The following is a 121,896-nucleotide window of genomic DNA, read 5'->3' as shown; positions in this document are numbered from 1 at the left end:
CAAATAGTCTGTGAAGGATAGAGGTTAGCTATTCCTGAAATGCCTTGTAGAATTCTCCTGTGAAACCATCCTGTCCAGGGCTTTTGTGTGTTGGGAGTTTTTTGATGACTGCTTCAATTTCTTCTGCTGTTTTTGGTCTGTTCAGGTTTTCTGCTTCGTCTTCATTCAGTTTTGGAAGATTCTATTTTTCTAGAAATGTGTGCTTTTCACCTAGGTTTTCAAATTTCTTGGCATACAGTTCTTCGTAGTAATTTCTTCCAATCCTTTCTATTTCTGTGGTATCAGTTGTAATCTCTCCTCTTTCATTTCTAATTGTGTTTATTTGGATCCTCTCTGTTTTTTTCTTGATGAGCCTACTTAAAGGCTTGTCGATTTTGTTTATCTTTTCAAAGAACCAGCTCCTGGATTCATTGATCCTTAGAATTGTGCTTTTAGAGTCTCTATGTCATTTAACGCTGGTCTGATATTGGTTATTTCCTTCCTTCTGCTTGCTCTGGGCTGTCTTTGTTGTTGTTCCTCCAGTTCTTGTAGGCATAGGGTTAGGTTGTTTGTTTGAAAGGTTTCTATCTTTTTAAGGTAGGCCTGTATTGCTATGAAGTTCCCTCTCAGGACTGCCTTTGCTGTTTCCCATAAGTTTTGGGTTGTTGTGAGTTCATTTTCATTTGTTTCCAGAAAGTTTTTGATTTCTTCCCTAATCTCATTCTTGGCCCATTGATTGTTTAATAGCATGCTATTCAGTCTCCATGATTTTGAGTGTTTTGGCTTTTTTCCTTTGGGGTTGGTTTCTAGTTTCAGTCCCCTGTGGTCAGAGAAAATGCTTGATATGATTTCAATTTTCTTGAACTTGTTGAGGCTTGCTTTGTGTCTTCTCATGTGGTCTATCTTTGAAAAAGTTCCATGTACACTTGAAAAGATTGTGTATTTTGCTTCTTTGGAATGAAAAGCTCTATAGATATCAGTTAAGTCCATTTCATCTAGGGTATTGTTAAGTGATACGATATCTTTGTTGATATTTTGTTTGGAAGACCTGTCCATTTTTGACAGTGGGGTGTTGAAGTCCCCTACTATAATTGTGTTGCTGTCAATATCTTTGTTGAAGTCCTCCAAGATTTTCTTTATGTATTTGGGTGCTCCTATGTTGGGTGCATATATATTTGCAATGTTTATGTGTTCTTGTTGGATTCTTCCTTTGAGTATTATGAAGTGACCTTCTGGGTCTCTCTTTATGGCCCTTCTTTGGAAGTCTATGTTGTCTGATATGAGTATTGCTACCCCTGCTTTTTTTCCCTGTCCGTTTGCTTGGAAAATTTGTTTGCAGCCCTTCACTTTCAGTCTGTGTAGGTCTTTTGTCCTGAGATGGGTCTCTTGTAGGCAGCATATGTGTGGGTCATGTTTTCTTATCCATTCAGCTAATCTATGTCTTTTGATTGGAGCATTTAATCCATTGACGTTTAAGGTTATTATCGATAGGTAGTTATTCATTGCCTTTTTTTCCTACCTTTCCTACTCTGTCTTTCTCTTTTCCTTCCTTTCCTTAAAGCAGTCCCTTTAGCATCTCTTGCAGAGCTGGTTTGGTGGAAGTGTATTCGTTTAGACTTCTTTTGTCTGGGAAACTCTTTATTTGGCCTTCTATCTTGATTGAGAGCCTTGCTGGGTAAAGTAGTCTTGGTTGCAGGCCTCAGGTTCTCATTACTTGTAATATTTTTTGCCATTCTCTTCTGGCTTGGAACATTTCCATTGAGAAGTCAGTTGCTAACCTTATTGGGGCTTCCTTGTATGTTACTTCCTGTTTCTCCCTTGCTGCCTTTAAGATCTTGTCATTGTCTTGGAATTTTGCCATTGTAATTATGATGTGTCTTGCAGTGGGCCTCTTTGGGTTCCTCTTGCTTGGGACTCTCTGCGTTTCCTGGATTTGGGTGACTTTTTCTCTCATCAAATTAGGGAAATTTTCCATCATTACTTTTTCAAACAGGTTTTTTATACCTTGCTCTTCTTCTTCTCCTGCTGGTATGCCTATTATAAGGATATTGTTACGTTTCATGTTGTCCTGCATTTCCCTTAATCCCGTTTCATTCTTTCTGAGCCACTTTCCCTTTTCTTGCTCATTCCTGGTGTTTTTTTTCTACTTTGTCCTCCAGCTCGCTGATCTGATCCTCTGCTTCATCAAGTCTGCTTTTCATTCCTTCTACTGTGTTTTTCAATTCAGAAATTGTATTCTTCATTTCCTCTTGGCCCTTGTTGATAGTTTCTATTTCCTTTTTTATGTTGATATAGTTTGCAGTGAGTTCATTGTAGTTTCCCTGTAGTTTCTGGTAGTTCTCTGTGAGCTCAGTGAGCTCAGTGAGCTTCCCGATGATAACCATTGCTGTTAACTCAGTATGTGATAGTTGAGTTTCCTCTTTTTCAGTTAGCATTCTTTCTGAGGCTTCCTCTTTTCTTTTCATTTGGGGATTGTTTCTTTTTCTTCTCATTGTTTGTGAGACTCTTCTTGGTAGCCTCTGCTTCCTAAATTGATCTATTCTGACTCCCTGGGTTTATGGTATGGACTTCTATGGAAGAATGCCAGTGGGATTCAGTGGTGCCGTCTACTTAATCTCCTATGGTCACTGGTCTTGAGCTGACGTTTATGGGTCTAACACAGTCTAACTGTGGTCTTTTCAGCACTCCAGGTTTTATTGTCTCACCTGTGGGGAAAAAGAGAAAGGGGGAAAAAAGGAGAAGGGAAGGAGGGAAAAGGGGAGTAGAAAAGGAAAGGAAGGAGGGAAGAAGGAATAAAGAAAGATCGGAGGCATTATAAATAGGAATTTTAACAAAAATTAGAACAAAAGAATAAATAAAAGAAGTGAGGAAGAAGGAATAAAATAGGAAATGAATGGAAGGAAGAAGGAATAAGGAGAAAGAAGGACAGAAAGGAAGAAGGAATTGAGGGGGAAAGGAGTAAAAGAAAAAATTCTTCTGCTGGCTTTAAACTGGTTAGGTTAGTTCTACTGGTCTTCCTGTCTGTGAAATAGGAGGTGGTGGTTGGAAGTGTTGGTTTCACTTTCCTCCCTTCCTGAGCCACACTCTTCGCTGTTGTTCAGCCTCTAGTCCAGTTCCTTAGGGTCCTTCTGCTCCCCACTAGGCCTTTAGTTCACCAGTTGTGCAGTCCTTGAGTTGCACCAATTAAGGACAACTCACGCTCCCCCTTCTTGCTCTTTTTGCTGTCTTAGATGCTAGGGGCTCTTGGTGCTGCTATGGGGTAGTTCCGCCCCCTACTGGGTCGAGTCTTTCCGGGGAATGCAGTCTCCCATAGTCCAGCAGCTCCTGTCTGCTGGGCGTTCTGCCTTCATCATAGAGTGACAGTAGGCCCTGCAGGGCTCTGTGCACAGGGGTCGGTAGGAGTTGTTCAGAACCGGTGCTTTTAGGTGTGGTGGCTCGCAGGCAGCCAGGCAGTTGATCAGCTGATCCGCTGCTTTGGGCTTGGGTTTTGCAGCTGGTGGGTCCACCAGTTTGGGCCTGTGAGTGGGGTGGGGCAGCTAGCCTCTGCTCCCGGTGCGCTCCCACCTGAGGTTTCAGGTGTCGGCGTCCAGCCGGGGTTTCAGGTGTTGGTGTCCAGGCACGGTTTCTGTTGTGGGTGCCCAGTCCGATAATCTGGGTGCACACAACTGGGCTTCAGTTGAGAGCTGGGGCTGCTTATCCTGCGTTCACAGTCCAGGGGCTGAGGGGGGAGGGGTGCCAGAGGCAGCGGCTGCTGTGGAGAGTTCTCTAACTAGCCCCTGAGTGCCTCTATTTTTTCTTTTTCTTTTTGAGAAATTCTTCCTATTCAAGCCCCCCTGGTCCAAACAAGCACCTGGCTGCTCACACAGCTCAACCTGGTTCTCTCCCAAGAATCCTGCAGCAGACCCTGCGCCCAGGGCCAAGGCTTCAGCCACCCTGGTCCCCGCACTGGTCCCAGGGACCTTATTGTCCTTAAGCACTCTTCTTACCATCAGACCTTTCAATGTCCTCTATCTTTTGTCTCCGATCTTCATATATGCTGGAATACCTTTGGCTGTTTGCTCTGATCCTCAGATCAGCTTGGTGTTTCACTGGTGCTGAGGGGAAGTGGAGTCTGCTCCCATCTATCTTGCCGCCATCTTCCCATAAATCTCTTATTTATCTTAAAAGCAGGAGACGAAATACCTACATGAAAGATGTCATTCCTATACCATAAAGAAAAAAATAACCCTTCCAATTATTAAGGCCCGGAAGCTGAGATCAAGAGTATTCTATACAAACAGACCTTGTTAAAAATAATTCTTATCTTCCTTTTGTCTGCCCACATAGTTGATTCACTTTTACACATTTGCCTCTTCGTTCTACCTGACATAAAAGCAAATTCGTTTCATAATTTCTTTGGGTCTTCATGCCCTATGAAGTCTCCCAGGTCATGAAAAGCTTGTTAAATAAATGGGTATGCTTTTCTTATGTTGATTTGTATTATGCCAATATAATTTTCAGGGGCAGCCTAAAGGAACTCTAAAAGGTTTAATAATGATAATGGTTTGCTTTCCTTGAAAGTCAAGGAACATGGGTGCCCTCTAGAAGCTTGGAACAGCTCTCTGCTAATAGCCAGCAAGTAAATAACAACTACAAGGAACTGAATTCTGCCAACAACCTGAAAGATTAGGAAGGAAATGGATTTTCCTTTAGAGCCTCCAAAGGAATGAAGCCTGCTTCCACCTAGATTTTAGTCCTATGAAATGCATGTCAGATTCCTGATATACAGAAGATAATGTAAGATAATAAATGTGTATTGTTTTGAGCCACTAAGTTTTTTTAAGGAGCAATAAAAACTAATATAGCAGGAAATGTTATGTCTATTTCATTTAAATCAAAGTTTATCCAATGCTGAATTCTCATCTGTTGGGCTGGCAGGGTATTCAACCTCGGACACTATTAAGGCCCTTTTCTCTACCAGTGACATGCAAGTCCCCAAGTATCTTACCATGTGCCATATTAACCTACTAAAAATAAAAGGCCAAAGTGAAAGGCAACAAACATTTATTTGAGATACAAAATAATACCTATTCAGGAAGCACTGATTTAGGCATAAACTTAAATAGTTTACCTATTAGGAGGGTATTTATGGGAAAGGGAAGCTGAACAATTACATGAATAGAAGGAATTTCTACAGGTGCAGATAAACTAACACAGTGATGCTAATTCTAAAGGTGTAATTTTTCCTTCCTTCCTTTATCCCTCCATCCCTCCCTCCCTTCCTCACCAAAAGATATATTTTCATTGCTTTTAGAGAGAGAGGAAGGGAGAGAGAGGAACATTGATGTGAGAGAGGGACAGCAATTGGTTGCCTCCCATATGCCCAGACTGGGTATTGTATGTGCCTAGATCAGGGATCAAAACTGCAACCTAGGTATGTGCCCTGACCAGTAATCAAACCCCCAAACTTTTGATTATGGGACAATAGTCTAACCAACTGAGCTACATTGACCAGAGTAAAGGTCTTTAATTTTCAGTCCTGCAGTCATAATGTCTGCTCTCTTGTTATCTTTACAAATAGTTATTTGGGATACAGTGGTAGTTTAGGCCTACTCCAGAGGTTATTTGGTTCGGTTTCTTTCTTTCTTTTTTTTTTTTTTTTATCAGTGGAAGTAGGGCTCTTGCAGTGGGGCTCTTTCCTTCTAAAGGAAAAGAATTTCTTGAGACCAACATAGGAGAATGTGTCTCTGTGGTATGTTTTATTGATTATGTACAACTAAGGGAGTTCCCCTCTTGACTTCCCAATGTCTCATCTCCATCTGTCTTGCCATAGAAAACGTGCAATTTTGTATTTAGTAGGGGCAGAGTGAAACCACTGCCCAGAGTTCATGCTCTAAATTAAAGGATAGTACAGTTCAGCACCCAGCTAGTTTAGTGTGTGTGTACTAGTCCATTGCTGTGTTGGAGATCATGGAGGGAACAGGTGCATGCACTGTGTGTGGACCAAAAAGCAAGAGGAGAGAGCTTATTTATTCCCATGGAGTTATTTATAACCAGGAGCTTGGGTTTGGGATGAGCTAGGTGCTTTCTCAAAATGACCAATCAACTTCCCAAGTTGGGCTTTGGATAGGTCCACCCCCTAGTTAGACTGACAGGCCTCTTTGGTCCAGTGCCTCCACCCACACCTTCCAATAATCCAGTGCTGAAGGGGTGGAGGAGGAGTATTAATCTTGTTAGCAGAGCAATGCTGTAATCCCCTGGGGTAGGAAGCTGTAGCTTCTTGGCTAGCAAGTTAACAGGCTTATGCTTCCAAATTATTAAACTCAATGTCTAGTTGCCTTTGCTCCCCTTTTCTAGCTAAATACAAGCAGTAGTAGTTTTAACATTCCAAAGGTTGGAGGAGTAAGGTGTGCAAGGCAGTTCCTCTGGGATGGCAGCTCCACCTCCACTTAAAAGTGTCTGTTTACATTATTTTTCACAGCCAAAACATCAGGGAAGCTGTTCTGACTTTGTTATCATTTGCTATTAATGAGATTCCATTGTCTCTGCCATCCTGGTCTCATGTATTCTAGTGGGAGCAGTAGCATCTTCACAATGCTGGGAAACCTGGAGTCTAGGGCACCACAGAGGTGGGGTTTTGGTTTTCCTTTGTTGCCTTCCCATTTAGGAGAATTCTTCCCTGTAGCACTTTTTGCATTTATCCCAATGACACTTACCCATCTCCTCCCCTAACCCTTGCCCCCGAGATACACATAGGCTTAATATTTTAATCAGTTTATACCACTCAAACTCTTCTGAGGCAAAGAATCATAATGATTTGACTACCTACTAGGAGTTGGGAGATAAAACATAGATCAACATCTTAATAGATTGTTTTGCAACATTTCTGCACTGATAAGTTGGTTGTACCCCTTCAAGGATCTTTTGGCCCTCTTCTTGGTCATCTTGGCATTTCCCAGAGGTTAGGTCACTGATAGTCTTTATTCTTATATCACAGTCTGTGTGAAGCTGGTAACCTCACATAAAGTAGCAGCTGGCTGGGTGGGGAATACATTTCCTCAGGCTTTCAAGGTCAGGGTTCATAACCCTAGATATTGAGTGAATTTCTTGCTTTCCACAAGAAAAACATCTTTTTTTCCCCCTCTCAACCTTACCTGTATCCCTTCTGCATGGTTTTCTTTGCGTCTGGTCAACCTTGGGGAAAATGGGTGATACAGAAACAAGGATGGAACAGGAGACCACTTATATGCCTATGGTAAAATCCTAGGGAAGAGATGATGGGGCTTGAACCAGGGTAGAAGTAGTAGAAGTGATAAATGATTGGATTTTGAATACTTTCAAGGGTAAAGCCAGATCTGACATGGAGTGTTAAAGTCAAATATAAGATGGCTTAGTTGGGAGTCCAGAGGGATCATAAATGATTTTAGAACATTTTACACCTTGAAACTAGAAATGAATTTAAAAGTTGCCACATGAGAACTAAATTCTGGTAGTTAAAGAGTTGGTTCTTCCACCTAAATCTGCAGTCAGTATTTATTATCTGATTCATCTCCCTTTCTACAGTCTCTGGGTTTTGATTGTCTCCCAATTCCAGCTGCCATAAGTGCCAGTTCTTTCTCCCATCCTACATCTATCACCTGTGGATGTTTCAGCCGTTTCCTATCCCTCCCTTACAGTAGTCCAAAAGAAATGACAGGTGCTATTTGCAGGGGAAAAGAATGCAAGATAGTTGAGAACAGTAGTCCTGTATTCTATCCACAAGCTTGATTTTAAATTAACTGAGAACCTAATAGTGAAAAGAAACTTTATTTTTAGAAATACAATACTGCTTTCTTACTGTTAATGGTAAATCTACGTTATTGGTACCAGTAACAAAGTATTAATAAATGAAAAGCAATTTCGGGAAAGTAGAATTTCTGCTTTCATTCTAAGGTGAACTTCACTTTGGCTTTCAAAACAACAATAACAACAACAAAAAAGTGTGGGCTGTATTGCTATTATCCAGGAGCTGTAAAAACTTGGGCAAGATAGTTCTCTTTCCATGGCTTTTTTTTTTCTCATCCATAAAATTTCAGCCCTCCTATTGCCTCCTGTTCTTAGGGGCCTCGGAAAATTTAAAATCTCATTTAACCAATATTTGGTGTCTACTGTGTAATAGTATGCTTGACGCTGGGAGAAATACCAAGAAGTACAAGACAGGGACAGATCTCCGTTCTTCTAGAGTAAGAAATTCGCTTTTAATAGACAAGCATGAATCCAATTTTAAGGTGATACAAATTCTCCCGTGTTGGCCGTTAGCTATCACTTTAGTGTACATCAGCTGCTGCAACTGCTGTGCCCACATAAGCACCTAATTCTTAAAGTGCCATGCTAAGGCGGGAAGTGTAGAATTCCGTCTTATTTTCATTGTTACCCGCAACGTTTTCAAAGTGTAACCCTTTAGTTGTCCTAGCTACCCCAACCGAATTTCACGTGCTCCCCAGGCCAACCCACACGTTCCAATCTGGTTCCGGGTAAAAGCTCTCACTGGCTATTGACCAATGGGGTAGATCCTTCTTCGCTGCGGGGCGGGACCTAGAGCACCAGCTTCGAAGACCCGCCCCTGTACGTGGCGTGCTTGCGTAGCGCGGGGCGGTGCGAAACTATTTCTCCAGTGTGTGGCGCCCTCCAGCGGCAGCAGGCGTCAGTGTGACTGCCGATTCTGAGCTCCTGCCATGGAGCCGCAAAAAGAGGCGCGAACGCCCAGGGACTCGGTCGAGCGGCCGTCAGCCTCGAGGTCTCAGACGCCTAAAGAGGAGGAGCGGCGGGAGAGCGGCGCAGCTCCGGTGGTGGCTGCTCTAGGCGAGGAAGCGGGCAGCGCCAGTGTGGACGGGCTATGGGAACTGCCAGTGGAGCCGTCTCATCGGAGGCCCGAGTGCAGCCGCTGCAGGTGACCCGCGGGTGGGGCCTCAGGCCGGGTGCGGTGAAGCTGCAGCGCCCCCTTCTGGGAAGGCGGCTGCTGCGGCTTCTGCCCTGAGGAGCGCTGGCTCTGGCATTTTACCGCTTAGGGTGGCGGGCCCACTGGTTGACCTTGCTATGACTGTGAAATACTCGTCACGGTTCTTCAGTAAGAAGCCATTTATCTACGTTCGTTGTTATTTAGCGTTACTTTCCGCAAGACTTAGAGCGTGCTTAAGTGACAGTCGTCTTACAAAGAAAAAAAACAATGAATTAGAGGCTACAAAGTGGCTAGTACAGTAGTTAAGATTGTATTCAGAATTCTGAATTCACTCAGAAATATTTATGGAGCACCTACTGTGCCAGGCACTGTGGTAGGCCCTGGGAATGCAAGCATGAATAAAACAGACATGGTCTCTGTCCTTCTTGTAGCACTTACAGTCTATCGAAGAGACAATTTATTAAACCAACAACTAACATGATTGAATGCTCACAGTGTGCCCCATTGTATAAGTTCTCGTCAGGATTACCTCATTGTGCTGGTGCACTAAAAGATTGTGAGGATTGCTTTCCTCGCTTGTTTGAATTTTTGCTGTTCACATGTACTATTCTCTTTACTTCCTGGGTGTTCAGGGTCACTTTCCTTGGTTGCTGAAGGTCTCCATCTATCACCAATCTCACTGCTGCCCTTCACAATTTTAACTATTAGATAGTGGCTGTACTTCCTCACCACGGAATCACTCTGCGATTTGTCATCAGATCCTACACTCTCCTGAAATGGCTTTCACTCAAGTCACCAGTAATCTCCATAAGATGAAATCCAGTGGATCCTTTTCTTTACACTTTCTACTAAGACCTCTTGGCAGCATTCTGCAGTTCAATACTCCGTTCTTGAAACAGTCTTTCTTTGGCTTCCCTTTGGTTTATCTGACTTCTCTGCTCTAGTCATCTTTGCTTATTCTACTCAAACTCTTAAATGTTGAGCTTCTTTAGGTCTTGAATCCAGCTTGTCTTCTCTTCTAACCCCACATGCTTCCCACAGGTGATCTTACCAATTTTCATGGTTAAGTTATTACCTCTAACCCAATATCTCCAGTCTAGTGATTTTCACCTTTTTAAAAAAATCTTACAACACACATAAACTAATTACTAAAATTCCATGGCACTCCAAAAAATATATTTTTTACTAATCCTGACAAAAAAATAGGTATAATTTTGATTTATTCACACAGGATGGCTATTGTTAGGTTGGCTGTTGTCATTTTTTAAATTGGACATTCTTTTTTAAAAAAATTTTTTTATTGTTATTCAATTACAGTTGTATGCCTTTTCTCCCCACCCCTCCAACCCACCCCAGCCGAACCCCCCTCCCTCCCCCACCTACACCCTCCCCCTTGATTTTGTCCATGTATCCTTTATAGTAGTTCCTGTAATCCCCTCTTCCCACTGTCCCCACCCCACTCCCCCCTGGCTATTGTTAGATTATTCTTAACTTCAATGTCTCTGGTTATATTTTGTTTGTTTTTTTCTTGTATTGATTATGTTCCAGTTAAAGGTGAGATCATATGGTATTTGTCCCTCACCGCCTGGCTTATTTCACTTAGCATAATGCTCTCCAGTTCCATCTATGCCATTGACCAGGGTATAAGCTCCTTCTTTCTCTCTGCTGTGTAGAATTCCATTGTGTAAATATACCATAGCTTTTGGATCCACTCGTTTGCTGATGGGCACTTAGGTTGCTTCCAGTACTTGGCTGTTGTAAATTGTACTGCTATGAACATTGGGGTGCACAGGTTCTTTTGGATTGGTGTTTCAGGGTTCTTAGGGTATAATCCCAGCAGAGGAATTGCTGGGTCAAAGGGCAGTTCCATTTTTAGTTTTCTGAGGAAATTCCATACTGTTTTCCACAGTGTCCTCACCAGTCTGCATTCCCACCAACAGTGCACTAGGGTTCTCTTTTCTCCATATCCTCTCCAACATTTGTTTGTGGATTTGTTTATGTTGCCCACTCTGACTAGTGTGAGATTGTACCTCATTGTGGTTTTAATTTGCATGTCTCTGATGGCTAGTGAAGCTGAGCATCTTTTCATATGTCTCAGGGCACTCTGTATGTCTTCCTTGGAGAAGTGTCTGTTCAAGTCCTTTGCCCATTTTTCAGTTGGGTTGTTTGTCTTCCTGGAGTGGAGTCCTGTGAGTTCTTTATATATTTTGTAGGTCAGGCCCCTGTGTGAGGTATCATTGGCAAATATGTTTTCCCATGCTGTTGGTTCTCTTTGCATTTTAATGCAGTTTTCTTTAGCCATGCAGAAGCTTTTCATTTTGATGAGGTCCCATTTGTTTATTCTTTCCTTTATGTCCCTTGATTTAGGGGACATCTGTGAGGATGTTGCTGCATGGAATGTCTGAGATTTTCCTGCCAATGTTTTCCTCAAGGACTTTTATGGTGTTACAACTTATATTTAAGTCTTTTATCCACCGGGAATTTATTTTTGTGTGTGGCGTATGTTGGTGATCGAGTTTCATTTTTTTGCATGTAGCTGTCCAGATCTCCCAACACCATCTGTTGAAGAGGCTGTTTTTGCTCCATTTTATGCTCCTGCCTCCCTTGTCAAATATTAATTGACCATAAAGACTTGAGTTTATTTCTGGGCTCTCTGTTCTGTTCCATTGGTCTATGTGCCTGTTTTTATGCCAGTGCCAGGCTGTTTTGATTACAGTGGCCTTGTAATACAGTTTGATATCAGGTATTGTGATCCCTCCTGCTTGGTTCTTCTTCCTCAAAATTGCTGCAGCTATTCAGGGTTGTTAATGGTTCCATATAAATTTCTGAAATGTTTGTTCTATATCTGTGAAATATGTCATGGGTACTCTAATAGGGATTGCATTGAATCTATAAATTGCTTTGGGTAGTAGGGACATTTTGATGATGTTAATTCCTCCAATCCATGAGCATGGTACATGCTTCCATTTGTTTGTGTCTTCCTTAATATTTTTCTCCAGTGTTGTGTAGTTTTCTGAGTACAGGTCTTTTACCTCCTTCGTTAGGTTGATTCCTAGGTACTTTATTTTTCTTGTTGCTATATCAAATGGGATTTTTTTCCTGATTTCTGTTTCTGCAGTTTCGTCGTTGCTATACAAGAATGCCTTTGATTTCTGAGTATTGACTTTGTATCCAGCTGTTTTGCCAAATTCATTTCTTAGGTAGAGTAGTTTTTTGGTGGAGTCTATAGGATTTTCCATGTACACTATCATGTCATCTGCAAACAGTGAGATTTTCATTTCCTCCTTTCCAATTTGGATGCCTTTTATTTCTTTTTCTTGTCTGATTGCTGTGGCTAGGACTTCCAATACTATGTTGAATAGGAGTGGTGAGAGAGGGCATCCTTGTCTTGTTCCTGATCTTAGTGGGAAAGCTCTACGTTTTTGTCCATTGAGTATGATGTTGGCTGTAGGTCTCTCCTATACGGCCTTTATTATGTTGAGGAATGCTCCCTTTATTCCCACTTTGCTGAGTGTTTTTATCAGAAGTGGGTGCTGTATCTTATCAAATGCTTTTTCCACATCTATTGATATGATCATGTGATTTTTGTCACTGCTGTTGTTGATGTGATGTAGTATGTTTATTGATTTGCAAATATTGTACCATCCTTGCATCCCTGGGATGAATCCCACTTGGTCATGGTGTATGATCTTTTTAATGTATTGCTGGATGTGTTTTGCCAATATCTTGTTGAGAATTTTAGCATCTATGTTCATTAGCAATATTGGCATGAAGTTTTCTTTCTTCATTGTGTCTTTATCTGGTTTGGGGATTAGGATGATGCTGGCTTCATAAAAAGAGTTTGGGAGTCTTCCATCACTTTGGACTTTTTCAAATAGTCTGTGAAGGATAGAGGTTAGCTCTTCCTGAAATGCTTTGTAGAATTCTCCTGTGAAACCATCTTGTCCAGGGCTTTTGTGTGTTGGGAGTTTTTTGATGACTGCTTCAATTTCTTCTGCTGTTTTTGGTCTGTTCAGGCTTTCTGCTTCTTCTTCATTCAGTTTTGGAAGATTCTATTTTTCTAGAAATGTGTGCTTTTCACCTAGGTTTTCAAATTTCTTGGCATACAGTTCTTCGTAGTAATTTCTTCCAATCCTTTCTATTTCTGTGGTATCAGTTGTAATCTCTCCTCTTTCATTTCTAATTGTGTTTATTTGGAACCTCTCTGTTTTTTTCTTGATGAGCCTACTTAAAGGCTTGTCGATTTTGTTTATCTTTTCAAAGAACCAGCTCCTGGATTCATTGATCCTTAGAATTGTGCTTTTAGAGTCTCTATGTCATTTAACTCTGCTCTGATCTTGGTTATTTCCTTCCTTCTGCTTGCTCTGGGCTGTCTTTGTTGTTGTTCCTCTAGTTCTTGTAGGTGTAGGGTTAGGTTGTTCGTTTGAAATATTTCTATCTTTTTAAGGTTGGCCTGTATTGCTATGAAGTTCCCTCTCAGGACTGCCTTTGCTGTTTCCCATAGGTTTTGGGTTGTTGTGAGTTCATTTTCATTTGTTTTCAGAAAGTTTTTGATTTCTTCCCTAATCTCATTCTTGACCCATTCATTTTTTAACAGCATGCTATTCGGTCTCCATGATTTTGAGTGTTTTGGGTGTTTTCCTTTGGGGTTGGTTTCTAGTTTTAGTCCCTTGTGGTCAGAGAAAATGCTTGATATGATTTCAATTTTCTTGGACTTGTTGAGGCTTGCTTTGTGTCCTCTCATGTGGTCTATCTTTGAAAAAGTTCCATGTACACTTGAAAAGACTGTGTATTTTGCTTCTTTGGGATGAAAAGCTCTATAGATATCAGTTAAGTCCATTTCATCTAGGGTATTGTTAAGTGATACGATATCTTTGTTGATATTTTGTTTGGAAGACCTGTCCATTTTTGACAGTGGGGTGTTGAAGTCCCCTACTATAATTGTGTTGCTGTCAATATCTTTGTTGAAGTCCTCCAAGATTTTCTTTATGTATTTGGGTGCTCCTATGTTGGGTGCAGATATATTTGCAATGTTTATATGTTCTTGTTGGATTCTTCCTTTGAGTATTATGAAGTGACCTTCTGGGTCTCTCTTTATGGCCCTTCCTTGGAAGTCTATTTTGTCTGATATGAGTATTGCTACCCCTGCTTTTTTTTCCTGTCCGTTTGCTTGGAAAATTTGTTTGCAGCCCTTCACTTTCAGTCTATGTAAGTCTTTTGTCCTGAGATGGGTCTCTTTTAGGCAACATATGTGTGTGTCATGTTTTCTTATCCATTCAGCTAATCTATGTCTTTTGATTGGAGCATTTAATCCATTGACGTTTAAGGTTATAATGGATAGGTAGTTATTCATTGCCTTTTTTTCCTACCTGTGTTCCTCTCTCTTTGCCTTTTCCTTCCTTTCCTTAAAGCAGTCCCTTAGCATCTGTTGCAGAGCTGGTGTGGTGGAAGTGTATTCGTTTAGACTTCTTTTGTCTGGGAAACTCTTTATTTGGCCTTCTATCTTGATTGAGAGCCTTGCTAGGTAAAATAGTCTTGGTTGCAAGCCTCACGTTCTCATTACTTGGAATATTTTTTTGCCATTCTCTTCTGGCTTGGAGTGTTTCCATTGAGAAGTCAGTTGCTAACCTTATTGGGGCTTCCTTGTATGTTACTTCCTGTTTCTCCCTTGCTGCCTTTAAGATCCTCTCTTTGTCTTGGAAATTTGCCATTTTAATTATGATGTGTCTTGCAATGGGCCTCTTTGGGTTCTTCTTGATTGGGACTCTCTGTGTCCTGGATTTGGGTGACTTTTTCTCTCATCAAATTAGGGAAATTTTCCATCATTACTTTTTCAAACAGGTTTTCTATCCCTTGCTCTTCTTCTTCTCCTTCTGGTATTCCTATTATACGGATATTGTTAGTCTTCATGTTGTCCTGCATTTCCCTTATTACCTCTTCATTCTTTCTGAGCCTCTTTTCCTTGTCTTGCTCTTTCTGGGTGTTTTTTTCTACTTTGTCCTCCAGCTCGCTGAATGATCCTCTGCTTCATCAAGTCTGCTTTTCATTCCTTCTACTGTGTTCCTCAATTCAGAAATTGTATTCTTCATTTCCTCTTGGCCCTTGTTGATAGTTTCTATTTCCTTTTTCATGTTGATATATTTTGCAGTGAGTTCATTGTAGTTTCCCTGTAGTTTCTGGTAGTCTCTTTGAGCTCAGAGAGCTCAGTGATCTTCCTGATGACCATTGCTTTGAACTCAGTATCTGATAGTTGAGTTGTTTCTTTTTCAGTTAGCATTCTTTGTGAGGCTTCCTCCTTTCCTTTCATTTGGGGATTGTTTCTTTGTCTTCCCATTGTTTGTGAGACTCTTCTTGTTAGCTTCTGCTTCTTAAATTGATCCATTCTGACTCCCTGGGTTTATGGTATGAACTTCTATGGTAGAATACCATTGGGATTCAGTGGTGCTGTCTCCTTAATCTCCTGTGCTCACTGGTCTTGCGGTGATGTTTATGGGTGTAACAGGGTCTAACTCTGGTCTTTTCAGCACTCCAGGTTTTATTGTCTCACATGTGGGAAAAAGAGGAATGGGTGCAAAAAAAAAAAAAAAATGAAGGGATGGAGGGAAAAAGGGAATAGAAAGGAAAGGAAGGAAGGAAGAAGGAAGAAAGAAAGATCAGAGGGAAGATAAGTAGGAATTTTAACAAAAGTTAAAACAAAAGAATAAATAAAAGAAGGCAGATAGAACCAAGATGGCGGCGTAGGTAGATACACTGTGCCTCTTCGTACAACCAGAACTGACAGAGAATCGAACAGCAAGGGGGACCAACACCAAGGAAATAGAAAATAAACATTCATCCAGACTGGTTGGAGGGGCGGAGACGGGCACCGGGGTGAAGAGGACTTGCGTGGCTGTGGCGGGACTGAGACTGGCGGAGTGTGGGACAAATGGTGCAGGCAGTCTGAGCACTAGCAGACCCTGCGGCCCCACATTTGCAGAGATAAACCGAGAGGGCCGGACTCAGAGTGGCGGAGAACGGGGCAGGCAGAGCAGCGGGTAGCACCCCTCGGCACCACATTCACCCACAGATAAACCAGATGAACGGCGGGGAGCGAAGCAGACCACGTAACCCAGGGCTCCAGCTTGGGGAAATAAAGCCTCAAACCTCTGATTGAAAGCGCCCCTGGGGGTTGGGGCAGCAGCAGGAGAGACTCCCAGTCTCACGGGAGAGGTCGTTGGAGAGACCCACAGGGGCCTAGAGTGTGCACAGGCCCACTTACTCGGGAACCAGCACCAGAGTGGCCCAGTTTGATTGTGGGTAGGGGAGTGAAAGATTGAAAGCTGGAGGAGAGTGAGGCGGGCGCCATTGCTCCCACTCGGCCCCTCCCCCACGGACAGAGTCACAGGGCTACCACCAGCATTACCCCACCCTGGTGAACACCTAAGGCTCCGCCCCTTAAAGTAACAGACGGTCCAAGACAAACAAACAAACAAAAAATGGCCCAAATGACAGAACACTTCAAAGCTCCAGAAAAAATACAACTAAGTGAGGAAGAGATAGCCAACCTGTCGGATGCACAGTTCAAAGCACTGGTTACCAATATGCTCACAGACTTGGTTGAATCTATTCGAAAAACAGATGAAAAAATGAAGCCTATGCTAAGAGAAACAAAGGAAAATGTACAGGGAACCAATAGTGACGAGAAGAAAACTGGGACTCAAATCAATGGTGTGGACCAGAAGGAAGAAACAAACATCCAACCAGAAAAGAATGAAGAAACAAGAACTTGGAAAAATGAGGAGAGGCTTAGGAACCTCCCGGACGCCTTGAAACGTTCCAACATCGGAATTATAGGGGTGCCAGAAGGAGAAGAGGAAGAACAAAAAATTGAAAACTTATTCGCACAAATTATGAAGGAGAACTTCCCTAATCTGGCAAAGGAAATAGACTTCCAGGAAGTCCAGGAAGCTCAGAGAGTCCCAAAGAAGCTGGACCCAAGGAGGAACACACCAAGGCACATCATCATTACATTACCCAAGATTAAACGCAAGGACCTACATCCAAGATTACTGTATCCAGCAAAGCTATCATTTAGAATGGAAGGGAAGATAAAGTGCTTCTCAGATAAGGTCAAGTTAAAGAAGTTCATCATCACTAAGCCCTTATTATATGAAATGTTAAAGGGAGTTACCTAAGAAAAAGAAGATAAAAAATAGGAACAGTAAAAATGACAGGAAACTCACAGTTATTAACAGCCACACATAAAACAAAAACGAGAGCAAACTAGGCAAACAACTAGAACATGAGGGTTGTCATTAAGGGAGTGGGAGGGGGTAGGGGGGGAAAGGTACAGAGAATAAGTAGCATAGATGATAGGTGGAAAATAGACAGGGGGAGGGTAAAAATAGTGTAGGAAATGTAGAAGCCAAAGAACTTATAAGTATGACCTATGGACATGATCTGTAGGGGGGGAATGTGGGAGGGAGGGGGGTGGGTAGGATGGAGTGGAGTGGGGGGGGAAATGGGACAACTGTAATAGCATAATCAATAAATATATTAAAAAAAAATGCAGGAAGAAGGAATAAAAAGGTAAAGGATGGAAGGAAGAAGGAATAAAAAAAGAAAGAAGGACAGAAAGGAAGAAGGAATTCAGGGGGAAAGGAGGAAAGAAAAAAAAAAGTCTTCTGCTGGCTTTAAACTGGTCAGGTTAGTTCGCTGGTCTTCTGTGTTTGGAACGGGAGGAGGTGGTTGGAAGGATTGGTTTCACTTTTCTCCCTTCGTGAGCCACACTCTTCACTGCTGTTCAGCCTTTAGTCCAGTTCCTCAGGGTCCTTCTGCTCCCTACTAGGCGTTTAGTTCACCAGCTGTGCTGTCCTTGAGTTGCACCAATTAGGGGCAACTCACATTCCACCTTCTTGCTCTTTTTGCTGTCTTAGATGCTAGGGGCTCTTGGTGCTGCTATGGGGTAGTTCAGCCCCCTACTGGGGCGAGTCTTTCTGGGGAATGCAGTCTCTCCCAGCCCTGCAGCTCCCCTCTGCTGGGTGTTCTGCCTTCCTCCTAGAGAGCCAGTAGGCCCTGCAGGGCTTTGTGTGTAGGGGCTAGGTAGGAGTTTTTCAGAACCAGTGCTTTTGGGTGTGGTCGCCTGCAGGCAGCCAGGCTGCTGATCGGATTGTGTGGCAGATCTCTGCTTTGGACTTGGGTTGGCTGCCAATCCCCCCCCCCCCCCCTTTGGGTCTGTGCGGGGGGGGGGGGGGGGGGGGGGGGGGGGGCAGCCAGCCACTGATCTGGTTGTGCGCCCACCCAGGCGCTTTTTGTCTGTGCGCCCACGCAGCCGGGCCACTTATCAGGGCGCTCGCCCACCCGGGGTTTAAGGTGTGGGCCCCAGGCCACTGATTGGGGTAGGCGCCCACTGGGGCACTTTGGGTCTGGTGCCCAAGCAGCAGAGCCGCTTATCAGGGGCGCGCTCACCTGGAGTTTCAGTTGTGGGCCCCCAGTCCGCTAATCTGGGTGTGCGCCAGCCGGGTTCCAGGTGAGCGCTGGGGCGGCTTTTCCACGTTCACAGTCCAGGGGCTGAGGGGGGAGGGGCGCCGGAGGCTGTGACTGCTGCGGAAAGTTCTCTAACTAGCTGCCCAGTGCCTCTATTTTCTTTTCCTTTTTGAGAAAATCTTCCTATTCAAGCCCCCCTGGTCCAAACAAGCGCCTGGCTGCTCACACAGCACAGCCTGGCTCTCTCCCAAGAATCCTGCAGCAGACCCCGTGCCAGGGCCAGGGCTTCAGCCTCCCTGGTCCCCGCGCTGGTCCCAGGGACCTTATTGTCCTTAAGCACTCTTCTTACCATCTGATCTTTCAATGTCCTTTATCTTTGGTCTCCGATCTTCATATATGCTGGAATACTGTTGGCCGTTCGCTCTGCTCCTCAGATCAGTTAGGTATTTCACTGGCGTTGAGGGGATGTGGACTCTGCTCCCACCTATCTCGCCGCCATCTTCCAAACTCCTCCTAAATTTGACATTCTAAGGGATGGCACGCTGGTTGAAAATTGCTGCTCTAGCGCATACCTTTCTTCTGAGTACCAGACTATGCAATCCTTTAACCAGTGCTTATTGAGTGCTTTGCTAATCAGTGACAATACAGTGGAGTTTGTATTTATATGGAGTATTCAGTGTGTTATTGGATACAGGTAATAAACCAATAAACAAGAAACCAAATATGTAATTACAGTTTTGAAAAAAAAAGCAGCAATGAAGGAAGAAAATGGGTTTCTGTGATAGAAAATAGCAGGAGGGTATGAGGAAAGATTTCTGAGGATATACCATTTATGTCGAAATTTGAAGGATGAGAAGGATTCAGCCAGGAGAAAAGCATTCCAAGAAGGGATATGGAGCAGATTGGTTGAAGGTCTGTACCACTTGAATATTTGGAGTATCCTACTTTGGACATTTTGACTTTTTGACTGGATTGTGAAACCTTAGAAGAAGGGATCTTGAGTGTGAGGAACTTTTTATATTTTCTAAGCGTACTTTGTATTGGGTTGACCAAAAAATTTGTTTGTTGTTTTCCGTGAAATGGCTCTAGTAGTACCTAGTTGTCTTTAACTTCATTTGAAACAATTTTGTTAGATTGTATTATGACAGCTGTCATCAGCATGCTGCATTTACAAAATAAAAAAACTTATCAAAATTGGTGAATTTTTGTGTGGCCCTTTTAATATTGAAATGGAAGAAAATATGCAACATTTTTGACATATTATGCTTTATTATTTCAAGAATGGTAAAAACACAACTGAACCCCCAAAAAGATTTGTGTAGTACATGGAGAAGGGGCTGTGACTGCTCAAATGTGTCAAAAGTGGTTTGTGAAGTGTTATGCTGGAGATTGCTTGCTGGAGGATGTTCCCTGGTTGGTAGACCAGTTGAAGTTGATAGTGATCAAACTGAGACATTCATTGAGAACAATCAATGTTATACTACACAGCAGGTAGCCAACATATTCAAAATATCCAAATTAATAAAGTAATTGGTGAAAATGAAAATGTGTCTTCTATTTTACAGAAAAAAAACTAAACAGACTTTTTGGCCAACCCAGTATAGTAAGTAGACACTCAACAGACTTTTGAGGAGAATGAATAATTTGTTTCTAGAAGGGATTGTATATATGAACAGAAGGGATATTGAATAGAATTTATTTAAACAAGTTGTCTAAATGTGTTAGGAGATAACACTTAAAATGCTGAAGGAAAAGTGTTTCAAATATAAGTTCAGGGCTAAATTTTCATACTAGCTTTATCATGTAGTTTTTAGTTCATGTAAAACTACTAATTTTAAGTGCTTATATACTTTAAAAATTAGTCTCCTATGTTTAGCAAAGGTTTATGATTTTTCTGATCTGCTTTCCCTCTTTAATAAACTTTATTTTTTAGTGCAGTTTTAGATTTACAGCAAAATTGAAGTGGAAGGTACCAAAATTTCCCATATATCCATTGCTCTCACTCATGCAAAGTTTCCTTCATTATCAACATTCCCCACCAGGGTGGCACTTTGTTAGTGTTGATGAAGTATGCTGACACATCATTATCCTTCAAAGCTCATAGTTTACATTAGAGTTAACTCTTGATGTTGTACATATTTTAAGTTTGGATAAATTTCTAGTAATATATATCCATCATTATCGTCTAATATCATAGAGAGTATTTTCATGCCCTAAAAATCGTCTTTGCTCTGCATAGTCATCCCTCCACACCACCTAACCTGATCTGTTTTTTAAAAAATAAAAACAGCTTGCTGGAGTTTAGCTTGTTTTCACTTACATTTAGTTAATATTTTAGGGTCATGATTGATGCTAATATTTTTGCATTTTACTTTTTCTAATGAAATTTTCTACCTAATAAAAGCTCTTCTCTCTGTTGGCTTGTTATGCATTTTGTTTGTTTTAATTGGTTAGAATACATTTCTAGAAATATGGAGACTATTTAGTGTTATCAATAAAATATAAACTAATTGATGGTTCTTTATATTTTATTTCATTAGGCCATTAGGGTTTTGTTAGTCTCATGGCTAAACTTCTTTACCTTTATGCTTATAATAGTTTTAAAATCTAAAAAGCATTGTGCTGTGGCTGATGTGGCTTAGTTGGTTGGCATGTTGTCCGGTAACTGAAAGATTGTGGGTTTGATTCCTGGTCATGGCACATACCTTGGTTGTGGTTCCAGGTTTGGTCCCAGTGTGGGTGCTTAAGATCCCCAGTCCAGGCACGTCCAGGAGGCAACCAATCAATTGCTTCCCTCTTGCATGGATGATTCTCTCCCACTCTCTCTAAAAAGTCATGAAAAAAATGTCCTCGAGTGATGATGAAAAAATGAAATAAAATCTAAAAAGCATTCTTAGATTTGAGTGATCACTAAGATACAATTATTTGGCCATTTATTTAAAACAGTATTCATTTCTCTACACACATTACTATAATTGTTCCAGCCTAGAGAGTTAAAAAAATTCAAAGTTCAAAGTCATTTTAACTTCTCAGCAAAATCATGCTCTTTAGAAATACAATATATCATAAACAAGAATGGAGTAATCTTTAAAAGGTCCCACATTAATTTGTTATTGTAAGATGCAGCTTTTATAAAAAGCATGTTCTTGTTAAAGGTAACAACCTGTACAGTGGTACAGTGTATGGAAGTTAATGTATTTGGAGAGGCTGGCAGACACGAGGTGAGAGACAAGGCTGCAGAGATTAGTGGTGGTTGCACTGGGAAGGGCCAAATAAGCTTTGTTAGGTGATTTGAGCCTAATGTACTAGAACCCAACAAACCAGTTACTGAAGTGTTTTTATATTTGATGGGGATGACAAGTTTGGCTTCCATAGATGGCTTTTAGCTGTTATAATTTATACTGTGTTATATTAAAAAATACAAACTGGAAGGTGATACAGTGGTGAAAATCTTGACTAGGAAGAGTTAGGACCTCATTCCAGTAAAGATGCTAGACATCTTAATTATACTTTTATATCTTCTCTGGATATTGCTATGGGCCTGAGGACAAGGTATAGAAGCCATTTGAAAATCATTGGTCAAAAAATAATGGAATAATATCTAAATACAGAGTATTTTATGTCTGAAGGAAGGAGAGCACACACACAAACTGACACAGCTATACCTTGAGACAGAAAATTTTCTCCAGTGTTTCCTTCCCCCAAAATATAAAGTTGTAAGGATTCTAATTAACTGCACCAATGTATTTAGCACCCATTTACTTTACTTTGTAAAGATTTTATTTATTTATTTTTAAGAGAGAGGGGAAGGGAGGGAAAAAGGGGGAGAGAAACAATCAGTGTGTGGTTGCCTCCCACATGCCCCATACAGGGGACCTGGCCTGCAACCCACACATGTGCCCTGACTGGGAATTGATTCAGTGATCCTTTGCTTTGCAGACGGGCACTCAAGCCACTGAGCCACACCAGCCAGGGCTAGCACCCATTTATTAAGCACTGACCATCTGCAGCTTACCTATCAGGCCTAGGTATTTTATTTAGGATATTTCTTATAACAACATTTTATGGTATTTGTCCCTCACCACCTGGCTTATTTCACTTAGCATAATGCTCTCTAGTTCCATCCATACTGTCGCAAAGGGTAGAAGGGGTGGGGAGAAAATGCAGACAACTGTAATTGAACAACAATAAAATAATTAAAAACAACAACAACAACATTTTAGAGTTGATGTTTGTAAATGAAGAGGCAGTGGAGGTAATAAGAGAGTAGCAGAATTGGGTGTCCAGCTCTATTGCATTTGGTTCCCAGCTCATGCACATACTTGGACCTTGCTCCACACTTCACCTTTGCCGAAGAATACGTTTTCTTTGCCATGTAGTTGTAGTCACCAGTTAAGTGGAGCCACTGAGCCTACAGGAATATTTCTAATTTTTGTACTTTTTAAGCTGAAGTATGTTTACTTCAAGCTTAGACAAGTTGCCTGAACTTCAGTATTCTCTAGCTCTTTTTAAAAAATTGAAATATAATTGAAGTATAACATATGTAAGTTTAAGTTTTATAATGTGTTTATTTGATACATTTATATATTGCAGTATGATTACCACTGTGAATGTTAGCTATCTTTACATAATTTTCAATTCTTTTTTTTGAGGTGAGATTTAAGATGTAGCCTTTTAGCAATTTGGAAGTATGTACTATAGTATTGACTATAAATCACTATCATTATTCATTTTCTAGTTTTAAGTTTGCATTTTTTAACAACATCTAGCTTCTTTATTCCACATCTTAACCTTTTCCTTATTCGTTAAGGCTTGGGTATTCTGGAGTAAAAAGTGATTGGGATAAAATCAGGAGGGAAGGAGAGAAGACTGTGGGTGTTTAAGAAGAATGCAGGAACCACACACCAGTTCACAGATGTTTTCAGCTGTATTTTATCAGTTTTTAAATCAGTTTCTAAGAGTAAAAAATCAAGATATTTTAAATAAAAATCCAAATTTCTGGTTAATATGAGAATGGGAATATCTAGCAGCTCGGGGGTCAATTCCTGAGTAACAGGTGGCTCAGCTGTGTATTGGCTGTACCCTTAGACTGGGTATGATTTGTCAGGGCACCATAGCTCCGAGTCATTCCTGCTTAATCCATCTATGGTTCACTTTCTGCCCCTTTTAGGCATTTGTTTCTGATTCCAGGTGTTGCTGTGCCTAGTCTGCCTGTTTGGTAGGTAAAAGTGAAAAATGGTAATTCCCAAGGCACTTTAGAATAATTAAGATTGTTGAATTGTTATCAACATTTAGAATTAGAAAACAGACTGTTTTGGTAAACTTAAATCAACTAGGTTATTGATGATCATTTTTAGGGTAAAAACTTAGATAATCTACAAATTTAACTCTGTTCATTTCAAAAGTGTTGTATTCCCAAGAGAAAATTAAGTTAATTTTTTCTTTTCTGTTAGTATAGAAAATATGTTTATTCTTTGAAGTAGTTCATTTGTAATATTTGTGGAGCGTGAACTGATTTACAGAATGTTTTACAAACTGATATGTTCAAAGTTGAGCAAAGATGATATACGTCAAAAGTGAATTTTTTCTTTTTTTATTATGACATTTTATTTATTTATTTATTTATTGTTATTCAATTACAGTTGTCTGCATTTTCTCCCCATCCCTCCAACCCACCCCAGCTGAACGCACCTTCCTCCCCCACCTACACCCTCCCCCTTGATTTTGTCCCTGTGTCCTTTATCATAGTACTGTAATCCCCTCTCCCCACTGACCCCTCCCCACTTCCCTCTGGCTATTGTTAGGTTGCTCTTAACTTCAATGTCTCTGCTTATATTTTGTTTGCTTTTTTCTTTTGTTGATTATGTTCCAGTTAAAGGTGAGATCATATGCTATTTGTCCCTTACTGTCTGGCTTATTTCACTTAGCATAATGCTCTCCAGTTCCATCCATGTTGTTGCAAAGTGTATGAGCTCCTTCTTTCTCTCTGCTGCATATAATTCCACTGTGTAAATGTACCATAGTTCTTTGATCCACTCATTTGCTGATGGGCACTTAGGTTGCTTCCAGCACTTGGCTATTGTAAATTGTGCTGCTATGAACACTGGGGTGCATAGGTTCTTTTGGATTAGTGTTTCAGGGTTCTTAGGGTATAATCCCAGCAGCGGAATTGCTGGGTCAAGGGCAGTTCCATTTTTAGTTTTCTGAGGAAATTCCATACTGTTTTCCACAGTGGCCTCACCAGTCTGCATTCCCACCAACAGTGCACTAGGGTTCCCTTTTCTCCGCATCCTCTCCAACATTTGTTTGTGGATTTGTTTATGTTGGCCACTCTGACTAGTGTGAGATGGTACCTCATTGTGGTTTTAATTTGTATCTCTCTGATGGCTAGTGATGCTGAGCATCTTTTCATATGTCTCTGGGCCCTCTGTATGTCTTCCTTGGAGAAGTGTCTGTTCAAGTCCTTTGCCCATTTTAAAAATATATATTTATTGATTATGCTCTTACAGTTGTCCCATTTCCCCCCCTTCACTCCAGTCCATCCTGCCCACCCCCTCCCTCTCACATTACCCCCCTATAGGTCATGTCCATGGGTCATAATTATAAGTTCTTTGGCTTCTACATTTCCTATACTATTCTTACCCTCCCCCTGTCTATTTTCTACCTACCATTTATGCTACTTATTCTCTGTACCTTCCCCCCCTCTTTCCCCCTCCCACTCCCCTCTTGATAATCCTCCATGTGATCTCCATTTCTGTGGTTCTGTTCCTGTTCTATTTGTTTGCTTAGTTTGCTTTTGTTTTTGTTTTAGGTGTGGTTGCTGTTATTTTTATTGTTCATATTTTTATCTTCTTTTTCTTAGATAAATCCCTTTAACATTTCATATAATAATGGCTTGGGGGTGATGAACTCCTTTAACTTTACCTTATCTGAGAAGCACTTTATCTGCCCTTCCATTCTAAATGATAGCTTTGCTGGATAGAGTCATCTTGGATGTAGGTCCTTGCCTTTCATGGCTTTGAATTCTTCTTTCCAGCCCTTTCTTGCCTGTAAGGTCTCTTTTGAGAAATCAGCTGACAGTCTTATGGGAACTCCTTTGTAGGTAACTGTGTCCTTTTCTCTCGCTGCTTCTAAGATTCTCTCCTTCTGTGTAATCTTAGGGAATGTAATTATGATGTGCCTTGGTGTGTTCCTCCTTGGGTCCAGCTTCTTTGGGACTCTCTGAGCTTCCTGGACTTCCTGGAAGTCTATTTCCTTTGCCAGATGAGGGAAGTTCTCCTTCATTATTTGTTCAAATAAGTTTTCAATTTTTTGCCCTTCCTCTTCTCCTTCAGGCACCCCTATAATTCAGATGTTGCAATGTTTAAAGATATCCTGGAGGTTCCTAAGCCTCTCCTCATTTTTCTGAATTCTTGTTTCTTCATTCTGGTTGGATGTTTCTTTCTTCCTTCTGGTCAACGCAGGTGATTTGAGTCCCATTTTCCTTCCCATCACTATTGGTTCCCTGTACATTTTCCTTTGTTTCTCTTAGCATAGCCTTCATTTTTTCATCTAATTTGTGACCAAATTCAACCAATTCTGTGAGCGTTCTAATTACCAGTGTTTTGAACTGTGCATATGACAGTTTGGCTATCTGTTTGCTGTCTAGTTGAATTTTTTCTGGAGGTTTGATATGTTCTTTCATTTGGGCCATTTTTTTTGTCTTGGTGCATCTGTTACATAAAGGGGTGGAGCCTTAGGTGTTCACAGTGGTGGGGTAACGCTGGTCACTGCACTGTGATCCTGTATGGGGGGGAGGGGCCGAGAGGGAGCAATGGCTCTTGCTCCACTCTCTGCCAGATTTCAGTCACTCCCTCCGGTACCCACCATCAAACTGGGCCCCTCTGGTGCTGATTCCCGAGTGGGTGGATGGGCTTCTGCACGCTCTAGGCCCCTGTGAGTCTCTCCAATGATCTCTCCTGTGAGGCTGGGAGTTTCTCCTGCTTCTGCCTCAACTCCCACGGGTGTTTTCACTCAGAGGTTTGAGGCTTTATTTCCCAGAGCTGGAGCCCTGGGTTCCATAACCCAGGGTTGGAGGTTCAGTTCCTAGTCAGGGCACATACTTGAGTTACGGGTTTGATTCCCAGTCTGGGTATGTATGAGAGGCAACCAATCAATGTTTCTCTCTCCCCTACTTTCTCTTCAAAAGTAATGAAAAAAAAATGTCCTCATGTGAGGATAAAAAAAATGTCTTGCTAATTGTGATGGAATTATATTGTCATTATCCATTATTTTGAGGCATTTATATATGTTTATAGTAAGGTTTGTAGTTAACGATAGTGAACTGTGATTCTACAGTACAATTAATCTTTATAATTTCTACTTTTTAAAGTTATGGTCACATCTGATTAGATTTTTAATTCTAATGAAGAGTTTGAACTAGGATTAAGAAAGAAACAGTTCTGTCATGTACTTGTTCATTGTGATTGTGTAATTCAACCTTCCTCAATATAGATTCTTTGTGGGTGTATATAGTTTCTTTGTGAGTGCCATTGTTAACATTCCATGTTATGGAACTACTCCTTTCCTATCAGGATACCACACATCCTTATTCATTATTGTCTAATATATCAACCCAAGGAGGGAGTGTTAATATTTTCTTTTTTACCCCATTGTGTCATTTTACTTAACACACTATGGAGAGCACTGCATTAGGCATGCCTTCTGTGGCACTGGTCTCTGAAGGTCTCACTAAACATGTTTATTCCCTTTATAACATTGCTTCCTTTCCTATAACATGATCTTATGTTCTAAGCTTACCCTTCTATTTCTGAAGGCAGTTATAAAACAATAATAAAGTGAGAAAAATATTTTGGGGGTATGAGAATATTTTTATATATATTTGAAGCAATCAAGTAGAAGTTACCTAGTTTTCTTCTCTTTATGAGATAAAAGTTTGGTATAATATATTAATTAAGAAAACCTGTTCCTTTTTTAATTGGTTATATTGAATATAGTTTCAGAGGTATAAAAACTAAATTTTATTATAGAGATTTAAGTTTCTTTAAAATTACAGTAGAGGGCACTGTAGTATTTAGTTTTTCAAAGCTTGTTTTGAAATTACCAAGTTGCTGGCATTTTTATGTGTAATGGAGTGTCTCTATTCAACTTATTTAAGGCAGGAAGCTTTTCATTCTTTGCTTTTTCACTTTATTGGGACTATAAAAAGTTTGTTGAGTATTTGGAAAGGAGATGCGCTATTTTTCTGTGTTCTACATTTGCTTTTATTTATTTTTTTAGTGGGTAAAAGAAACCATTTTAAAATAGTATTTCTTACAAATCTATTCACTAATCTTTACAGTTTGTCTATGTGAGATTTTCATTCTCTGTTAAAAAAAGGTTTAAAATATGTTTATTGATTTTAGGGAGAGAGGAAAGACAGAGAGAGAGAGACAGACACACAGACAAGTGAGAGAGAAACATCTGATTGCCTCCCATATCTGGCCTGACTGGGAATTGAACCACCAACCTTTTGAAGTATGAAGTGATGCTCCAACAACTGAGCCACACCAGCAAGTGTGTGAGATTTTTTTGATTAAAATTAGTATTATGAGAAAAATAGACTTCCACACAAGATGGAGGCATAGGTAGATGTGCTTTGCTTCCTTGCACAACCAAAAGCACAACAACAAATTTAAAAACAAAAAACAGCCAGAGCTGCCAGAAAATTGAACTGCATGGAAGTCTGACAACCAAGGAATTAAGAAAGAAACATCCATCCAAACTGGTAGGAGAGGCAGAGACAGGCAGCTGGGGTGGAGAGGGCAAGTCAGCAGCTGGTAAACTGGGATATCCCACATTTGTGTGAAGATACGCCAGGAGGCACAACTGGGGAGTGAGACAAACTGCACAACCCACAGTTCCAGCGTGGAAAACCAAACGCTAAAAACCTGGATGTAAAAATCCGTGGGGGTTTTGGTGGCAGGAGAAACTCCCAGACTTACAGGAGAGTTTGTTGGAGATTCCCACATGGTCCTAGAATGTACACCCCCACCCCCACCTCAGGAATCAGCACCAGAAGAGCCCAATTTGCTTTTGAGTAGTGGGGGGATGTGAGTTAAAGTGGGGTGAGAGCCAAGCAAGTGGATTGTTCCTCTCTGACCCCTCTCCCACATATTGTGCCACAACATAGCCACGTGGGTTGCCCTGCCCTGGCGAATACCTAAGGTACTGCCACATATAATGTAACAGATGCATTGAGACAAAGAAATATGGCCCAAATGAAAGGATGATCAAAAACTCCAGAAAAAGAACTAAGTGGTGAGGAGTTAGGCAACACATCAGATGCAGAATTCAAAACACTGGTAATCAGGATGCTCACAGAAATGATTGAGTATTGATGCAAAATAGAGGAAGAAGTGAAGGCTATGCAAAGTGAAGTAAAGAAAAATGTACAGGGAACCAATAGTGAAGGGAAGGAAACCCGGTCTCAAATCAATGATTTGGAACAGAAGGAAGAAATAAGCATTCCACCAAAACAGAATGAAGAAACAAGAATTCAAAAAAATGAGGGGAGGCTTAGGAACCTCTGGGACAACTTTAAATATTCTAACATCTGAATCATGTGGGTGCCAGAAGGAGAAGAGAAAGATCAAGAAATTGAAAACTTATTTGAAAAAAATAATGAAGGGAAACTTCCTTAATCTGGTGAAGAAAATAGACTTCCAAGAAGTCCAGAAAGCTCAGAGACTCCCAAAGAAATTGGACCCAAGGAGGAACACACCGAGATACATCATAATTAAATTACCCAAGACTAAAGATAAGGAGAGATCTTAAAAGCAGCAAGAGAAAAGGAGACAGTTACTTCAAAGGAGTTCCACAAGACTATCAGCTGATTTCTCAAAAGAAACCTTACAGGCAAGAAGGGACTGGAAAGAAGAATTCAAAGTCGTGAAAGGCAAGGACCTATATCCAAGATGACTCTATCCAGCAAAGCTATCATTTAGAATGGAAGGGCAGATAAAGTGCTTCTCAGATAAGGTAAAGTTAAAGGAGTTCATCACCCCCAAGCCCTTATTATATGAAATGTTAAAGGGTTTATCAAAGAAAAAGGAGATGCTAAAAAATATAAATAGTAAAATGAAACTCACAACTATCAACAACTGAACCTAAAAAACCAAAACAAAAACAGACTAAGCAAACAACTAGAACAGGAACAGAATCAGAGGAATGGAGAGCATATGGATGGTTATCAGTGGGGATGGGGAGATGGGAGAGTGGAGGAAAAGGTACAGAGAATAAGAAGTATAAATGGTAGGTACAAAATAGACAGAAGGAGGTTAAAAATAGTAGTATAGGAAATGTAGAAACCAAGGAACTTATATGTAACAGTTCAGGGACTTGAACTAAAGTGGAGGGGAATGCTGGAGGGTGGAGGGTGTGCAGGGTGGAGGGGAGTAAAGGGGAGAAAAAAAAATGGACAACTGTAGTAGCATAATCAATAAAATATACTTAAAGAAAAATAGTTTTCAGTGAATATTATGTTAGAAATTCAGTTTAACTTTGTAAACATTTGTTTTGTAGGTTCCAATCATATTCCAGCTGTAATTTCAGTTGCCTACAGACTGTCAGAGATAGCATGCTCAGAGTGACAGATTATCCTTGTGTTACAACATTCACTTCAGAAGCTAGTGTATCTTAGTCTCACAGTAATCTTACATATTTATTCCTATAATTATTAGTGAGAAAAGATAAAAAGCTTATTTTATAAAATTTCCTCAGGGAAATTAGTTAAAAATTGTATTTATATTTTAAGAATATAATTTACATTAATTGGGTTGTATATATTTTAAAGAAGTGAACCCCAATGTTGGAAAGCAGCATTTATAGTACATTTCCAATTCATTATACATGTGGAAGAAGGAAAAAACTCAGCTCTTACTTTGTTCATTCTGTTATACATTAGCTGAAAAATAATAGTCATAAATTATTACAATTTTATGATATTTGCCTGTAATTCATTCAGTAGTTATTCCCCAGAAATTTCTTGGTGCTTTATTACTAGTTTATGAAGGATGAAATTGGAAGACCTGTGACATGCTCAAGATCATATAGCAAGACAATGACATTGTCAGTGACATATCTTAGTAAGTTATTCCCTGAACCTATACCCAAGTTTTCTTTCTTAAATTTATACAAATTCTAAAAGTAGTTTGATTTTTTAAAAGATGATTGTTCGAATCTGACAATAATCAGAGAGGAGGAGGAAGAGGGATAATAGAGGATAATGGGGGACAAGGAACATGTATGAAGGACACATGGACAAAGCCAAAGGGAGAAGGGTTTGAGGGTGGGGGTGCATGGGGAGCGGGGGCATGGTGGGGTGAAAATGGAGACAATTGTACTTGCACAACACTAAAAATAAAAAATTAAAAAATTAAAAAAGTGATTGTTCATTATTTATAAATAATGTTTTGACATGTAATTTTGTGGTATTTGTTCTCCCTGTCAACCATAAGAGTTCAAAGGAAGGAAGAATTTTCTGGCACGTTGAGAACAAATAAGCTCCATGAGAGTAGGGATTTTTGTTTTGTTGTCCCAAGTGCCTAATATCTGGCATATAGTTAGGTGTACAGTAAGTATTTGAATAAAAATTTGCTGAATTTATAAATCATTTAATCTATGATCACTTTGAAGTATTTAAATCTTTAGGAGTTAAGTTTGGATGTAAGAAGAATTTTTGTTCTTTGTAAAAGGTTTTTAGAATGAGGAGAGCTATTACTGTACACTTATCCACTGGTTTGTTAAGAGATGGTTTAACATTTGGACAACTAATCACCAGCACAGTGTATGCAGACCACTGTGGAAGAGGAACATGTGAGGAAACTTGCTGTTAAAGTATAAACAAATAAGCACAAGTTCATATTGTAAAGTAACTTGCTAAATATAAAGGTGGTCAATTGTAATGCAAAATGTTTTAAAGAGCTATAGTTTTATTAGTTTGAGGTAATATAATTAGACTTAGGTTAATAAAGGAGACAAGCTTTAAAATAAATAGGCACTGATGTTTTAATGAGCATGTCAAAGCATAAGCTAAAACAATTAGTGTTTATACATAAACTGCTTAGCTGTTTTTTTATTAGTAGATATTTTTACCTCTTATGCTTTTGCTTACTAGAATGGTCACAAATTATAACGAAGATCCGAGACTCCTTTATAGTAGAAACTGCTTAAGTATTAGAGAGGAAGTGAAGGAGAGATCAACATTTGATATGTAAGAAAATGAAGGGATAGGATAGGAAATTATGTAGGAGGAGAAGGCATTCAGGTATTCCTTCATGTATTCAGCAGTATTTATTGATAGGTTACTATGCTAGAGGCTGGGATATAACAGTGACAAAGGAGGCCAAGTTCTTGCCCTCATGTAGCTTACAATGTAGGAAGGAAACCCACCCTGACATAATGTCAAATTGTGATAAAAATGCTTCTCTCTTACTAATTAGGTTGAACATTCTTTTTCTATTGCATTTAAAAAAATAACAGCTTTATTAAAATATGATTCAGGACATTTATCCTTTTGAATTGTACAATTCAGAGGGGTTTTTTGGTCTTGTTGGCCGAGTTTTAGCAGGGTTCTCTTTTCCAGATCTTCCTCTGAAAGCTGCTGCTTTCTTTTTAAAGATTTTGTTTATTTTTAGAGAGGGGAAAGGAGGATGTGGAGGAGAGGGTTAGAAGAATCAATGTGTAGTTGCCTCTCGCATGCCCCCTACTGGGGACCTGGCCCACAACCCAGGCATGTGCCATGACTAGGAATTGAACTGGTGATCTTCTGGTTCACATGCTGGAACTCAATCCACTGAGCCACACCAGCCAGGACTACCTTCTTTCGACCTCCTGTTCATTAGGCTTCACTAATTACCTTATTGCTGTTCTCCATTTTGGTATGGTGTGCTAAGGCATAAATTGCTCCACAGTCTGATGTTAAATTCTGGTAGGGGTAGTTTTTGTGGCTACTCTTTGAGGTTTGTTCTGACTGCAGGTGTGCTTATGTTAGCTATTTCTCCTTGTTTTTTTTCTGAGGAACTAGCTGCCTTATGCTTTAGCTTATTGCTCTTAATGAAGAGGAGTTACTGTTAGTAAGGCTCCTCACACTCTTTCATATAAAGTCAGTTAGTTTTGGAAGAGCTTCAGAGTTCTTATAGTCTGCCTATCCTTCAGGGCAAAGTCTTAAGCACTGTTCTGGGCACAGGACTGGGCAGTAGCCTCTGACTTGCTGCTTCTGGTATCCTATGAACTTCTGGTATCCTTGTGAGGACAGTGGGGCCCCAGCACACTCACCCTACCACCCTGTGGTAAAGCTTCTGATTTATAGATGGAGACTGGGTAGAGAAAGGGAGCCTCTGCTCTCTTAGCCACAGTCACCAGGAATTTAGCTTCTTTAACTTGGAGTTGGAGGGGATGAGAAATGCTGATGGCTTACCTTTCTCTGTGACTTAAGGTAAGCCTTGATTAAGAGCTGAAAGGGAGTTTCATTTTCTTGGGCACACCTACCTGAAACAGAGCTTCTGTTAACCTGAGTTGGGGCAAGGTAGGAGATGGGTTATGGCTCAGATGCCATAAACTGTCCCAATACCAAATTTTAGTAGATGTTCTCGAATAATATTTCTTTATTTGAATACTTTAAATGGTTGTTTTTTAAAAAATAGGTTTTGTCAGTTTTGCTGGTATCATTGGAAGTGGAACTCTCCAAAATACTTAATTCTAAATATTACTAAAGTTCAAACATGTCTTCTCAGTAAGGAAATTACCATCCCACGTAACTCAGTATTTTTTTTTCTTTTCTTACTTTTCTAAACAGAGGTTTTGGTCAGACACGAAACCCAGAGCTACCAATATCAGAGCAGTTTTCGTACTACCCTAACTCATACTAACAACTTTATAATCACTGTATATATCATGAGTTAAAGATGTTATTTTCAGGGTTTATTTACCTAGTTTTCTGCTTCCCACAGAAATCTTCAGCTTCCTGCCAGCATGATTACTTGATTGAATTTTGTAGTTCTTTGGCTGTATTGATATGTGGATGTTCCCTCATAGGACATTTGATATTTTTGCATTCTTTCGTATTATTAGAATCATATAATTTACAGATATTTAAATTGATATTAAGTTAAATTCTGAACTTTTAAATGGCTTCATCTGATCTGAGGTTATGTTTTATAAAAGAATTTTACTCATATCTGTGTATTTCAGTTATATACAGTTTCATATAAAAGACTCAGAAACTTAAAATTTTAGAAGTTGAATATGCCTCATATTTTTATTGTATTGAATGAAGAATTCTTTCCAATTGTCACTCTTGATATGTTTGTCAGTATACCTAGTTCAGTTGATCACTGTTTCCTCCTTTCTGTGTTTACTTGTGTTTACTCTTTTTGTGACCACTGAATGACTCCCTTCCTAAAATATGCCCTCATTCTTGAGAGGGAATACAGTGTAGGGCAGAGTGATCATACCAAATCATTTCATATGTCACTTGAAAGAAAGTATATTGGTTTTCCTTGGGTTAATCAACCATTTTAGTTTTGATGGTGGAGAGGGAGTGGGGTCATGCTGTAAAATACATTTATACCTCTGCCTAAGATTATCATGTAGGTAATTTCTTCAGCAGGAGCATAGGTTTGACAGTTTCTTACAGAACGAGTTGGTAGGTATAATTGAACCAACTTACAAACACTTATTAATATAAGCATTGCTTACCTCAGGCTATAATTCTGCAGAAGCAAAGTTACAGAAGGAGTAGATAGTGGCCAGTTTCGTAGTAGTTAGTAAGCTGTTGTGAATTCCCTTTTTTGTAACATTCACTTGTATACTGTTGTAATGTCATATAACATCTGTCTGTAATAGTGATCTGTTGTGAAAATTTGCTTTCATGATATACTGTGTCTGGCTGCTTGATGCATTTTATTCTATAAGTGCACATATCAAATGTAGGTTTTAGTGCTAAAATATCCATGTATGTTCCCATAGTTTTGGGAATGACATAAGAAACTGGTCATTGAATACCCTGGGCTGGAGGACTCAGAGGGGAAGTATATCCTTTTATTCCATCTGAGTTTTGTAATGAGTGTAAATGTTACTGAAACACTAGTAAAGCACTAAACAATGAAACAAGGGAAAATAGGCAGACACTCTGTGGATATAGGTCTTGCCAAATATAATTTGGGGACTGCTGTTTGGATTTCTTTTCACAATTAGTAAGCTCTCCGTGTTGATTGGTGGCTAAATTTGGTTAGAACGCCCTTGTAGGTGGTAAAAATTCTATTCTAATATTTATTACCATATCGTTCCCTCCAAGTCCAGATGATTTAGAAAAGTTGCTAGGTTTCTCTTTAACATGAGATCTGTTCTAGATTTGGAATACAAGTTAGTAGAAGTGTTGCTTCGTGAATAAAAAGACCATGGTATTGACTTACGAGTATTGTTTTACTACAGATAACTCAGACAAGATTTTCGGAGGTACTTAGATCTATATAGATAGTAAAAAATTTACTTCAAGCTCTTTTCAGAGTCTGAGTGATTAAATTCATTCTTGGTGTTTCATTTTAAAAGAATACCTTTAGCAAATCTCTTTAGAAAATGAGGTTGGATTATGTTCAATTTTTAGGTTATTGTCCTATCATTATATTCTAAACATTTATAGGCTTTTTTTTTTCTTTCTGCCTTTTAGTCGGCCTCAGAAAGTGTGTTTGTGTCCATTTCTACCAATGCATCCTCTGCACATCTCTACCCACTTGTACATAATTCAGCATCCAGCAGAGGTGAGTAAGATTTTGTAAAATACACAAGTTCAAATAGAATATTAGTACACAAGAGGAAACACATAGATGAACATACTCATTCTTCCCAGCTGTTTAGTATTTCTGGAAGTAAATTGATGATAAATGTTTTTTCTTTGGGAAAAAATAGTTTCTTTTACATATTACATGTAGTGTCCTATGCTTTGGAGATAGATAAAATGATGTTATTTTATAAAAAATATGTTGTTGAATAGTATAGAAATTTAGAACTCCAATAATTTCATCTGAAGGAAAAAAGAGATTTTTTTTCTGAGTAAAGAGCTAGGAAAATCAGTGCTTTTAAAATTTTGATTATACCTTATATTCATTGATGTCTTTTCTTGTTAAAGTAGAAGTAACTCTCAGCATTTTATTTTATTTGTTTTTATTTTTAATTATAATTTGTTGATTATGATATTACAGTTATCTCAATTTTTCCCCTTTTACCCACTTCTACCCAACACTCCCCACTCCATCAGGCAATCCCCACACCATTGGGAATTGTTCATGTCCATGGGTCATGCGTATAAGTTCTTTGGCTACTCCATTTCCTATATGTTACATCTCACTGGATATTCTGTAACTACCTATTTGTACTTTTAATCTCCTCACCTCTTTACCCTTTTGTCAACTGGCAACCATCAAAACCCTTTCCACATCCATGATTTTGTCTCTGTTCTTCTTGTTTGCTTATTTTCTTTTTAGATTCAATTGTTGATACATATGTATTTATTGCCATTTTATTGTTCATAGTTTTGATTTTCTTCTTTTTCTTAAGTCCCTTTAACATTTCATCTGATAGTGGTTTGATGATGATATACTTTCTTGTCTGGGAAGCTCTTTTTTGCCTTCCAATTTTAAATGATATTTTTGCTGGGTAGAGCAGTCTTGGCTGTTGGTCCCTGCTTTTCATGACTTTGATATTTCTTGCCAATCCCTTCTAGCCTGCAAAGTTTCTTTTGAGAAATCAGCTGACAGTCTTATGGGAACTCCCCTGTAGGTAACTGACTTCTTTTCTCTTTCTGCTGTTAAGATGCTTTATTTATTTTTAACATTTGGCATTTTATTATGTTTATTTTTATTTTTAATTTTTTATTTTAAAGATTTTATTTATTTATTTATTAAATTTTTAAAAAATATATTTATTTATTTTTATTCAGTTACAATTATCTGCATTTTCTCCTATAGGACCTACTATAAAGAACATTTGGCATTTTAATTGTGATGTGTCTTGGAGTAGGTCTCTTTGCATCCATCTTGTTTGGGACTCTGTGTTTCCTGGACTTGTATGTCTATTTTCTTCATCAAATTAGGGAAGTTTTCTTTCATTATTTTTCAAATAAATTTTCAATTTCTTGCTTGTTCTCTTCTTCTGGCACCCCAATGATGCGAATGTTGGAATGCTTGAAGTTATCCCACAGGCTGCTTACACTATCGTTAATTTTTTGGATTCTTTTTCTTCTTGTTGTTCTGATTGGTTGCTTTCTGCTTCCTTATGTCCCAAATCATTGATTTGGTTCTCGGCTTTATCCACTCTAGTGTTGTTTCCCTGCAAATTGTTCTTTATTTCAATTACTGTGTACTTTGTTTCTGACTGGATCTTTTTATGCTGTTGAGGTCCTCACTAAATTTCTTGAGCATCCTTATAACCAATGTTTTGAACTCTGTATCTAATAGATTGCTTCTCTCCATTTTATTTAGTTCTTTTTCTGGAGTTTTGATCTGCACTTTCATTTGGGCCATGTTTCTTTGTCTCCTCATTTTGGCAGGCCCCCTGTGTCAGGGAGCTTTAATGCAGCACCCCCGTCTGCCACGGTTGAGGAATAAGTCTACCAAGACATGATCTGCTTGGGGAGCAGAGATGGCCGATCTCTCAAAGGAGAAGGGCCCAGAGCCTTTCCCTCCATGGGCTTTTATTAGGTTCATTTTGCACAGGAATACAGATAAAGCTCATCAATCATTGTTAGGCAGTAAGGGTTAAACAATACATGATTTACAGAGAACTTTGAGGGCTTATTCTGAGTTACAGCCAATTAGTTAGAGGGCCATAAAACTTTAGGCGCCAGACTCGTCTCAGGTCTGGACCCTTATCTTTTAAGCTGAGGGTACAAATTAAGTAGGTTTCACAGGAATGTATGTATTTTTCTTAGTCCTGATTCCCCAGGGAATCCACCCCTCCCAGCACAGGACTGCATTGCCCTCTGTTATTACTTCAGGCTTAAGTCAGGCAAGGGAAGTAAGGCAGCCAAGAGATTAGGAGACTTCTTGCAGACAGAATGAGGACTCAGGCTATTTCAAAGCCGAGGGGCGAGGGTCCATCACCCCCTTTTCCACAGCCCCCCGAGTCCTTCCCTGTGAGCTTATTCCTGGTGACCAGAGCCTGTCTTAGGTTGATCCTCCCTTGAGGATTCTTACCCATCATTGGCTAACTGGTCAAGCTCAGGGCCAAGCAGGGTGAAGTGGGCAGAGGTGGCACACCTGCCAGGGAGATAAGCTGTGTCTCCTTAGTGGCTTATGGTCCCAATTCTGACTCAGCCTTAACCATGGGGGGTTACAGCCTCTGAAACCAGTCAGGGCATTTCCCAACACCCCTGTGTTTGTTTCTATGTATTATGTAGAGCTACTTTGACTCCATGTATTGGTAGCATGGCCTAAAGTGGTAGGTGTCCTGTAGGGTCCACTGGCACAGCCTCCACTATCATCCAAGCTGGGTGCTCAAAGTGTGCCCTCTGTGTTATTTGAGAGTTGTAGTTGAGCCTTGTAGTTGTGCCTTGGTTGCTGTTGGCAGATCAGTGGGAGGGATTTACTCAGACCAGTCAGCTATAAGGACTGGCTGTGACCACTGACCACCAACCTCTGCCTTCTGTGGAGAACCAGCTGTGCAGCAGCAGGGTGATGGTTCTCTGACATGGTCTATAGTTCTCAGGCATTGTGGTTTCCTGGGTGGTGTACACCAAGGTCAGCTCCCACTTGTGTTTTGTTGGGAACCACCCTGCCTGGGCTCTAAAACAATCTGAGATGGTTGCTACTTGTGCTGGGCTTGGAGATTCCCAGGCAAAACCAAACTGTGAATCTAGGCTGGCTGCTGTGAGTGCTGTGCCTGGGACCACTTAGCAAGAGGTACTGGAGGCTCATTGAGGTTGGCTGTTGATTGTTTGAGAGGATTCAGGAAGTTGTGAACCATGAGCCAAGACCAACCATTCATATGGAAAAGTTTCTGTTAAAAGCTTGGGTGGGCCCATAAGTTTGGTCAGACGGGTTCTCAGGATCTTCAGGGAGGGGCAAACAGTGTTAGCCAGGTGATGGAGTCTCAGATATGGCACCCACCTGCTGTTTTTGTGGGAGAATAGTTCAGAAAAGGGACAGTGGTCTTTTTGTCTGGGAGAAAGCTGTCCTCCAGCTCTTGCCTTGATGACAGATCCTTTACTTCCTCCCTGTATGTCACTGGTGCCTTTCAAGCTGCCATGCTAGTGCTAGAGTAAGTCCCTGTGTGGGTTCTTTAAGAGGAACTGCTTGTGACTCCAGCAGTTTCTTCCACCAACTGAGTTCCCACTGGTTTTTGCAGCCAGAGGTTGTGAGAACTTATTTTCCTGTCACTGGAACCCTGGGCTGGGGGCCTGGTATAGGGCTGGGACTCCTTACTCCTGAGATTCCCAATTTTTATCCACCACACAGGGGTGTGAGACCAGCTTGTTCCACATCTCCTTCCCTCCTACCAGTCTGGATGGATGTGGTTTCTTTAATCCCATAATTGTCAGACTTCCACTCAACTCGATTTCTGATGGTTCTGAGTGATGGTTGGTCTGTAATAGTTGTAATTTTGATTTGATTGTGCAAGGAGGTGAGGCATGTTTACCTATGCTGCCACCTTGACCAGAAGTCTTTTTATTTTCTTAATAATTTTTATTTTCAATTAGCGTTGACATACAATATTATATTAGTTTTATGTATATAATATAGTGATTAGACATTTATTTAACTTATGAAATGATCACCCTGATATATCTAGTGCCCATACATCTGATTCCATACATAGTTATTACAATGTTATTGGCCATATTTCCTATGTTATATTTGACATCCCCATGATTATTTTGTAACTACTAATTTGTGTTTCTTACTCCCTTTCCATTTTACATCTGTCTCCTCAATCTACCTCCATCTGACAACCATCAAAATGTCCTCTGTTATCTATGAGTTTGTTTTTGTTTTGTATGTTTGTGTGTTTTGGTTTTTAGGATCCACATATAAGTGAAATCATATGGCATTTGTTTTTTTCTGTCTGACTTATTTCACTCAGCATAATAGTACCCTCTAGGTCCATCCATGTTGCAGATGGCAAGATGTCATTCTTTATAAAAAGGTGAAAGATTTATATGATCTGAAGAGAAACCAGAGAATTGGATGTCATTCTTTTTTTATGGCTGAATCATGTTCTATTCATTGCATATATGTGACCACTTCTTCTTTACCCATTTACCTACTAATGGACACTTACATTGCTTCCATATCTTGGCTATTGTAAGTAATGCTGCAATGAACATATGGTTGTATATGTCTTTTCAATTTAGTGTTTTCGTTTGTTTTGGATAAATACCCAGAAGTAGAATTGCTGGGTCCTTCTCTGTCTATTATATAGCCCTTGTTTTAAACTCTGTTTTGTCTGGTATAAGTAGTGCTACCCCAGCTTTTTTTGTTTGTTCGTTTCCATTTTCATGAAATATCTTTTTTCCATCCCTTTACTTTTAGTCTGTGTGTGTCTTTTGATCTGAAATGAGTCTCTTGTAGGCACCATATGTAAGGTCTTACTTTCTTAACCATTCATCCACCCTGTGTCTTTTGATTGGAGAATTTAACTGATTTACATTTAAAATAATTGTTGATAAATATATACTTATTTCTATTTTATTAATATTTGAAATCTTTTTTTCCTTCTTAAAAATGTCTCCTTAACATTTCTTGTAATACTGGCTTGGTGGTGATGAACTCCTTTAGCTTTTTCTTGTCTGGGAAGCACTTTATCTGTCCTTTGATTCTTTCTTTTTAATATATATTATTGATTATGCTATTACAGTTGTCCCATGTCCCCCTCTTCAATCCTCTCCACCCTGCACCCCCCTCCCATGTGCATTGCCATCTCTTAGTTCATGTCCATGGGTCGTACATATAAGTTCTTTGGCTTCTACATTTCTTCTACTATTCTAACCTCCCCCTGTCTATTTTGTACCTACCATTTATGCTTCATATTCCCTGTACCTTTTCCCCCATTCCGCCCTTCAGCCTCCCCACTAATAACCCTTCATGTGATCTCCACTTCTGTGATTCTGTTCCTGTTCTAGTTGTTTACTTTGTTTTTGTGTGTGTGTGTGTTTAGGTTCAGTTGTTGACAGTTGTGAGTTTCTTGTCATTTTACTGGTCATAGTGTTGGTCATGTTCTTTTTCTTAGATAATCCCTTTAACATTTCATATAATAAGGGATTGATGATGATGGACTGCTTTATCTTAACCTTATCTGGGAAGCACTTTATCTGCCCTTCCATTCTAGCTTTGCTGGATAGAGTAATCTTGGATGTAGGTCCTTGCTTTTTATGACTTCAAATACTTCTTTCCACTCTCTTCTTGCCTGAAAGGTTTCTTTTTAGAAATCAGCTGATAGTCTTATGGGAACTCCTTTGTAGGTAACTCTCTCCCTTTCTCTTGCTGCTTTTAAGACTCACTCCTTATCTTTAATCTTGGGTAATGTAATTATGATGTGCCTTGCTGTGTGCTTCCTTGGGTCCAGCTTCTTTGGGACTCTGAGCTTTCTGGACTTCCTGAAAACCGATTTCCTTTGCCAGACTGGGGAAGTTCGACTTCATTATTATTTCAAATCAGTTTTCAATGTCATGCTCTTCCTCTTCGCCTCTGGCCCCCTCTATGATTCAGATGTTGTAATGCTTAAAGTTGTCCTAGAGGTTCCTAAGCCTCTCCTCATTTTTTTAAATAGTGGTTTTTAAGGTTTTATTTATTTATTTTTAGAGAGAGGGGAAAGGAGGGAGAAAGAGAGGAAGACAAACATCAGTTTGTGGTTGCCTCTCACGTGGCTCCCACTGGGAACCTGCCCACTACCCAGGCATGTGCCCTGACTGGGAATAGAACTGGCAACCCTTTGATTTGGGGCCTGATCTTAATTCTCTGAGCTACACCAGCCAGGGCTCTCCTCATTTTTTTGAATTCTTTCTTCATTCTGTTCTGGTTGAATGTTTATTTCTTCCTTCTGGTCCAAACCATTGATGTGAGTTCTGGTTTGCTTCCCACCATGGTTAGTTCCCTGTACATTTTCCTTTCTTTCACTTTGCATAGCCTTTACTTTTCCCTCTATTTTGCAACCATACTCAACCATTTCTGTGAACATCCTGATTACCAATGTTTTGAACTGTGCATCTGATAGGTTGGCTATCTGTTCATCACTTAGTTCTACTTTTGGAGCTTTCTTCTTTTCTTTCATTTGGGCCAGATTTTTTTTTTTTTTTGTCTCAGTGCCTGTTATATTGTGAGGGGTGAAGCCTTATGTTTTCCAGGGTGGGGCAACCCACATAACTGAGTTGTGGTGCTGTATGGGAGGGAGGAGTCTGAGAGGGAGCAACTCCACTTACTTGGCTCTCTGCTGGCTTTCAGTCACTTCCCCCACTATGCACAAGCAAATTGGGCTCTTCTGGTGCTGATTCCAGGGTGGGTGGGTTTGTATACATTCTAGGACCCTGTGTGTCTCTGCAATGAACTCTCCTGTGAGGCTGGGAATTTTTCCTGCCACTTCAACCTCCACAGGTTTTTTCATTAAGAGGTTTGGAGGCTTTATTTCCCTGCACTGGAATCCCAGGTTGTGCAGTCTGTCTCATAAAATGGTCTGAAAACAAAGCTTTTTAACCAAAAGCGTTTATGGTGGGTAGTCATGTCCTATGCCAGAATCTTCCCTGACAAAAGTCAATCTTTACCTTAATTGAACCTATGTATTGTCTATTTGCATCTATGATAACATATCTTTGGAATGTTAAGGTAGCTTCCCTTTTTCTGAACTCCTCAGGCACGACCATGCACCAGATCAGAGACCACAAATCCCCTCATTACTATTGTAGACCATAAATCCACTCATTCTTATTGTTATCATGTTAATTGTGGACTATTAACTATCCTGTACCCACCTATGTAAAGAAGTATATGCCTATCATTCTACTTTTTACCCAATCCCAGGGTTCCCTGCTTTGCTTTTCCCACCTACCTAATCTATCACCAATGAATTTCATGTAACCCCTTTATGCCTCCTCCTTTAATCATAATGTATAAAAAAAGGTGCAAAGCTTCCACTTTCTACAGCATTTTCTCAGTCTGTTAAGGTTTTTATTCCTGGAAATTCTCATCAGTTTGGCTCAAATAAACTCATACAAATTCTTTAAAGAAAAAAGAAGCAATCAGAAATGAAGAATACAATAACTGAAATAGAGAATTAATTACAGGAAATCAACAGTAAGTAGATGAAGCAAATAATCAAGTCAGCAATTTTGAATTAAGAAAGCAGAAAATACCTAATCAGAAGAGCAAAAAAAGGTCCGAAAAAAAATGAGGATAGTTTAAGGGGCCTCTGGGACAACATCAAGAGTACAAACATTCACACAATAGAGAAGAGAGAGAAGGAGAAGAGAGAGAGCAAAAAATTGAAAAACTATTTGAAGAGTTATTAATGGAAAACTTTCCTAACCTGGCAAAGGAAATAGACATACAAGTCCAGGAAGCACAAAGAATCCCAAACAAGATGGATGATCCCAAAGAGGCCCACACTAAGACACATCATAATTAAATGCCAAAGGTTACAGAAACAAGAGAGAAGCAGATAGTTATTTACAAAGGAACTCCCACATGACTGTCAGCTGATTTTGCAACAGAACCTTGGCAGGAGAGAAGGGACTGGCACAAAATATTCAAAGTATGAAAAGCACAGACTTAACAACCAAGATTATTCTACCCAGCAAAGCTATCATTTACAATCAAAGCGGACTTCCAGCCAAGATGGTGGTGTAGGTAGATACACTGTGTCTCCTTGCACAACCAAAACAAGTATAACAACAAATTTAAAAACAAAAAACAATCATAACTGCCAGAAAATCATACTGTGTGGAAGTCAAACAATCAAGGAGTTAAAGAAACATTCATCCAGAATGGTAGGAGGGGCAGAGACGGGCACCTAGGGCATAGAGGACATGCAGCAAGGTAGCAGCTGAAAGACCTGGGTGGCCGAGGCACTGGCTAGTGAACCAGGCAGTCCCACATTTGTGTGCAGATAAGCCAGGAGAAATAATGGGGTAGCGAGACAGACCACTCAACCTAGTGCAGGGAAATAAAACCTCAAAACCTCTGAATGAAAAAACCTGTGGGGGTTGCAGCAGTAGAATAAACTCCCCAACTCACAGGAGAGTTCATTGCAGAGACGCAAAGGGTCCTAGAATGTACACAAACCCACCCACCCGGGAATTAGCACCAGAGGGGCCCAATTTGCTTGTGCATAGTGGGTGAAGTAACTGAAAGCCAGCAGAGAGCCAAGTAAGTGGAGTTGCTCCCTCTCAGACTCCTCCCCTCCCATACAGCACCACAACTCAGTTATATGGGTTGTCCCACCCTAGAAAACTTAAGGCTTCACCCCTCATAATATAATAGGTGCTGAGACAAAAAAAAAAAAAAAAATCTGGCCCAAATGAAAGAAAAGAAGAAAGCTCCAAAAGTAGAACTAAGTGATGAACAGATAGCCAACCTATCAGATGCACAGTTCAAAACATTGGTAATCAGGATGTTCACAGAAATGGTTGAGTATGGTTGCAAAATAGAGGGAAAAGTAAAGGCTATGCAAAGTGAAAGAAAGGAAAATGTACAGGGAACTAACCATGGCGGGAAGCAAACCGGGACTCACATCAATGGTTTGAACCAGAAGGAAGAAATAAACATTCAACCAGAACAGAATGAAGAAAGAAGAAATAAATGAGGAGAGGCTTAGGAACCTCTAGGACAACTTTAAGCATTACAACATCTGAATCATAGAGGGGGGCCAGAGGAGAAGAGGGAGAGCATGACATTGAAAACTGATTTGAAATAATAATGAAGTCGAACTTCCCCAGTCTGGCAAAGGAAATCGGTTTTCAGGAAGTCCAGAAAGCTCAGAGTCCCAAAGAAGCTGGACCCAAGGAAGCACACAGCAAGGCACATCATAATTACATTACCCAAGATTAAAGATAAGGAGTGAGTCTTAAAAGCAGCAAGAGAAAGGGAGAGAGTTACCTACAAAGGAGTTCCCATAAGACTATCAGCTGATTTCTAAAAAGAAACCTTTCAGGCAAGAAGAGAGTGGAAAGAAGTATTTGAAGTCATAAAAAGCAAGGACCTACATCCAAGATTACTCTATCCAGCAAAGCTAGAATGGAAGGGCAGATAAAGTGCTTCCCAGATAAGGTTAAGATAAAGCAGTCCATCATCATCAATCCCTTATTATATGAAATGTTAAAGGGATTATCTAAGAAAAAGAACATGACCAACACTATGACCAGTAAAATGACAAGAAACTCACAACTGTCAACAACTGAACTAAAATCACACACACACACAAACTAAGTAAACAACTAGAATAGTAACAGAATCACAGAAGTGGAGATCACATGAAGGGTTATTAGTGGGGAGGCTGAGGTGGGGATGGGGGAAAAGGTACAGGGAATAAGAAGTGTAAATGGTAGGTATAAAATAGACTGGGGGAGGTTAAGAGTAGTATAGGAAAGCCCTGGGTGGTGTAGCTCAGTGGATTGAGTGTGAGCCTGGGAACCAAAGCATCACCAGTTCAATTCCCAGTTAGGGCACATGCCTGTGTTCCAGGCCATATTCCAAGTGAGGGACCCACAAGAGGCAACCACACATTGATATCTCTTTCCCTCTCTTTCTCCTTCCCTCCCCATCTCTCTAAAAATAAATAAATAAAATATTTTAAATAAAGTTCTAAAAAAAGTCACAGAAAAAGAATAATATAGGAAATGGAGAAGCCAAAGAAGTTATATTCGTGACCCATGGGCATGAACTAAGGTGGGTGAGTGCGGGTAGGAGGGGGACTGTAGGGCTGAGGGGAATAAAAGGGAGGAAAAAAGTGGGGGAAGGGTAATAACATAATCAATAAAATATATTAAAAAACAAGTTCTGATTTCAGACCATTTTATGTGGTTTCTTTTGTTTTTTATTGATGTCCAAGTGAATGAAGTTGTCTCCATTTTCAACCCGCCACACCCTACCCCCCACCCTACCCATCCCTGCCTTCCACCCTCGAACCTATCCCCTTTTGCTTTGGGTCCTTGGGTCCTTGTCCATGGGTCCTTTATACATGTTCCCTGATGGGCTTTCCCATATTTCCCCCCATTATCTCTCTACCTCCTCCCCTGGGGTTACTGTCAGTTTGTTCTTTAATTCATTGTCTCTGTGTATATTTTGCTTGCTTGTGAGTGGATAAAAAAAACTATGGTACATTTACACAATGGAATACTATGCAGCAGAAAGAAAGAAGGAGCTCCTACCCTTTACGACATCATAGATGGAACTGGAGAGGATTATGCTAAGTGAAATAAGCCAGGCGGTGAAAGACATACCATATGACCTCATTTATAAGTGGAACCTAATCAACAAAACAAACAAGCAAGCAAAATTTATGTGGTTTCTTTAGGTCTCTGATTTGTAAGTCTGCCCCACACAGGTCTCCCCTGAGCTTGTCAGGTTTAGTATGTGGTCCCCTTTTTGTCCACATGTACCCCTTTTGGTCATAAATCAATCTGAAGAATACACAGATGACTAGCCTTTTGGTTGGATAATGAGGTCCCATGTGCTAGGAAGGCTCATTCCTAGGAAGTCTCAGTGTTAGCATTTGTCTTTTTGAACAATGGACCTGTGGGGATGGGGCAAGACCATAACCTTGGAGGGAAGCCCAGGCCAATTTTTTCTCCAAAGTGAAGGGAAGGTAAATGGGAGGCAGTCAGGTCTTATGGGTCTTTAAAAAAAAAAAAAAAAAACACTCTGGATCATTTCTACCATATGCGCTATTATGATGCAAATTTTGCATTTCTACATTTTGCATTTAATATAACATTCACTTATAGTTTGAGGACACACCATACACCTCTTCAGTTTTCACAATCTGACCATGAGATGGGTTCTATTTCCATTTTTATGTTTCCTGTCTTTTTGTTGAGGTTCTCATTGAGATCAATGAGAATTCTTTTGACCAGTTTTTAAAACTCTGCATCTGGTAGATTGGTTGTCTCCATTTTGTTTAGTTCTTTTTTCTAGAGTTTGTTCTATTCTCTGTCTTGGGACATGTTTCTTTGTCTTTCGTTTTGGCATTCTCTCTGTGTTTCGTTCTAGGTATTATCTAGAGCTGCTACATTTCTCAGTCTTGGGAGAGTTGCCTTATGTAGTAAGTGTTCCTTGGGGCCCAGTGGCACAGTCTCCCTGATTGCCTGAGTTGTGTGCTCTAGGTTTGTCCCTTATGTGGGTTGTGTGTACGCTCCTGCTTTATTAAGCCTTGATTGCTGTTGGCATGCCAATGAGAAAGATTGATCTTCAGGCTGATTGTAAGGACTGGCTATGACTACTTTGGAAGAGCTTTTCTGTGGGGGCTGACCTTATGGAGCAGGATTCACTATAGCCAGGCTCTGGTACCTCCTGAGTATGCCCTTCGGATGTGTCATTTGCAGTGTGGTGGTGTGAGTAGTGCTCTGGTATGGTCTGAAGCTGGTCACTCGGTGTGATGGTTCTGGGGTCTCTTGGGACATGCAGGCCAAGGTCAGCTATTGCTTGTTCCCTGCCTGGGACCACTTTGTATGAAGTACAAAGTGATCTGTAGGTGGTTGCCAGTTGTGCTGGGCTTTGATGTGCCTGGGAGAGACTAAGCTGTGAACTGACAGTAGTGCCTGGCATGGACTGCTTAGCAAGAGGTACAGGGCATGCTGAGGCCAGATGCTGCTTATTGTGGGTTTGTGAACCTTTGAAAGATTTTAGGGAAGTCCACTGCATAAGCCAAGAGATGCTGTTTGTAGGAAAAATCACCTGAAGAGGCTTACTTGGGCTCACAGTTGGGTTGGATGGGATGAACTTTGTTAGCTAGATTGATGGAGAATCAGATATGGCACCCACCTGCAGCTTTAGGCTGGGTGGCGGGTAGGGCTCAATGAAAGACCAATGACTTCTGGCAGTATTTCTGTCTGTGAGAAAGCTGTTCCTCCAGCCCTCTTCCTGAATCCAGACAGTTCATTTCCTTTTTGCCTGTCCCTGGTGCCTTTCAAGATGCTGCCCCAGCACTGGAGTTCAGAATGGTGAGGCTGTCACTCAGTGAGTTTCCATTAGGGCCTTTTATTATTTTACTTTATTTTTTAATGATCCTTATGTAGATATTTATTTCCTTTTACTTCTTATAGACAGTAGTTAATATTAAAATATTTTTTCATTCTCCTGTACTTCAGACTTTATTTCCTGGTGTTTGCCACCATGTATTAGTGCATTTTCTTTTTTTTTTCTTTTATTGTTGTTGAAGTACAGTTGTCTGCCTTTCCCCTCCTCCTCTCCCCCCAACCCCAGCCATCCCCACCTCCCTCTCCTGATTCTACCCCCCTTGGTTTTGTACATGTGTCCTTTATAGTTGTTCTTGAAAACCCTTCACCCTTTTCTCCCTATTATCCCCTACTACCTCCCCTCTGGTTACTGTCCGTTTGTTCTTAATTTCAATGTCTCTGGTTATATTTTGCTTGCTTGCTTGTTTTGTTGATTAGGTTCTACCTAAAGGTGAGATCATATGGTATTTGTCTTGTACCATCTGGCTTAATTCACTTAGCATAATGCTCTCCAGTTCCATCCATGCTGTTGCAAAGGGTAGGAGCTCCTTCTTTCTTTCTGCTGCATAGTATTCCATTGTGTAAATGTACTATAGGTTTTTGATCCATTCATTTATGATGGGCACTTAGGTTGCTTTCAGCACTTGGCTACTGTAAATTTTGCTGCTTTGAACATTGGGGTGCATACCAAGGAGGACATAGAAAGGGTCCAGAGGCATATGAAAAGATGCTCAGCATCACTAGCCATAAGAGAGATGCAAATTAAAACCACAATGACATACCACTTCACACTGATGAGAATGGCCATCATAAACAAAGCAACAAACAAGTATTGGAGAGGATGTGGAGAAAAGGGAACCTTAGTGCACTGTTGGTGGGACTGCAGACTGGTGCAGCCACTATGGAAAACAGTGTGGAACTTTCTCAGAAAACTGAAAATGGAACTGCTTTTTGACCTGGCAATTGCACTGCTAGCATTATATCCTAAGAACCCTGAAATGCCATTGGTGCCCTTTAATAGGAACATCTGGGACTTCAGCAGCCCTCCATCTCACTCAGTCATTATCTCTGCTGGTTTTCACAGGCAGAGTTATGGGGACTTCTCTTCCTAGCATTGGAACCCTGAGCTGGGGCTTGGACTAATATGGGGCTGAGACACCTCACTCCTCAGTGGGGACCTCTGCAGCTAATTTTTAACCACCACGCATAGGTGTGGGACCAGCCAGTTCTGTGTCTCTTCTCTCCTTACCAGCCTCAACATGGCTTCTTCTGTATATCCTTAGTAATTGGACTAAGAAGTACTAAAAAGTAATTACTTCTTAGTAATTGACTAGATGTCAGACAGTTCTTGATGATTGTTTTATAGTTTAGTTGTAATTTTGATGTGGTTGTGAAAGGAGGCAAGCACAGCTTTTACCTACTCCTCCACCTTGATTGGAAACCACTCTCTGCATTTTAGTGTTACAAAATGAATGTATAAATAAATTTTTTGTTTTTTAATGAATAGAACAAATATGTGTATTTTATAGTATATATGTTGTATATTAAATTTTTAGTTAATACTTTCTTATATTAGGAAGTGTTTGTGTATATATGTGTTTGTAACCCTTTTTAAAAAAATTATTTATTTATTTTTATTCAGTTACAATTGTCTGCATTTTCTCCCCTTCCCTCCGCCCCACCCCAGCCAGTCCCACTTCCCTCCCCCACCTCTACCCTCCCCCTTGATTTTGTCCTTGTGTCCTTTATAGTAGCTCCTATAGACCCCTCTCCCCACTATCCCCTCCCCACTCCCCTGTGGCTATTGTTACAATGTTCTTAATTTCAATGTCTCTGGTTATATTTTGTTTGCTTTTTTCTTTTGTTGATTATGTTCCAGTTAAAGGTGAGATCATATGGTATTTGTCCCTCACTGCCTGGCTTATTATACTTAGCATAATGCTCTCCAGTTCCATCCATGCCATTGCAAAGGGTATAAGCTCCTTCTTGTGTTTGTAACTCTTGATTAACTGCAGTAATGAAGAGGGGAGGGAAGGAGGTCATAGGCAACCAAAAATTATATTAAAACAAAACTAGTCATTGTATGGTATCAAGTGGGTTCAGTGTAAACTATTTCAGCATTTAGGAACTCAGGACATCATAGATAGAACTAGGCTTTTGAACTATTTTTTAAAAAATCCTCCTTGAGGAAACTTTTTTTATCATTGCTTTCAGAGAGAGAGAAGAGAGAGAAAAACATTGATGTGAGAGAGAAGCATCGATCAGTTGCCTCCTATTAATGCCCAGACTGGGGATTGTATGGTCCGGATTGAGGGTCACACGTGTCTGTGCATAGACTGGGGATTGAACCTGCAACCTAGATGTGTGCCCTGACCAGAAATTAAACCTCTGCAACCTTTGGTTTTTGGATGATGTTCCAACCAACTGAGCCACACCTTCCAGGGCAAAGGACTAATTAAAAAAATTTTTCTGAAGCCTATACCACTTGAGACTTGAACAAAGATGTAAAAGATATTGATCCATCTTTTTCCTTTTCTAAATTATGAAACACTTATTCTTTAATTGCAAATTGTTAAATATTCCATTCATTGGACAACATTTTTTTCAGTGTTAACAACAACATATTTTGGTCAGAATTGTGACAGTGTGGTCACTAGCATCATTTTGTTGCATTTAAACTACTATAAAGGACACATGGACAAAATCAAGGGGGAGGGGGGAGGTGGGGGAGGGAGGGGGGTTCAGCTGGGGTGGGGTGGAGGGATGCGGAGAAAAGGCACACAACTGTAATTGAATAACAATAAAAAATTAAAATTAAAAAAATAAAAAATAAAAATAATAATAAACTTACAACACTGTGCAGCTCAAATTTACATAAAGTGATAGCTGACTGGCTATAACAGTTTTTGGTAAAGCTTAACTTTAGATGGTGAATGCTATTACAATTTTTCAGTATACATAGTATTTTGTGCCTTTTTATTATTATGTGGTTCCAGATATAAGATGACTTTTAAAACGTGTTTTCATTGATTTGTGGCAACTTGAATGTTTTCAGTTCCTCCCTCCCTCCCTTCCTTCCCTTTTTCCTTCCTTCCTTTCTTCCTTCTTTCCCTCATTAATTCACAGTTTAGGTAATCAGTCCGTAATTTTGTGCTCCAAATGTATTTTCTGTATATACAAGTGTATCCATATGTTTTCCTTATCACTGGAGGACTTTTCCAATATTAATCATCTTAATAACACTGGGCTGCCTTGTGCCTAATCTTAGCACACTATTTGCCATAATATAATATACCAATTTGATGACTTCCTCTAAAAGGTGATTGTAAACTATTTGGATAAGCTCCAGGAGGTGGCTTTGGGAAAAGGAGACTTAGTGGCATGGATGCTATGGAGGTGATATGCTGGGGCATTTCAAAGAGTAGATATATATACGTATATACACACACACACATATATATGTATATGTATACACACATATACATATATATGTAATTATTTAAGGATAAAAGCAAAACAGTTCTCTCAAAAATAACAATAAGCTTTACAAGAAAGTTATATTATGTTAAACTGCTTGGCCTTTTGTGAACAATGTATATGTAGCCATAATGATATAAACACTTTATTGATTTAACTAAAGATATCAGAAGATGTAAACATAAGAAAATGTCAGAAGCTGAATCCTCATTTATTGTATTGGTATTATGAGAGGCTATAGTTATAAAAGGCAGTAGTTAAGAGTAAGGGCTCAGGAGCCAGATTGCTTGAATTTAAATCCTTAATGACTCTGTAAACTCTGTAACCCTGAGCAAGTTAATTAACTTCTATTTCTTTAGTTTTGTCATTAGTAAAATGGACATGTTAAAAGATATACTTCTTTACTGGTTTATTTTGAACAGTAAATTATATATAGGTATATATACATATAAAATGCACTTCAAACTATACACATTGAAGTTAGCTGTTAATGATAATTGTGGGAGTAACTGTCCAGCAGAATCCTCCAGTCCACTATGGATGAGAAATAAGTCATCCTGGACACAATCTTGCTGTTCTGGCAGGACAGGGGGTGGCAATTCCCTCTAGTGGAGAACACCCCCAGCCCTTCTCCCAAATGGCTTTTATTGGGAATGGTATGTGTAGGTGTACACAGGATACGTGCATAGTTCATCAATGTCAAAAAGGCTATAGCCATATAAAAACCGGTTTTATCTATAGATAATAATTAAAGGAACACAGAGATTTGCCATTGGTCAGGGTCTGTTAGTCATGCTGACGACAGAGGGTCTTTAAGACGTGTTTCATGAGATAGAGTTTACTCCTTATGCCTTGAATTTAAACATCCCGTTTATATCACCAGGGCTATACAAAACAAAGCAGAGCAAGCTTCAAAGGATACAATGTATTTATCAGGACTGATTCCCATGGGAACCCTCATACAATGTATTTATCAGGACTGATTCCCATGGGAACCCTCGATATTAGAGTCAGGTCGTGTCTGCCACCTGCGTTACCTGGTTTTCCAGGGAGACTTACTTGCCCCTTTCAGAGCCTGCTCTCCTGGGGCTGCAGTCTTGGAAACCACACAGAGTCGTCCCCAACAGATAATAAATGATAGTTTGTAGATAATTGATAAATTATAAAATTGATGAAGCAAGAAATAGCAAAACACATATATTATTTAGAAATATGGACATAACAGCCAGAAGGTTTAACTAAAAGAATTAAATTGATTGCCTTAGAAAGTCATATAGGAGAGTGTGATAAGGAACATTATACATTTTTTGGCACTATTTAATTTGGCATATAGGGCTGTGTTAATTTGATAAAAATTTGGAAAGTAATTTAAGTATGTGTCAAAGTCTTCTAGTAATGGTCTAGGGGGAAGAAAACAGTGTGAAACACTGTAAAATGTTCTGAAATGCTCCATCTCACGTATCTTCTCCTAGTTCCATTTATATATTAGCTGCTTCTATTTGTTTTCATGCTCCCTTAGAACTCCAGCAGGCTACATGTTCTTTTTATTTCAATCCCAGAAAATTCTTACTCCTATTTTCTTTTCCAACTTTTTATTAGGTAGATGAAATTACTCTCAGCATCTTCAAATTTTTTTTGTATTATTTTAACACTCCAGGAATCGAGGAGCAAAAGAAGCACACACACAAATGTCCCTGAAGGGTGCAATGTGGATGTGGATGTGTGTTTGTGGTTGCTGAGTACTTTTACTACAATACTTTACTTTCTTTTGTTTTTTGCTGCTTGGTTACTTAGTTTACTATTGTCTTTATTGAATAAAATCTTTACAGAAAATTGTGGTTTGGTTTATTAGCTGTTAACAGCACGTTCCTGAGCTTCAAAAAGCTTACCTTTTTATGAGCTACCTGATCTTTCTTCTGGGCAAGAGATATTTTGAAATGGTTCCTCTTATTTTTAACATCTTTCTTCAGCTTCTTTTCATGGAATGGATTCTCTTATTTTTTTAAATATATTTTTTTATTGATTATGTTGTTACAGTTTCCCATTTTTTTCTCCCTTTTATTCCTACCCACTCTGTACCCCACCTCCCACCAGCATTCCCCACATTAGTTCATGTGCATGGGTCATACACATAAGTTCTTTGGCTTCTACATTTCCTATACTATTCTTAAGCTCCCCCTGTCTATTTTGTACCTACCATTTGTGCTTCTTATTGCCTGTACCTTTTCCCTCATCCACCCCCTCCCCACCGATAACCCTCCATGTGATCTCCATTTCTGTGATTCTGTTCCTGTTCTAGTTGTTTGCTTAGTTTATTTTTGTTTTTTAGGTTTGGTGGTTGATAGTTGTGAGCTTGTTGTCATTTTACTGTTCATATTTTTGATCTTCTTTTTCTTAGATAAGTCCCTTTAACATTTCATATAATAAGGGCTTGGTAATGATGAACTCCGTTAACTTCTCATTATCTGGGAAGTACTTTATCTGCCCTTCCATTCTAAATGATAACTTTGATGTATAGAGTAACCAAAAAAATAAAAAATAAATAAAAAGGCCTAAATGAAAGACCAGATCAAAGAAAGCTTCAGGAAAAATACAACTAAGTGATGAAGAGATAGCCAATCTGTCAGATGCAGAATTCAAAGATCTGGTAATCAGGATGCTCACAGAAATTGTTGAGTATGATCACAAACTAGAGGAAGAAGTGAAGGCTATGAAAAGTGAAATAAAGGAAAATATTATAGGGAACCAACTGTGACAGGAAGGAAACCAGGACTCAAATCAATGGTTTGGACCAGAAGGAAGAAATAAATATTCAACCAGAACAGAATGAAGAAACAAGAATTCAGAAAAACAAGGAGAGGCTTAGGAACCTCCGGGACTGCTTTAAACTTTCCAACATCTGAATCATAGAGGTGCCAGAAGGAGAAGAGGAAGAGCAAGAAATTGAAAACTTATTTGAACAAATAATGAAGAAGAACTTCCCCAATCTGGCAAAGGAAATAGATTTCCAGGAAGTCCAGGAAACTCAGAGTTCCACAGAAGTTAGACCCAAGGAAGCACACGCCAAGCACATCATAATTACATTACCCAACATTAAAGATAAGGAGTGAATCTTATAAAGCAGCAAGAGAAAGGGAGAGAGTTACATACAAGGGAGTTCCCATAAGTCTATCAGTTGATTTCTCAAAAGGAACCTTGCAGGCAAGAAGGGGCTGGAAAGAAGTGTCCAAAGTCATGGATTCTCTATTATAGGAGAATGGCTTTCTTACACATCTTCTTCATCATGTCTGAAGATACATTGTTCTTTATGTACTGAGAGAATTATTTCTTATAAGCATTTTCATCTTTTTCCATTAGGTAATGCATATGGTTTTTAATATTTTGACTTATGATATGCTTCTAATATATTTTTGTGTTGAATTTCTTGCTTTCTGTATCATTTGGTACTGTTAGGGAGAGACAAGTCTCCATCCATAACCCATTGAGGGATGCCAAAACTTTATTTCCAGTAGTAGGAAGCTGTACATCCAAATAGCAGGTACAGGCACATGATTGACCATCAGTGCTTTCCACATTGTATTATCTCAGTCACCTCCACTTGGCCTTCATATTTCCTGTCCATGCCCAACCTATTGAGAAGCCTGCAGACCTGCAGCAGGCCATCACAATGTGCGGGAGCATAATTTGCCAGGCCATCCTTCACACCATACTTTGGGAGTTCATGAGTGTAATCTTCACAACATATCATATATTTCTTTCTACATGGGTGTAAGCAAACTACTGCATTTTTCAGACTATAAGACACACCTAGGTTTTAGAGGAGGAAAATAGGAAAAAAAGTTTTGAAGCAAAAAATATGCTTCATTTTTTAGGTAAAATATTTAATAACATCCTTTAAAGCAGAAATCCTTTTCTGCTTTGACATCTTTCCACAATTACGGTAGATTCAGCAGGAGACTACAGTACGCTATCGTATCTTTCTACAACAAAATACAGTAATGGCAGAAATATCAGCATTGTGTCCTTCATAGTTATGGGGGCGCTGTAGCTGAGAACATCAGTGGATGACGCACTGTTATGGCGAGATCTGCTGCTGACACTGTTACGGGGGAGATCTGCTGCTGGAGGGCCACAGGTTGTGCAACACTCTTGTATGGGGACAGCAGTTTTGCACAATCTGTGTGGCTCCACAGCTGTTGCCAAATTACAGCTCCCATCATCCCAACTTGTCCAAGCATGATGGGAGTTGTAGTTTTGCAACAGCTGCAGGGCTACACTGACAGATGACCCTGCGGTGGAATTTGCCTGTTAATGTTAATGGGGGGGAGGGGGACACCAGTCACGTGACGGAGGCACGTTTGGGCGTCACAGGCTTTCTTCTGCTAATGTGCCCGCACAGCCTGTACCCTCTTCCCTAGTTCTGTAGTATGCCGCAGTGGGGACTCTGCTCCTGCCTCCCTTGCTTTGCACTGCTGGGTTGCCCCCCTCCTCCCAGCCCAGGGCCCACTCCTGCCGCCGTCAGCTTTCTGCAGCGGCGACCCTACTCTTGCCTCCTGTGCCCCCTCACCCCCTTCAGTGATCCAGGTAAGCTACATTCGTACTATAAGACGCACCCCCATTTTCCTCCCAAATTTAGGGGGGGGGGAAGTGCGTCTTATAGTTTCAAAAATATGGTAACAAATGATGTCTGTTGGTTATAACATGAACTGTCATCCTGTGTTTGGGTGTGTTGTACTTATTTTTGTCCTAGATTACTGAATTTCTAGGCATAAAAATCAGTTTTCCTCTCCCGTTGTTTTCTAAATTTTACTTGGTACCTCTTGAAGTAGGCCTTATTTTTGACAACTTTAACAAATCCTATACTGCGGAAGAGAGACCCACCTTCATGGCTCACGCCAGACCTGCAGGCCCAGCACAGCTTCAGTGGGGGCAGGAGGATGTGCTGTATAATCCATTTTCTTTCTGTTACAAACAAATAATTTAATTATAAATTTATTTATTTTTAACTATTTTAGTAAACTCATATGTAACATTACTGTTTTGTGTATTAATTTGCTAGGTAAATGACATTCCTAAAGTAAAGGAAGTAGTATTTGCTATTCCTTGGAATTCTACTATAAGGAATATCTGTCTCTTTTCTCCCATTTATTTATTTGTATCAGTCAGGACTCTATATTTATTTTATACTTTGGGTTATAATCTGAATACAGTGTTGCTTATTTTGTTGCTCAAGTTGTTCCAGTTTGGCCATTGGGAGCTCTTTAAGGTTGCTTTCTGTGTGCCATGGATATGCCCTGTTGTGTTTTTGAACAGTTCCTTGCTTTCTGGGCATAAAGATCTAGGCAATTATCTTCAAGTTGACATACTATAGTACACAAAATGTAATTACTATTAGAATAAAAAGTTTGTCAGAATAAATGATTCAATTCAGTTAAACACAAATTTACATTTTCATCATTTTAACTATGATTTAATGTTATCTTGTTTTGATCAGTAAACTTTTAAAAAATATATATTTTATTGGTTATGCTATTACAGTTGTCCCAATTTTTCCCTCCTTGTCCTCTCCATCCATGCTCAGTAAACTTCTAAATATGCCCAAGTGGAATAAAAATATATACTTGTAGCATATTTACTACTGATATATCAGGGAAACTATAGTTTATTTTACAGATTTATTTATTTATCTGTATTTATATATTTATTTATTTATTTACTTATTTATTTTTAGAGAGAGGTGAAGAGAGGGAGAAAGGGAAAGAAATGTTGCTGTGAGAGAGAAACATCGATCTGTTGTTTCTTGTACACGCTCTGACTGAGACCAAGCCCACAACCCAGTCATGTGCCCTGACGTGGAATTGAACCTGCAGCCTTTTGCTTTGTGGGATGACATTGAACCAAGTGAGGCACTCCAGTCAGGATGAATATATATATATACGAATATGTATATGTGAATTATATATAGATGAATATATATATTCTAATGAAATTGTGGTCTGTAGTAAAAGATTTGTGAAAATTCTGTATAATGTTATGAATGAAATGTTTATCATAAATGTTTTTAAAGTGTGTTTTTCTGAGTAAAAATCTACATTTTAATTAATTTTTTAATTAAAGGAAAGCAGAGTATTGCGGACAGTTCCTCTACTAGCAGCATGCCTCCCTCAGGACAAATGTCGAGTCAAGATTGGTCGTCGCTTCAGTGAAGAAAGGTAATTTAAAATAATTTTCTCCACATAAATCTTTAAATATGATTTTAAAAAACTTATAATTTAGACCTAGAACAATGTACATTGGAAGTGGCCCCAAAATTTAAGTTCTGCCTTTTCTCTCAAAATAATACAAGGCAAAGCAAAACATAAACAAAAACACCTCCCCACAAGAGACCAAAGTGGAATAAACAAAGGAGTGATGGCATTACCTGAATTCCGTACTAATATATGTTGAGCCTAAAGGGCATGTATATTTACTGTTTATTTTGTTTTTGTTCAAGGTGGTGGAGTACTTTATTAGTTTTAGTTTAGTTTTTTATTTTTTTATGTTATATATGATGTATATTTATATAAGTAAATGCATATGTATTTTTAGTCCATTAAAGCTTTCATAAGATACAGGGACTACTACTATATTTAGTTATAGGCACATCATATACATATTTTTAAGGATAAAACACCTTCTGTCATATTTAAAATATTCTTTTTGATGAGACCCAGTATTTTTATGTGGAACAGCCATTAGTTGATATCTTCATGGACAGATCTGTAGTGTTCTTGGATCTTATTTCACATTCTATTACATAACCATTATCATAAATATATACAAATATATATATATTTAAATTTCTCTACAAGTCTTTTTATACCTTTGAATCATCTTTGTTGCTTTTCTGTCCACTCATAAAGCCTTTGCAAATTGCTTTGATCCTGCTTACATAGTTAAATATATTTTTAGATGCAAAATTTAATTTCTCTTGAAAATCTGGAGATTTCTTTTTTCAGTTCACTTATGAAAATGCAAAGTAAGACTTGTACTAGCAGGAAGTCTAGAGAATTGATCATACTTTTTCCTTTCTGTGTTATTTTTTAGCTCCTTTATAATTTAGCTTCATGTTATAAAAATAACACCATGTTAGAACTTTATATAATAATTTTTTCTGTTCTCTGAAACTGTTGATTAGTCATACTTTTTTCATACAATAGTTTCTTTTGTAGATTTTGTATTGCCTTCCCATAGGTGCTGCTGTTGGGAATTTTTTGCCTTTTTATTAAGAATAGAAACGAGATTCAGAGCTCATAACATGGAGAGCAGCCACATCATTTACATTGTGACACTTCTTTCACACAGAGGCTCTTTATAATGATAGTTTCTCTATAATTCTTGGGTGGGTGTGATATATAGGTGGGACAAGGTTCCATCTAGTCTGCCAACTTGGATCTACGTTATTCTATTGCAAAAATGATGAGCATCTAGTAGTAAAATTGGAAACTATCTGGCTATCTAACCCCTCCATGAATGTGCTTGGGGATGAGAAGTTTGACACTTTTCCAAATAGCTCATCCTGTTTTGAGTCCATTGTATTAACTAGTGCAGTTTTTTTCTCATGGTGCCTAACACAGTGCTTACTCAGTAAATTATTATACAATGATGGATTTTAAACTAACGCTCATTAAGACTATTGACTTAATATTAATCTGGTAATTATTAATTTAAGCTTATCTTAGAGTATGTGATATAACCATAGGGAAATGATTATGAGACATATTACTTTTGGTATTCTTTATAAATGGAATTTAAAAATACTTACTTTTAATTTTTTTCCTCTATTATGTAAGAAAACACTGGGTTTTATATATCAAGCCTGTATCCAGTGACTTTCTAAATTGATTTTTCAGTTGTAGAAATTGTTTTGTGGATTCCCTAGGTCTTTCTGTGTAAGTAGCATTTTCATGTGCAAATAGGGACATTTATACTGCTTCCTTTCCTTTATGCCTTTCATTACTTTAATTCTTGCTTTATTGCAATAATTGGACCTTCAGTCTAATGTGTATTAGGAGTGGTAAAAGACAACATCTCTACCTTGATCCCAATCTCAAAGAACATTGTTAAATATATTGGCAGTATGTTTTTGCAGATGCCTTTTACTGGTTTGAAGAAGATGCTGTTTGTCTTTAATTGATTTTTTAACTTGTCTGCTTTCCCCTCAAGCTTATTTTGTTTCTGGTAGACAGAGGCTATCTCATTTATTATTACATCTCCAGTCCAAAAATGCTTTATGTATTTTTTGTCTGTATTTTTGAATGAAGTTCAACAAGAATAATAAAACTTTTGTTAACCTACAAAGTAATAAAGATTTCTTTTTAAAAAATCTTTTAGAGATCCTGAACTTTCAATGGTTTGTCGGAAGTCTGGTACATTAATATTATATCCAGGGGCTGAAGCTGCTAATTTGGAAGAATTTATAATAGACTCTCCTATTTATCCTTCCACAATCATTATCATCGATGGTACATGGAGCCAGGCTAAGGACATTTTCTATAAGAATTCCTTGTTTCGACTGCCCAAACAGGTAAACTAGTAGTATTTCTTAAATTTTATTTATTTATTTTTAACTTTATTTTTATTGTTGACACTATTACAGATGTCCCCATTCCCCTCCCCTTTGCTCACCTCCAGCCAGCCCTCACTTCCGTCTGCCCATCACCACATTGTTGTCTGTGTTTATGGGCTATGCATATATGTTCTTCAGCTATTCCCTTCACCTTCTTTCATCTAGTCCCTCACGCATACCCCTCCACTCTGACAGCTGTCAGTATGTTTCAGGATTCCATGCCTCTGTTTCTACTATGTTCATCAGTTTATTTTGTTCATTAGATTCCATATATAAGTCAGATCATATGGTATTTGTCTTTCTCTGACTGGCTTGTTTCACTTATCATAATACTCTCCAGGTCCATTCTTGCTGTTGCAAAAGGTAAGAGTTCCTTACTTTTTTATGGCCGAGTAGTATTCCACTGTGTAAATGTAGCACAGCTTTTTTTTTAATATCCACTCAATTACTGATGGGTACTTGGACTGCTTCTATGTAAATATTTTAATAATTCTCTCTTATAGTTTTATTCACCAAGGAAAAAATAAAAGTATAAAATGAAAATTTAGGTAGGTCAGTTCTTATTTATGTTTTCCAAATATATAAATAATATAGTTTAAGTTAAGTAGGTTTTATTGCTAAACATAATTAGTCATTTTTTTACCACCCCCCTCAATAGAGATATACCCATATATCTACTTTTTGTATAAATTTATCTTGGCTGTTACTTAATTTAGTTGATCCATTCAATTTCTGTAGTAGTATAAAAATTTTGCTCCATATGCATGAGAGAAAATAGCAGAAAGAAAACAGAAATAAGAATTGAAATCTAATATTGCTTTCTTTACAGAAAAGTATATAATTTTTTTCCAGATATATAACCATATGTGAATTTATACTTACATATTAAGGAGTGAAAGAATTGTAATGCAAACCCATTACTTGGCCTCCTTTTAATCTGGATTTCTAATACATCCAGAGCATTTGGCAGCGAATCTCTTCCCTCAGAGGAATTTTATACAGGAGACTCCTGACATATGCTAGGAATAAATACAAGGTGAATATGGAAATATTTGTAGAGGCTCCTGGCTTTCTTCATAAACTTGTTTTCCATGAGTATTTGCATTTCCTTATCCTACTGCCTTTTAAACTTCTACTTAAAGCTCAATATCTCACTTGAAAAGCAGAACACTGTTGGGAACACTCACTGGCTGAGACATTTTCCTGAAAACTTTTTCTTGTGTCTGTGTACATAGAGCTATGATGGACTAGTTTATGTTACATATCTAATCTATTGAGAAAGTCAGATTTATCATTCTCCCTTTAATTTTTTAATACTGTATTGTTAACCATAGTCATTATTCTTAGGTCCCCAGGACTTGCTTATTTTAAAATGGGAAGTTTGTCCCTTTGACCTGCCATCACCCATTTTGCCTACCCCCTACCCCCAGCCTCTTTTAGCCAGCAATCTATTCTATGTAGCAATGAACTTGTTTATTTTGGTTTGGTTTTAGATTCTAAGTGATATCATAATTTGAGTATGTGTTTTTCTTTGGTTTATTTCACTTAGCATAATGCCCTCAAGGTGTCTTTCATGTTGTTGAAGATAACAGAATCTCCTTTTTCTTTATTCATTTATCTGTGGATACTTAGGTTGTTTCCATATCTGGCTATTTTAAATAATGCTGCAATGAATATGGGAGTGGGAGTGTAGATATATTTTTGAGTCAGTATTTTCATTTTCTACAGATTAACCTTTTAATTTTATTTATAACTTTAGTTTTGTTTACTTCTATTACCAACATTGGGAATTGGTGTACTTTTAAAAGAAATTTTATTGAGCCCTGGCTGGTGTGGCTCAGTGGATTGAGTGCTGGCCTGTAAACCAAAGGGTCGCTGGTTTGATTCCCAAACACGGCACATGCCTAGGCTGCGGGCCAGGTCCCCAGTTGAGGGTGCACGAGAGGCAACCACACATTGATGTTTCTCTTCCTCTCTTTCTCTCTCCCTTGCCCTTTCTCTTAAAATAAATAAATAAGTAAATAAATAAGTAAACAAATAAATATATAAAAGGTTTATTAAAAAGAAAGAGATTTTATTGAGTTTATTCGGGTGACAGGGTTAATAAAATTATATGGATTTCAGTTGTACAATTCTATAGGGAATTGTCATACTTTTAAATGCCTTTTTCTCCTGAGAACGATTTTTTTACATTTAGAATATATAAAAAGATTCTGGAGAACTAGAACTATGGAACAATAGAGCCTCATTGAGATATGAAATCTGAATAGCCTGTTTTTACTCTTTGTTAAGTGACTTCTGTACTCTACCTTTCAATAACTATGCTTTAAATCAGTACCACACAAAATAAGTATTTCATGTTTCAAAACTTCAATGCCCATAGGGCAGAGTCACAACAGTTGAATGTAAAATGTGAATGCCAGAGTTTTACTCTATTGTGATTAACTCTTTTGACCTTTGTTCAAAGTTCATCCATGTTGTAGCACATATCAGAAATTTATTCTTTTTTTATGGGTAATATACTATATGTATATACCATATTTTATCATCCATGCATTGATGGACATTTGGTTTGTTTCTGCTTTTTGGCTGTTGTGAATAATGCTTTTGTAAATATTTGTGTACAAGTTGCTGTGTGATACCTTTTTTCAGTTGTTTTTGGTATATACCTAGACTTGGAGTTGTTGGGTCATTTAGTAACTCTATATTTAACTTTTCTGAGGAACTGCCGAACTGTCTTTCAAAGCAGCTACATGTTTTACATTTACATTTCCTCTAGCAATATATGAATGACCCATTTTTTTCGTATCCTGGCCAACATTAGTTATGTCCTTTTTTGTTTTTAATATGGCCATCCTGGTGGGTATGAAGTGATGTTTCATTGTGTTTTTTTTAATCCTTAAGGACATGCTTATTGCTTTTAGAGAGAGGGGAAGGGAGGGAAAAAGAGGGGGAGATGAACATCAGTGTGAGAGAGAAATATCAACCAGTTGCCTTTCATATACACCCTGACTGGGGACTGAACTCGCAAAACCTAGGCATGTGGTCTGACTGGGAATTGAACCTGTGACCTGTTGGTTTGTAAGATGATGCCCAACCAACTGAGTCACACTGGCCAGGGCTTACTGTGGTTTTGATTTATGTTTCCCTAGTGACTAACAATGCTGAATGTCTTTTTATGTACTTAGTCATTTGTATATCTTCTTTGGAGAAATAGCTTTCAAATCCTCTGCTGATTTTTAAATCTAGTTATTTTTCTTTTTATTGTTGAGTTGTAAGTGATCTGTAGAATAACCCTTAATTAGATATATTACTTGCAATTATTTTCTCCCATTCTATGAGTTGTCTTTTTGCTTTCTTGATTGTGTTTCTTGAAGTGCTTTTAATTTTGATGAAGTGCCATTTATCTTTTGTTGCTTATTTCTTGACTATTAGATGTTTTAATGTGCACAGAAAAAGAAGTGAGGAGAAAAATACTGTAGGCTTTGAGTATAATGTCAAATAAAGTTCAAATTTGGGAGAAGTGCTTAAGATTTCCTGGGCACCAAATGCTAGAAATATCTTCAGAAGGCAAAAACCTGTTACTCTGTTGTCTATTAATTTAATTTATTTACTTTTCCAAACATTCTTGTAGTGGTTATTATGTTAGTCACTTTTCTAAATACAAACGTTAAGTCATTTAATTGTCATAACAAATTTCATAAGGTAGGTATTTTTATGATTTCCATTTTGTAGAAGCAGAAACTGAGGTACAGAGATGTTAAGTGTAACTTGCCCAAGGTCACATAGCTAATAAGTGGTGGAACTAGTAAAGAGTTATAACATTTTTAAGGTTTCTATATCAAATATGATGTTGATATTAAGAGCTTAAGACTAATTCCTAATTTTAATCACAGAGAAGGACAAAGAAGATGTTGTATAGAAGTATGTCGAGAATAGGTTAGGGCTGGTTTGGAAAATTCTGCTGAAATTTGGGTAAGCATTTAATGCCATACCAGTATGTTTTTCAAGTGTTTTATCTCTGGGAATTCATCAAATAGACTTAATTTTTGTTATTTTAAATTATACATGCCCACATAATTTTTACATATAATTTATGTACCTTTCTTATGAGAGATTAGAAATGGTGGGACACACCTACCCTTATCTAACTGGTAATTACTAGCTAACATGGTATTATGCATGGAAACTTTTATTATGGCCTATACATTCTTTATAGGTTTTGGACAACTCATTATATCCATAAAAAAGTATGATTTCATGAACCAAATATTTTACATTAGGAAGAGGAGAGGGAAACTGATGATTCCTGGTATGTGTGGTAATATTGTGCCTATCAACTGCTGAAACAAATCAGTGTTTAAAGCAAAAGTTAATAATTGCCATCGCCTCCTTTCCAAGTAACCCCATAACTATGCTTTTGTCCTTGAATCTTCAGGTATTTAGAATTATAAGTGTGTTGTGTTTGTTTCCAATATTTTTCTATGCTTGTGTACAATAACATATGTATTCACTTCTAAGACATGTCTGATTCAAACTTCCTTTAACCAATGAGCCAGTGAGTGCTCTGTGCCCCAAAAGCCCTGAGAATGCAGAACATGAAAATATTCACAGAACATTGTTTTCAATACTGGTGATTTAAATTCTGAGCTCTAAGTTTCTTTTTTAAAAAATATTTTAATTACAGTGAACAATCAATATAATATTAGTTTCAGGTATACAGCTTAGTAGTTAGACATTTATATAACTTACAAAGTGATCCCATAAGTCTAGTACCCCCCTGACACCATACATAGTTATTACCTGAGCTCTAAGTTTCATATTTAAGACTTATAACAACAGAATTCCCAGAAGATGATGATAGGCAGCTAATCTGTGGTATTTTGTTATAGCAGCCTGATGTAGGACAAATCTCTGTGAATTAACATGGAGACATACCCCCATGAAAAGGAAAACGGGACTGTATGTATATATATAGTCATTCAAAAAGAGCTTTTTTAGCTTCTTTTTAGTCATTGTTAGGATGACTGGCAACTTTCCAAGCTCTTTAGATGCAGAGCTGGAAACAGGAAGAAAAGCAGCAGGTTGCTTTTTTACTGTTGATTGTGTCCTTTGATACACGGAAAATTTCCTGAGAAATGAATGACAAAAACAGTCAGTAATAAAATAAATTGAAATTTTAATTTATCTGGAGTTTCTTATTGTTCTTTTGGAAATACATAGCAAGATAACTTTCCATCAAAATTTGTTATGGTACTTTCTGTAGATACGAAAGAAGAGAATGATACAGAATTTCATTTGGTCTACCTATCCTTGCTTTTCCTTTTTGAATTTCTTTTTTTGTACCATGTTGAGTATCTCCTACTTAATGGTAGCCACATAGTCTCCAAAGATAATCTTTAAATTGTTCTTTATCATTTGCATTATCCTGCCCACAGGATAGCGAACTGGTCTATTCTGACATCCTTGACTTGTCATTAGTAGCCCAGTAAACATATCATTATCACAATTCCATTTTTTGGAATATTCTGGTGTATAAATGCCTGTATGAATAATCTGCACACATTTATCTTTCTTTCCATAAAACCTCTTAAAATTTTCATATATCATTGCTTTGTATTGATTTTGAGAATACATAATCCTTTTCTTTTTAAAAAGTTTTCAACTTTCATGCAATAAACTGCACATGTTTAAAGGGTATGGTTTGCCAATTATTGACAAGTGTCTATAGCTGTGAAACCATCCCCACCATGAAGATAATAATAACATATATCCATCAGTTAACAAACTTTCTTGAGGTTTGTAATCCTTTCTTTCCATCCTTCCCCCATTTTTAGGCAAAGTCATTTTATTTCTGTCCCTATTAATTTGCATTTTCTAGAATTTTATTTAAATAAAACCATATAGTATGTATTTTTGGTACAATATGACTTCTTCACTCAGCATAATTATTTTGAAATTCATTCTTGTTGGGTGTATCATAAGTTCATTCCTTCTTATTGCCCAGTAGTATTGTATTGTATGGATATACTACACTTTGTTTACCTGTGTATCTGTTGATTACCATTTAGGTTGTTTTCAGGTTTTGGCTATGACAAACAAAGTAGCTGTAACACTCATCACAAATATTTGTATGGGCATATGCTTTCTTTTCTCTTCCCTTTCATTTAGGAGTAAAATCCCTGGAATCATATGATAGGTGTGTGTTGAATTTTGGAAAACTGCCAAACTCTTTTTCAAAGTGATTGTACCATTTTGCATTTTCATCAGTAGTTTACAAGAAATTCTGTTTCTTCATATCCTTGACAACACTTAGTATGGGCAGTATTTCTTATTTCAGACATTCTGATAGTTGTATAGGGATATCTCATGTGGTTTTAATTTGCATTTCCCTAATGATTAATGATGCTGAGCATCTTTTCCTGTGTTTATTTGCCATCCATATATCTTCTTTGGTAAAGTGTACATCAAGCTTTATTGCCCATGTTTATATTGGCTTCTTTCTTTTCTTATTAATGAGTCTGAGAGTTCTTTATATATGTTGGATACAAGTCCTTTATCATGTATATAATTTACAAACATTTTATCCTAACCAGTGACTTATCTTTTCATCCTCTTAGCATTCTCTTTGGAAGTGGAGAATTTCTTAATTGTGGTGAAATCCAATTAATCCATTTTTAAACTCATACACATGATTTTTAAGGTAAGGAAGCCACCAAAAAAATCAGCTTATTTTACATGTATGTGTTAAGGATGGAAAGAGCTAAAGTTTTTATGGTTAAGTGGGACAAACAATGAAAAAGACAGATTTTTTTAGATACAGGTTAGAGTCAAAGGACATACTAAGATTCTTTGATTCAGATGTCTTAAGAGACTCCTTTGTTACAAATAAACACTTAGAAGGATGGTTTTACCATAGAAAATAGAAAAGGAAGATCAAACCCTTGTCTGAGGTATCATTTGCAAATATATTTTCCCATACAGTTGGTTCCCTTTTCATTTTGCTGATGTTTTCTTTAGCCATGCAGAAGCTCTTTAATTTGATGAAGTCCCATTTGTTATTCTTTCCTTTTTGTCCCTTGCTCTAGGGGACATATCAGTGAAAATATTGCTGCGTGGAATATCTGAGATTTTCCTGCCTATGTTCTCCTCTAGGACTTTTATGGTGTCACAACTTATATTTATGTGTTTTATCCACCTTGAGTTTATTTTTGTGTATGGTGTAAGTTGGTGGTCAAGTTTAATTTTTTTTGCATGTAGCTGTCCAGTTCTCTCAACACCATTTGTTGAAAGGCTATTTTTACCACATTTTATGCTTCTGCCCCATTTGTTGAATATTAATTGATCATAGAGACTTGGGTTTATTTCTGGGCTCTTTATTCTGTTCCACTGATCTATGTGTCTGTTCTTATGCCAGTACCAGACTCTTTTGATTACCAAGGCCTTGTAATATACTTTGATATCAAGTATTGTGATCCCTTCTACTTTGTTCTTTCTCAAAATTGCTGTGGTTAAGTGCCCATCACATGAGTGGTGGCTCAAATAAGTGGCTCAAATGAGTGGATCAAAAAACTATTGTACATTTACACAGTGGAATAGTACAGCAGAAAGAAGGAAGGAGCTCCTCTCCTTCGTGACAGTGTGGATGGATCTGGAGAGCATTATGCTAAGTGAAATAAGCCAGGTGGTGAAAGACAAATATCATATAATGTCACCTATAAGTGGAACCTAATCAACAAAGTAAACAAGCAAGCAAATTATAACCAGAGACATGGAATTAAAGAACAAATTGACAATAACCAGAAGGGAGGTGGGAAGGGATAATGGGGCAAAAAGGGGAAGAGTCCTCACGGAATATATATAAAGGACACATGGACAAAGCCAAAGGGTGGCAGGATCGAGGGTGGGAGGTGAGGATGGGTGGGGTTGGGAGCATTGGTTGGGGGCAAATACAAACAACTGTACTTGAACGACAATTAAAAAATATACACATTATCTAGTAAGAGAAAAAATTAAAAAGACAGAAAAAAAGAATATAGAAAAGGAAAATTACAGTTGTAACTTAGCATACTGCCTCTATTCTAGACCTGTGGTGTTCTTGTAAATGTTATCTGGCAGGGCTTCTATCTCACAATGTTCTGTCCTCTATAGCAGAAAGGGCCCAAATAACTTTTTAAAAAATCTTTCTGAGATTACTTTCACTAGCAATTACTAATTTTGAGGATCTGTGGTCTCAAAAAGATAAACCAGAAATTCCACTGATTATTAGCTCCCTGGAGAAAAGAGCAAGGTTGAGAAACTTAAATGTTTACAATGTTAAATGAAAGAGGGAAAATTTATTTTAACAAATCAAATGTAGATAATGAATGTTTTGTTTTTAAAATATATACAATATTAATATACTTATAAATACATATACACTTATATATTTATAAATATACAAATATATTTAATGCAGTTGTTAAAGCAGAGGTTGCTTTATCTTTTGAAATTTAAATACAGTTGTCTCATATTTCTTATCAAATATGCTGTGGAAGTTTCTGCAAAAATGTGATGCTCACCTGTTGGTCTGAGTTCCTTCTCTGCTGTATTCTTATCTCCCATGGATGTTCTTTTGGCTTCCTGTCTGTTCAGATGTGGAATTGTGCCTCTTTCCTACAATTTATCCCACATCAGTCAAACAAACTATTTCTGTGTATGAGGGGACACCCCCTAAAAAAACTGGAATTATCATCTTCAGGGCAGGCCCCTTGTAATACAGGCTTCCCCCACTAGGTGAGTGTTCTAAGAACCCATCCATATTGGTGTACCAGCTGGTGTTGTTGTGAGAGGCTGCATTCGTGTTCAGTTGAACTTTCTGAAGACTCTTTGAACATGTTTGCCCATTTCAATAATGGGTTACTTACAAGCACATCTGCCCACACTGCACTGAGCATCCAACAGTTACTGATCCAAAACAACATGACCTCTGTGCCCTACTCTCCTTATTCACCTGTTTACTCCCTGCCCCCTGAGAGACTTTATTTTTCTTTCCCTGGATGATAAAAGTCCTCAATGAGAAATATTTTGTTGATGTGGAACAGTTAAAATGAAAAACAGTAGCACTAAAAGGCATGAAAATTGATGAGGTCAAAAACTGTTTTGAGCAGTGGAAAAAACATCTTGATAGGTGCATTGCATCAAATGGAGACTACTTTGAAAATGATGGAAGTTTAAATGTAAGAATAAATACAATTTTTTATAAATTGTGTTTTTGGGGGGATCCTCTCATGTATATAGTAGACACTAATGAATGTTTGGATAGATCAAGTTGTGGGGTGGGTCGAAGGGTTGTACCTGGTGAACTATTTAAAATTAAATGTTTAATGCCTGTGTTTTTTCTCCACATACTCCCAGTTGTTGTCTTTGGCCATATTCATTCATATTCTCCCTCACTCCCTTTATTCTTCTCTTCCTTCTCTCTCCCTACCATTCCCCACTCTCCTATCCTGTCTGTTTACTTTGTTATCTCCTATTGTCTTCTTTTTTATCCTTCAACTTGCCTCTACTTCCAAATTCAGGAGGATTTTAGGTATGTATTTAATTCACTGTCTCTTTTAAATCATTTTTTTAATATTTTAATTACAGTTGACATACATTATATTGGGTTGGCCTAAAATTCCATTACTTTTTTCCATATGATGGCTCTAGTAGTGCTTAGCTGTCTTTAACTTCATTCAAAACATTTTTGTTACATTGTACTGTGACAGCTGTCATATCAGTGTGCATATGAAAAAATTGGTGAGTTTTAAAATGCTGCATTTTTTATCAACAAAGATATTGTGGGATTAAACAATGTCCTAGATCAAATGAACTTAACTGATATATATACAGCCTTTCATCCGAGAGAAGCAAAATACACATTCTAATCAAATGCATATGGAACATTTTCAAAGATAGACCACATGACAGGACACAAAAGAAGCCTCAACAAATTCAATAAAATTTAAATCATATGAAACATTTTTTCTGACCACAAGGAACTAAAACTAGAAACTAACCTCAAGGAAAAAACTAAAAACTACTCAAATGCATGGAGATTGAACAGCATGTCATTAAACAATGAATGGGGACAGAATGAGTTCAAGGAGGAAATGAAGAGGCTTCTGGAAACAAATAAAAATGAGCTCACAACAATCCAAAACTTATGGGACACAGCAATGGCAGTCCTGAGAAGGAAGCTCACAATGATACAGGCCTACCTAAAAAAGACAGAAACATTTCAAATAAACAACCTAACCCTACACCTATAAGAACTCGAGAAACAACAACAAAGACAGCCCAGAGCAAGTGGAAGGCAGGAAATAACCAAGATCAGAGCAGAATTAAAACACATAGAGACTAAAAGCACAATTCTAAGAATCAATATATCCAGGACCTGGTTCTTTGAAATGATAAACAAAATTGACAAGCCTTTAAGCAGACTCATCAAGAAAAAAGAGAGAGGACCCAAATAAACTCAATCAGAAATGAAAGAGGAGAGATTACAACTGACGCTACAGAAATACAAAGGATTGTAAGAAATTACTACAAAAAACTATATGCCAAGAAATTTGACAACCTTGGTCAAATGGACAAATTTCCTGAAAAAAATAATCCTTGAAAATTGGATGAAGAAGAAGCAGAAAGCCTGAACAGACCAATAACAGCTGATGAAATTGAAGCAGTAGTCAAAAAACTCTTGACACACAAAAACCCTGGACCAGACCATTTCACAGGGGAATTCTACAAAGTATTTAAGGAAGAGCTAACCCCCATCCTTCACTGACTATTCCAAAAAATCTAAGAAGACAGAAGACTCCCAAACTCTTTTTATGAAGGCAGCATCACCCTAATCCCAAAAGCAGATAAAGACTTAAAAAAGAAAGAAAACTACTGGCTAATATCACTGATGAAGATAGATGCTAAAATCTTCAACAACATATTGGCAAACTACATCCAGCAATATGTTAAAAAGATCATACACCGTGATCAAATGGGATTCATCCCAAGGATGCAAGGATGGTACAATATTCACAAATCAATAACTGTAATATATCACATAAACAAATGGAAAGACAAAAGTCACATGATCATATCAACAGATGCAGAAAAAGCATTTGATAAGGTACAGCACCCATTTATGATAAAAAACACTCTGCAAAGTGGGAATAGAGGGACATCCCTCAACATAATAAAAGTCATATATGAGACACCTACAACCACATCATACTCAATGCACAAAAACTTAGAGCTTTCCCAGTAAGATCGGGAACAAGAGAGAGATGTCCTCTCTCACCACTCCTATTCAACATAGTATTGGAAGTCCTAGCTGTAGCAATCAGTCAAGAAAAAGTAATAAAAGCATCCAGATTGGAAAGGAGGAAGCAAAACTGTCATTGTCTGTAGATGACATGATAGTGTACGTAGAAAATCTTACGGATTAGACAAAAAAAACTACTCGACCTAATAAGTGAATTTGGCAAAACAGTGGGATACAAAGTCAATATTCAGAAATCAAAGGCATTTTTCTACACCAACAATGAAATATCAGGAAGAGAAATCAGGAAAAAATCCCCTTTGATATAGCAATGAGAAACAGAACATACCTTGGAATAAACCTAACCAAGGAGGTAAAAGACCTGTACTCGGAAAACTACACAACACTGAAGAAAGAAATTAAGGAAGACACAAACAAATGGAAGCATGTACCATGCTCATGGATTGGAAGAATTCACATCATCAAAATGGCCATACTACCCAAAGCATTTATACATTCAATGCAATCCCTATTAGAGTACCCATGACATATTTCACAGATATAGAACAAACATTTCAGAAATTTATATGGAACCATAAATGACCCCGAATAGCTGCAGCAATTTTGAGAAAGAAGAACCAAGCAGGAGGGATCACAATACCTGATATCAAACTGTATTACAAGGCCACTGTAATCAAAACAGCCTGGTACTGGCATAAAAACAGGCACATAGACCAATGGAACAGAACACAGAGCCCAGAAATAAACTCAAGTCTTTATGGTCAATTAATATTTGACAAAGGAGGCAGAAGCATAAAATGGAGCAAAAACAGCCTCTTCAACAGATGGTGTTGGGAGATCTGGACAGCTATGTGCAAAAAAATGAAACTTGATCACCAACTTACACCATACACAAAAATAAATTCAAGGTGGATAAAAGACTTAAATATAAGTTGTAACACCATAAAAGCCCTAGAGGAAAACATAAGCAGGAAAATCTCAGATATTCCTTCCACACAGCAATATTTTCACTGACATGTCCTTTAGAACAAGTTACATCAAGGAAAGAATAATCAAGTGAGACCTCATCAAAATAAAAAACTACTGCCTGGCTAAAGAACACAATATTAAAATGAAAGCGAACCAACTGTATGGGAAAACATATTTGCCAATGATACCTCGGACAAGGGTTTGATTTTGAAAATATATAAAGACTCACACAACTCCACACAAGGAAGACAAAAAACCCAATTAAAAAATGGGCAAAAGATTTGAACAGACAGTTCTCTAAGGAGGACATTAGAGGGCCTAGAGATATATAAAAAGGTGCTCAGCATCACTACCGATCAGAGAGATGCAAATTAAAACCACAATGTGATACCTCCTCACACCATCATAAAAAAATCAATAAACAACAAGTGTTGGATAGGATGTGGAGAAAAGGGTATCCTAGTGCACTGTTGGTGGAATGCAGACTGTGTAGCCCCTGTGGAAAACAGTATGAAATTTCCTCAGAAAAATAGAAATGGAACTGCCTTTTGACCTGGCATTTCCATTGCTGGGATTATATCCTAAGAACCCTGAAACATCAATACATAAGAACCTGTGCACCCCAATGTTAATATCAGCAGAATTTACAATAGCCAAGAACTGGAAGCAACCTAAGTGCCCATTAGTAAATGAATGGATCAAAAAACTATGGTACATTTACACAATGGAATACAATGCAACAGAAAGAAAGAAGGAGCCCTTACCCTTTGCAACAGAATCGGTGGACCTGGAGATCATTATGCTAAGTGAAATAAGCGGGCAGTGGAAGACAAATACCATATGATCTCACCTTTAACTGGAACATAATCAACAGAAGAAAAAAGCAAGGAAATATAACCAGAGACGTTGAAATTAAGAACAATCTGACAGTAACCAGAGGGGAGGTAGGAGGGGATAATGGGGAGAAAAGGGGAAAGGGTCTTCAGGAACAACTATAAAGGACAGTGGACAAAACCAAGGGTGCGTGGATCAGTGGAGGGCAGTGTGGATGGCTCGGGGGTAGTTTTGAGATGTAAGTGCAGACAACTGTACTTGAACAACAAAATAATTTAAAAAAATAAAATTATGTAGTTTTGTTAGATTGTATTGTGACAGGTGTCATATCAGTCTGCATTAAAAATGGCGATTAAGGGGGAGAACCAAGATGGCGGCGTAGGTAGATACACTGCGCCTCCGCGCACAACCAGAACTGACAGAGAGTCGAACAGCAAGGGGGACCAACACCAAGGAAATAGAAAATAAACATTCATCCAGACTGGTAGGAGGGGCGGAGACGGGCACCGGGGTGAAGAGGACTCGCGTGGCTGTGGCGGGACTGAGACTGGCGGAGTGTGGGACAAATGGTGCAGGCAGTCTGAGCACTAGCAGACCCTGCGGCCCCACATTTGCACAGATAAACCGAGAGGGCCGGACTCAGAGTGGCGGAGAACGGGGCAGGCAGAGCAGCGGGTAGCACCCCGCGGCACCACATTCGCCCACAGGTAAACCAGATGAACGGTGGGGAGCGAAGCAGACCACGCAACCCAGGGCTCCAGCTTGGGGAAATAAAGCCTCAAACCTCTGATTGAAAGCGCCCCTGGGGGTTGGGGCAGCAGCAGGAGAGACTCCCAGCCTCACGGGAGAGGTTGTTGGAGAGACCCGCAGGGGCCTAGAGTGTGCACAGGCCCACTTACTTGGGAACCAGCACCAGAGTGGCCCAGTTTGATTGTGGGTAGCAGAGTGAAAGATTGAAATCCGGAGGAGAGTGAGGCGGGTGCCAATGCTCCCACTCGGCCCCTCCCCCACATACAGCATCACAGCACAGCCACCAGCATTACCCCGCCCTGGTGAACACCTAAGGCTCCGCCCCTTAAAGTAACAGAGGCGCCAAGACAAACAGACAAACAAACAAAAAATGGCCCAAATGACAGAACACTTCAAAGCTCCAGAAAAAATACAACTAAGCGAGGAAGAGATAGCCAACTGATCGGATGCACAGTTCAAAGCACTGGTTATCAATATGTTCACAGACTTGGTTGAATCTGTTCGAAAAACAGATGAAAAAATGAAGCCTATGCTAAGAGAAACAAAGGAAAATGTACAGGGAACCAATAGTGACGAGAAGAAAACTGGGACTCAAATCAATGGTGTGGACCAGAAGGAAGAAACAAACATCCAACCAGAAAAGAATGAAGAAACAAGAACTTGGAAAAATGAGGAGAGGCTTAGGAACCTCCAGGACACCTTGAAACGTTCCAACATCGGAATTCTAGGGGTGCCAGAAGGAGAAGAGGAAGAACAAGAAATTGAAAACTTATTCGCACAAATAATGAAGGAGAACTTCCCTAATCTGGCAAAGGAAATAGACTTCCGGGAAGTCCAGGAAGCTCAGAGAGTCCCAAAGAAGCTGGACCCAAGGAGGAACACACCAAGGCACATCCTAATTACATTACCCAAGATTAAACGCAAGGACCTACATCCAAGATTACTGTATCCAGCAAAGCTATCATTTAGAATGGAAGGGAAGATAAAGTGCTTCTCAGATAAGGTCAAGTTAAAGGAGTTCATCATCACCAAGCCCTTATTATATGAAATGTTAAAGGGAGTTACCTAAGAAAAAGAAGATCAAAAATAGGAACAGTAAAAATGACAGCAAACTCACAGTTATTAACGACCACACCTAAAACAAAAACGAGAGCAAACTAGGCAAACAACTAGAACATGAGGGTTGTCAATAAGGGAGTGGGAGGGGGAGAGGGGGGTAGAGGTACAGAGAATAAGTAGCATAGATGATAGGTGGAAAATAGACAGGGGGAGGGTAAAAATAGTGTAGGAAATGTAGAAGCCAAAGAACTTATAAGTATGACCCATGGACATGAACTATGCGGGGGGGGGAATGTGGGAGGGAGGGGGGTGGGCAGGATGGAGTGGCGTGGGGGGGGAAATGGGAGAACTGTAATAGCATAATCAATAAATATATTTAAAAAAAACTTTAAAAAAAAAGAAAAGAAAAAAATGGCGATTAACATGGTGCACCAGTTTAATATTGAATTTTGGAAGAAAGTATGCAACATTTTGGGTGTATTATACTTTATTATTTCAAGAAATGTAAAAATGCAACTGAAGCACAAAAAAAGATTTGTGCAGTGTATGTAGAAGGCTCCGTAACTGATCAAATGTGTCAAACGTTGTTAGCAAAGTTTCTTGGTACTCTTGACATTTTAGCCAAATAAACTTTGCTGCCAGGTTGTCTTATGTGCTGGAAGATGTTCAGTAACACCACTGGCCTGTACCTACCAGAAACCGATAGCAGGAGATAGCTCACTTGAAATATTTCTTGCTGCTTCCTTCTGGCCTGCAAAGTTTCTTTTGAGAAGTCAGCTGAAAGCCTTATGGGAGCTCCCTTGTGGGTAATAAACTGCTTTTCTCTTGCTGCTTTTAAGACTCTGCCTTTAAGCTTTGGCATTTTAATTATGATGTGTCTTGGTGTGGGCCTCTTTGGGTTCATCTGTTTTAGGACTCTGTGCTCTTTCTGGACTTGTATGTCTATTTCCTTCACCAAGTTAGGGGATTTTTCTCTCATTCTTTTTTTTTTTTATTAAACATTTTTTTATTGCTGTTCAATTACAGTTGTCTGCATTTTCTCCCCTCCCCCCCACCCCACTCCAAACAAACCCACCTCTCTCCCCCACCTCCACCCTCCCCCTTGGTTTTGTCCATGTGTCCTTTATAGTAGTTCCTGAAAACCCCTCTCCCCACTATCCCCTCCCCACTCCCTGTTGGTTATTGTTAGATTGCTCTTAACTTCAATGTCTCTGGTTATATTTTGTTTGCTTTCTTCTTTTGTTGATTAGGTTCCAGTTATAAATGAGGTCATATGGTATTTGTCCCTCACTGCCTGGCTTATTTCACTTAGCATAATGCCCTCCATTTCCATCTATGCTGTCACAAAGGGTATAAGCTCCTTCTTTCTCTCTGCTGCGTAGAATTCCATTGTGTAAATGTACCATAGTTTTTTGATCCACTTGTTTGTTGATGGGCACTTCGGTTGCTTCATTCTTTTTAAAACATATGTTTTGAATTACTTGCTCTCTTCTCTTCCCAAAACCTCCATAATGTGAATGTTGGTACGCTTGAAGTTGTCCCAGACGGTCTTCATTTTTTTGGATTTGTTTTTCGTTTTCCTGTTCTTATTGGGTGTTTTGTGATTCCTTATATTCCAAATCACTGATTTGGTTCTGTGTTTCATCTACACTACTGTTGATTACCTGTAAGTTATTCTTCATTTCAGTTAGTGTATCCTTCATTTATGACTGGTCTTTTTTTATGCTGTTGTTCTGAATTCTCTGAGCATCCTTATAAACAGAGTTTTGAACTCTGTGTCTAGTAGATGGCTTGTCTCCATTGTGTTTAGTTGTTTTTCTGAAATATTTCTGTTCTTTCATTTGGGCCATGTTACTTTGTCTCATTTTGGCAGCTTCCCTATGTTTTTATGTATTATGTAGAGCTGCTCTATCTCCTGGGCTTGATATAGCAGCCTAATGTAGTAGGTGTCCAGTAGGGTCCTGTTGCACAGCCTCCCCAATCACCTGAGCTGAGCACTTGAGGTTTGCTACCCTTATCCACCCCCCACCCCAACATGTAGGCTGTGTACACCCTCCTGTTGTAGTTGAGCCTTGGTTGCTGTTGCCACATCCATGGGAGGGTTAAACCCCCAGGTCAATCAGCTGCAAACATGGGCTGCAGCCATCAACTACTAACTTTTGACCTCCGTGTAGGATCAGTTGTGCAGGGGCTGGCTCACAGAGCAGGACTTACTTTAGCAGGGCCCTGGTGCCTGCTGAGTAAACCCCTTGAATGTGTTGTTCGTGGAGGTGGTTGGATGGTCTACTTTTACGTGGTATGAAGCTGTCCACTGGGTGCTTTGTCAATTGGGCCTCCTAGGAGGTATGGGCCAAGGTAGCCACTACTTGTGTTCTGCGTAGGACCAGCGGTCATGAGCTGCAAAGTGATCTTCAGATGACTGCTAGTTGTGCTGGGCTTGGAGGTGCCCAGGTGAGGCCAAGCTGCAAATCAAGGCTGGCTGCCACTAATGCTGGGCCTGCTGCCACTTAGTGAATGATGGGCACGCATTTACCTATGCTGCCATCTTGACCAAAAGTCCCTGATCACTGTCTCTTTATATACCACATTTTGTTTAAGGAATTTTCCTAAACACTGGCAGAACCCTTAATGGCAACTGGTTAAAAAACAAACAAAAAATTTTATTTCTGCTACATAAACATATGTTTAAAAATGGTGCCCATTTATAGATATCATTCTGGAACTTTTGTTTTGAACTTGACATTATTTTGTGGATCTTCCATGTCAGTACTGCTTATACATATAATTCATTTAACCATTACTTTTACTGAACATTTACAGTGTTATGGCTATATTTTAATGACCATCTTTGAACACTTTAGCTTTTTGAACATGTGAGAATTTTTATTTGATCCCTAGAAGTGAATTTTGGGTCAAAAGGTACTGCCAGGTTAGCCTCCACTAATAGTCTATGAACATATCTGTGGTCTCATACTCTCAATAGTCCTGGGTATTATATTATCATTTTTTATCATTTATTTTTGGTAACATGATGGCATAAAGTTGTATCTGGTGATTGTTTCATGTCTTTTTAATACAATTATTTATTCTTGCTTTATGTAATCCTAAATTTAATATAGACTGTAATGGTGTGCATTAAAAGATGTTGGTTATAATACTAAACATGGACAATGCTGTGGGTATTGACTGTTGGGGGGTGGGATAGGCAGAGAAGGGCAAAGGGGGACCACTGTAAAAGAAAAATAATAAAAAATCTTAAAAAAGGAGATCTGGATATTTCGGTCCTTTAAAATTATCTAATATAAGTGTTATATTTTAAGACAAAATGTCATTTTCTCCTTAACTCTTCCATTTCATTTGATTGAATTTGAAATATGCATTAATAGATAAGATTATGGTTATGATAAAGATGGTATAGGTTCTGTTATTTCTTTTCTGGTACATCATAACTTTTTTTTTTACATTTCTGGGGAATTCAGCTTTATTTTCAATGGGATTTCATTTTCATAATGATAGTACATATAGTTTAAAACACTCAACTTTTAAAGAACATGTAGGGGTAGTAAGAATTTGCTTTAGAAAGCTAGTTAGAGATTTGGAGGGCCTCACCGTCTACTTGAAAATTCTAATAGGCTTCAGAGGACCAGATCATACATGTATTCTTAAAATATTTTGAAGTCAGATTCTACAATTAATGACTTTTTACTGTTAGTAATTACAATCCTTTTAATTCCATAATGCTGATTAGTATTACCTCTAGATTATAGTTTATAATTAATGTTTAAGAAAATTAAAAGAAAATAAGAGAAGTAGATAAAAGAGACTGTTTATTTCTCCTTACTTAATTTGGTGTACAATGTCTATTTCTCTCTCACAAATTCTGTCCTTATATATATATATATTTTATATATTTATTGATTATGCTATTACAGTTGTCCCATTTCCGCCCCTTCACTCAACTCCATCCTGCCCACCCCCTCCCTCCCACATCCCCCCCTATAGTTCATGTCCATGGGTCATACTTATAAGTTCTTTGGCTTCTACATTTCCTACACTATTCTTACCCTCCCCCTGTCTATTTTCCACCTATCATTTATGCTATTTATTCTCTGTACCTTTCCACCCTGTCTCCCCCTCCCAATCCCCTATTGATAACCCTCCATGTGATCTCCATTTCTGTGGTTCTGTTTCTGTTCTAGTTGTTTGCTTAGTTTTGTTTTGGTTTTAGGTGTGGTTGTTAATAACTGTGAGTTTGCTGTCATTTTTACTGTTCCTATTTTTTATCTTCTTTTTCTTAGATAAGTCCCTTTAACATTTCATATAATAAGGGCTTGGTGATGATGAACTCCTTTAACTTGACCTTATCTGAGAAGCACTTTATCTGCCCTTTCATTCTAAATGATAGCTTTGCTGGGTACAGTAATGGATGTAGGCCCTTGCCTTTCATCACTTGGAATACTTCTTGCCAGTCCCTTCTTGCCTGTAAGGTCTCTTTTGAGAAATCAGCTGACAGTCTTATGGGAAGTCCTTTGTAGGTAACTGTGTCCTTTTCTCTTGCTGCTTCTAAGATTCTCTCCTTCTGTGTAATCTTAGGGAATGTAATTATGATGTGCCTTGGTGTGTTCCTCCTTGGGTCCAGCTTCTTTGGGACTCTCTGAGCTTCCTGGACTTCCTGGAAGTCTATTTCCTTTGCCAGATTGGGGAAGTTCTCTTTCATTATTTGTTCAAATAAGTTTTCAATTTTTTGTTCTTCCTCTTCTCCTTCTGGCACCCCTATAATTCGGATGTTGGAACGTTTCAAGATGTCCTGGAGGTTCCTAAGCCTCTCCTCATTTTTCCGAATTCTTGTTTCTTCATTCTTTTCTGGTTAGATGTTTCTTTCTTCCTTCTGGTCCACACCATTGATTTGAGTCCCAGTTTCCTTCCCATCACTATTGGTTCCCTGTACATTTTCCTTTATTTCACTTAGCATAGCCTTCATTTTTTCATCTAAATTGCAACCATAGTCAACCAATTCTATGAGCATCCTGATTACCAGTGTTTTGAACTGGGCATCCAATAGGTTGGCTATCTCTTCCTCGCTTAGTTGTACTTTTTCTGGAGCTTTGAAGTGTTCTTTCATTTGGGCCATTTTTTTTCTCTTGCTGCGTCTGTTACTTAAAGGGGTGGGGAGCCTTAGGTGTTCACCGGGGTGGGGTAATGCTGGTGGCAGCGCTGTGACGCTGTACGTGGGGGAGGGGCGGAGAGGGAGCAATAGCGCCCGTTCCCCTCTCCACCAGATTTCAGTCTTTCACTTCGCTATCCACAATCAAATTGGGCCCCTCTGGTGCTGGTTCCCGAGTGGGTGGGCCTGTGCACACTCTAGGCCCCTGTGGGTCTCTCCAACGACCTCTCCTGTGAGGCTGGGAGTCTCTCCTGCTGCCGCCCCAACCCCCACGGGCTCTTTCAATCAGAGGTCTGAGGCTTTATTTACCCGCGCTGGAGCCCTGGGTTAGGCGGTCTGCTTCACTCCCCACCGTTTGTCCCAGTTTATCTGTGAGCCAGTGTGGGGCCGCGGGGTGCTACCCACCGCTCTGCCTGCCCTGTTCTCCGCCACTCAGAGTCCGGCCCTCTCGGTGCAAATGTGGGGCCGCAGGGTCTGCTAGTGGTCAGACTGCCTGCCCTGTTTGTCCCACACTCCGCCAGTCTCGGTCCTGCCACGGCCACGAGAGTCCTCTCCACCATGGTGCCCGTCTCCGCCCCTCCTACCGGTCTGGATGTATGTTTCTTTTTTATCTCCTTGGTGTCGGACTTCCTTGCCGTTCGATTTTCTGTCAGTTCTGGTTGTGTGAGGAGGCGCAGTGTGTCTACCTACGCCGCCATCTTGGTTCTCCTGTCCTTATATTTTTAAAAGAAGAAAGATTGACATTCTTTGTACTTACGAAAACACATTGATAATCCTTACCATTTGTGTGGCAGTTTAGAGTTTTCAAAGCTATTTACGTTTCATCTCATTTGCTTCCCAGGAAAACCTTTTAGGCAATATTGTTGTAAGTGTGACTTAAGTTTGTGTTGCATAGGGCAGTGAACATTAATAACCAAATTTTTGCTGACAAAAAGAAAAGTTTTAGGATGCATTGTTTTCAGCATAATTAACAATATTGAATATACTTTTTATGACTAAATTAAAAACAAAGATTAATTATAAAATCTGGTTTTGATTATATGATACAATGTATAGACACAGCCAAAGGTTATGTCAAATATATAGAAAGATCATACAGTAATACAGGAATCTGTTTATGTGGCATGAAAAGATATCATCAACTTTTTAATGGTAAGCTTAGAGCATCTGGTCATTTGGGTCATTAATGACTTTGCAGGCAGTCCAAATGTTAAGATCCACATGGCAGTGATTTGTGTATACATGATAGAATATATATCAATAAATATAGATTTCTTCTAGCAGGTATTAAGTCTACTTTTCCCAGATGGGTGCTGTTTTTATCCTGTGCCTTGATCAGAAACATATTAAATATGTACATTCTCTAATTGTGAATAAGATTTGTTGTGAAAAATTATAAATATTTGGAGATATTATAACTACAACAAAACACACAAGCAAGCAGCTTAAAAATGGAGACAGCTGTACTTGAACAATAAAACATTTAACTGTAAATATTCAGTTTCACTTCAAAATATAATTTTTTGGTTTATAGAAATCTGGGTACTCTTTCCAGTTTATGATATGGTATTTGATCTATTTTTTAGTATAAATGGAATATAGTTGTCATATACTTTGTGCTTTGTGATTTTATTTTAAATTTTATAGCCAACAATATGTTTTTGAAATTTATTTTTAGTGTATGTAGATCCATTCCATTCATTTTGTTTAGTTTTTAAAGTATATTTTATTAATTATGCTATTATGGTCCAAATTTTTCCCCTTTTGCTGCATGTGACCCAGCCACCAATCCTCTCCCTCAGGCAATCCCTACACCACTGACCATGTCCATGGGTCCTGCATATATGTTCTTTGGCTACTCTATTTCCTATGCTGTACTTTACATCCCATGACTCTTCTGTACTACCAATTTGTACTTTGTAATCCCTTCATCTTATTTTCTCATCCCCCCAAAGGCCCTACCCATCTGTCAGCCATCGAAATGTTCTATGATTCTGTTTCGGTTCTGCTTGTTTATTTTGTTTTTTAGATTCAATTGTTGATAGATATGTATTTGTTTCCATTTTATTGTTCATATTGTTGATCTTCTTCTTTTTTCTAAATTTTTAAAAAATTTTATTCAGTTCCAATTGTCTGCATTTTCTCCCCATTCCTCCACCCCACCCCAGTCAGTCCCACCTCCCTCCCCTACCTCTACCCTGAACGTGCCCGATGTCGTCTGATCTTCTTCTTAAAGAAGACCCTTTAACATTTCATATAATGCTGGTTGGTGGAACCCTTTAGCTTTTTCTTGTCTGAGAAGCTCTAACTGTCCTTCCATTCTAAATGATAGCTTTGCTGGGTAGAGTAATCTTGGTTGTGGGTCCTTGCTTTCCATCACTTTGAATATTTCTTGCCAGTCCTTCCTAACCTGCAAAGTTTCTTTGAGAAATCAGCTGCAAGTTTTATGGGAGCACCCTTATAGGTAACTAACTGCTGTTCTCTTGCTGCTTTTGAGACTCTATCTTTAAGCTTTGACATCTTAATTATGATGTGTCTTGATGTGGACCTCTTTGGGTTCATCCTGTTTGGGATTCTCTACACTTTCTGGACCTGTATGTCTATTTCATTCACCTAGTTAGGGATGTTTCCTATAAATATTTTGTAAAATAGGTTTTGAAATTTATGCTCTTTTCACTTTCTGGCACCCCTTATCATGTGAATGTTGATACACTTCAAGTGGTCCCAGAGCCTCCTTATCTATCCTAAATTTTTGGATTCCTTTTTCTTTTTGCTGTTCTGATCAGGTGTTTTGTGCTTTCTTATATTTCAAATTGCTGATTTGATTGTCTGTTTCATCCACTCTACTGTTGATTACCTGTAAATTGCTCGTCATTTTAATTACTGTATCTTTCATTTCTGACTGTTTCTTTTTTATGGATTCCATCCCCTTTTTATGCTGTTGAAGGTCTCACTAAGTTCACTGAGCATCCTTATAATCAGTGTTTTGAACTCTGCATCTAGTAGGTTGCTTCCTCCATTTTGTTTAATTCTTTTTCTGGAGTTTGTTCTGTTCTTTCATTTGGGCTGTGCCTTTTATCTCCTCATTTTGGTAGCCAACCTGTGTTTGTTTATATGTATTAGGTAAAGGTATTAAGTCTCTCAGTCTTGGTAGAGTAGCCTAATGTAGTAGGTGTCCTGTTGGGTCCAGTGGCACAGCATCCCCTATTGCCCAAGCTGGTGCACTCACTGTGTAGCTGTGTATATTGTCCTGTTTTAGTTGAGTCTTGATTGCTATTGGCACATCCAAATTCAGCTGCCACCAGTGTTCTCTCTGGGGTCACACAACACAAGCTACAAAATGATCTTCAGATGACTGCTACATGTGCTGGGTTTGGAGGTGCCCTGGTGAAGACAAGCTGTGAACCAAGGCTGGTTGCTGCTAGTTCTAGGCCTGGGTCACCTTGGTGAGAGTTTCTGGGCTGGCTGAAGCCTGATGCTGCTTGCTTGAGATAAATTAGGAAAGTCTGAAGCATGAACAAAGACAAGCCATTCATATGGAAAGCAGCTAGGGTGAGCTAGGGTGGGGCAGATCCTCAAGGAATCACCCGGGTGGAGCAAACAGTGTGAGCCAGGTTGATGAAGTCTCAGATATGTTGTCCTCTGGCTCTGTGGCTCTGTTGGGGGAGGGCTCAGAAAAGCAACAGCGGCCTTTTCAGGCACTTAGTCTGGCAGAAAGGTACCCACCAGCTCTTGCCCTGGTGCTGGATGATTCAGTTCCTCCCCATATGTCTCTGATATCTTTTAATCTGTTGCCTCCTCACTGGAGTTTAGAGGGAGTAAGTCTGAGTAAGACTATGTTGCAGGCCCTTTAAGAGGATCCATTTTGGAGTCTAGCAGTTTCTGTCTTTCACAGCATCAATCCCTGCTGGTTTTTACGGACAGAAGTTATGGAGACTTCTTATCCTGGCACTGGAACCCTGGACATGGGGCATGGTGTTGGGCTGGGACCCTTTGCTCCTTAGGTATCTCTTCCAATTTTTTTTATTGTTGTTCAATTGCAGTTGCCCACATTTTCCCATTTACTCTCCCCTGCCCTACCCGCCCCCCCACCTCCAACATTCAATCCCCCTAACCCCATTGTCTTTGTACATTGGTCCTTTATACAGGTTCCTTGAATTGACTCTTCCCCTTCTTTCCCCTGTTGTCCCCATTTCCCTCCCCTCTGGTCACTGCCAATTAGTTCTTTATTTCCATGTCTTTGGTTCTGTTTTTCTCGCTCGTTTGTTTTGTTGATTAGGTCCCACTTTTTGGTGCGATCATATGGTTTATTTCACTTAGCATAACCTGGCATATTTCATTTAGCATAATGCTTTTCAGATCCATCCATGCTGTTGCAAAGGGTATCTAGGTATCTGCATAAATATTAAAACAAATGAGTTCTTACTAATATTTCCAACTGTAATCTGGCACCACAGGGTTCATTCCAGCCTTTTCCCCTTCTTATTTATAAATTCACTTGGAGAAACCTGATTCCATTATCTACAATTTATTTGTTCAACCAGATTATACATATATACCAGTTTCAGAATTATTAACTCCTATTCCTTTAAGAAACATATTTACCAACTAGAGTACTATGTTTATATAGTGTTTTTGTTTTTTTAAAATTTTAAAATATATTTTATTGATTATGTTATTATGGTTGTCCCATTTTCCCCCTTCACTCCCCTCCGACCTGCACACCCCCTCCTATCCGCATCCCCCCCCACTTAGTTCACGTCCATGGATCGTACATATAAGTTCTTTGGCTTCTACATTTCCCATACTGTTCTTAACTTCCCACTGTCTATTTTCTACCTACCATTTATGCTACTTATTCCCTGTATCTTTTCCCTCACTCCACCATCCCCTTCTCTGCTGATAACTCTCCGTGTGATCTCCATTTGTGTGATTCTGCTCCTATTCTAGTTGTTTGCTTAGTTCATTTCTGTTTTTGTTTTTGTGTTTTTAAGGTTTGGTTGTTGATAGTTGTATTTGTTGTCATTTTACTGTACATATTTTTGACCTTCCTTTTCTTAGATAAGTCCCTTTAACATTTCGTATAACAAGGGATTGGTGATGATGAACTCGTTTAACTTGACCTTATCTGGGAAACACTGTATCTGCCCTTCCATTCTAAATGATAGCTTTGCTGGATACAGTAATCTTGGATGTAGGTCCTTGCCTTTCATGACTTTGAATCCTTCTTTCCAGCCCCTTCTTGCCTGTAAGGTCTCTTTTGAGAAATCAGCTGACAGTCTTATGGGAAGTCCTTTGTAGGTAACTGTGTCCTTTTCTCTTGCTGCTTCTAAGATTCTCTCCTTATCTTTGATCTTGGATAATGTAATTACAATGTGCCTTGGTATTTGCTTCCTTGGGGCCAACTTCTTTGGGACTCTGAGCTTCCTGGACTTCCTGGAAGTCTATTTCCTTTGCCAGATTGGGGAAGTTCTCCTTCATTATTTGTTCAAATAAGTTTTCAATTTCTTGCTCTTCCTCTTCTGGCAGCACTACAATTTGGATGTTGGAACATTTAAAGTTGGCCTGGAGGTTCCTAAGCTTCTCCTCATTATTTTTTCTTTGTTCTATTCTGGTTGAATGTTATTTCTTCCTTCTGGTCCAAACCATTGATGTGAGTCCTGGTTTCCTTCCCCTCACTGTTGGTTCCCTGTACATTTTTCCTTTATTTCACTTTTCATAGCCTTCACTTCTTCCTCTATTTTTGACCATATGCAACCATTTCTGTGAACATCCTGATTGCCAGTGTTTTGGACTGTGCATCTGATAGGTTGGCTATCTCTTCATCACTTAGTTGTATTTTTTTTTTGGAGCTTTGATCTGTTCTTTCTTTTGTCTTGGTACACCTGTTCCATAATAAGGGGCAGAGCCTTAGGTATTTGCCAGGGCCAAGCATCTCTAGTCACTGTGTTGTGTTGCTGTATGTGGGGGAGAGTTCGAGAGAGAACAATGTCGCTTGTTCAGCTCTACCCTGGCTTTCAGTCACTTTTGCCACTACCCACAAGCAAATTGGGCCCTTTTGGTGCTGATTCCCTGGTGGGTGGGTTTGTGTATGTTCTATGACCCTGTGGGTCTCTCCAAGGGACTCTCCAGTGAGGCTGGGAGTTTCTTCTGCCAGCTGAACCCCACAGGTTTTTTTCAATCAGAGGTTTTGAGGCTTTATTTACCTGCGCTGGAACCCTGGGTTGCATGGTCTGTCTCTCTCCCCAATTGTTCTCCCAGTTTCTCTGCATGCAAATATGGGACTGCCCACTCTTCCAGCCACCACCTTTCCCACCCTGGTCCACCAGCTGCCACCTTGTCAAAAGTACTCTTTGTCTCGCTGCCTGTCCCTGCCCCCTGTACTGGTGTGGATGAATGTTTCTCCTTTAACTCCTTAGTTGTCGGACTTCTATACAGTTCAATTTTCTGGCAGTTCTGGTTGTTTTTTGTTTTTAATTTTGTTGTTATCCTTCTTTTGGTTGTGTGAGGAGGCACAGTGTATCTACCCATGCCTGCATCTATGCCAGAAGTCAGTTCTTTTTGTCTTTAGACTAACAATATCATGTTAAAATACCATTTTCCCATGTTACTTAGGTCCTCTCCATTTTATCTCATCATTCAGGGAGGTTATTTTGTGTCACTTTTTTCCTGTATATTTTGTTCAAAAATTTCCATATTTTTCTTTATTCTCCTACAAATAAACCATTGTATCTATCAAACATTAACAGTAACACTGGTGTTATTTTTTTATTATATTTAATTCTTAGAATTTTAATGAGCTTTCTGTTTTTATTTATTAAATATTTTGTTGTTATATTAGAGTTGTCCCAATTTTTCCCCCTTTGCTCTCCTCTGCCCAGCCCTTCCTCTACTCCCACAGTCAATCCACACTGTCTTGTCCAAGCATATGGGTCATTCATACATATTTCTTGACTAGTCCCTTCCCCTTCTTATCCTGCTCCACACTCGCCTGTGGTTATTGTCAGTCTGTTCCTTGTTTCCATGCCTCTGGTTCTATTTGTATTTTGTTCATTAGCATCCTCTTGTAGGTGAGATCATGTGGTATTGTCTTTTACTGCCTGACTTAATTCACTTACATTTTATTCCCCACTTCCATCCATGCTGTTGAGAAAGGGTAGGAGCTCATTTCTTTCTGCTGTGTAATATGCCATTGTATAAATGTACCAGAGTAATTTGATCCACTCATTTATTGATAGGCATTTAGGCTATTTCCAACATTTGGCTATTGTAAATAACAGTGCTATGAACATTGGGGTGCATAGGTTCTTTTGGATTGGTGTTTCAGGATTCTTAGGATATGATCCCAGCAGTGGAATTGCTGGGTCAAGAAAGGCATTTCCATTTTTGTTTTTTTGATGAAATTCCATACTGTTTTCCACAGTGGCTTCACCAGTCTACATTCCCACAAACAGGGCACTAGATTTCCCATTTCTCCACATCCTCACTTGTTTATTGATTTGTTAATGATGGCCCTTGTGACCAAAGTGAGATGGTACCTCATTGTGGTTTTAATTTGCATCTCTCTGATGGCCAGTGATGCTGAACATCCTTTCATATGTCTCTGGGCCCTCTGTTTGTCCTCCTTGAAGAGATGTCTGTTCAGGTCCTTTGCACATTTTTTAATTGGATTGTCTGGTATTGATTGAGTTGCATGAGTTACATATTTTGGAGACCAAAGCCTTGTCCAAGGTATCATTGGCAAATATGTTTTCCCATATGGTTGCTTCCCTTTTCATTTTAATGATGTTTTCCTTATGCCTACAGAAGCTTTTTATTTTGATGAGATTGCATTTGTTTATTTGTTCCTTTATGTCCCTTGTTGTTAGAGATATATCAGCAAAAATAATGCTGTATAGTATATATGAAATTTTACTGCCTATGTTTTCCTCTAGGACTTTTATGATATCCCAAGTTATATTTAAGTATTTTATCCAACTTCAGTTTATTTTAGTGTATGGTGTACATTGGTGGTTGAGTTTCATTTTTTTGCATGTACCTGTCCAGATCTCCCAACTCCATTTATAGAAGAGGCTATTTTTATGCCATTGTATGCTTGTGCCCTCTTTGTCAAATACTAATTAACCATAGAGACATGGATTTATTTCTGGGGTCTCTATTCTGTTCCATTGATCTATATGTCTGTTCTTCTGTTCTTATGCCAGTACCGGACTATTTTGATTACCATGGCTTTGTAGTATAGTTTGATATGAGGCAATTTGATCCCTCCTACTTTCTTCTCCTATCTGAAGATTGCCAAGGTTATTCAGGGTCATTTTTGGTTCCATATAAATTTTTGAATTATTTGTTCTAGATCTGTGAAATATGCCATTGATATTTCAATAGGTAGTGCATTGAATCTATACATTGCTTTGGGGAGTGTGCACATTTTAATGATGTTAATTCTTCCAATCCATGAACATGGAATATGCTTCCATTTATTCCTTAATTTCTTTTTTTAGTGTTCTTAGTTCTCTGAGTAGAGGTCTTTTACATCCTTGTTTAAGTTTGTTCCTAAGTACTTTATTTTTCTTGTTGCTATATCAAATGGGATTTTTATCCTAATTTCTGTTTCTGTAATTTTACTGTTGGTGTAGAAAAATTCCCTTGATTTCTGAACATTGATTTTGTATCCCACTGTTTTGCCCAATTCACTTATTAGGTCGAGTAGTTTTTTGGTGGAATTTATGGGTTTTCTTTGTACACTATTATGTCATCTGTAAACAATGACAGTTTTAATGTCTCCTTTTTAATTTGAATACCTTTTATTTATTTTTCTTGTCTAATCTCTTGGGCTAGAACTTCTCATGTTATGTTGCATAAAAGTGGTGAGAGCTGAACCCTTGTCTTGTTCCTGATCTTAAGGGGAAAGCTTTTAGTTTTTGCCCACTGAGTATGATATTGGTTGTCGGTTTCTCATATATAGCCTTTGTTATATTGAAGTATTCTCCCTCTATTCCTACTTTACTGATTGTTTTTTTAAAGATTTTATTATTTTTCAGAAGGGAAGGGAGGGAGCAAGAGAGGGAGAGAAGTATCAGTGTGGTGTTGCCTCTCATGTGTCCCCTACTGAAGACCTGACCAGTAACCCAGGCATGTGCCCTGACTGGGAATCGGAGCAGTGACTCTGTGGTTCGCAGGCCTATGCTCAATCCACTGAGCTACAGAAGCCAGGGCTTGCTGAGTGCTTTTATCATAAATGGGTGCTGGCCTATATCAAATGTTTTTTCTGTGTCTATTCGTGTGGTTTTTGTCTTTCATTTTATGTATATGATGTATTACATTTATTGATTTGCACATATTGTACCATCCGTGCATCCTTGGGATGAATCCCACTTGATCGTGGCATATGATGTTCTTGATGTATTCCTGGATAAGTTTTGCCAATATTTTGGGGGGGATTTTAGCATCTGTGTTCATCAGCAATATTGGCTTGTAGTTTTCTTTCTTTTTTGTGTCTTTATCTGGTTTTGGGATTAGGATGGTGCTGGCATCATGAAAAGAGTCTGGGAGTCTTCCCTTTTCTTGGATTTTTTGGAATAGTCTGTGAAGGATAGGGGTTAGCTCTTCCTTAAATATTTTGTAAAATTCTCCTGTGAAACTTTTCAGTCATTGGATTAGTGTGCTGGGAGTTCTTTGATTACTGCTTTGATTTCACCAGCTGTTATTGGTGTCTTCAGGCTTTATGCTTCTTCTTCATTCAGTTTTGGAAAATGATACTTTTCTAGAAATTTGTCCATTGCACCCAGGTTTTCAAATTTCTTTGTACATAGTTGTTTGTAGTAATTTCTCACAATCCTTTGTATTTCTATGGTATCTTGTAATCTCTCCTCTTTCATTCCTGATTGTGTTTACTTGGGTCCTCTCTCCTTTTTTCTTGATAAGTCTACTTAAAGGGTAGTCGATTTTATCTTTTCAAAGAAAGTGCTCCTGGATTTATTAATCCTTTGGATTGTTCTTTTAGCCTCTATGTCATTTAATTCTGCTCTGATCTTGGTTATTTCTTCCTTCTACTCACTCTGTGTTTTGTTTCTTGTTCTTCCTCCAGTTCTTGTAGATGTACAGTTAGGATGTTTATTTGAAATGTTTCTATCTTTTTTAGGTAGGCCTGTATCACTATGAACTTCCCTCTTAGGACTGTCTTTGCTGTGTTCCATAAATTTTGGACTGTTGTGTGTTCATTTTCATTTGTGTCTAGAAACTTTTTGATTTCTTCCTTGATCTTGTCATTAACACATTCATTGTTTAATAGCATACTATTCAGTCTGTATGAATTTGAATGTTTTTGTGTTTACTTGATGTTGTTTCTAGATTCAAGCCCTTGTCATCTGAAAAAATGCTTGATATGAATTCAGCTCTTTTGAATGTGTTGAGGCCTGTTTTGTGTCCTATCATGTGGTCTATCTTCGAAAATGTTCTATGTGCATTTGAAAAAATTTTTGTATCTTTCTTCTTTGGGGTGAAAATTTCTATGTATCGCCGTTGAGTCCATTTGATGTAGGGCATTGTTCAATGCCACAATATCCTTGTGCATATTTTGTTTGGAAGATCTATCCATTTTTGACAGTGAGATGTTACAATCCCTTAGTATGTGTGTGTTGCTTTTGATATCTTTTTTGAAGTCCTCCAAGATTTTCCTTATATACTTCAGTGCTCCTATGTTGGGTGCATGTATGTTTATAATGTTTATGTCTTCTTGATGCTTTCTTCCCTTGAGTGTTATGAAGTGTCCTTCTGTGTCTTTTTATGGCCTTTGTTTTGACATAAATTTTGTCTGAAATGAGTATTGCTATCCCGGCTTTTTTTTCCTGTCTATTTGCTTAGAGTATTTGTTTTGAGCCCTTCAGTCTCAGTCTATGTAGGTATTTTGTCCTGAAGTGGGTCTCTTGTAGGCAGCATATGTATGCATCATATTTTATTATCCATTCAGCTAGCCTCTGTCTTTTTATTGGAGCATTTAATCCACTTACATTTAAGGTTATTATTGATTGGTACTTATTCATTGGCTTTTTCACTCTTTGTACCCATGCCCCCCAGCCCCCACCCCCTGCTCTTCCTTCCTTCCTTCATCTTGTTAAAGTAATCCCTTTAACTTCTCTTGCAATGATGGTTTGGTGGAGATATGTTCTCTGAGGCTTTTTTTCTTGGTCTGGGAAACTCCCTATTTTCCCTTTCATTTTAAATGAGACCATTTCTATGTGTGAGAGAATAGAATTAACCACAACAGTAATAAAGTTCCAGAAACAGTGAAGTGAGCTCAGATCCAGGAGGGGTGCTGTGTAGTATTTACAATTGTATGGAACAACAATTATTTACAATAGTAATGGAGCAACACTCATATGACAGAATCTATGTGATCTAAATAACAAGAGCAGGAAGTACACGACCTAGAGTAGTGCACTATTAGAACACAAGTGAAATGAAAGAAGGAAAATTAAAAACACACTATGAAACACAGAATAAGGAAAACCAGTCAAACAATGCAATTTAACAAACCAAGTGAAGAAAACTAAACTTAAAGTAGAGAAATAAAAAAATACTAATAAAATAAAAGATGTACAAATGATGAAAAAAACAGTAATAATACAAATATACAATAACTTGCAAGTTCTCTGGAATAGCAAAGTGAAATTTGTTCACTGTCTCATTTGTTGGGATGACCCCATTTTGGGTCTAACTCTGGTCCTTTCACAACTCCAGATTTTATTGTCTGAGTGTAGGGATAAAAAAGGGAGAGAGGGAGGGAGGGAGGATTAAAAAAAGAAAGCACCTCCTGCTGGGTTTAAATGTGCCAAGCAAGTTCTGCTGGTATTCCTGGCTGCAGCCAGCTGAGGGACATTGGGTTGGGCTCTTGACCCTTTTTATGGTTTTGTGGGGATAGGCACCATGTCTAATCAGCACTCTTCACAGTTGCCCAGCTTCCAGGCCAGTGCCTCAGTTCACTGCCCGACCCCCAGTGCCTTTGTGTTCCAGGCCTACCTTTAGTCTACCAGTTGTGTTATTCTTGAGGTGCACCAGTTAGGGGCAACCCACACACCACCTTCTTGCTCTTTGTTGTCCTAGATGCTAGGGACTCTCGGAATCTCTTCAGGGTAGTTTGGCTCCCCCACTGAGTTAAGTCTTTCTGGGGATTGGTGACTCCCTGAGTTCTGCCTCTCTCCTCTGTTGGGGAGGGGGTACCTCCCCACCTTCTCCTTAGTGAGTCAGTGCATCCTTGCAGGGTGGGCGCTCCTCTGTGGCTATAGTGGCAGGTGCAGGTGCGCCCCTCTGGGGAGGCGAGTGTATGTGTGTGGCCTTCTCTGCTGCTGCAGGGGTGTGGAGTGATACAGTCGGGTGCCTGGTGCTGCTGGGTCTGTGGGCTTGGCACACAACCACCATGGCTGGGGTGGTGGTTGCTGGGGGTGCAACCGGGGGTGTAGCCATGGGTGCGGTGGGGTTGGCCATGCCTCTTGGGTGGCAGGATTGGGTGCTTGGCCTCAGCTGTGGTGGAGGGTGGGTCTGACATGTATACCTGGGGCTGCAGGCTCAGCCAGGCGCCCTCAGGTGCTGCGGCTGGGGGGAGGGTAGGGAGGGGGCTGTGGTCCCAATGGCAGTGGCGAGACTGCTGCAGAGACCTCAGAGGCTGCAGGATTGCAGCCGGGGGAGGTGGGGGTGGCTGCTGTGGGAATATTCCACTGTGGACGAATTCCCTGAACCGCTACCAAGAGCCCTTTTTTTAAAAATAAAATTCCTCCTTTTCAAGCCTGCTGCTCCAAACAAACACCTGGCCTCTCATACAGCCCAACTTTCCAACCAGACCAGAGACTATCAGTGTCAGGGTCCCTCACGGCCCAACTCTTCTCCTTTCTCCAGGGTTACCTGGCTCCCTGATTTCTCTGGTAAAGACCCAGTGGGTGTCCACAGTCTAGGCGGGTGCACACCACCACTGTGCTTTTGCCACTTTGTCTTTATTTCCCCCCAGCGACTTCAAGCATCTATGCTCATCCTGAAGCTACTCAAACCTACCTGTTTGGCAGAGGAGGGAGCCATTGACCTGGCTGTCTTCCAAGAATCCTGCCAGTGGCCTGGCAGGCACCGGGCCTGGAGCTGCAGCCACCCTGGTCCATGCACTGGTCCCAGGGACCTTATGGTCCCAAAGCAATCTCCTTACTGTCTGATTTTTCAATGTCCTGTACAGTTTTGGCCTACAACCTTCATATATGCTGGGATACCATTGGCTGCTCACTCTGTTCCTCAGAAGATTGGCTAAAAGTGTTCCACCTATGCTCAGGGGAAGTGGACTCTGCTTCCACCTATCTCGCTGCTATCTTAGGACCCCCTCAACACTTTTATTTTAGATGGCAGAAGATCTCATTTTGAATTATTGCAAACTTCTGATCGTTTTTAAGACCAAAAATCTTTTTTGTCATTTGAAAGTTACACTCTGTATCAGTTATATATTCCTTCATTAATTCTGTGTAACAAACAATCATAAAAATGTTAGTAGCATATAACAGTAAGTTTATTGCTCATAGGATTAGCTGGGTGTCCCATAGGCAACTCTGCTGGTTGGCTTGCCTCACTGTTATAATTGGGACTGGCTCTTTGGTAGGTCACCAGTGTGATTAAGCTCTATTCCACTTGCTTCTCATCCTCCCGTAGTCTGTCTCAGGCATAATCTCATGATTGTCACAGATATGTAAGAGGAAGCAAGTAAATACAAATCTATAAATACTTTTCAAGTGCTCAGTCTATTCCTCAACTGTGGAGGAAAGGTCCTTCTGTGTACTCTACTCAGTACCCTATGGGTCATGAGATCGTCCAGTCTGGCTGATTGGAACAGGTGCATGCCAAGCCCTGTGTGTGCCAGGCTCCATTATCACTCCTTTTAGGTAACTTTGGTGTTTAATATTTTTTTTAAACACAGTATGAAAAGTAGCTACTATGAAGTAAAAGTTTGATAAGTTATACTTTATTAAAAGTATGAGCTTCTAGTTATCAAAAAAGTTTAGGAAAATGAAAATGCAATTTGAAAAGATACTTGCAATATAAAATATGTAATAATGTCATTGTCTAAAATACAAATCAGTAAGAAAGAGGGAGAAAACTCAATATTATAAAAATGGGAGTGAGTCCACACATATTCTTAAGTCAAAAAAAACTTAGATAGGAAAGATTACTCACCTAGTGGCACAGTAGAGACTACTGTTCGGATCTATTAACATTTTTTTAACTTCTTTTTTAACTTGTAGCTTTAAGTAACTTTCTGACTTAAAAAAATTACTTACTGCAGAAGAAGAAGATGGCAAAGTAGGTGGGAGCTGAGCCTACTTGCTCAGGTATCCAACTGGGGCACTTAACTGATCTTCCAAAAAACAAAGGGAACAGCCAAAAGAATCTTAGCTGATTTGAAGTTTGGAAGCCTTACAATTCAAAATGGATTAAAGACTTAAATGTTAAACCTAAAACCCAAAGCATAAAATTTTTTTTTGCTGTTCTAATTGGATGTTCTCTGCTTTTTTATCTTACAAATTGCTGATAATCTACTGTTGATTCCTTGTAATGTATTCTTCATTTCAGTTAGTGTATTCTTTGTTTCAGGCTGTTTTTTTTATTATGGTTTTTATGCCCTTTTTAGGCTGTTGAATTTCTCACTAAGTTCCTTGAGCTTCCTTGTAACCATTGTTTTGAACTCTGTATCTGATAGTTTGCTTATCTCCATTTCATTTATTTATTTTTCTGGAAATTTCTCTTGTGCTTTCATTTGGGACTCTTTTTTTCCTGCTTAGTTTTGTTGTTTTCCTGTTTGTTTCTATGCATTAGGTCAAGCTGCTATGTCTGCTGGGCTAGTAGAGTGGCCTTATATAGTAGGTGTCCTGTAGGGCCCAGTGGCAAAGCCTCTCCAGTCACCTGAGCTAGGTGTGCTAAGTGTGTCCCCCCTTGTGGGCTGTGTGCACCCCACTGTTGTAGCTGAGCCTTGATTGCTTTTGCCATGTTACTGTGAGGGATTGACCCTCAGCTGACCTACTACAAGGACTAGCTGCGACTACAGTGGAGGCCAGGTGTCTGATTTGTGCAAGAGGGGAGGAACTAAAAACTAAATTACTTGACTGAGATTGATTGGTTAATTATTGTCAGATTTGTTGTAATAATCCTGGTCTTTCAATAAATCTTCCTATATACCAACCTGTACTATATATGAATTTTTTTCTTTGAATAATTTTGCCTTGGATTTTCTTAAAGTTTTATTCAAGAAGATAAGGCAATCCCACAAATTATGTGTTATGATGCCTGTGACTTCTCAAAAAGATGGATCAACAGTGTTTCTTTTTTTCACTTGTTCATTTACTCATTGAATCAAATATGGATGAAAGTGAACTAGCACATAAGCATAGAAGGAAGAGCTGTGAGGAGATCATATTAGCATATTCTAATAACATGTATATTAATAATATGACAGAACTTAGTTATATACTCTTTTAATATAACTGGATATTTCCTAGAGAGATGATTTGTATAGGATATCTTGAAGTGTAACGTATGATAAGTTTCAAATTTTAAGTTTTCATATAGCCATGTGGGTCACAGTAAGAATAAAATACCTCCTTGAAATAAGAAATTTCTTTTAAAAATCAAACTCATTTCAATAAACAAAATTTACTTTGAATTTTGCATGTTTTCCAAAGGTTTTGCTGTAATCAGATGTCTATGATAAATTTGTCCAGTGATGACTTGAAATGGAGTATTGAAACAGTAGTTGTCTATACAGGTTGACCTGATGAAATATTAAACCATCAGTAATTACAGTTAATCAATGTTATGAATTATTCTTACAATTATTTAATCATAGGCTTTCTTTTAGCATTATACTTGTTTCTTAATCATTTTTCTCCACCTCTTTTCTTCCCTGCATCTATTTTTTATCTTGTCTATTGGTAGAAATGCAGAATAATTTTAATATGATGATATTGAAAACATTTTTAGTCAAACATGCTTTAAAGGATGTATTCTAAAACCAAATACATTCTGTTGTGAATCTTTCATGATACCCATTTTATTTTCCTCCCTCCCCCTCTTTCTTTCTCTCCCTCTCTCCCCCACTCACCTTCTTTCCTCTTCTCCTCTCTTCCTCTGTCTGAGAAAGAAAAGGAAACAAGTTGTAGAGGAGAATTATTTAAACAAAACACTTTTATTAAAGACCCATGTTTCTCATCCTCGGGGGACTGAGTGAGAAACAAAGGAGGGAAGTAATTGAGGGACAAGATGCCATGGTGATAGAGTTTTAATGGTGTAAAGGAAAGAGAGACTCATAGGACTTTAAAGGTACAAGAAAATAAGAGAAAACACCTGATTTTAAGAAGGTTTTATGTGTTAATACTTAGACACCACTACCTTCAACCCCCATGCTTATATATTTTATTAGTAAAAACTGAAATTGTCATCTATCCACACATATTTAAATGTAATTCTTAGAGTATGGGCTAGGAATATGGCTTTAGGAGCATAAGATTACTTGAATTTCATTTAATTAAAATAGGATCTAAAGGCCAAATTGTTGACACATTTGTATTGTCTTTCTCATGTCTGACTTAGTCATGTCTCAGGTAAAATGTTATCTTCATGGATAAAAAATATACATATACATACATATATGTATGTCTCTATGTTTATATACACTCACACCCATGCAGACATACACTTATCAATTTACTTTAAGAAATAATGGGAGGATAAACCATAAAATAAATTCTCTAAAGTGATTAAACCATTTTCACTCCCACTACAATGTACAAGAGTTTCATTTGCTCCATATCCTCCCCATTTGGTGCTGTTAGTAATTTTGATTTTAACTGTTTTGATGAATATGAAATGTTATATTATTGTGATTTTAATTTACATTAAATCATGTTGAGCCCTTTTACACATACCTATTTGCCATTCCTGTATCTTCTTTGTGAAGTCTATTTACTCTTTCACCCACTAAGAGGGAGTTATTAGCCAATCCATTTTTGATTTTTAGGAACTTGTGTTCATTCTGAATATATTTTCTTTGTCAGATATATGTGAAAATATCCTTTTCCTTCTACTGTTTGACAATAACAGCATATTATATATAGGAAATATTGGTACATTTAATATTTATAAACTGGCAATTTTGGAAGGAAATTAAATAATTAGTATTTAAAACACAGACTTTGTAGTTTTAAATTTAATACAAATATTACATTCTATTGTTTTTGGTTTCAGGTGCAATTAAAATCTAGCATTTCTAGTCAGTATGTAATTCGGATGCAACCAACTAATAGATGCCTGTCTACCCTGGAATGTGCAGCTGTTGCTCTTTCCATTTTGGAGAAAAATAATTACATACAAGAGGTATGTATGACTTTGGAAGATTATGTAGTTTTTGAAAGTAGGAGTTCAGTTAGATTTTATGTAGAAAATTTGGAAATGCACAGCTTGTTAAATTTGTAGTTCAAGTGAAAAGTAGAATGTATCTGTGATAGAGATTTATGTACATTTATAACCTTTTCATCTCTGGTGTTTTTCTGTTAGTTTAGCATTCCAGATCCCATTATTTAAAATTATTCATATATTTATTCCAAGCTGTGCAAAACATTTGCAATGTGCTAAATTACACTTAAGTATCACAACATTAAATATAGGTTTTAGGGGGGGTTAGATTTTTCTTCTAGTGTTTTGCATTTCCTTTTTAGTATGCATTCTTCTGTACATAACTTTTTTATTTTTAATTAAAAGAAGGACATCTTACTTTTTTTGCGTTCCTTCTTTTATTTGAGGAGTTATATCAACTTCCTGTTTATCTTATTAACCATGCTTAAAGTGTAAAAAATATAGAACTTTTTGACAAAAACACTTGCATAATATGAAAAGATTATAACCTACAATCATTTCATTTTCCATGAGAGCCTGATGATTCATATATAATTAATAATCATCACAAAAGAATAGTGTTTTATTGTGCTCATTAACATATCAAACTTTGGAACATGTAAGCAACTTTGCACTTCTGGCAAAAGAAAAAAATGCAAAATAAAACTTACGTTGTTAGAGTTTTTTAATCACTGAAAGGTTTTGATAAATACAACTTAAAAAAAAAAGTCAGAGGATAACTAATGTAACTAAATGAAGTTTTTAACTAACATACACACACACCAAGTACTCTTTCCTGCCTTCTTTCTCTCTCTGTCTCTCCCTCTCTATACACTGTGATTACTATTATATAAGAGGGTGCCTTAGCTGTGAAGGGAATTTCAATAATGGATAAAAGCTCAGGTCAGAGTAACTGGGCTAGTTACTAAGCAAAACAGCAAAAGGCCTTCAGAGCAAGGAGTTAAAGAAGGCCAGGAACAAGCATTTACTTGTCTTTGTCTCTACTCTTCTCTACCCTAAGACTTAGAAGATGTCAGAGTTGAACACATTTCTTCTTTTGATGAAAGATGTAGGTTTTCATGGGTAGGATTTCTTATGTGTGTGTCAATATAAGTCGACTTTGTTTTGGATCTAGGCAGTTTCACTTTCTCTGTTCCTCTTATTTGAGAAAAATATTCATGAGGGACCCTAGATCCTTACCCCAAATAACTGGGAAGTGTTTTCAGACTTTTCTCCCTCCATTCTAACCTTGTTACCTTCTTCTATGTACCTGGCCATCAACATATAACACTTAATATACTACCATACTTGTCTTTTTCTTTCTATTTACCATTATTCCTATAAGTTCATGAGAGAGAAAAAAACAAACAAAAAACAAAAAAATAAACTATGCTATATTTAGGTGTCTTAATATTGTTTAAACTTACTTTCCATATAGTCTTTCCCTTTTTATTGATGGAAAACTCTATGATCAGCCACCATCAGACCAAGGACCCATTAAAAGTTCAAATCTTAAGAAGAAAATATAATATTCTTTGGCTATAGGTTTAAAATTTTCCTCACTTCTTTTGGGTTCTGAAAAGAATCCTCTATGGACATACATCCTTTATTCTCACAATTGGAATTCAATCTTTACTACAATCCTAAACGGAAGCTTTAATGTTGGTATTGGTGGTTTGATAACTAATAGAATGGGGTTCAGGATAGGGTTTGTACTAGAACTACTGCTAACTAATGTTGCTATTGCTTCTCCCTTTCCCAGTTTTGTAACACACATTATTCTGGTATTAATTAATGTACCATCATAGCAGGAAACCTATCTTATATTCTGAGTACAGCATCTAACAACAGACAAAGTTTAAGATACAGAATACAGACACGACCCTTCATCTCTTCAGCTTTTGTTATTGTTATCTATGGATAAAATTGAACATAAAATCCCAAAGTAATGGTGAGGTCCTAGAGTTCTCATTCTGTTTGCTTTTGTGAGCTGGAGTAGTCATACTATAGTTATCAGTAGTAGGAAAAGGATGTTTGTCAATCAGATGTATGATTTGGGAGGTGCTAATAAGATAGTCGGCTGCAGTGTGAGCTGAAGAAATGTATAATGAATATCCCAAGTAACTTATTATTACAGATGGCAAAAATTTAGCTTTATTAGTGAGTGAACATCAAGTTCAGCCTAGTGAAATCTAACTGTAATAAAAAAAAATGGTACATTCCTCTGAGAAACACAAATGCTGTCTGCTCTAATCATAGGTGTTTTCTTTCTTTCTTAAGGAGGAAATCTATGCCATACATTTTCCCCCAATAACCTTACATTAGTAGCATCATCATAAAAACCTTAAGATAATGGGAAAATTAGTAATTTTTCATCTGGCTTCATTCTGTAGAGGTAGGGCTCCTGGAAATAATAGCCTTCTTAGTCTATTGATTCATCCTCATCCTTTTTTCTTGAGCAGTTTTTCAAACATTTGAAGTAGCATGATATGAGCCTTGAATTAGGTTTAAATTAAAACTTCATCATTTATCATCATTACTTTTTGCCAGTGGGCAATTCATGTCATTGTTTGTGCTTATTTTCTTATCTATAATATAAAAAATAGTTAACCTCGTAGTATTGTTGTGAGAATTGAATGGGAAAATATGTGTTAACTGGGTGACACCAGACACTCAAATAGTTAATCCTTTTGCCCTTTCTTGCCTTGCTGATTGGATTGACAAAAATTTTGAACTGAAAGTTGGTGATTTTAATTCAGCTACAGTAATATTTACTAGGGCTTTTTATACCCTGGAAGTCTTGAGCTTGGGAATTTTTTTTTATTATTATAGAACCATCTATACTTACAAAGTTTTACCTTGTGAACTTTTTAAAAAGATTTTATTTATTTTTAGAGAGGGGGAAAGGAAGGAGAAAGAGAGAGAGATATCAGTGTGTGGTTGCCTCTTATATACCCTCTACTGGGGACCTGGCCTGCAACCCAGGCATGTGCTCTGACTGGGGATCAAACTGGCAACCCTTTGGTTTGCAGGCCTGTGCTCAATCCACTGAGCTACACCAGCCAGGACCCTTGTGAACTTTTATAACTACATGTGGCAAAGCCTTGTGCCATAGCCTAAGGGCCTTAGGGTCTATTCAACACCAGTAGTTGGTAATAATGGTCCCTTGAAAACTCACTTAGTACCTACAGACAAAAGGATTTACAAAACTTTGACATTCCCTCCAAATAACCTTTCGTAACTTGCTAATTTTATAAGAGGATTTTCTTTGTTTCTCAGAACAAGTCCATGTCCCATGTAGCTTCACATTTCCTCAGATATGTTATTCATTTATATAGAAATGTTATTATTTATTATCAAGTAGTATGCCAAACTTTAATGTATCAGCTTAGTGTACTATAATAACAACCTTATAAGGTAGACATTATTTTCCTCATTTCACAAATGAAGAAAACGAGGCAAAGAGAGATTATGTTTGGGGACATATAACTAGTACATGATTACATCAGTCAAGATAGGCTAGATTATTATGACCCAGCAATTCTACTTCCAGGAATATATCCAAAGAAATCTGAAACACTAATTCAAAAGAATATATACATCCCCATGTTTATTGCGGCATTATTTACAATAACCAAGATTTGGAAGCAGTCCATGTGTCCATCAGGAGATGAGTGGATAAAAAAGCTGTGGTACATTTATACAGTGGAATACTACTTGCTTGTAAAAAAGAAGGAAACCTTACCCTTTGTGATAGCGTGGATTGACCTGGAGAGCATTATGCTAAGTGAAATAAGCCAGTCAGAGAAAGACAAATACCATATAATTTCACTCATATGTGGAATTTAATGACCTGGAGAGCATTATGCTAAGTGAGATAAGCCAGACAGAGAAAGACAAATACCATATAATTTCACTCATATGTGGAATTTAATGAACAAAGCAAACTAACAAAACAGAAACAGACTTATAGATAGAGAACAGACTGACAGCTGTCAGAGGGGAAGTAGGTTGTAGGGCTGCGTGAAAAATGTGAAGGAATTAAGAAAAAAAATTTTAAAAAATCCCCTCAAAAAATACAGACAACAGCATTGTGACAACACCAGAGGAGACGTGGGGATGCAGGAGGTAAAAAAGGGTAAATGGATAAACAGAGGATAAATGGTGATAGAAGGAGATTTGACTTGTAGTGATGAACACACAATGCAGTATACAAATGATGTGTTACAGAATTGTACACCTGAAACCTGTATAATTTCGTTATCCAATGTCACCTAAATAAATTCAATTAAAAAAACCCAAAATGATGAACTGGATTAGGCTCCAGTAATTTAAAACCCCCAAATTAGAATGTCATAGTACAACACATGCCTTTCAAGCTGTCTGTCCAGTGGGATTTCCAGGAGGATCTCTGCTCATTGCAATCACATAGGGACCCAGGCTGATGGAGGCATTCTTGAGACATGTCATTCTACTTTCTTAAAGGAAAAAATAAGGGGAGGTGGTGAATCATATACCAACTTTAAATCTTCTGTCCAGAGATGGCACACATTATTTGTGCTCACATGTCATTAATCAAAGCTACTTATATAGCCATGCCTGACTTCAAAGGGGGCTAGAAAATCCAGTCTGATCATGTACCAGGGAGCCCTGGAATATTTGTGAATAGCCTTAGTGACTACCACAGAGATGGAGCGGGGAATCTCATTCAGATCTATCTCCAAAATTCTTTCTCTTAATTACCTCAGAAAATTAATAGATGCTTATCTTCAGGAGGTTAAAGTGGAGGCCCTTAACCATGGGAATATTAGTGTTCTCCTGTCCATGAAGAGTTTGATGTCATAAAATTGCAATAGAACCTTCAATTGTCTCAGTCTGTATATGGTCCTAGATATGTTTCCTAAGTACAGTGATTCAGAATCCAATGACTCACTCCACTATGTTCAGTCTGTAAAGTAATATATAGTCATTTCCACATTTTTTCCTGTTTGAAGAAATGATATTTTTAAAAGAAATTATGAGAACATAGCTAAGGGACTTTCTACAGCAGTGTCATGCAGATTTTCCAAGATACTGGTCTTTTTCTTATGTAATAGAGCACTTACTGCAGTGGTTGAACCATATAGGAATTTCTTTTTTTCCTGTGAGTAAGAACTGCCAGGGCTGGAATGCATCAGAGACCTAGATTTTTCCTGTCTTTCAGTTCATCATCATATATATTGGTTTTAGTCTTCATATTTATTGCCTTGTAGACATGTTAGAGGCTATTCCACCTCTAACAGTACTGTTCCAGTCAAGAAGAAAGAGCAAGCCCCTGCCTGCTGAATCTATGCCATTTTAAAAAGACTCTCCATGTTTCCTTTATAGTAGCTCCTGTAAAAATAAAAAAAAATAAATTAAAAAAAGTAAATAAAAAGATTCTCCAGAAGCCCCACTTAAGGACTTCCACATACATCTCATTGGATAGATTGTGTCATATGACCCAATGTCATATTACTAGCTGGACACATTGCCACCTTGAATAAAATTTTTTATTTTTTAATAAGGAAGAAAAGAATGGATGAATTATGAAGAAGCAACTACCAGTGACTGCTAACATTTGTAAGAGTTTATTGTACATTAAAGCTATTAAGCCCTTTTTACTTCTTGTGTTGAATATGTGAGGGAATAGATTTTCATATAGACATTTTGAAATTTTTGTAGTTAAATATATCAGTTTTTCCCTTTGTTCTTTTTCTTCCTCTTTTTTTTTTTAACAATCTGCTCAATCAAGTGTTGTTACTGTTATCTTAAAAATTTTGATAAGTGTTCTCAGGATCAAGGAAAGAATCTGACTCAAAATGTGTTTCAAACACTGACATCTGTGTATGGTATAAAAAACTAGCATATTGTTTTTATTTAAAATTTTTTTAATTTGAATAACTTTAGGAAAGGCATGCTGCTCCCTTTTTTTTACAACCTCCACTATTCTCTGTTACCCTATGAATCTACCCAGTTCACATACTTACGTTAAATGGCTGGCCCTGTAGGTATTTATATTTAGACTGGTACATATACAGTTAGGATTATTTCAAAAGCACCAAAACCTGGTTATCTAACTTGTATGTGGTCCATGGACTACTGTGCATTAGTAAACTATTTACCCATTACTGTCATCATGTAATTGTTATCAGGTAGCAGGAAGCCTGCAGCCTTCTGTGGTTGAAAAATGAATCAACTAATTGTGATTATCTAAAAATTTCTTACAGTCTCCTTGTTACAGATCAAATTATAATGGCAAAATTTTTACTGGGGTTTAAATATTTTAATTTCTAAAGCTGAATTTGGACTTTATCACCTATATGGAAAATCAATTTGTGTCTTTTCATTGAAGTTACTTAGTGGTATAGAAGGTATGAATTTAAATAAATAATTTATTTAGAAATCATCATAAATTTTTAGGATAACTATTGCTTTTCTTTTTTTTAAATTTTCTTTTTTTTTTTTGTTATTCAATTACAGTTGTGTGCCTTTTCTCCACATCCCTCCACCCCACCCCAGCTGAACCCCCATACCTCCCCCACCTCCACCCTCCCCCTTGATTTGGTCCATGTGTCCTTTATGGTAGTTCCTGTAATGCCCTCTCCTCACTGTCCCCTCCCCACTCTCCCCTGCCCATCCTTAGATTGTTCTTAACTTCAATGTCTCTGGTTATATTTTGTTTCCTTTTTTCTTCTATTTATTATGTTCCAGTTAAAGGTGAGATCATATGGTATTTGTCCCTCACCGTCTGGCTTATTTCACTTAACATAATGCTCTCCAGTTCCATCCATGCTGTTGCAAAGGGTATAAGCTCCTTCTTTCTCTCTGCTGCATAGAATCCATGGTGTAAATATACCATAGTTTTTGGATCCATTCGTTTGCTGATGGGCACTTAGGTTGCTTCCAGTACTTGGCTATTGTAAATTGTGCTGCTATGAACATTGGGGGGCACAGGTTCTTTTGGACTGGTCTTTCAGGGTTCTTAGGGTATAATCCCAGCAGTGGAATTGCTGGGTCAAAGGACAGTTCCATTTTTAGTTTTCTGAGGAAATTCAATACTGTTTTCCACAGTGGCCTCACCAGTCTGCATTCCCACCAGCAGTGCACTAGGGTTCCCTTTCCTCCACATCCTCCCCAACATTTGTTTGTGGATTTGTTTATGTTGGCCACTCTGACTGGTGTAATATGGCACCTCATTGTGGTTTTAATTTGCATCTCTCTGATAGCTAGTGATGCTGAGCATCTTTTCATATGTCTCTGGGCCCTCTGTATGTCTTCCTTGGAGAAGTGTCTGTTCAAGTCCTTTGCCCATTTTTTAATTGGGCTGTTTGTCCTCCTGGAGTGTAGTTGTGTGAGTAATTTATATATTTTGGAGATCAGGCCCTTGTCTGAGGTATCATTGGCAAATATGTTTTCCCATACTGTTGGTTCTCTTTGTAATTTGGTGCTGTTTTCTTTAGCCATGCAGAAGCTTTTTATTTTGATGAGGTCCCATTTGTTTATTCTTTCCTTTATGTCCCTTGCTTTAGGGGATGTGTCTGTGAGGATGTTGCTGCATGGAATGTCTGAGATTTCCTGCCAATGTTGTCCTCTAAGACTTTCATGATGTTACGACTTATATTTAAGTTTTTTATCCATCTTGAGTTTATTTTTGCATATGGCATAAGTTGGTGATCGAGTTTCATTTTTTTGCACGTAGCTGTCCAGATCTCCCAACACCATCTGCTGAAGAGGCTATTTTTGCTCCATTTTATGCTCCTGCTTACTTTGTCAAGTATTAATTGACCGTAAAGACTTGTGTTTATTTCTGGGCTCTCTGTTCTGTTCCATTGGTCTATGTGCCTGCTTTTATGCCAGTACCAGGCTGTTTTGGTTACAGTGCCCTTGTAATACAGTTTGATATCAGGTATTGTGATCCCTCCTGCTTGGTTCTTCTTTCTCAAAATTGCTGCAGCTATTCGGGGTCGTTTATGGTTCCATATAAGTTTCTGAAATGTTTGTTCTATATCTGTGAAATATGTCATGGGTACTCTAATAGGGATTGCATTGAACCTATAGATTGCTTTGGGTAGTAGGGCCATTTTGATGATGTTAACTCTTCCAATCCATGAGCATGGTATATGCTTCCATTTGTTTGTGTCTTCCTTAATTTCTTTCTTCAGTGTTGTGTAGTTTTCTGAGAACAGGTCTTTTGCCTCCTTGGTTAGGTTTATTCCTACGTACTTTATTTTTCTTGTTGCTATATCAAATGGGATTTTTCTCCTGATTTCTGTTTCTGCAGTTTCGTTGTTGGTGTACAGGAATGCCTTTGATTTCTGAGTATTGACTTTGTATCCAGCTGTTTTGCCAAATTCATTTATTAGGTCGAGTAGTTTTTTGGTGGAGTCTATAGGATTTTCCATGTACACTATCATGTCATCTGCAAACAGTGACAGTTTCATTTCCTCCTTTCCAATTTGGATGCCTTTTATTGCTTTTTCTTGTCTGATTGTTGTGGCTAGGACTTCCAGTAATATGTTGAATAGGAGTGGTGAGATAGGGCATCCTTGTCTTGTTCCTGATCTTAGTGGGAAAGCTCTAAGTTTTTGTCCATTGAGTATGATGTTGGCTGTAGGTCTCTCCTATATGGCCTTTATTATGTTGAGGAATGCTCCCTTTATTCCCACTTTGCTGAGTGTTTTTATCATAAATGGGTGCTGTATCTCATCAAATGCTTTTTCCACATCCATTGATATGATCATGTGATTTTTATCTTTGCTGCTGTTGATGTGATGTATTATGTTTATTGATTTGCGAATATTGTACCATCCTTGCATCCCTGGGATGAATCCCACTTGGTTATGGTGTATGATCTTTTTAATGTATTGCTGGATGCGGTTTGCCAATATTTTGTGAGAAATTTAGCGTCTATGTTCATCAGCGATATTAGCCTGAAGTTTTCTTTCTTTGTTGTGTCTTTATCTGGTTTTGGGATTAGATGATGCTGGCTTCATAAAAAGAGTTTGGGAGTCTTCCATCACTTTGGAATTTTTCCTGTAGTCCTAGAAGGATAGGGTTACCTCTTCCTTAAATGCTTTGTAGAATTCTCCTTTGAAACCATCTGGTCCAGGGCTTTTGTGTGTTGGGAGTTTTTTGATGACTGCTTCAATTTTGTCTGCTGTTATTGGTCTGTTCAGGTTTTCTGGTGCTTCTTCATTCAGTTTTGGAAGATTCTATTTTCTAGAAATGTGTCCATTTCACCTAGGTTTTCAAATTTCCTGGGCTAGAGTTCTTCATAGTAATTTCTTACAATCCTTTGTATATCTGTGGTATCAGTTGTCATCTCTCCTCTTTCATTTCTAGTTGTGTTTATTTGGATCCTCTCTGTTTTTTTCGTGATGAGCCTACTTAAAGGCTTGTCGATTTTGTTTATCTTTTCAAAGTACCAGCTCCTGGATTCACTGATCCTTAGAATTGTGCTTTTAGTTTCTATGCCATTTAACTCTGCTCTGATCTTGGTTTTTCCTTCCTTCTACTTGCTCTGGGCTGTCTTTGTTGTTGTTCCTCCAGTTCTTGTAGGCATAGGGTTAGGTTGTTCGTTTGAAATGTTTCTGTCTTTTTAAGGTAGGCCTGTATTGCTATGAAGTTCCCTCTCAGGACTGCCTTGCTGTGTCCCATAGGTTTTGGTATGTTGTGAGTTCATCTTAATTTGTTTCCAGAAAGGTTTTGATTTCTTCCCTAATCTCGTTCTTGACCCATTCATTGTTTAATAGCATGCTATTCAGTCTCCATGATTTTGAGTGTTTTGGGTTTTTTTCCTTTGGGGTTGGTTTCTAGTTTCAGTCCCTTGTGGTCAGAGAAAATGCTTGATATGATTTCAATTTTCTTGAACTTGTTGAGGCTTGTTTTGTGTCCTATCATGTAGTCTATCTTTGAAAAAGTTACATATACACTTGAAAAGAATGTGTATTTTGCTTCTTTGGGATGAAAAGTTCTATATATATCAGTTAAGTCCATTTCATATAAGGTATTGTGAAGTGACACAAAATCCTTCTTGATATTTTGTTTGGAAGACCTGTCCATTTTTGACAGTTGGGTGTTAAAGTCCCCTACTATAATTGTGTTGCTGTCAATATCTTTCTTGAAATCCTCCAAGATTTTCTTTATGTATTTGGGTGCTCCTATGTTGGGTGCATATATATTTACAGTGTTTATGTGTTCTTGTTGGATTCTTCCTTTGAGTAATATGAAGTGACCTTCTGGGTCTCTCTTTATGGCCCTTCTTTGGTAGTCTATTTTGTCTGATATGGGTATTGCTACCCCTACTGTTTTTTCCTGTCTGTTTGCTTGACAAATTTGCTTTTAGCCCTTCACTTTCAGTCTGTGTAAGTCTTTTGTCCTGAGATGGGACTCTTGTAGGCAGCCTATGTGTGGGTCATGTTTTCTTATCCATTCAACTGTTCTATGTCTTTTGAATGGATTTAAATATAAATCCATTTACATTTAAGGTTATTATTGATAGGTAGTTACTCATTGCCTTTTTTTCCTACCTGTGTTCCTCTGTCTTTCTCTTTTCCTTCCTTTCCTTAAAGCAGTCCCTTTAGCATCTCTTGCAGAGCTGGTTTGGTATAATTTATTCTTTTAGACTTCTTTTGTCTGGGAAACTCTTTATTGGCCTTCTTTCTTGATTGAGACCCTTGCTGGGTAAAGTAGTCTTTGTTGCAGGCCTCAGGTTCTCATTACTTGGAATGTTTTTTGCCATTCTCTTCTGGCTTGGAGCGTTTCCATTGAGAAGTCAGTTGCTAACCTTATTGGTGCTCCCTTGTATGTTTCTTCCTGTTTCTCCCTTGCTGCCTTTAAGATCCTCTCTTTGTCTTGGAATTTTGCCATTTTAATTATGATGTGTCTTGCAGTGGGCCTCTTTGGGTTCCTCTTGCTTGGGACTCTCTCTGATTCCTGGATTTGGGTGACTTTTTCTCTCCTCAGATTGGGGAAATTTTCCATCATTACTTTTTCCAACAGGTTTTCTATCCCTTGCTCTTCTTCTCCTTCTGGTATTCCTATTATACGGCTATTATTACGTTTCATGTCGTCCTGCATTTCCCTTATTACCTCTTCATTCTTTCTGAGACTCTTTTCCTTTTCTTGCTCTTTCTGTGTGTTTTTTCTACTTTGTCCTCCAGCTGGCTGATCCGATCCTCTGCTTCATCAAGTCTGCTTTTCATTCCTTGTACTGTGTTCTTCAATTCAGAAATTGTAATCTTCATTTCCTCTTGGCCCTTGTTGATAGTTTCTATTTCCTTTTTCATGTTAACATGGTTTGCAGTGAGTTCATTGTAGTTTCCCTGTAGTTTTTGGTAGTTCTCTTTGAGCTCAGAGAGCTCAGTGAGCTTCCTGATAACCATTGCTTTGAACTCAGTATCTGATAGTTGACTGGCCTCTTTTTCAGTTAGCATTCTTTCTGAGACTTCCTCCTTTCCTTTCATTTGGGGATTGTTTCTGTGTTTTCCCATTGTTTGTGAGACTCTTCTTGTTAGCCTCTGCTTCTTAAATTGATCTATTTTGACTCCCTGGGTTTATGGTATGAACTTCTATGGTGGAATGCCAATGGGATTTTGTGGTGCTGTCTCCTTAATCTCCTGTGCTCACTGATCTTGACCTGACCTTTATGGGTGTAACAGGGTCTAACTCTGGTCTTTTCAGCACTCCAGGTTTTATTGTCTCACCTGTGGGAAAAAGAGAAAACGGGGGCCGGGGGGGGGGAGAAAAAGAAGGGAAGGAGGGAAAAGGGGAATAGAAAAGGAAAGGAAGGAAGGAAGAAGGAATAAAGAAAGATTGGAGGCAAGATAAGAAGGAATTTTAACAAAAGTTAAAACAAAAGAATAAATAAAAGAAGGCAGGAAGAAGGAATAAAAAAGGTAAAGGATGGAAGGAAAAAGGAATTAAAAAAGACGGAAGGATAGACGGGAAGAAGGAATTCAGGGGGAAAGGAGGAAAAAAAGAAGAAGTCTTCTGCTGGCTTTAAACAGGTGAGGTTAGTTCTGCTGGTCGCCCTGTCTGTGGAACGGGAAGGGGTGGTTGGAAGGATTGGTTTCACTTTCCTTTTTTCCTGAGCCCCACTCTTCCCTGTTGTTCAGCCTCCAGCCCAGTTCCTCAGGGTCCTTCTGCTCCCCACTAGGCCTTTATTTCACTAGGACAGTTGTGCTGTCCTTGAGTTTCACCAATTAGGGGCAACTCACATTCCACCTTGTTGCTCTTTGCTCTCTTAGGTGCTAGGGGCTCTCGGTGCTGCTATGGGTAGTTCAGCCCCCTACTGGGTGGAGTCTTTCTGGGGAATGTAGTCTCCCACAGCCCTGCAGCTCCCCTCTGCTAGGTGTTCTGCCTTCGTCCTAGAGAGCCAGTAGGCCCTGCAGGGCTCTCTGTGCAGGAGGTAGGTAGGAGTTGTTCACAACCAGTCCTTTTAGGTGTGGCCCCTCCCAGGCCATCAGGCCGTTGATCAGGCAGTCTGCTCTGCTGCTTTGGGCCTGAGTCGTGCGGCTGGCCGGTCTGCCGCCTTGGGCCTGTGTGTGGGGCAGCTACTCTCTGCTCCCGGTGTGCACCCACCCGAGGTTTCAGGTGTGGGCACCCCGCTGGGGTTTCAGGTGTGGGCTGCCAGCTGGGGTTTCAGTTGTGGGCCCCCAGTCCGCTAATCTGGGTGCACGCAACCGGACTTCAGGTGTGTGCTGGGGCTGGTTATCCCGCGTTCACTGTCCAGGGGCTGACGGGGGAGGGGCGCCAGAGGCCGCGGCTGCTGTGGAGAGTTCTCTAACTAGCCCCTGAGTGCCTCTATTTTCTTTTTCTTTTTGAGAAATTTTTCCTATTCAAGCCCCCCTGGTCCAAACAAGCACCTGGCTGATCACACAGCTCAGCCTGGCTCTCTCCCAAGAATCCTGCAGCAGACCCTGCATCTGGACCGGGGCTTCAGCTGCCCTTGTCCCCGTGCATATCCCAGGGACCTTATTGTCCTTAAGCACTCTTCTTACCGTCAGATCTTTCAATGTCCTCTATGTTTGTTCTCCGATCTTCATATATGCTGGAATACTGTTGGCTGTTCTCTCTGCTCCTCAGATCACCTAGGTGTTTCACTGTTGTTGAGAGGAAGTGGACTCTGTTCCCACCTATCTCGCTGCCATCTTCCCTCCATCAATTGCTTTTCACAGTTGAAAGCAAATCATCATCATCATGCTTGTTTCTGAAGAAAAATTCTAGATAGAAAACCATGTCTTGTCACAGACACATTTTTAGGGTTTTGTTTTGTTTTTTTATCTTAACAGACTTTGCTTCGCCCTCTTCAAGCTTTATGTGCTTTCCAGCTTCAGCATGGTGCTCGAATTCGCCTCAGCAAGGAACACCTTCTGAAGAATGGATTATATCCTAAATCGATGCCAAAGAACAAACGCAAACTCAGGAAAATGGAACTGTTAATGAACAGTATTATAATTTAGTATAGAGGTTCTTACAGTGCTACTTATGGTGTCTTTGGCTGACAGTATCAGATTAAGTTCTCATACAGTTTAAGTCTGTAGGTTTTTTGAGTGTCTAAAGAATGGGGATTGCATACTGAACTTGCCCAGAAGAACAATGAAAATCAAATAGCCATAAAAGCAAACAAACATAAATTACACTGACTTGGTGAAAAAGGAAGGTTTTATACTGTATTTACTTTTTAAAATGTGCCTCTATTAATTTTTTCAAATCCATAATTTGAGATGTGTTAGTCGTTGAACTGGGTCAGAAGTTTTTATTTTAAAGTGGAAGAAAATTGTTGTGCTTGATTGGAATGGTAATGTTTCCATTAATGTTCCATGGATAATTAAGTGTAGACCTATATTAGAGGATACCTGCATCAATTTGCAATAGTATACACAAACTACAGTTTGAAATAAGTAACAAAAATAATAAGCAGTTTAGATTGAATTTACTTATTTCGTAAAACAGTACAAAGAATAAAGAAACTCAGTATTCTTTAGGGACTAAACTTAAACTCAGCTAATGTGATTAAATGTTCTGTTAATGCCCTTAACTTTTAAATTTAGGTATAATTGGCATATAACATTATATTAGTTTCAGGTATACAACATATTGATTTGGTATTTGTATATTATGAAATGATCAATACATCTTGTTAACATTCATCGCCATACATAGTTTTTTTCCTTGTGAAGGGAACTGTTAAGATTTATTCTTTTAGCAACTTTAAAATATTCAGTACAGTATTATTAGCTATAATATAATCATCAAGTAGTATGTTATATCCCCATGACTTATTTATGTTCTAACTGGAAGCTCGTACCTTTTGACCCACTTGATTCATTTTGCCCACACTGAAGCCCCATCTCTGGCAACCACCATTCTCTGTATCTGCGAGCTATTTTTTTTAATGATTCCACATATAAGAGCTATATGGTGGAGTCCACTTCCCTCTGCACAAGGGTGGAACACCTAGCCAGTCTTCTGAGGAACAGAGTGAGCAGCCAATGTTATCCCAGCATATATGAAGGTTGTAGTCCAGAACTGTAGAGGACAATGAAAAATCAGACAGTAAGCAGAGTGCTTCAGCACAATAAGGTCCCTGGGACCAGTGCATGGACCAGGGTGGGTGCAGCCCCAGACCCAGAGCCTGCCAGGTATGTTGCAGGATTCTTGGGAGAAAACCAAGTCAAAGGCACACTCCCCTGCCAAACAAGGAGATTTGAGGGGCACCAGGATGGACCTGGATACTTGAAGTTGTAGGGGAGAATAAGGATGAAGTGGCAAACACACAGAGGTGGAGTGTACCCGCTGAGACTGTGGATGCTGGCTGGCTAGAGTTGGGCCATGATGGACCCAGTCTTGTTTGAGATTGGGGCTGTGTGAAAGACCAGGCGCTTGTTTTAAGCGGGAGGCTTGAATCTGAGGAATTTTTCAAAAAGAACAAAAAAACAAGCACTCAGGGGCTGTTTAGGGAATTCTCCCGTAGCAGCTGCCTCCACCATCACTGACTGTGCCTGTGCAGCCTCTGCAGTCTCAGCTGTGGGTCCACCTCTGCTGCCAGGACCATAACTGTGACCCTACCCCAGGCTACAGCAGCAGAGTGCCCCCAATTGCACCAGTGACCTTTCTGTGCGCCACTGAATCAGCTGACCCCCACCCTGCCACAGCTGTTCCCATAGCAAAGGAGGCCTGCACACCCCTGACCCACCACCCCGGGTGCAGCAGCAGAGGAGGTGTGCGCCCACATATATAGAGGCAGTCATGTCAGTGCCCCCGCCCTGCGGGCTAACCGGCTTGCTAAAGGGAGGCAGAGCCGCCCCAGCAGATGAGAGCAGCAGGTCTCAGGGAGTCAGCAATCCCCAGAAAGACTTAACTCAGTTGGGGAGCCAAACTACCCTGAAGAGATTCTGAAGTCCCTAGCATCTAGGACAACAAAGAGTGAGAAGGTGGTGTGTGAGTTGCCCCTAACAGGTGCACCTCAAGGATAAGGATTGCACAACTGGTGGACTGAAGGCATAGGCTGGGCGAAGAAGGGCACTGGGGTCCCAGCAGTGAACTGAGAAACTGGGCTGGAGGTTGGGCAGCTGTGAAGAGTGCTGATCAGACATGGTACCCATCTCCACAAAACCACAGGAAAGATCAAGAGCCCAAACCAATGTCCCTCAGCTAGCTGTAGCCAGGAAGACCAGCAGAACTTGCTTGGCACATTTAAACCCAACAGGAGGCTTTTTAAAAAATTCTAAAATTCTTCCCTCCTCCCCCCTCATCCCTCCCTCCCTCCCTCCCTCCTTTCCTTCCTTCCTTCCTTTTTTCTCCCCACAACTCAGACAGTAAAACCTGGAGCTGTGGAAGGACCAGAGTTAGACCCAAAATGGGGTCATCCCAACAACTGAGACAGACAAATTTCACTTTGCTGTTCCAGAGAACTTGCAAGTTATTGTATATTTGTATTATTACTGTTTTTTCATCATTTGTACATCTTTTATTTTATTAGTATTTTTTTATTTCTCTACTTTAAGTTTAGTTTTCTTCACTTGGTTTGTTAAATTGCATTGTTTGACTGGTTTTCCTTATTCTGTGTTTCATAGTGTGTTTTTAATTTTCCTTCTTTCATTTCACTTGTGTTCTAATAGTGCACTACTCTAGGTCGTGTACTTCCTGCTCTTGTTATTTAGATCACATAGATTCTGTCATATGAGTGTTTCTCCATTACTATTTTAATAATTGTTGTTCCATACAATTGTAAATACTACACAGCACCCCTCCTGGATCTGAGCTCACTTCACTGTTTCTGGAACTTTATTACTGTTGTGGTTAATTCTATTCTCTCACACACTACACCTATTTTCTATCCTTCACTCTCACTATATCTCATAATATGACCTTCCACAAGCTCACTGCTTTCTAGATACACATCACAATCCTGCCCGCACCCCACAAGAGTATTATCATTTTTCCACCCTTTTGAAAAACGTGGCTGGCTGGGTGAAATATCACGGTTAACGCTATGCTTACCCAAAGGATATCCTATCTCTTCTCTGTGAGTTGGTACTTTAAATACTACAGAATACACTCTTGATGTCTTAATCCATTTTGTCTTCCCCCTCCAAATGATCACAAAAGAGTAGGAGGGAGCTGTGAACACCAGTATACCTGCTGAAAGATAGAACCCACCAACAGATAATAATGGAAGAAGGTGAAGGAGTGAGTGGAAGCCAAAATAACCCCCACCCAGGATCATCAGGAAATATAACCAAATGGTGGAGAAATTACCCAGTACAAACAACTGAACAATAGTGAGAGAGAAGCCTCAAAACCTCATACAGACAGAAGAACCAGCTTCAACACAACCTGTCCATACCTGCACAACAGAATACAAGATGCGGTGGATGGAGTGACCCTCAGTTAACCAGCTAGAGGAAAGGATCCACCAAAGAAAGATCCAACAACAATTAAAACCCAAAGATATACAGAGATCCAACATAAATGACAGCCCAAGAGCAGCAAGCTCCTGAGTTCAAACAGACTGCACTACTGAATCTCACAGGTCTCCTACCATAGAACTTCACACCCTAAACCCAGGGAGTCAGAACACATCAATTTAAGAGGCACAGGCTAACAAGAAGAGTCTCACAAACAATGGGAAACACAGACCAAATGAAAGGAAAGGAGGAAGCCTCAGAAAGAATGCCAAATGGAATAGAGATAAGTCATCTATCAGATATTGAGTTCAAAGCAATGGTTATAAGGAGGCTCAATGAGCTAAGAGAGACTTACCAAAAACTACAGGGAAATTACAATGAACTCACTGCAAACTGTATCAACATGAAAAAGGAAATAGAAACTATCAACACAGGCCAAGAGGAAATGAAGAATATAATTTCTGACCTGAAGAACACAGTAGAAGGAATCAAAAGCAGGCTAGATGAAGCAGAGGATCAAATCAGCGAGCCAGAGGACAAGCAGAAACAGACACCCAGAAATAGCATGAAAAGGTAAAGGGACTCAGAAAGAATGAAGAATGGTTAAGGGAAATTCAGGATAACATGAAACATAATAATATCCTTATAGTAGTGATACAAGCAGAAGATGTCACAAGGGACAGAAAACCTGTTTGAAAAAATAATGATGGAAAAGTTCCCTAATTTGATGAGACAAGAAGTCACCCAAATCCAGGAAACACAGAGAGTCCCAATCAAGAGGAACCGAAAGAGGCCCACTTCAAGACACATCATAACTAAAATGGCAAAATTCCAAGGCAGAGAGAGAATTGTAAAGGCAGCAAGGGAGAAACAGGAAGTAACATATAAGAAAGCCCCGATAAGACTAGCAGCTGACTTCTCAATAGTAACGCTTCAAGCCAGAAGGGGTGGACAACAAATATTCCAAGTAATGAAAACCAGAGGCCTGCAACCAAGAGTACTCTATCCAGCAAGGCTCTCAATTATAATGGAAGGTGAAATAAGGGGTTTCCCAGACAAAAGAAGCCTCAAAGAATACACCTCCTCCAAACCAGCTCAGCAGGAGATGCTAAAGGGACTTTTTAAGAAAAGGAAGAAAAAGAGTAAGAGAGAGTGAAACACATATATGAAGGAAGTAAAATGGCAATGAATAAGTACCTGTCAATAATAAACCTAATGAAAATGGATTAAATGCTCCAATCAAAAGACATAGAATACCTGAATGGATAAAAAAGCATGACCCACACATATGCTGCCTACAAGAGACCCACCTCAGGACATAAGACCTACACAGACTGAAAGTGAAGGGCTGCAAACAAATTTTCCAAGCAAGGGGATAGGTGAAAAAAAGCCGGGGTAGCAATACTATTATCAGACATAATAGACTTCAAAACAAGGGACATAGAGACTCATAAGGTCGCTTCATAATACTCAAGGGAAGAATCCATCAAGAAGATACAAACATTGTAAATATATATAAACCCAATGTATGAGCACCCAAATATATAAAGAAGATCTTGGAGGACTTCAAGAAAGATATTGACAGCAACACAATTATAGTAGGGGATTTCAACACCCCACTGTCAAAAATGGATAGATCTTCCAAACAAAATATCAACAAAGATATTGTGACATTTAACTATGTTCTAGGTCAAATAGACTAAAGTCATATATACAGAGCCTTTCATCCCAAAGAACTAAAATACACATTCTTTTTGAATGCACGTGGAACAATTTTCAAAGATAGACCACATGATAGGACACAAAACAAGCCTCAACAAGTTCAAGAATACTGAAATATCAAGCATTTTCTCTAATCACAAGGGACTGAAACTAGAAACCAACCTCAAGGAAAAAACTCAAACACATGCAAACTCATGGAGATTGAACAGCATGCTATTAAACAATGAATTCGTCAAGGATGAGATTAGGGAAGAAATCAAAAAGTTTCTGGAAACAAATGAACTCACTACAACCCAAAACTTATTGGCCACAGTGAAGGCAGTCCTAAGAGGGAAGTTCATACCAATACAGGCCTACCTAAAAAAGAGAAGCATTTCAAATAAACAATTTACTGCTTCACCTGCAAGAACTGGAGGAAAAAGAACAAAGATAGCCCAGAGCAAGTAGAAGGAAGGAAAAAACCAGGGTCAGAGCAGAATTAAATGACATAGAGACTAAAAACACAATTCTATGGATCAACGAATCCAGGATCTGGCTCTTTGAAAACAAACAATATTGGCAAGCCTTTAAGCAGGCTCATCACGAAAAAAAAAGAGAGAGGACCCAAGTAAACAATCAGAAATGAAAGAGGAGAGATTACAACTGATACCACGGAAATACAAAGGATTATAAGAAATTACTACAAAGAATTATATGCCAAGTAATTTAAAAACCTTGGTGAAGTAGACAAATTTCATGAAAAATATCCTAGAAAACTCAATGAAGAGGAAGCAGAAGCTTGAACAGACTAATAAAAGCTGACAAAATTCAAGCAGTATCAAAAATCTCCTGACACACAAAAGCCCTGGACCCGATGGTTTCACAGGAGAATTCTACAAAGCATTTAAGGATGACCTAATTCCTGTCCTTCACAGATTATTCCAAATAGTCAAAGAAGATGGAAGACTCCCAAACTGTTTTCATGAAGCCAGCATCATCCTAATCCCCAAACTATATAAAAACACAACAAAGAAAGAAAACTTCAGGCAATTATCGCTAATGAAGATAGTAAAATCCTCGACAAAATATTGGAAACAGCATCCAGCAATATGTTAAAAAGATCATGCACAATAATCAAGTGGGATTCATCCCAGGATGCAAGGATGTTACAATTTCATAAATCAATACACATAATACATCACATAAAAGGAAAGACAAAAATCGTATTAACAGATGTGAAAAAAGCATTTGATAAGGCCCAGCACCCATTTATGATAAAAACACTCAGCAAAGTGGGAATAGAGGGAGCATTCCTCAACATAATAAAAGAGAGACCTACAGCCAACATCATACTCAATGGGCAAACACTAAAAGGTTTCCAACTAAGATCAGGAGCAAGACAAAGTCCACTTTCACCACTTTTATTCAACAATGTATTGCAAGTCCTAGCCACAGCAATTAGACAAGAAAAGGAAATAAAAGGCATCCAAATTGGAAAAGAGGAAACAAAACTGTTCTTGTTTGCAGATGACATGATAGGGTACATTGAAAATCCTATAGACTGCTGCAAAAAACTACGTGACCTAATAAGTGAATTTGGCAAAACAGTAGGATACATAGTCAATATTGAGAAATGAAAGGCATTTTTGTATACCACCAATGAAATATAAGAAATACAAATTATGAAAAAAGTCCCATTTGATATAGCAACAACAAAAATAAAATACCTAGGAATAAACCTAACCAAGGAGACAAAAGACCTGTACTCAGAAAACTACACAACACTGAAGAAAGAAATTCAGGAAGACAAACAAATGGAAGCATGCACCATGCTCATGGATTGGAAGAATTAACATCATCAAAATGGCCATACTACCCAAAGCAATTTATAGATTCAATGTAATCCCTATTAAAGTACTAATGACATATTCCACAAATGTAGAACAAACAGTTCAGAAATTTATATGGAACCCTAAACTACCCGAATAGCTGCAGCAATTTTGAGAAAGAAGAACAAAGCAGGAGGGATCACAATACCTGATATCAAACTGTATTACAAGGCCACTTTAATGAAAACAGGCTGGTATAGGCATAAGAACAGACACACAGACCAATGGAACAGAACAGAGAGCCCAGAAATAAATCCAAGTGTCTATGGTCAATTAATTGACAAAAGGGGCAGAAGCATGAAATTTAGTAAAAATAGCCTCTTCAACAAATGGTTTTGGCAGATCTGGACAGCTACATGCATAAAAATGAAACTCGATCACCAACTATACATACACAAAAATAAATTCAAGATGGATAAAAGACTTAGATGTAAATCCTGACAGCATAAAAGTCCTAGAGGAAAACATCAGGAAAATCTGATATTTCATACAGCAATATCTTCACTGATATGTCCTCTAGAGCAAGGGACATAAATGAAAGAATAGACAAATAGGACCTCATCAAATTAAAAAGCTTCTGCTCAGCTAAAGAAAACAACACTAAAATGAAAAGAGAACCAAATATATGGGAAAATATATTTGCCAAAACACCTCGGACAAAGATTTGATCTCCAAATACATAAAGAACACACACAACTGCACTCCAGAAAGACAGACAACCCAGTTAACAAATGGGCAAAATACTTGAACAGAGACTTCTCCAAGGAAGACATACGGAGGGCCCAGAAGCATGTGAAAAGATGCTCAGCATCACTAGCCATCAGAGAGATGCAAAGTAATACCACAATGATTTACCACTTCACGCTGGTGAGATTGGCCATCATAAACAATTCAACAAAGTGTTGGAGTGGATGTGGAGAAAAGGGAGCGCTAGTGCACTGTTGGTGAGAATTCAGACTGGTGCAGTCACTGCAGAAATCAGTATGGAATTTCCTCAGAAAACTAAAACTGGAACTGCCTTTTGACCTGGAAATTCCACTTTTGGGATTATACCGTGAGAACCCTGAAACACCAATCTAAAAGAATCTATGCACCCCAATGTTCATAGCAGCACAATTTACAATAGCCAAGTACTGGAAGCAACTTACGTGGCCACTCTCAAATGAGTGGATGAAACAACTATGGTATTGTTGCCCTATAGAATACTATGCAGCAGATAGTAAGAAGGAACTCCTGCCTTTTGCAACAGCATAGATGGAACTTGAGAGCTTAATGCTAAGTGAAATAAGCCAGGCGATGAGGGACAAATACCATAACATCTTACCTTTAACCAGATCCTATTCAGGAAAAGAAAAAAGCAATCAAAGCGAAGTATAACTAAAGTTATTTGAATTAATGTGACAGTAACAATCTGACAAAAGCAATCTGTGAGTAACCAGAGCAGAGGGGAGAAGGGAAAATGGGGGAAAGGGTTTTCAGGAGTACTTATAAAGGACACATGGACAAAACCAAGGTGAGAGGGTTGAAGCAAGGGAGGAAGATGGGTTTGGCTGGGGTCAGGGTGGTGTGGTTGGGTGTAAATGCAGACAACTGTAATTGAAGAATAAAATAATACAAAAAGACTTTTAAAAAGTGATATATGGTATTTGTGATATATGGTATTTGTCTTTTACTGACTTACATGATTTTACATAACATAATGCCCTCAAGCTTATGTATGTCACTGTTGGGAATGGCCCTGCCTGGTTTCAGAGGCTGTAACCCCCCATGATTAAGGCTGAGTCAGAATTGGGACCATAAACCACTAAGGAGACAAAGCTTATCTCCCTGGCAGGTGTGCCACCTCTGCCCACTTCACCCTGCTTGGCCCTGAGCTTGGCCAGTTAGCCAATGACGGGTAAGAATCCTCAAGGGAGGATCAACCTAAGACAGGCATGGTCACGGAAGAGGCCCACAGGGAAGGACTCGGGGGGCTGTGGAAAAAGGGGGTGATGGACCCTCGCCCCTCAGCTTTGAAATAGCCTGAGTCCTCATTCTGTCTGCAAGAAGTCTCCTAATCTCTTGGCTGCCTTACTTCCCTTGCCTGACTTAAGCCTGAAACAATGACAGAGGGCAATGCAGTCCTGTGCTGGGAGGAATGGATTCCCTGGGGAATCAGGCCTAAGAAAAATACATACATTCCTGTGAAACCTACTTAATTTGTACCCTCAGTTTAAAAGATAAGGGTCCAGACCTGAGACGAGTCTGGCGCCTAAAGTTTTATGGCCCTCTAACTAATTGGCTGTAACTCAGAATAAGCCCTAAAAGTTCTCTGTAAATCTTGTATTGTTTAACCCTTACTGGCTGACAATGATTGATGAGCTTTATCTGTATTCCTATGCGAATGAACCTAATAAAAGCCCCTGGAGAGAGAGGCTCTGGGCCCTTCTCCTTTGAGAGAAGCGGCCACCTTTCCTCCCCAAGCAGATCATGTCTTGGTAGTCTTTTTCTTCATCTGTGGCGGACCGGGGCGCTGTGTTAAAACCCCCCCGACATGTCACAGGGATGAGATTTTATACTTTTTGTGGTTGATGAACATTCCATTTGGACATATCTGTAATTTTTTAATCCATGCATCTGTTGATGAACACTTAAGTGGTTTTGTTTTCTTGTCTATTTTTGGCTATTGTAAATAATGCTGTAATAAGCTAAGGGGTGCATATATATATATATCTTTTTGAGTTATTGTTTTCATTTTCTTCACATATATTCCCAGAAGTGGAATTGCTGGGTTAGATAGTAGTTCTGTTTTTAATTTTTTGAGGAGCCTCTATACTGTTTTCCATAGTGTCTGTACCAATTTTATTGCCACCAACAGTGCACAAGGATTCCCTTTTCCTCACCAACACATATTTCTTGTCTTTTAGATCATAGCCATTCTGACAGGTGTGATGCAGTATCTCATTGTGATTTTGATTTGCATTTCCCTAATGATTTGTGATGTCAAGGATCTTCTCAAGTACCTGTTGGCCATCGTATGTCTTCCATGGAAAAATGTCTATTCAGATATTCTTGTTTATTTTTAAGTCCGATTTTTTGACCTTTGAGTTGTATGCATTCTGTACATATTTTGGATATATTCTTCTTATCAGATATGCTTTGCAGATTTTTTCCCCATTTAGTAGGTTGCCTTTCATTTTGTTGATGGTTTTCTTTTCTGTGCAGAAGCTTCTTAGTTTAATGTAGTTCTATTTTTTATTTTTTGCTTTTGTTGTGAGGTTAGAAATTATTTTCAAGACTGATGTCAAAGAGATTACTGCCTGTGTTTTCTTCTAGGTTTTTTTGTGGTTTTAGGTTGTACATACAAGTCTTTAATACATTTTGAGTTAATTTTTGTGTATAGTGTGACATAGTAGTCCCGTTTTATTCTTTTGTGCATAACTGTCCAGTTTTCTCAACATCACTTATTGAAGAGATTGTCCTTTACACTTTGTATATTCTTGGCTCCTTTATTGTAAGTTAACTGACCATATATGTGTGAGTCTGTTTATTTATTTTTAGGGTTTAAAATCTCTCTATATTGAAGAAAATTAAGAACATTAGAGGGATTTCTTCAAAATATTTTCAGAATTTGACATATTATGGCTAGTTTCTTAGAGAATGAAAGAAAGAAATAGGGGCATATTACAATGTGGTAATGGAAATTCATTTAAAGGATAGAACAAAATCCTAGGAAACATGTACAACAAAACCATTTACTGGAAGACACAAAAAAGTTCTAACTGACAAAGTTCTAAAGTGTAGCTGCTCATAGTGACAATGTATCACACCCTCACACAGTTGGATAAGAACCAGACATGAAAGATTATCATGATGGTGAAGAAGTGAAAGATCATGTGGGTAAGACTATTTGTCACTTTTTAGAGCTTCTTGTATGTGACAGTGTCTCTGGTAAGAATATTATATACATTTTGTATTTATTCCTCACTACATAACAGTGAGTTAAGGATCAGTTATTCTTATTATATAAATGTTCTTATTTTTAAAATGAGCAGAATAATTCTCAAATAGTTTAAATAATTTGGGTGTTTTGAGTAAAAAAGGTCAAGAATTTAAAGAAAAAACTGCTCTGAAAACTATATTCTTAACTACAATTCTAAAGAGTCTCCAGTGAAAAACAATAGCCATGAATTTCTACCTTCCAAAGCCACTTCTCTGACAAAATCAACTCATATTGCCTAATTTTCTTTGTGAGTAGTTAAC

At 38.8% G+C, this 121,896-nt stretch overlaps 1 protein-coding gene and 1 pseudogene across 1 annotated transcript; one reads left to right on the top strand and one right to left on the bottom strand.

Annotated features, from left to right (window-relative positions):
• Positions 1-8,631: 8,631 nt before the first annotated feature.
• Positions 8,632-117,324, top strand: LOC112304889 (tRNA-uridine aminocarboxypropyltransferase 2). The gene is made up of 6 exons (XM_024560576.4): positions 8,632-8,887; positions 35,070-35,160; positions 57,153-57,247; positions 59,409-59,601; positions 96,984-97,112; positions 110,444-117,324. The coding sequence occupies exons 1-6, from the start codon at positions 8,673-8,675 to the stop codon at positions 110,612-110,614; spliced, it is 894 nt and encodes a 297-aa protein (XP_024416344.1). The 5' UTR covers positions 8,632-8,672; the 3' UTR covers positions 110,615-117,324.
• LOC139440428 (large ribosomal subunit protein uL18-like) lies at positions 52,859-54,783 on the bottom strand (annotated as a pseudogene).
• Positions 117,325-121,896: the final 4,572 nt, after the last annotated feature.

Source organism: Desmodus rotundus, chromosome 1 (assembly GCF_022682495.2).
Source record: "Desmodus rotundus isolate HL8 chromosome 1, HLdesRot8A.1, whole genome shotgun sequence".
NCBI lineage: Eukaryota > Metazoa > Chordata > Mammalia > Chiroptera > Phyllostomidae > Desmodus > Desmodus rotundus.
This window is presented reverse-complemented; position numbering and strand designations above follow the sequence as displayed.

Coding starts and splice junctions, on each gene's coding strand:
- LOC112304889 (XM_024560576.4), top strand. CDS start 8,673: ATGGAGCCGCAAAAAGAGGCGCGAACGCCCAGGGACTCGGTCGAGCGG. Junction 35,161..57,152: donor TAATTCAGCATCCAGCAGAG/GTGAGTAAGATT, acceptor TTTTAATTAAAG/GAAAGCAGAGTATTGCGGAC. Junction 59,602..96,983: donor TGTTTCGACTGCCCAAACAG/GTAAACTAGTAG, acceptor TTTTGGTTTCAG/GTGCAATTAAAATCTAGCAT.